At 48.3% G+C, this 143,325-nt stretch overlaps 4 protein-coding genes across 11 annotated transcripts in view; 1 reads left to right on the plus strand and 3 right to left on the minus strand.

Annotated features, from left to right (window-relative positions):
• LOC310950790 (serine/threonine-protein kinase BRSK2-like) overlaps window positions 1-9,826 on the plus strand; it is a gene marked incomplete at both ends in the record, with an annotated part of 149,547 nt that extends 139,721 nt beyond the window's left edge. Inside the window, 3 exons of one of the 2 annotated variants that reach the window (XM_083918783.1) lie at window positions 617-706; window positions 5,977-6,024; window positions 9,597-9,826. In XM_083918783.1, coding sequence (XP_083774909.1) covers window positions 617-706; window positions 5,977-6,024; window positions 9,597-9,826 — 368 coding nt within the window. The remainder of the gene's footprint in view (window positions 1-616; window positions 707-5,976; window positions 6,025-9,596) is intronic. The other variant, XM_083918784.1, reaches the window with a different exon arrangement.
• Window positions 9,827-15,343: 5,517 nt separating this feature from the next.
• LOC310960001 (ankyrin repeat and BTB/POZ domain-containing protein 2-like) lies at window positions 15,344-36,497 on the minus strand (the record flags this gene model as incomplete). The annotated part of the gene is made up of 17 exons (XM_083931575.1): window positions 15,344-15,580; window positions 15,689-15,802; window positions 15,928-15,996; window positions 16,103-16,175; window positions 17,275-17,377; window positions 17,487-17,592; window positions 17,723-17,901; window positions 18,098-18,333; window positions 18,486-18,621; window positions 18,800-18,896; window positions 19,803-19,904; window positions 20,011-20,100; window positions 20,209-20,374; window positions 20,477-20,629; window positions 20,793-21,003; window positions 25,054-25,203; window positions 35,621-36,497. The coding sequence occupies 17 exons, from the start codon at window positions 36,495-36,497 to the stop codon at window positions 15,344-15,346; spliced, it is 3,099 nt and encodes a 1,032-aa protein (XP_083787701.1).
• Window positions 36,498-41,908: 5,411 nt separating this feature from the next.
• On the minus strand, window positions 41,909-68,132 carry LOC310950390 (USP6 N-terminal-like protein). 7 transcript variants are annotated; one of them, XM_083918173.1, is made up of 16 exons: window positions 68,066-68,128; window positions 67,860-67,939; window positions 59,752-59,825; window positions 59,430-59,502; window positions 54,567-54,652; window positions 54,420-54,459; window positions 54,249-54,329; window positions 51,894-52,001; window positions 51,566-51,675; window positions 49,935-49,983; window positions 48,229-48,349; window positions 47,928-48,022; window positions 47,726-47,791; window positions 45,958-46,057; window positions 45,160-45,312; window positions 41,909-45,006 (listed from the first exon to the last, which is right to left on the minus strand). In XM_083918173.1, the coding sequence occupies exons 3-16, from the start codon at window positions 59,757-59,759 to the stop codon at window positions 44,336-44,338; spliced, it is 1,761 nt and encodes a 586-aa protein (XP_083774299.1). In that variant the 5' UTR covers window positions 59,760-59,825; window positions 67,860-67,939; window positions 68,066-68,128; the 3' UTR covers window positions 41,909-44,335. The 7 variants fall into 7 exon arrangements, with proteins under 7 accessions (XP_083774299.1, XP_083774302.1, XP_083774301.1 ...); XM_083918176.1 differs by lacking the exon at window positions 59,430-59,502 and having other exon boundaries at window positions 68,066-68,129; XM_083918175.1 differs by lacking the exon at window positions 67,860-67,939 and having other exon boundaries at window positions 68,066-68,082.
• Window positions 68,133-74,181: 6,049 nt separating this feature from the next.
• On the minus strand, window positions 74,182-95,639 carry LOC310949540 (para-nitrobenzyl esterase). The gene is made up of 10 exons (XM_083917016.1): window positions 95,543-95,639; window positions 93,625-93,898; window positions 91,915-92,335; window positions 89,179-89,286; window positions 86,530-86,726; window positions 83,176-83,375; window positions 81,992-82,050; window positions 79,839-80,006; window positions 75,314-75,541; window positions 74,182-75,231 (listed from the first exon to the last, which is right to left on the minus strand). Exons 2-10 carry the CDS (start codon window positions 93,889-93,891, stop codon window positions 75,089-75,091), a joined length of 1,791 nt encoding a protein of 596 aa, XP_083773142.1. The 5' UTR covers window positions 93,892-93,898; window positions 95,543-95,639; the 3' UTR covers window positions 74,182-75,088.
• Window positions 95,640-143,325: the final 47,686 nt, after the last annotated feature.

Here is a 143,325-nt window from a genome sequence, read left to right on the forward strand (position 1 = left end):
CATCTATTCTTAGTCGTTTTGCAGGATAACCACCCTGCGTCTGTTGAGAAGGAGGCAAAATGGCGGCAGCGTTGTAGACGGCGGTGGTGTGTGAGACACTAAAGACGTCCCAGAGTGTGGACTGAGAATTCCACACGTTGGTTTGACAGATGAGACAAAGTGACGACCAACGTCTCTGTCAGTGTTTCAGGACGTCCGTCGGGGCTTCGATGACTCGCTCGCTCCTGATGTTCACGCCACTTTTTTGTGTGCGGTGCCCGACACTTCCCCCACGATCTCAGGTGGTACTGCAGCGTTTGCTCCATATCTGTACGCATCCGTCAGCTTTCAGGATACGACAGAAATACAGAGGAAAGGGACGCAGAGGACGCACAGAAGGCTGCGTCTGTGTCCGTATGTTCACCAAATGTAGAGCGTAAATGAACCTTAAGAGTGACGTCATTACTTCGGGTTTAAACGCCAAAACACGTTTTAAATCCATCAGTGAAGTGGCGAGAGAACAGGAAACCGTCCACCTCACTGCTCCCTCTCACGGACAGGGAACCAGCGCCATCACGTACTGTACATGTGAGAACCCTGGAGCCGCGGCGCCCTCTGATGATTGTTGTCTCTTCAGGTCCCAGCCGGCGTTTCAAGCGTGTGGTGGAGACCATCCAGGCGCAGCTGCTCAGCTCCGACCAGCCCGGCGGCCAGCCCCAGATATCCGGTAAGTCCCGCCCACGCCTTAACCCCCCCCCCCCACAACCCTCCTCCTCTTCCTCCACGCCCTCACAGCCTCCCTCCCCCCCCCCGGCATCCTGGCACTCCTCACAGCACAGCCACACCCGCGGCCCACCTCGGCTCGGACCCGCTCGGCTCGGCACACTGCTTTTAGCACACTGCCTCTCCACGTGCATGCCCCTGCCACATGCCATGGCGTGCACACGCACACACACACACACACACAGGACACGGTAATGGTATTCAATGAGCTCTAAATGTGCAGTTACAGCGCTGATTGTAGCCACTCAGGAGCCGTACATCAAAGTGTAACTCACCTCCTCAGACAGCAGCGTCTGACTCAGCACAACGTCACGGGCAGACGCGTGTTTACTCAGCCAGACGAGTTGATTGGCTGCTACGTCTGAGTCTGACAGAGGGAGGGAGGCGTGAAGATCTCAGATTATATGCGTTTTTAAAGTCTTCTCTGATGTGATGGGATATTTTGGGCTGCCTATGAAAAGATGGAGGATGGAAATATGGAAGAAAAGAAAGAGTGACTGTTCTCCGGCCGCCCTCGTTACTTCACTGTGTCGCTGTTGTCGCATCTGTGGTTATTTACTTGATAATGGTCCCCTCTGGTGGTGAAGCAGAGTAACTGCAGCACACACACACACACACACACACACACACACACACACACACACACACACACATAACGTCTTATAGCCTTAAAGTCTTATCTAGAGTCATAATTGAGGCTGCAACGTTTCACTTATTCGACCTTTATTTGATCTAGTGACGCCGAATAAATACACACAGGAACCAAACCGTGGTTTTAAAGTGAGCTGTCAAATGTTCAGAGTGCACTGAGGGCGCCCTCCCACTGTGCCTCCGTCCCGTGCCCCGTGCTTTAGGGTCCTTGTCCCCCCCTCCAGGCCCGTTTGTCCTCACACTACCTGGGCCTCGGAGAATGCTTCTTGCTGCCTATACGTCATCACGCCGTAACACGTCACACGCATTGATGACGTCATGGCGATGCGTGGCTTTGTTTCCAGATCTTTCCGTAGACCTCGGAGTTTTTGTGCGTCTTGTCGACTGTTTTTGAATCTTTTCATCGACCAAATCTGCAGTAAACACTCCACCTCCGCATCACACCAACGTGAACCTTTCACCGCCATTGTTTGAAATGTCCGCGCATGGTCCCTCCTTCTTTTTTCTACGTCCCAACAGGCGCACAGGAAATGACCTCAGAACCGCCGTAGGCCTCGTGCTCGTACACGTGCAAACGCTCGTGCTCGTACACGTGCAAACGGGCTTTACTAAAGCCCACCTCTCCCAAACGGGCCGTGGACGGCAAGCGTGACGCTCCTAGACGTGGTACGGTTGCACTCACACCGGTCAAAGGAACCAGACTTTAGCCGTGACACGTGCTCGGGCACGGTACGGAGGCACAGTGGAAGTGCGCCCTTACAGAAGTTCCAGTGCAGGAAAGTCTTCAGTTTTGATTTAAAGGAACTAAAAAGTTGCAGCAGACCTGAAGTTTCCTGTAAATTCAGATTCAGCGTGACGATGAGAACGTCATTTGTCAGTGTTGTTACAATATTTAATGTTAATTAATATTTAACTGTGACTAAAGCAGCGCATTATTTAAAAACATGTCATTTTGCATTTTATATGTCACACATCGGTTGTAACCGACGGCAACCAGAGGCCGAGGATCGGTCCCATCCTCAAAATGTCGATTTGTAAAGGAGATAACATGAGAGGAGTTTTAATTTAGGGTTTATTTTATTTCAAAATGACTCAAAATGATTCATCGATGGAGTTTAATTTAACGGTCGTCATTAACGGATGAATGGTTGCAGCTCCAGTAAAAATGTGCAGTCAGGTCTTTTTAACTTGTGACGTGTGCAGTGGGAAGTTTAGTCAGTTAGTGATGGATAATAAATATAAATAAATATATATATATACACGTTATTATAATAATAATAATAATGTTTTAGGTGTTATGTCCTAGCGCTGATATAAACTATATACAAATACAGTCACTGCCACTGGGACCAGTTATCAGGAGCTCCGTCCCTCCACATGTTCACGTGACCACGACCCACACACCTCTCTCTCCCTCTCTCTCTCTCTCTCTCTCTCTCTCTCTCTCTCTCTCTCTCTCTCTCTCTCTCTCTCTCTCCCTCCCTCTCTCTCTCCCTCCCCCTCTCTCTCTCTCTCTCTCTCTCTCTCTCTCTCTCTCTCTCTCTCTCTCTCTCTCTCTCTCTCTCTCTCCCTCTCTCTCTCTCTCTCTCTCTCTCTCTCTCTCCATGCCTCCCTGCTTGCTGTCATCCACAGCTTTAACGCCTCCTGGATGAACTGAATGACTCGCATGCTGAATGAAAAGCCAATCAGAACCGTGTGTGTGTGCGTGCGTGCGTGCATGTGTGCGTGCGTGTGTGTGTGTGTGTGTGCGTGCGTGAGCGTGCCTGCCTGTGTGTGTGTGCGTGTGTGTGTGTGTGTGTGTGTGTCCTGATGGTTCTGGCTGAGCTGCCATTCACACACTCTTGTGTTCGCTGACATACTGAAATGAAAGCATGTTTAATTCTGTATCCAGTGACAAACAAACGGAGTCTGCATGTGATCGATGAAACCTCACAGCTCTACACACACGTGACCCCTGAGTGTGAGTGAGTGTGTGTGTGTGTGCGTGCCTGTGTGTGTGTGTGTGTTGGCTCATACCTGTGTGGACTTTAAAGGGTGAATGTTCAGCTGTTACTCGTAGTTTCTGTCCTGTTTTAAACACAAAAACAAGACAAACTGCACCCATTAAACAACAGTCTTTCATTAGTCCGCCACAGAGAAGCTTTATGAAACAGGTCCAGTCCGACTCGTGGCCCAAGCTCCGCCCACAGTGACTTCCTGTTTGATCCAATCAGGAAGCTCCGTCAGCGTCAGTTCTCTGAGTGTCCACTAGGGCAGGTTTCATAACAGAGCAGTTTCTCATTGAGCCCCATGTTAAACAGGCCGTTTACACAGCATCATTAAACCTGTTTAAGGACAAAAGAACATTCTAGTCTGTGTGTTTAGGTCAGATCTCCATGACAACACTGAGGGGGAGGGGCTAGTTTTTATTTTAGTGGAGGTTAAAGTTTATGAATAATTAGGGGCGTGGCCTCTTGAGTGACAGCTAGCCTCTGGCCCTCACTTCTCCTCGGAGGTAAACGTCAGCCAGATGGACGTACGCCCCTCCCCCCAACGTCACATACATGCCCTTTTTTTGGTCAGAGGAAATGAGGCGGAGTCAAAGTCTGATAAGATGGAGACTCCTGTAGGCGAGGACAATTGGACCAAGTTGAGAGAACGGACCCCGACGGAGACGCTACGTCCATTTCTTATAGAGTCGATGGTTTACAGACAAACGGAGAATTCAGCATGTAAACAGAGAAAACCAGAGTTTTCCGCGGCAGGTTTGGCGTGCTCTTGGCGGCATATTTACACGGGTTAGTGCATTAGAACATTTTCTAAAAGCAGATGGATGTGCGACGGCAAAATGTCCGTTTATGAAAATCACCCTCCATGTGTAAATGTAACCTTAAGGCTCTTACACATACGCACTAAAAACGCTTTGCACAGGCCGTTCCGTTCATTCTCAATGTCGAAACTGCGTCGCTTTCCGCTCTCCGCCGCGCTCAAAGGTCAAATCCGTTGAACTTTGACCTTTCAAACGCTCGACCAATGAGAGAGAAGCTTTGAGTGTGGCGTTTACGTTTCCTAGGCAACCAGAGAGCGACATCGAGCCGGTTAGAAAGACGGAGGAAAAACGTATTGTGTGTGTGTCGGAGTTTCCCGAACTATTTAGCGTTCTATTAAAGTCGAATCAAACATAATGCTTGAGGTTTATCAGTATCACAGCAGGTTTGTGAAGAGGCAGCTTACGAGCTAACGGTTGCTACAATGCTAACGTTGATTTAGCCGCTAACTGGGTCTCTGCGCCCGACCTCGCTTTGAGCCCAGCACAAAAATCTGATCATGTGAAATCCCCATTTAGCGCTCTGTCGCTCCGTCGCTCTGCCGCTCTCTCTCACAGACGCTCTGTCGCTCTCTCTCACAGACGCTCTGTCGCTCTCTCTCACAGACGCTCTGTCGCTCTCTCTCACAGACGCTCTGTCGCTCTCTCTCACAGACGCTCGGTCGCTCTGTCGCTCTCTCTCACAGACGCTCTGTCGCTCTCTCTCACAGACGCTCTGTCGCTCTCTCTCACAGACGCTCTGTCGCTCTCTCTCACAGACGCTCTGTCGCTCTCTCTCACAGACGCTCTGTCGCTCTGTCGCTCTCTCTCACAGACGCTCTGTCGCTCTCTCTCACAGACGCTCTGTCGCTCTGTCGCTCTCTCTCACAGACGCTCTGTCGCTCTCTCTCACAGACGCTCGGTCGCTCTGTCGCTCTCTCTCACAGACGCTCTGTCGCTCTGTCGCTCTGTCGTTCTCTCTCACAGACGCTCTGTCGCTCTGTCGCTCTCTCTCACAGACGCTCGGTCGCTCTGTCGCTCTCTCTCACAGACGCTCTGTCGCTCTCTCTCACAGACGCTCTGTCGCTCTGTCGCTCTCTCTCACAGACGCTCTGTCGCTCTCTCTCACAGACGCTCTGTCGCTCTGTCGTTCTCTCTCACAGACGCTCTGTCGCTCTGTCGTTCTCTCTCACAGACGCTCTGTCGCTCTGTCGCTCTCTCTCACAGGCGCGACGTCGCTCTATCGCTCTGCAGAGAGTGGTAGGCGACTGGAATCGAACCGTGCTGATCACGTGAAGGCCCCTTTAGCGCCAAACATTCAGGCGTCGGTTTAAATGACTGTTGCTGGTGACAGATTATTTCTGCTGCAGCTACTGAAAGGACTGTTTATGTAAGTTAAACGTAAGGTCTCCGTTAAGGTTAACGCGCTCTCTGCAGAGGATCCAAGCATCACTCGATTAACCTTAATGAGTTTTTGTCATCTTGGACGTCAGTTTCAGGAGTCTGAATGAGTGACGACGTGACGAGTGACGATGTCAGAATAATAATCCGCTCTAAGTCATCTAGAGAAAACAGGACTTAGTCAAAAAACAAGAGAGGGGGCTGAACATTCACCGTGTCTGCAGCGACCCTTTAAACCCCAGTGTGACGTTTGAGCCGGTGTGCTGCTGATGTTTGACGTCAGCTGATGATGATGGTGATGATGATGATGATGGTGATGATGAACGCTGGGCCTCGGTGCGTCGGCTGGTGTTGCTGACACTGTCCTCTGCTCTCAGATGGCTCTCAGCGCTCAGCCTCTCTGCCCGGTAAATCCTCCAAGCGTGGTAAGACCCAGAGCGACCGGGAGCTCCCGGCTAAAACACCTTAACTCTGGCTTTTAACACACACTGGCAACGTCCCGGAGGCCTGGCACCAACACACCCTGTCTGCACTAACGTGTGTGTGCGTGTGTGTGTGTGTGTGTATGTGTGTGTGTGCGCATGTGTGTGTGTGCGCATGTGTGTGTGTGAGTGTGAGCTACAAAAAGTATATGTTCACCATAACAAGTCATTTAAAAGTGTAAACAAATACAGTTTTCTTTAGAAATATCTTAATCTGTAATTTTTACAGATAAATTGACACTTTCTAGAAAATTAAAATTGCAGAAACGTCGTGTTCACACCGAACGCGCAGCGAGCTTTTCTGCGTAGTGCATTTACACACAAAGTCAATGCAAAGACGTAAATGGCTGCCTGCGGCGCCCTGATCAGACCAGACTTGATTCACAGAACAAGCATTTTAAAAGTTGTCTGCTCATCGTCCTGCGTTGTTTTGGATCCAGACACGACAACGTTGCAATGAAGACATGGTTTCATAAACGCAACTATTGTAGAAGCTAAGGCCGCCCTCCCACTGTGCCTCCGTCCCGTGCCCCGTGCTTTAGGGTCCTTGTCCCCCCCTCCAGGCCCGTTTGTACTCACTCTACCTGGGCCTCGGAGAATGCTTCTTGCTGCCTATACGTCATCACGCCGTAACACGTCACACGCATTGATGACGTCATGGCGATGCGTGGCTTTGTTTCCAGATCTTTCCGTAGACCTCGGAGTTTTTGTGCGTCTTGTCGACTGTTTTTGAATCTTTTCATCGACCAAATCTGCAGTAAACACTCCACCTCCGCATCACACCAACGTGAACCTTTCACCGCCATTGTTTGAAATGTCCGTGCATGGTCCCTACTTCTTTTTTCTACGTCCCAACAGGCGCACAGGAAATGACCTCAGCACCGCCGTAGGCCTCGTGCTCGTACACGTGCGCACGCTCGTGCTCGTACACGTGCAAACGTGCTTTACTAAAGCCCACCTCTCCCAAACGGGCCGTGGACGGCAAGCGTGCCGCTCCTAGACGTGGTACGGTTGCACTCACACTGGTCAAAGGAACCAGACTTTAGCGTAAAACCTGTTTGGGCACGGGACGGAGGAACAGTGTGAGTGCGCCCTTAGGTATCTCAGGAGTCACGTCGTTCGTGTGTGCGAGCGTCGTCGTGTCACTCATCTGAGAAAGAAGAGCTGTAAAACTGTTGATATCTTTAATAACAGAACGTTTCCGACCTTAATCGCGTATCTGCAGCGTTTCCTTCTTTAACAGTTCGACAGGAAAACTAAACGACTCAATTCCAAGTGTATATTTCAGTGTGTGTGAGTGTGTGTGTGTGTGTGTGTGTGTGTGTGTGTGTGGCACAGTAACTCTGCATGCTGCTTGATTCTCCTCCTGAACTTTCCATATTTGAAATCACTGGAGCCAAATATCAGACACGCACACGTCACTGTGCTCGTTGTTAAAGGGGCGTAATGGTAAGTGTTCACAAAGCAAACAGGAAGTTACATCACTGAAGGGACGACACTGTTGGACTAACAAAGTGATTGTGTATTAATGTGCGTTGTGTGCTGTAACTGTTGCATGCTCTTATTCACTCACGACTGTTTTTGAAGCACAAAGAACCTTTTGTCTTAACGGGATGTTGGATGTTGGATGTTGTTGTGATGGATGTTGATACGACGGAGAGTTAACAGGAGCTCTGGGAGACGTTCGACCACCGTCAGCAGGAGGAGCAGAGGAGGTTACGCACACGAACCACAGACAAGCATTCACGGTTAGCGTCACTGCTAATGTGAACTAGCTAAAGAGCGGAGTCATTTCTATGCAGATGATGCACAAACGAGACTCCGCAGGTTTTCAGACCTGCACGTTGCAAATAGTTACAAGTTTGCTTTGATGATTTCACAACATTTAACGACACTTAAAGTGTAAAAATCATCCCATGGTCTTTGTCTTACATACATCAAATCCAGGAGAGTGGCTAACAGCCGGACGTGGCTAACAGTGATTAGCTCGGGGCAGCACGGTGAAGGCATTCAAAGGTCTTTTTTAACCACTAATGCTGCAGAAAATTTACTGCAAACCTCTGCAGCAGCATGAGAAGAGTCCCTACACACACAACAAAGCAGCAACAGCGTAGTTAGTGAAGCCAGAGTTTATTAAAGAGTGTTTTAAAGACTTACCTACTGGCCCCTGTACCAGCTCCTCTCATAGTAAAGTCCATTACAGTGGATTAACAAAGTCAATCCCAAAGGAAGGAGCACGTTGGTGCTTTGGTTCAGGTATAACACAAAAATGGTGGACCCAATGCAGACACGGACACGAAGTATAAGTACGAACAACACGTTTAATAATATTAACAGACAAACGCAAAAACACTACAGAGAAAAAAGATACTATGACTAACGAGACGATCACGGGAACAACAGGAACGAGGAGACGATGGAAGGTCAGGGAGTAGGACGGGAAACGGGAACACGATTAGTATACTTAACGACGGGGAGCGTGATGACCACAACGAGAAAGGGGATTCCAGTCCGGGGGGAAGAGTTTTACCAGTAAAGGGTCTACAACGGTCCGGCGCTGCATGCCTGTCAGCTCGAGGTATAAGTAGTGGCACAGGTGATCAGCGTAACAGGCTGCAGCTTGGGGGGGAAACGCCTACCGGACCTAGACAAACATGAACACACACACACAAGCAGGGAAGGACAGACAGAGGGAGACAGACTCACACAACAAGGGAAGAGAGGAGGGTACTGACAGAACTGGGTCTTGACAGACTCTTCTCATGTTGTAATCCACTGTAATGGACTTTACTATGAGAGGAGCTGGTACAGGGGCCAGTAGGTAAGTCTTTAAAACACTCTTTAATAAACTCTGGCTTCACTAACTACGCTGATGACTCTTTGTTGTGTGTGTAGGGACTCTTCTCATGCTGCTGCAGAGGTTTGCTGTTATTTTCAGCAGCATTAGTGGTTAAAAAAGACCTTTGAATGCCTTCACCGTGCTGCCCCGAGCTAATCACTGTTAGCCACGTCCGGCTGTTACATGATGAAAACTGTCTCAATGACTTATTTGATGCATGTAAGTGCAGAAAAAGACCCTGATTTTACGCTGGAATCACACTTTGAATCAGATTTGATGGTTGAAGCGCCTCCTGCTCTCCTCCAGCTCCTCTGCTGCTGATGTTTGTCCTCCCGTGCTCCTGGTGGCGCTCCGGTCCAGCAGAGGAAACTGAGACTCTGAGGCCACGTGGACTCACTGTGACCCTCATATAAACACTCATACCTCAGCCTTTAAAGTCATAATAATAACAGTGGTAATAATTGGGATGGGACATGATCTGACCCGTGTCGGGGTCGCCTCTCCTCTCCGTCCTCTGGCTCAAGAGTCTCCTTTCCTCCAGCTCCACTCCTCCTCTCATCCCTCCATCACCTCCTCCTCCTCTCCTCACGTTAACCCCATTGCTCATCTGTTGTTTGTTCTCTCTCTCTCTCTCTCTCTCCCTCTCTCTCTCTCTCTTTTCTTCCCGTCTGTGTAGGCAGCCCGTTGAGTAACTTCTTTGACGTAATTAAACAGCTTTTTTCAGACGAGAAGAACCTCCAAGCGTCCCACTCCCCCTGCGGCGCCCCCGCCACGCCTAGCTCCCCCGCCAAGCATGCCCCCGGCAGCAAGCCGAGCCAGCCCCCCACGCCCAGTGACTCTAAATGCCCCCCCGGCAAAGACAAAACAAAGATGGCCGCCGGCAGCAGGACGCAGGAACAACCTTAAGGAGCGGTAGCCGTGCATGAGTTAGAGCGGAGCCGCTGCCGGGTCGTTAAACAGGAAGTGGAGACGAGAGCTGCTAACTTTGCCCTTTAGATCCGAGTGAAAGCGAAACTTTGTGCCGAGACATTTTCTACTGTATAACGGCGTTTAACAGGAACGGCTGTTTCACTTTAGAGTCCATCAGTATTTTACAATAAGTAGCAAATGTAGCCTTGTTGTCCCCCCCCCCCCTGTCCCTCTCTGTGTCCTCCTCACGTGTGTGATGGCCTCACTTGTCTCTGCCACCAGGGATCATCCATAATAACTATTAACGCGGGCGGCTCTTCGACGCCGGCCGCCGACCACGAGAGTGTGAAGACAAGACAGAGGACCCCTCCCCCTTTCCCCCGCCTCCCCCCCTCTACCCTCCCACACTCTTGGAGTCCGCTTCACTTCGTCCCCGACACAGAGACGTCTCAGAGGAGGCGTAAAAAGTAAAAAAGAAGCCTTAAGACAGTGATGTTTGTCTCCACACACACATCCCCTCCCCTCCTCCTCTCTCTGTCTTCTCCCACATGTACATTGAAACACACATGCTGTACGTGCTCCTGCACACGAGCTCCTCTGCGGGACTCGCACGCGCTGACAAACAGGAAACAGGAGCGCCAGAAGAAGAAGAAGCAGCGGTGGACACGGAGGGACGGGACGGACGAGCGCCGGCTGGATTGTAGTTCTTTTTAACGTCTTTCTTTGTGAACGGCAGGATTTCCTTTTGCGGAGCGCGCGCTCCGCGGCGTTCCCGTGACCTCGGGTTCTCGCAGTAACGTGGTCCGATGAGCGGGGGAGGGGGAGGGGGGGGGGGGGGGGGGTGTTACATAAATGAATGATCTATTCTGTTGTACAGATTAAATAATGTTCCGTATGTACAAAGAGTGTAGTCGTGACATTATGTTTTAGACTTGTGTTGCCATGTTTGTGTTGTGCGCGGGGCCCGCTCACACCAACCACCGTTCACACACCCAGTGATTCAAGGTCGGGGAACTCGGACGCGGGTCGGACGTTTGGGTCCAACCCGGAGACGAGCCGTCGCGGCTTGAGTTTAACCTCCTCCGTTGAAGTCTTAACCGCTCCGTAGGGCTGCACCGAACGCCTTTTGAAGCTTCTTTTGAGGGTTTTGAATGTCCGTCGTCATGTTTTTTTCGGCCGTGACACTAAAAAAAAAGAAACCTCGAATACTTTGATGACAGAAATGTCGTTTATGGTGTTGAATCGCCGCCGCACCGACCCTTTAAACCCCTTTGAGCGTTTTATTCACAACAATATTTTTTCTAACGGTTGTTTTTCTTACAAGAAACGTCATTTTTTTACAGAACAATGACAGTTTTTTCTAATTTCCCACCGTGAAATAAAGAAAACGGATTTTAAAACAACACGAAGGCTCGGTCGTCCGATTCAACATCCTTCCTTCTTACCTTTCACAATAAAAGCCCTTTTTCGTGCGATTAATTCACATCAAACGGTTGTTTTTCAATGACAATGACAGTGTTTTTTTTTTTTAATTCCCACCGTGAAATAAAGAAAACAGATTTTAAAACTATAACACGAAGGCTCAGTCGTCCGATTCAACATCCTTCCTTCTTACCTTTCACAATAAAAGCCCTAGATTGCGTAACCATTGAGCCGATCACATCAGTAAAAGCTTTTCAACAGAATGAAATGAGAATAAAACTTTTAGACTTTGAATGTCAGCGTCGGAGCTCGGAAGCATCCGGTGCAGCCCTGAACAGGACGGAGGAGACGCTACAGTCATGAGACAGGAGTCGACGGTTCAAATCCATCTTTGGTCCAAAGCGTCGTCCTGGGAACAAAGCTCAGCGCCGCCGTGACGTAATAACGGCGTTCCCCTCACCTAACTCCTTGCGCTGCAGTCACTTCCTGGTGTGATCGGGCCCCGCCCACTTTTACTTTGTGCACTTTTGACGAGTGAATCAGATTTTTGGGTTCATGTTACGAACAAATGTCAGCGCTGTTTTGTTTTGTTTTGTCTGTTTTTTTATTTCATTATCATTTTTACGACATTGAACTGCTGTGTGTATATTTTTGTACTTTACTGTATTTTGTCATTTTTTGTATTAATTTATTCTCACTTTATTTATTTATACGAAAGATGTAGAGAATGTTTCCTAAACGTCAAATGATTGAAGGCTATTTTTGTCATGTTTAAGTTATTCGATCGGAGCGTTCGTGAGCGTTTATGTTGACGACAGAAACCTGTAAAATATACGTTTGGATAAAATGATTTACCGTAATTTAAGAATGTAGACGTAGCCTCTTTGGGAGGAACAACCCCTTTGTTGATAATTGTCCTCGCCCCCGTGTGTACGATGACTCAGACCGCACCGAACACTCGTCGTGTAAATAAGCCGAGTTCACTGAGAGCTTATTTAAAGAACCAGGAGGCCTCGTCCTCCTCCTCCTCCTCCCCCTCCTCCTCCTCCTCCTCCTCCTCTCTTAGCTTCGACCTTTGACCTCGTTCGGTCGTTTGCATGTTCAGCATTCGTCTTTTCTTTGCATGTCGTCGTTGGAATTGTTCTCCTGTTCCCTTCTTCTTCTCTCTCCACACTTAATTACGTTCTTTTTTACGTGCATTTGTTTGATTTTGCTTTTCTTCTCGTCTTTTCCTTTTCGCCGTCCTCTTCCTCGTTTTTGGATCACTGTGCACGCAGTGACCGTGCGACGCATCCTCCTCACTCGCCCTCTCAAAGAGGGAGCTCTCTGGGGGTCGGCTCGCTCACCGGCTGGGTGTGTTGTCGAGTCGTCAGAGAGACAAATTAAAGCAATACCTTTCATCGTTCGCTTTCCTCTTTTTTTCTACCGGGGGAATCCAGAGCACACAGAACGGACTCGGAGCACGGAGCGCTACTACTGAGCAGGATAACCACTGGCAATGTATTCCCTTGTGATGTTACTGTGAACAACTTCAGTGCTAACGGAAATAAATCTGTTGACTTTGGACGCGTGCACAGTTTTGTTGTGGTTGCAAAGACGTTTATTCACAGACATATGTTTCAAATATCCAGAGTTCACGCAGCTGCAGACGGTTCACATCACACACGTTTCAGCTTCTGCAGCCGCTCAAGTGTGTGTTGTTTTTGACTTTGGGGTTATTAAAGCAGGGATATTCATTCATTCATTCATTCATCTTCAACATCTTGTCCCTGTCGGGGTCGCGGGGGGGGGGGGGGGGGCTGGAGCCGATCCCAGCTGACATCGGGCGTGAGGCGGGGTCCACCCTGGACAGGACGCCAGTCTATCACAGGACACATAGAGACGAACAGAGACAGACAACCATTCACACCTACGGGTGATTTAGAGTCATCAATGAACCCAACACCTGCACGTCTTTGGACTGTGGGAGGAAACCGGAGAACCCGGAGAAAACCCACGCAGACACGGGGACAACATGCAAACTCCACACAGAAGGGCCCCAGCCGGGATGCGAACCGGGAAACCTTCTCGCGGTGAGGCGACAGTGCTAACCACCACATCACTGTGTAGTCTAAAGGGTTAGTTCAGATGCACCAGGTCACACAATGACCTAAACGCTCACATCGAGAAGCACCGAGCCGTTTGTCTGCAGCCGCTAAAGATGAGTGGTGATTTACAGGAGACCTGAGAGGAGAGGGAACTCTTCGGTCGATCCATTTTCTGTCTCATCTAAAATGTTTTTATGACTCAACAGGTTTAAAAAGGAAACATTTAGTCAGGATCGACCTTCAGGTTTGACCCAAACTGTTGCAGAGTGATGCATTTTCAGTGAAACGCTCCATTCAGAGCAGCGGTGTCAAAGTGATCCAGTAAAGCGTCGCTGTGGCTGCAGGTTTTCACTCCAACCAAGCAAGAACACACCTGACTCGACTCAATCACCTGAACGTCTTCACACAGTTGTGACAGAAACGTCGTTTATGCTGTTGGATCGCTGCTGCAACGCCCCGTTAATGTGATTCAGTCATGCACACGTTTTGTCTTTCTTTGCTCAAGATGCTGAATTCACGATATTGAGACTTATATTTAAATGACCACGGTTTGATGCCCTACAGATGTTTAATGTAAGAATGTTTTACTAGTCCGTGAATGTTCTCATGTGTCCAGGTCGTCATTCTCCTCAAAGCAACTTCAGTCCAAAGCAACTGGACTTGGTTCTTTGTCAGGAAGACGTTTCACCTCTCATCCAAGAGGCTTCATCAGTTCATGTACGCATCTGACCAGGACCAGGACCAGGACCAGGACCAGGCTGGGACTGGACCAGGACCAGGCTGGGACTGGACCAGGACCAGAGCCAGGACCAGGCTGGGACCAGAGCCAGGACCAGGACCAGGGCCAGGCTGGGGATGGATGGATGTGTTTTTGATTGGTTGGAATGAAAACCTGCAGCCACAGCGACTCTTTACTGGATCACTTTGACACCCTTGATGTAGAGCGTGAGGTCGAGGTGCACAACAACAAACACTTGATCCTGAAGGACCCACACAAAGGATCCTGTTTCTTTCAATCCTGACCAAACTTTGTTCACTTGTTTCAGATGAATATATATATATATATATAAATGTTAGTATTTGTTAGGATTATTTAAAATGTATATCAATTTGAAATAATCCTAACAAAAAAGATTCACCTGCCAAAACGTCTTTCACTTGTTTTCACAGAAAAGAAAACATCTCATGTGCCTCTCAGTTATAAAACACGTGTGAAACCTTATAAATATTAATAATACTTTAAAAACACACACAGATAAAATGATCACCATGAAAGAAACTGAAAACAAAATTAGATTTACAGGAAAAATTCTCAATGTGACAGAAATGCATCGAATTTAAAGTCATTCGGGCGTCAAAGTGGTTCAGTAAAGAGTCGCTGTGGCTGCAACAACACACCTGACCCGAGTCCTGCAATCACCTGAACTGTCTTCACACAGTGGATTTGTTGGACCAGGTGTGTTTTTGACCAGTTCTGGATCACTTTGACCCCCCTGGATCATCTTCTGAGCTGCAGAAATATTCACTTGTGTCTGTCGTGACTGGATCAGGACGATCCTCCTCTCCTTTCGTTGTTTTTGTCTCCCTCTGTCTGTGTTTTCCTGTATGTGCTCTCTTTCTGTTTCCCTGGTTTGAGTTTGTTTTCCTGGCAGGTGGTTCTCGTTGGCACTGATCACCTGCCTCTCTGTATATTAAGCCTGAGCCTCACTCGGTGCCGGATCAAACCCTCAACACACCCTGATGTCTCCCTGTGTACCTGTTCCTCTTGTGTCCATACCTCGTGTCAGTTTGTAAATTTGTTAATACCGTCTCCTGATTTCCGCGTCTGCATTCGGGTCCCATCCCCCTTGTGTTCTCCGTCAGCCCACGTGACAGTGTCAATATTAATAAATAAGAAAATAACTTTTGCACTAAGAAGGCTAAAAAGGAAAAAGAGTTTATGGCTGCTGCTCCAAGTACCAGACTCTCTGCTGCTGCTGCTGCTGCTGCTGCTGCACCAGCGTCTCTACTCTCCACACACCACGTGGAGGCTGAACAGTCTCTGGATTAACGTGGCCTCCAGGACCTCCAGGAGCACCGGTTCGTCCTGGTCCTGGTCCCGGGTGCCCCCCTCGGTGCAGAGCGGCCGCTGACGGATGGCGCCCAGCAGCAGGCGGTGGAAGTCCTCCTGGTCCAGCAGCCGGTCCATGTTCTGCAGGAAGAACCCTTCACAGAAGCTGCGGAGGTCAGCTGCTCCGTGCTGCTGCAGAAACAGACGAGAGTGTGAACACTTCAGCGGACGCAGAACAGTGAACGACCCTGTGAGTGCGTGCAGCTCGCCCCCTCCTGTGTTCCCCGTGTGCGTCTGTACCTTGGCGGTGTGGTAGATGTTGACGGCGTTGTCCAGGGTCAGACTCTGTGACAGCTTCATCTCACAGCTCCTCTGCAGACGTCTGAGCTGGAAGAAAGAGGCGAGCGGCAGCAGCTACGGAAGGACAAGACACAACATCGTCAACCCCAGCCTGAAAACAGACATGTTGGAATAGAGCGCAGACGAACTTTGGACCATGTCTTGGAGCGGAAACGACGGCAGCTCACAGGTGAGTTTACCTGGATGGCGTCAGAGTGAGAGACGCTCGGTCCTTCTGTCCCTCCGCAGTACAGAGACGTCATCATCATCTGCACACAGAGACACTTCACTGTCAGACCTCCGCGCTCACGTTAACTTAAATTCAGAGGTGAGTGTGCGTGAGTGTGCGTGAGTGTGCGTGAGTGTGCGTCCTACCTGGAAGGTGCTGTAGGTCATGTGACTGACGTGGATGATGTTGTCGGGGGCGTCGCAGAGCATCCGTCGAAACCTGAAGGGGCAAAACTGAACGTCAGTGTGATTCTGAGAATGAGATTTAAAGTCTTAATAATAAAAAACACTTTCATTTATGTACGTCATGAAGAATCCATGGGTTCTTCTCTCTGGCGCAGATATTTACATGAACTTTATTCTCCAACTGAACAAATTCAAGGCAAAATACGATAAAACTTAATTATTCTTATTATTATTAAGAGGTAAAAGCAATACTGAAATAAAACAGTAAAAGGAGGAATCAAACTAAAAGGACAGCTTTAAATATTCTGCTTTTTTATGTTTCTAAGGCTAAAAAAGACGTTTATATGGATGTAAATAGTCGATTCTCCTCCTGATCCTTTTATTTTAAGGTTAGTGTCATGTGGGGTGACGGAGAATACACAGAGGATGGGACCCAAATGCAGACACGGAAGTATTATTAGCACAGTATCAACAAATTTAATAAACTTATTTACAAAAAGGTGCTTTAAACACAAAGGCAAAACACGAGGAATGAGCACAAGAGGACAGGTACGCAGGGAGACATCAGGGTATGTAGAGCATGGGTGTCACAGTGATCCAGTAAAGAGTCGCTGTGGTTGCAGGTTCTCATCCCAACCAATCAAGAACACACCGGACTCGACTCATTCAATCACCTGAACTGCCTTCACATAGTTGATATGTTGGACCAGGTGTGTTTTTGATTGGTTGGAATGAAAACCTGCAACCACAGCGACTCTTTACTGGATCACTTTGACACCCTTGACATAGAGGGAGGGGTGCACATACAGGGAAACACCGACAGAGGGAGACAAAAACACAGAGACTAAAAAGGAGAGGAGGACTGTCCTGAGCCAATCACGACAGTTCGTTTTATTCTCTTTTAGTTTTTTTTATTGCTATTTATTTATAATCGTGTCTTTGTGCATGTTTCTGTTTTCCTCAGTTGCTCTTGGTTTAGTATCTTTATTCTGCAGCACAACCTTCTTTACGTCTAAAAACTACAGTTTGACTGGTTAAAGGGGCAGCTCTGGTGTTAATGAGATTAGCAGCTCTGGTGTTAATGAGATAAGCAGCTCTGGTGTTAATGAGATAAGCTGGACGGGAGAACCGACCGTTCAGAAGCTGACATCAGCAGAACCCGGTGAGCGAAGAACGGGCGCCCCTCCACCATGAACGTCACGTCCGACATCTCCTGGTTGTTCAGGAAGTGAATGTCTGCGGAGGAGAGGAGGAGGCGAGCGTGTGAGCTTCAGCTGGTCGTCACATTTACACACACACACACAGACAGACAGACAGACGGGTGGTGGTGCTGATGATGCGTTACCCAGCTGCGTGGACAGAGCGACGTCCAGCGGCGGGACGGGAGGAACGGGAGAGCAGCCGTAGCAGTGAGAGAACACAGACGCCAGCCGCTTGGTGATCACGTAGTCCTGCAGAGAAGACGACAGGATGAAGGAAGCATCAAAAACCAGTGTCAGAAAACCTCCTCAGGGAGACGGATGAAAACACGAGACACTGAAGGAGCTCAGCGGCAGGAGCAGACACGGCGTTCAGCTGTACCTGGCTGGTTTCTATCATGCGGAACATGAGCGGGACGCCCGCGGACAGCAGCTCGGGGCTGTAGTCCTCCGTCCGGATGGAGGCGAACTCTGCGAGGAGGGAGGCGACGACTTTGTCCCGACACAGCTGCTGCGCTCTGCGGAGAGACTCCAGCCAGATGTGGAGCCTCCAGGGAACACCTGGACACAAAGGAGAGAGTATGAAGACCTGTGGTTTTACTCCGTCAGTTGAGATCGACTCCACTGAGGCCACAGCAGAGGTTTCCATGTCCCTGCAGCTCAGGAGCAGAGGGAAAAATGGAAAAATGTTCAACTAAATCCAGTGAACGACAAACAGGAAAGTGCTGCACGGGTGAGGTGGACGTGAGGAGCTCACCCATGTCTCTGAGCTCCAGGGTCACATCCAGGTACCCGTGCTCCGCGCTGTAGTAGGCCGCCTGCTGCAGGGCCTTCATCCTGGCCTTACACAGACTGGGAACGGGGCTCGGGGAGTATGGAGCTTTCTCATCCAACTCCACCTCCTCCTCCACCCCCTCAGCCAGGATCTCCTCCAGGGAGAGGATGTCCTCCTTCCTGTGCTGGGGCTGCAGCAGCAACCTCCTCAGGATGTTCCTGCAGAAGAAGAGAGTTCTGTTGTTTGATGCATATTCGATAAAAAACCCTCCTCCTGCTCTGTTATGGATCAGACACGGCAGAGATGAATAAGGGAACTGAGATCCTGGGGTTCAGCTCTGTTCCTGTAGAGAGCTGCACGAGCGTCTCACCTGTGACCATGTGCTGCAGCGTAGCTAAAGCAGTTCATGTCCTCATACAGCGGTGATGTCAGGGAATTCCCATGATGCACTTTGAGCAGAGGGTCTGCTCCGTGAGTGAGGAGCAAGCTCACCATCTCATAGTGACCTGGGAACATCGAACACGTTGGATTTATTCAAGGAAGAGAAAAAACTTCCACCCAGACGACAATAAACCAGTGCATTTTCTCTCTAGTGTGTTTCAACTGCAGTGCAGGTTACGCTTTATTCTGAAGGCCTTAATGTGACCAAACACACGCTAACTTCTATCTGCAAACGCGACGTACCTGCAGCAGCAGCGAGCTGCAGCGGCGTCTCGGCTGAGCTCTCCTGAGTGTCCAGCAGCGCTCCACCCTCCACGTCTGCTCCGGCCTCCAACAGCAGCTGCCGGCACCAAGACACCACACTGTTACTTTGGCTTCTTATGCTTTTATTTGATAGTACAGCTGGACAGGAAATGAAGGAGGGAGAGAGAGGGAAACATGCAGCAAAGGGCTGCAGGTCGGAGTCAAACCCGAGGACTTTTAGCCTCCATATATGAAGTGCCCACTCTACCAGGTGAGCTTCTGGGCCCCGCACACAAAGGTTCAAGTCCCTCCCAAAATACTGGGACTCCCACAACTGTCTCAGTTCTCTCAGCATGTGCCTTAAAGTGTAATTCATGCGCAAAATCATCCCAGGGTCTTTTACGGCGCTTACATCCATCAAGTCAGCCGTCCAGACAGTTTTTATTTGTGTAATGAGAAGAGTCCCTACACACAAACCAAAGCAGCAGCAGCGTCGTGAGTGAAGCCAGAGTTTATTAAAAGAGTGTTTTAAAGACTTACCTACTGGCCCCTGTACCAGCTCCTCTCATAGTAAAGTCCATTACAGTGGAAGGAGCCCATTGGTGCTTTGTTTTGTGTGTAGGGACTCTTCTCATGCTGCTGCAGAGGTTTGCTGTTATTTTCAGCAGCATTAGTGGTTAAAAAAGACCTTTGAATGCCTTCACCGTACTGCCCCGAGCTAACCACTATTAGCCACGTCCGGCTGTTAGCGACTCTCCTGGATTTCTCTGTTAATAGTTGTTACAGGCCAAAAACTGTAACACTTTGATGAGTGTTACTGCCAAAATAGACCCTGGGATGATTTTACGCCAGGATTAGACTTCAAGGTTGTGGTCATAGTTTCAAAAGGAAAACCTTAAAACCTATGAAAGGTTCTTGTCGTGACCTCTCAGAGCTGAAGGTAAATGTTCATTTTCAAGTCGTGACTGATTGAAGTGAGATGTGGAGCGTGTAGAGCCCTCACCTGAGCCACAGACAGGTGACCGTGCAGCACAGCGAACGTCAGAGCCACCCAGCGCCGACTGCCGGGGTGAACCGACGGGTGTCTGTAGGAGCAGCCTGGGACCTGAACACACACACACACGCACACACACACCCACTCATCATCTCAGGCACTTGGACCAGCTGTGAGGTAGAGCGTGCTGTTGCTGAGTCAGCAGCTGTGTTCCTACCTGCAGGTCCAGGTGAGCTCCGGCCTCAATGAGCATCTGCACCAGAGCTTCATCCCCGGCTGCAGCAGCGTACATCAGCGGAGTCATCCCCTGCACCACAAACACATCCTCTTACAGCTCAGAAGAAGCCGAGACCTTAAACGATCCGGTGTCTGGGAGAGATTCACGCTGCGGCCTCAGGGTGGATCTGGTTCTCACCTGGTCGTCCGTGGCGTTGACCCCCTCCGCCCCCAGGAGCCGTGAGGCCTGATGGAGCAGATCGGCTCGGCCACACGAGAGCATCCTGAAGCCCAGATCCAGCTGGAACTTGGCTGCAGCTGCTTCTGCGTCCAAACCTCTAAACGACTGGAAGCAGCACTCCGACCTGCGGGGAAACAGAGACGCAAACATGGAATCAGACTAAAGGTTTTCGTCCCGACTGTTTCTGCTCCAGGATTCAGCCTCTCTCGCCTCACTGGCTTCTTACTTTAGCTGTCGCGGCTCACAGTCCAGACCAGGGAGGAGCTGCCTGGCTGTCTGTCTGACGTCATCGCTGTCCACCAAGAGGCTGCGTCGATGCTCGGCGTGCACCACGGCGACTCTGATCCACTCCATGAGAGGAGGGAGGAGCAGGAACGGCCTGCAGGGAGGTCATGACGCTGTTAACGCACACCTGGCTCCAAAATGTGTTTTTTTTTTTTAGCAACTTTTGAAAAACAAATGACTCCACAGTGAAGAAGACTTGATAGGTTTCCCCTCAGTGACTCACACACACACACACACACACACACACACACACCCACCTCTCTCTGCTCAGCGTCATGGTCGGAGGCTCCAGGTTGGGATTTTCCAACGACTCCATCTGTGGGTTGGACAGGAAGTAGTAGAGCGTCCGGAGGGCGTCCGCGGCCCAAGACACCGATGGCTGATTGGCTGAGCGAGCGGCGGGGCCGACGGAAGGGCCCGAGCTGCGCAGACGCTGCATGTGGTGCATCGCTCGAGACACCAGGTCACCTGCGGGAAGACAGGAGCCTCCGGGATCATTCTCACATCATAGAATAAGACGATTTAAGAGACACAGTGGATCCAAGAACATCTTTATCGTCAGGCACCAAACAAAGGATTTAGTAAAGAATAGATTATGCACGTGGCTGGAAATGTAGTACTTTCTTGCAGGATGTACTACTAAACCCTAAATTAGGATTCTTCGTATTAATATGTCTGTATAAGCAGAACTCTAGGAAACAGAAGATGCATGAATCCAGTAAACGTACGCGCTTTAAAGTGTCTGAAACAAAGAAACAAACATCTGAATGTGAACGTTTATCTGTGTGAAGTTGTGTCACACCGCGGTGAGGTCTGTCCTGTCTTTGGGTTTTCTGTCGTGTGAATTTCCTGTTTTATTTTGAAAAGTAACTCTCCTCTGGTTCCAGGTCACTTGTCCTTCCTCTTGTATATAGTCTGTGTCTTCCCTTCATGTGTATATAGTCTGTGTCTTCCCCTCCCTTCATGTGTATATAGTCTGTGTCTTCCCCTCCCTTCATGTGTATATAGTCTGTGTCTTCCCCTCCCTTCATGTGTATATAGTCCGTGTCTTCCCCTCCCTTCATGTGTATATAGTCCGTGTCTTCCCCTCCCTTCATGTGTATATAGTCCGTGTCTTCCCCTCCCTTCATGTGTATATAGTCCGTGTCTTCCCCTCCCTTCATGTGTATATAGTCCGTGTCTTCCCCTCCCTTCATGTGTATATAGTCTGTGTCTTCCTCCCTTCATGTGTATATAGTCTGTGTCTTCCCCTCCCTTCATGTGTATATAGTCTGTGTCTTCCCCTCCCTTCATGTATATATAGTCCGTGTCTTCCCTTCATGTGTATATAGTCCGTGTCTTCCCTTCATGTGTATATAGTCCGTGTCTTCCCCTCCCTTCATGTGTATATAGTCCGTGTCTTCCCTTCATGTGTATATAGTCCGTGTCTTCCCCTCCCTTCATGTGTATATAGTCCGTGTCTTCCCCTCCCTTCATGTGTATATAGTCCGTGTCTTCCCTTCATGTGTATATAGTCCGTGTCTTCCCCTCCCTTCATGTGTATATAGTCCGTGTCTTCCCCTCCCTTCATGTGTATATAGTCCGTGTCTTCCCTTCATGTGTATATAGTCCGTGTCTTCCCCTCCCTTCATGTGTATATAGTCCGTGTCTTCCCTTCATGTGTATATAGTCCGTGTCTTCCCCTCCCTTCATGTGTGTATAGTCCGTGTCTTCCCTTCATGTGTATATAGTCTGTGTCTTCCCCTCCCTTCATGTGTATATAGTCCGTGTCTTCCCTTCATGTGTATATAGTCCGTGTCTTCCCCTCCCTTCATGTGTATATAGTCCGTGTCTTCCCCTCCCTTCATGTGTATATAGTCCGTGTCTTCCCTTCATGTGTATATAGTCCGTGTCTTCCCCTCCCTTCATGTGTATATAGTCCGTGTCTTCCCTTCATGTGTATATAGTCCGTGTCTTCCCCTCCCTTCATGTGTATATAGTCCGTGTCTTCCCCTCCCTTCATGTGTATATAGTCCGTGTCTTCCCCCCCCTTCATGTGTATATAGTCCCTGTCTTCCCCTCCCTTCATGTGTATATAGTCCCTGTCTTCCCCTCCCTTCATGTGTATATAGTCCGTGTCTTCCCTTCCCTTCATGTGTATATAGTCTGTGTCTTCCCCTCCCTTCATGTGTATATAGTCTGTGTCTTCCCCTTCATGTGTATATAGTCCGTGTCTTCCCCTCCCTTCATGTGTATATAGTCCGTGTCTTCCCCTCCCTTCATGTGTATATAGTCTGTGTCTTCCCCTTCATGTGTATATAGTCCCTGTCTTCCCCTCCCTTCATGTGTATATAGTCCATGTCTTCCCCTCCCTTCATGTGTATATAGTCCCTGTCTTCCCCTCCCTTCATGTGTATAGTCCGTGTCTTCCCCTCCCTTCATGTGTATATAGTCCGTGTCTTCCCCCCTTCATGTGTATATAGTCCTTGTCTTCCCCCCTTCATGTGTATATAGTCCGTGTCTTCCCCTCCCTTCATGTGTATATAGTCTGTGTCTTCCCCTCCCTTCATGTGTATATAGTCTGTGTCTTCCCTTCATGTGTATATAGTCTGTGTCTTCCCCTTCATGTGTATATAGTCTGTGTCTTCCCCCTCCCTTCATGTGTATATAGTCCGTGTCTTCCCCTCCCTTCATGTGTATATAGTCCGTGTCTTCCCCTCCCTTCATGTGTATATAGTCCCTGTCTTCCCCTCCCTTCATGTGTATATAGTCTGTGTCTTCCCTTCATGTGTATATAGTCTGTGTCTTCCCCTCCCTTCATGTGTATATAGTCCGTGTCTTCCCCTCCTTCATGTGTATATAGTCCGTGTCTTCCCCTCCCTTCATGTGTATATAGTCCGTGTCTTCCCCTCCCTTCATGTGTATATAGTCCGTGTCTTCCCCTCCCTTCATGTGTATATAGTCCGTGTCTTCCCCTCCCTTCATGTGTATATAGTCCGTGTCTTCCCCTCCCTTCATGTGTATATAGTCCGTGTCTTCCCCTCCCTTCATGTGTATATAGTCTGTGTCTTCCCCTCCCTTCATGTGTATATAGTCCGTGTCTTCCCTTCATGTGTATATAGTCCGTGTCTTCCCCTCCCTTCATGTGTATATAGTCCGTGTCTTCCCCTCCCTTCATGTGTATATAGTCCGTGTCTTCCCCTCCCTTCATGTGTATATAGTCCGTGTCTTCCCCCCCCTTCATGTGTATATAGCCCGTGTCTTCCCCTCCCTTCATGTGTATATAGTCCGTGTCTTCCCTTCATGTGTATATAGTCCGTGTCTTCCCCTCCCTTCATGTGTATATAGTCCGTGTCTTCCCTTCATGTGTATATAGTCCGTGTCTTCCCCTCCCTTCATGTGTATATAGTCCGTGTCTTCCCCTCCCTTCATGTGTATATAGTCCGTGTCTTCCCCCCCCTTCATGTGTATATAGTCCGTGTCTTCCCCTCCCTTCATGTGTATATAGTCCGTGTCTTCCCTTCATGTGTATATAGTCCGTGTCTTCCCTTCATGTGTGTATAGTCTGTGTCTTCCCCTCCCTTCATGTGTATATAGTCCGTGTCTTCCCCTCCCTTCATGTGTATATAGTCTGTGTCTTCCCCTCCCTTCATGTGTATATAGTCCGTGTCTTCCCCTCCCTTCATGTGTATATAGTCTGTGTCTTCCTCCCTTCATGTGTGTATAGTCCGTGTCTTCCCCTGACTCGTTGCCAGAGTATTTCGTACGTCACGTTGAATGTTTCCAGCGTGTTTCCACAGCCTTGTTCACGTCACAGAGATCTTTGTTTCCTCGCTCAGGTGTCTGTACTTCCTGTTTTTTGTCATAGTAAGTTTAACCCTTTTCTGAATGCTCTTTTGGTTTGTTTTTCCTCCTGTTCGGAGCGACTTTGCTCTGTGTTTTATTGGCTCTTTGCGTCACGTTTTGGATTTTTTAAGGATAAACACAAGTTTGATCCGCGAACCTCCGCATCTCAGTCCTCATTCCCGCCTGGGCCTGCAGCTCTGCGTGTGTTCAGACGGAGCGACGTAACTTAATGAACATGAACACAAGCCTTTTCAGTGTGCGGTGCTTTATTTTTATTTTGTTGCTTTTAGAGCGTTCATTACTCAAATCACACGGGCCCCTCCCCCGTCGTTTCACCGCAAACAGCTGTGATATTGTAAATGAAGGCCTCTAACTTAGGGTGAACTAAAGTGAAGTGTTTTGTCACATGAACATGTCAGCGGAGGGCCCGTAGAGTTCCCCGAACAGTGAAGTTACTGACTGACGTTATGTTCTCTCCAGATAATGAGCTACGGTGGCCTGCGGGGTGTGAAGGTGCCCTTGTTTTCTGGATACAAGCCACGGGTTTGTTATGTAACCGAGGGGGAGCCGGCGGCCGCTAACGATCTGTCCCAGGAGCCCGCCGCCGCTCACCGTTTAAACAAACACACAAGACACAGGAGCTGACTGTGGCTGCAGTGACACACACACACACGCGCACACACACACACTTACTGAGCTCTGCGATGCTGCCCACACAGGTGGCGAGCAGAGCCTGTTCCAGCGTCCGCAGCTCCAGCTGGATGTAGGCGTCCTCCCTGCTCTCCATCGAACCCTCTGGAACCTTTGTGTACGGGCTGACATGAGCCGGCAGCGACAGCTCGCCTGGAAACACACAAACGCACGACGATGGTGACGTTTCTCACACACACACTTTGCATCTTAAGGTAAAATCATCCCACGGTGTTTTTCTTACATACATCAAATACACACTTTTTTTCGTGTAACAACTACTAAGGGAGAAATCCAGGAGAGTCGCTAACAGCCACTCGTGGCTAACAGTGATTAGCTCGGGGCAGCACGGTGAAGGCATTCAAAGGTCTTTTTTAACCACTAATGCTGCTGAAAATAACAGCAAACCTCTGCAGCAGCATGAGAAGAGTCCCTACACACACAACAAAGCACCAATGGGCTCCTTCCACTGTAATGGACTTTACTATGAGAGGAGCTGGTACAGGGGCCAGTAGGTAAGTCTTTAAAACACTCTTTGAGGGCGCACTCACACTGTCCTTCCGCACCGGGCCAAAATAGGTTTTTCGGGTAGAGCCTAGTGCGTTTGACCAGTGTGAGTGCAACCGCTCTGCATCTAACTGTGGCCAGCTGGCCGTACACGCCCCGTTTGGGAGAGGTGGGCTTTAGTAAAGCACGTTTGCACGAGCACGAGGCCTACGGCGGTTCTGAGGTCATTTCCTGTGCGCCTGTTGGGACGTAGAAAAAAGAAGGAGGGACCATGCGCGGACATTTCAAACAATGGCGGTGAAAGGTTCACGTTGGTGTGATGCGGAGGTGGAGTGTTTACTGCAGATTTGGTCGATGAAAAGATTCAAAAACAGTCGACAAGACGCACAAAAACTCTGAGGTCTACGGAAAGATCTGGAAACAAAGCCACGCATCGCCATGACGTCATCAATGTGTGTGACGTGTTACGGCGTGATGACGTATAGGCAGCAAGAAGCATTCTCCGAGGCCCAGGTAGTGTGAGTACAAACGGGCCTGGAGGGGGGGACAAGGACCCTAAAGCACGGGGCACGGGACGGAGGCACAGTGGGAGTGTGCCCTTAATGAACTCTGGCTTCACTAACTACGCTGTTGCTGCTTTGTTGTGTGTGTAGGGACTCTTCTCATGCTGCTGCAGAGGTTTGCTGTTATTTTCAGCAGCATTAGTGGTTAAAAAAGACCTTTGAATGCCTTCACCGTGCTGCCCCGAGCTAATCACTGTTAGCCATGTCCGACTGTTAGCATCTCACCAGGATTTCTCTGTTAATAGTTGTCAAACTGTCCCGATGGCTTATTTGATGAATGTAAAGTGCTGAAAAAAGACCATTGGATGATTTGTGCCAGAATGACACTTTAATGTCCCATGATCCTTTGCTGCAGTGACTTTCCTGTGTGCATGGAAACGTTCATAATCATAGAGAGCCTCTGATCATTACGTGAACTGTTAAAGAAAACATGTGCAGAATTTGGACTACACACACACACACTCACACTCACACTCACACACTCACACTCACACACACACACACACACAGATGAGATCCCTGTCCATTGTGTGCTGTTGAGTGTGTATTTGCTGACTCCACACAATAGGAACAGCGTCAGTGAGACCGATCTGCCAAACGCTGAAGCCTCCTGCAGCCCTAACCCCGGCCCGATCCAACGCCTCTGAGGATGAGGTGAAGGCCAACTGTGTTCAGCGCAGGAGCGACTAACGATCGGACAAATTCATCGCTCTGACCTGGAAAACACACCTCGGCTTTGTCGCAGTCGGGTCTCCGCTGGAAGAACGAAGTGAGTGTGGCAGATAATTGGTGCTGATTACCCTGCTGTGTTTACAGGCAGGAGAGTGGACAAGCATCTATTCATGGGTACACAACAGGAGACCAGTCTGCACGAATCACTGTTCTCTCATCACACACACACACACACACACACACACACACACACACACACACACACACACACACACACACACACACACACACACACACACACACACACCGCCCTGCTTACATCCAGAATCAGGAGTGATTAAGTCATTTCCCTCGACTCTCTCCTAGTGTGTACGTGTGGCTGAATAAAAACAGAAGTCTGCAACCGCATCGCAGAGAGTGTGTGTACTGGAGGTGTGTGTGTGTGTGTGTGTGTGTGTGTGTGTGTGTGTGTGTGTGTGTGTGTGTGTGTGTGTGTGTGTGTGTGTGTGTGTGTGTGTGTGTGTGTGTGTGTGTGTGTGTGTGTGTGTGTGTGTGTGTGTGTGTGTGTGTGTGTGTGTGTGTGTGTGTGTGTGTGTGTGTGTGTGTGTGTGTGTGTGTGTGTGTGTGTGTGTGTGTGTGTGTGTGTGTGTGTGTGTGTGTCCCAAATGAAAACAGAGGCACAGTCACGATGCTTGAACACAACAGCTCTTTTCTGCCGCGTGGAATAATGCCACAAGTGTTTGGCTCGGACAACAGAAGCACAGAGGGGACAAGGTGTGTGTGCGTGTGCCTGTGCGGGCGTGCGTGTGTGTGTGTGTGTGTGTGTGTGTGAGGTCAGGACCACCTCAGCAGTGTCTAAGTTGAGTCCAAAAGAGCAAACAGAGTCCTAATCAAGATCCAACCCGACATGTCGTACATAGACTGAGCTCTGCGGAGCCGTAAAGCCAAAGCTCTGCGAAACATGACGTAAGAAAGGTTTGATTGTTGCTGGTTTATCAAGTTAATCTGATTTATAAAAACACAAGCTGGCTGGATACATCCATGTGAGACAGCAGCAGTAAAATGTGCACAAAAACAGCTAAACTGGGCATTTTCAACGCATTTTAATCACAATGTGCAATGACTCACATGCTAGCAAACAGTTCATTGTTACCGTTAATCCTAAGGTGTGGCGTTCCTCAGGGTTCTATTCTCGATCCTTTATATTTTCTATTTTGGTTAAAGCTGCGTGCTTTGATGTTTTTAGCCACGCGGGGGCAGCAGAGCTCAACAACAAGCTGACTATTTTGATCTTATAAGGTAGTTGTGACTAATGTAGTTCATTGTTAATCGTTAATCATTACGTGTGGCGTTCCTCAGGGTTCTATTCTCGGTCCTTCATCTCTCTCATCTCATCTCATCTTCAGTCTCTTATCCTGGATCAGGTCTCGGGGGCAGCAGCTTTAGCAGGGGACCCCAAACTTCCCTTTCCCGGGCCACATTAACCAGCTCTAACTGGGGGATCCTGAGGCGTTCCCAGGCCAGTGTGGAGATCTAATCTCTCCACCTGGTCCTGGGTCTTCCCCGAGGCCTCCTCCCAGCTGGACGTGCCTGGAACACCTCCCTAGGGAGGCGCCCAGGGTTCATCCAGACCAGATGATCCTGAACCACCTCAACTGGCTCCTTTCAACACAAAGGAGCAGCGGCTCTACTCCGAGTTCCTCACGGATGCTGAACTTCTCCCCCTCTCTCTAAGGGAGACTCCAGACCCCCTCCTGAGGAAACTCATTTCAGACGCTTGGACCTGGACCTGGTTCTTTGGGTCCTGACCCAGCTTTCATGACCACAGGTGAGGGTAGGAACCAGGACTGAGGGTAGATCCAGAGCTTTGTCTTCCTCAGCTCTCTTTTGGTCACAACGGTGCGGTAGAGCGACTGCAGCTCCGCCCCCGCTGCTCCGATTCTCCGGCCAAACTCACGCTCCATCGTCCCCTCACTCGTGAACAAGATCCCGAGGTCCTTGAACTCCTTCACTTGGGGTAAGAACTCATTCCCTACTCATTCGGTCCTTCATATTTTAAAAAATGACCCAACTGAGAGTAAACGCACCAACACACGTCTGGTTTCACTTCTGACTGTAACGGCAATATTTCAGCATCACTAATGCAGCAAACATGTATGTTGGAGTGGGCATTTTCTCTATTATTCACATGTTAAAACGTGGCACAGAAATCTTTACCAATATCTCAATTCAATTCAATTTTAATTATAATGTCGGATCATGACAAAGTTATCTCAGGACACTTTACAGAGTAGGTAAAGACCACACTCTATGACTTATTTATGATTTACAGAGACCCAACAATTCCCCCGTAGAGTACGGTGGCGTTGAAAACCTTCACTATAACAGACAGGAACGTCAGACAGACCCAGCTCTGTGGAGGACGCACATCTGTCTGCACCAGAGAGAGGAAGAGAAGGAGAGAGAGAGAGAGAAAAGACGGACAGATGGACAGAGACAGAGACAAAGACGGACAGAGAGACAGTCCCAGAGATGCAAACAACCAGAGAGAGGAAGAGAAGGAGAGAAAGAGAGAGAAAAGACACACTTCCAGAGATGCAAGCAAAGCGTAACAGTAACTATAATAATATTTATAGTAATGTGAATATAACGTATATGTTAAGGCAGTTAATACAACAGAATAGTAGAAACAAGCACAGCTGAGATGGCAGAATATGAAAATGATAATAATTATGGTGGCAAACATGATCAATGATGAGTCGTGGCAATAGCAGCTGAGATACAGCTACACATTGTATAGTTTATTAAACTAGTGATAGTTTATATGAGTAACAGTTCTCAAATTGGTAACTGCTACTGTCGAGCCCTGTCACAGTGTTAGAGCCTACTCACACTGTCCTTTTGGCCGCGGCCAAAACCGGTTTTTCAGCTAAAGCCTAGTACCTTTAAGCAGTGTGAGAAGACCCGCTCCACGCTCAACTGCGGCCAGCGGACCGTCCACGGCCCGCTTGAAAGAGGTGGGCTTTAGCGGAGCCGTTTGCACATGTACGAGCACGAGCGTGCGCACGTGTACGAGCACGAGCACGAGCCCTACGGCAGTAGCGTTATGTCCGCCTGTTCGGACATGTAAATAGAAGGACGGACCATGCGCGGACATTTAACAACAACAACAATGGCGGTGAAAGGTTCACGTTGGTGTGATGCGGAGGTGGAGTGTTTACTGCAGATTTGGTCGGATGAAAATATTCAAAAACAGTCGACAAGACGCACAAAAACTCAGAGGTCTACGGAAAGATCTGGAAACAAAGCCACACACACGCGATCAATGCGTGTGACGTGTTACGGCGTGATGGCGTATGGACAGCAAGAAGCATTGGCCGGCCCTGGCAGTGTGAGTACAAACGGGGCTGGGGCGCGGGGGGAGAGGGAGGGGGGACAAGTACCCTAAAGCCCGGGTCGCGGTACGGAAGGACAGTGTGACAGCTCTAACGCTCTCATCTCAAACAGAAACAACGACGGGATTCAAACCACGAGTTGTTCTGCAGCTCTCAGTCGGGCTGGAGCGAATCAACTCTTGACACACAGTCATGTTCACTCCAAAAATTGGCGGGAAGACTTTGTTTTGGTAGCGTAATCTGGTTAAAACCCGCGGGCCGCATGTCTGGGGCCGGTGTGGACGGATGCTGCCGGCTCAGTGGACACAAGGCTTTACAGACGTGGACACAGAGCCGGGGGTCGGCGGTGATGAGGCGACGCCTGATTGCGTCTCGTTCAAACACCCGAACAGACCTCCTGAGAGACGCTCATGTCCCTCCTGTCACAGAGACGCCTGGTGCTTAATCACAGCCGTTCATCACAGAGGCTAAGTGGAGAGTCGTCAACCTCTGATCAATCCTGATTGTCTCCTCATCATCATCATCCTCATCATCATCATCATCAAACGCTCCTGTTGCTTCTGTCCTACCATAAGAACTCTGAGTGGTTGTGTTAGCATGAGAAAACAGCGCAGCCAGGCCCCGAAAACCAATTCTTCCTCCTGTTTTACAGTTTTGCATACAGGCCAGATGGAGATATCGTTATGTGAGGGTTGGATTACTCCCTGCTCTCCGCTCCATCTCTGTAATCGGACTCAGTATCAGAGTATCAGACTCTTTCTCCAGCTGTTTCTCTCCACTTCCTCTCTTGAGCCTGAGCTGCACCAGTCTGAGGATCGACACAGAGCTGACAAACTAACCACCGCAGACTATTTACACCCCTGATGTTAAAGTGGCTGCTAAAGAGAATTAGTGTGTCAGTGAGTCCCTCTGACGGGCAACACACCCCAGCGACCTACGGTGTGTTTGATACACGTCCATTTCATTCATTCATCTTCAGCCTCTTGTCCCTGTCGGGGTCTCGGGGGGCTGGAGCCGATCCCAGCTGACATCGGGCGTGAGGCGGGGTCCACCCTGGACAGGACGCCAGTCTATCACAGGACACATAGAGACGAACAGAGACAGACAACCATTCACACCTACGGGTGATTTAGAGTCATCAATGAACCGAACACCTGCACGTCTTTGGACTGTGGGAGGAAACCGGAGAACCCGGAGAAAACCCACGCAGACACGGGGACAACATGCAAACTCCACACAGAAGGGCCCCAGCCCGGATTCAAACCGGGAACCCTGTCGCTGTGAGTCGACAGTGCTAACCACCATTACACTATGTCGCCGTTGGTGGAAAATTAGTGTGCATTAATATCTCTGTGTTTTGAACGGCTGCTCCAATATAACAACACTCTGAAGACGTTGCATTGGACTCATCTGGGAAATTGTCACAGTCACTATTTAACATTTTTAACATTAGTTAATAACAATGTTGGAAACATCAAATGTTTAATACAGGAGATGTTAACTGTGAGGGAACAGAGACTATTGAAGCAGCAGGAGAACTAAAGGTCAGTGAAAGTCACCGGAGTAATAAATCTGATCCGCGCAGACACGACTGTGCGGATGCTACGGTATAAATCTTCTGCCTGCGGTGATCGGAGGAGGATGATGACATTACAGGCTGCGTGTGTTTAGACACTCTCCGCAGGAACTCTGCATTTCCTCACGTTTCACCGCCGGGATTTACGTTTATCATCAGAGCAGACGGAACAATTTGGCCGTTTGGTCCTCGAACAATGTCGTCATTAAAGCCTGAACGAGGTACCAGAGTGTGTGTGTGTGTGTGTGTGTGTGTGTGTGTGTGTGTGTGTGTGTGTGTGTGTGTGTGTGTGTGTGTGTGTGTGTGTGTGTGTGTGTGTGTGTGTGTGTGTGTGTGTGTGTGTGTGTGTGTGTGTGTGTGTGTGTGTGTGTGTGTGTGTGTGTGTGTGTGTGTGTGTGGGGTGTGGTGTGTGTGTGGTGTGAGTGTTTGTGGCAGGCCGCCCCTCCCGTGTGGACAGAAGCTGCGGCGGCTGTTTGTTTAGCGAGCAGACGGCACTTGGGGCGGTGAACCTCGTGCCCCTGCAGCCTGAGCGGGAATCAGAGCTCTTTTGTGTCGCCTGCGTGGGTCAGAGGCTAACAACACCCGCTCGTTTACCGCACCCGCTCCTTCCTGCTCCTTCTCATGGGAGAGGGGGTTTCAGGCCTACTCGATATCCCAGCATGCAGTGGGGCAGAGGCAGAGAGACACACTGCCTTTGCCATGTTCACGGTAGAGAGTCCGTGTTCACAGTCACTCAAACAGCTTCTGTGTTACGTTCATTTACGTCGTTGTGGTTCAGAAATACTCAAAATTGTCTCCAATATTCAGAGGTGGAAGAAAACTCTACTAAAGTAAAGTACTGAGGTACTTGACTTGAGTATTTCCATGTTAACCTGCTTTATATTTCTACTCCAATACGTCTCAGAAGACAATACAGTGCTTTTACTTCCCTTAACTTCATTTGGAAACTTATGGTTATGATGCAGCACGATGAAGAGCTATGCGTTGTTTGTCGGGCGTCCATAAATGTGCCCCTTCTCTGCTGCTCGGGGTCGTACGGGGGTGGTACGGGGGCGGAGTCCTGGGTCGATAAGGAGGAAGTGTGAAGTGATTTGACTGTGCAATCGTTTCATAAATATGTCCCAAAACAGAATCAGGAGGAAGGATTTCTTTGGAGTAAAGTTCAGTTTATCTATGATGATGCAATTAGAGCAGGGCGACACTGGGCTGGACCTGGTCCTGGTCCTGGTCCTGGTCCTGGTTAGATGCGTACATGAACTGATGAAGCCTCTTGGTCCAGTTGCTTTGGACTGAAATTGCTTTGAGGATATTGTTAAGCGTCTACTTTTGGTTTCCGGTCCGTCTTGTTTAGCGTGTTGTTGACACAGTGTTACATTAAATCCATCAATCGTATGTTATAACAAATGCATTCATTCATGTGTTCAGCACATGAGCAGAGGTTTATCAGAGAGGCTCTCCCGTGTCCTCATTCACAGAACGGCCTGTTTCCTGTCTGAGGGGTTTCCCGTCCCTCTCTCCGCGGTGTTGGTAGACTTCTTAAACCTACGGAAACGATCCATTATCTTTTATCTGGAGCACTCGTATCCACCGTTAAGTCTCTGCTGCTCTGTAACCCCACACAGCTTTACCCTGGTGTTCCCCCAGAGCGGGGTCAATAAGACAAAACCACAAAATCTGCCCTCAACCCTCGTCTCAGCGTTTGAAGATTAAGTGTGTGTCCAATTACAGATATCCTGGTGTATTAACTCATGAGTCCCTTTTATACCAAAGTCTTATTCAGCAGCTGGTAGAAAGATTCAAACTGGAACTGGGATTTTATTTCAGGATCAAATGCTGCCTTCTCTGTCTGCACTGGACAACGCTGATGTTTATATTCATTCATTCGACCTCGCTGCTTAAAGAACGGCACAGACCTGCTGCCGTCAGACTCTACGACGCTGCACAGCAACGTTTAGGAAACACACTCACATCATTCAAGTGACTGATTACTGAAACCCTATAAATGCACCTTTCTCTCTTCATCTGCACCTTAAAAAAGAATAAATAAAGTTATCTGTCTATCTATCCATCTATCCATCCATCCATCTATCGTCCATCCATCCATCCATCCATCTATCCATCCACCCATCCATCTATCATCGATCTATCAATCCATCCGTCCATCCGTCTATCCTTCTATCCTATCCTTCCATCCATCCATCATCCATTCATCCATCTATCTATCAATCATCTATCCATCCATCCATCCATCCATCCATCTATCTATCCGCCTATCCATCCATCTATCTATCAATCATCTATCCATCTATCCATCCATCCATCCATCTTTCCATCCATCTATCCATATCCATCCATCCATCCATCCATCCATATCCATCCATCCATCCATCCATCTAGCTATCCATCCATCCATCCATCCATCCATCCATCCATCCATCCATCCATCCATCCATCCATCCATCCATCCATCCATCCATCCATCCATCCATCCATCCATCCATCCATCCATCCATCCATCCATCCATCCATCCATCCATCCATCCATCCATCCATCCATCCATCCATCCATCCATCCATCCATCCATCCATCCATCCATCCATCCGCAGCCTCGTCTCAAAGCTCACGTGCTCTCGACCCTGTGAGTGATGGAGCTCTGAGGTATGAACGGGCTGGATGCTCCTTACTAACACACAGACTGGGACGCCTGCATGTTCTCCTTTATCAGCCTTAGGTTTACTTCCTTCTTTCCTTTCGTTCTACAGTAAGTGAAGCAAAGTTGGGACTTTTACAATCCTGGGTCTCTGGATCGGTTCTTGCTGTTTGTCCCAAAGGTCAGAACCGAACTGGGAAAGAGAGCTGCTCCCTCAGCCTGGACCAGTCTACAGAGCACTTTAACACACAATGAGCTGGAGGCAGAACCATGTGGCTGCAGATGTTTTTATTATTGTAACTGAACTTGAACTGTTTGCTGTTATGGATGCGAAGTGTTTTACTGTGTGTGTGTGTCCCCCTGGTGTGTGTGTGTGTGTAAGGCTGTGCTGCTGCCTGTCTCAGCCAGGACGCTCTTGGAAACAGTTTGAAATGTTTAAAACACACGTGTTTCTGGGTGATGGAGCGTTTTAGACTCTTTTCATTGGTGAACATGTGACATTTCACACATGTCCTCCCTACCCTGTGACGTGTGTTTGTGCGTCTGATGTTGTGTTTCCCCCAGAAATCACAACCATGCCATAAACTGTAGATGATTAAAGAAACACATAGTGTCACACGTTTGCTCACAACTGAAACTAAACCTAAGAATCTGAATGAAGTTGCTCACATGATCATCTAGTAAGCGCCTCCCTAGGGAGGTGTTCCAGGCACGTCCAGCTGGGAGGAGGCCTCAGGGAAGACCCAGGACCAGGTGGAGAGATTAGATCTCCACACTGGCCTGGGAACGCCTCAGGATCCCCCAGTTAGAGCTGGTTAATGTGGCCCGGGAAAGGGAAGTTTGGGGTCCCCTGCTGGAGCTGCTGCCCCTGAGACCTGATCCGAAGATGTTAAACATGTTTATTTCTTCTCTATTGTGATCTCAGGACCCAGAAGTCTTTAAACTGTGTGTTCTGCTTGACCAACAGTTCAGAACCGACTGATGTTTAACTTTAAATCCCATCCTTCATGTTCAAGAAGCTGGAACAGAATATTTAATATGTTTAATCTGCTTCTTATCAAAAAGCATCTGTCCCATTAGTAAACACACTGTCTGCAGGTGGAACCCGTTATGTTTCTATTCATTTCATTTCTTCACCATAAACTTATGAAAAGAACAGATTGTATGCAGGTAAAGGGAGTGTTGTCATGCTGTACTTGGACTCACCATTGGCGTTTTTGCCACAGATGAGATGCTCGTAGACCTGCAGCAGCCCCCACAGCTCCGCGTCGTTGTTGACGGCTCCCTCCAGCAGCTCCGCGGTCACCGGGCCCGAGGTGACCCCGCCGCCCTGCTCCTCCTCCTCGGTCAGCCTCGCCGCCTGCAGCGCTCGTGCGATCACCTCCTCCATCAAACTCTCCACGCAGGCTGTCAGGCAGACCGCGGCGTACTCGTGCAAACGCACCGACACGCGTGTTTCCACCATCCACCGGAAGAACCGGCCCACGGAGAGCGTCAGCCCGCACCGCGCGGACTTGCCCCGCTGACGCGCGGTGTCCCCCGAGCTCATGCAGTGCAGGGACACGGCCTTCACCGCGGAGGAGATGCACTTCTCGGCCAGACCCCAGCTCAGCACCAGCCTCGCCGCGCTCTGCACCTCCAGGCGTGTGCAGCGCCTGTGGAGCTCACTCAACCGCTGCACCTCCCGGGAGATCCGCACCAAAGCCCTCCGGAGCAGACTGGACAGCCGGTGGACAGCCTCTCCGGTGAACGACCCATCCGAACCGGCGACTTTACGCACGACTTCCCGCAGCTCCTGCTCGGTCCACGGATACTCCTCCACGTCGGGCAGGCAGGGACACTTGGCCAGGATGTCCGCCGCGTCCTCCGGCAGCGTGTTCACCGTGTCCCAGCTGCCGTTCCTGCTGTACAGAGAGCCGGCGTGCTGCCACCAGGCGCCCCGCGGAGGAGTGCTCGAGTGCCGCTGGGACTGCCTCGACCTGCCGGAGGAGGACAGGCTGAGGGACGGGCAGGGGTCCCCGGTCACATAGCCCGGATCCAAGCTCAGGTCCTCCAGGGCTTTCACCAAAACGCTGCCGGACATGATGCAGAGGGGTTTGGATGTATTGAACGCTCACTTTACGCACAGTGGAGAGCAGAGCAACAGTTTCCCATCAAATCCAAGTTTCAGCTCCAGACTGGAAAAGTCCAACTGCCCCGCACAGACAGCTGCACGAGACTGCGCTGCTGTGCCACGACGAACCAAAACAGAGAGGGGCATGGAGGTGTTTTACGCACACGGACCAATCAAAGTCAGACCCCATTACCAACACAGGTGAATTCACCGCTGCACCACAGCGCCTCCCTGCGGCCACAGTCATGGTCACACATTTCAAATCCAAACTGAAATCCCTCCTGTTCAGAACTGCCCTTTCCTTCTGTTCTCATTTGCACCGTGATGTTGTTGTTTTACCTGATTTCATCATTTTATTTGCTCCCATTATTATTGTTTATGTTGCACTGTTTTGAACAAATGTACGGTGTCCTTGAGGGCTCAGAAAGGCGCCTATAAATAAAATGTATTATCACAATATCAACTGCAGATGAGTGGCAGCAAAGATGTTTTAATAATATAATGGTATATATTATATAATAACAGTAAAAATACATGTATAATAATATTTATTATAATAGTATTATAACCTCTTTGGTGGCAGCATAGTGCAAGATGGTGTGTTTTACTGCTTTTATTGTTTTTCAATGACATAAATAACCAAACATAAAAGATTAATTTGACCAACTGAGAGTAAATAAACATTTTTAAAGTAATGTCTTAACTTAGTATTTACATGTTATATTTTGTGATGATGTAACGGTTCCATTCATTTCTTGGGGCTTCTGTAAAATTGCATTTTGTACAGTAATGCTGCACTGAAAGTCATTAAAAGTGGGTGTTATTTATGTGCCTCACCATGAGATCCTGTTGCTCTGTAAAGTTCAGGGTTTAGACTTCCTCCAACCCTTAAAACAGAACAGTCTGGGGTTTTACAGCATATGGAGTCTCCCTTAGAGAGAGGGGGAGAAGTTCAGCATCCGTGAGGAACTCGGAGTAGAGCCGCTGCTCCTTTGTGTTGAAAGGAGCCAGTTGAGGTGGTTCAGGATCATCTGGTAAGGATGAACCCTGGGCGCCTCCCTAGGGAGGTGTTCCAGGCACGTCCAGCTGGGAGGAGGCCTCGGGGAAGACCCAGGACCAGGTGGAGAGATTAGATCTCCACACTGGCCTGGGAACGCCTCAGGATCCCCCAGTTAGAGCTGGTTAATGTGGCCCGGGAAAGGGAAGTTTGGGGTCCCCTGCCAAAGCTGCTGCCCCCGAGACCCAACCCCGGATAAGCGGATGAAGATGAGATGAGATGAGATAATAATAAAATGGCATTTTATTAAACATTGAACATACATGTACATGTTGTTTGTCTATTATGCTAATGTTAGCTCATGTGGGGCTCTAAATGGGTAAAAACACTCATTGTTCATTTTACTGTGTTTCCTTCATCTTAGTGATGGTAAAAATATGCAGATTCTCCTTTTACATGGCAGAGTAGAGTAGGACTGCATTTCCCAGAATGCTCTGTTTTCCTGTTTTTGCTGTTGTCATGTTTAAATTAATACTGCTCGTATATTTATTCTGAAATTCATGTATTATATTGTTAAAAAATATTTTATGGTCTCTAAAATTAAAAAGCGAATTTTTTACCTTTAAATAAAAAAAAATAAATAAAAAAAATAACGTATTTCCGAGGGAGAAATTTTCCCAGAATCCCCCGGGGCAGCGGAGAATTGGCGGGTTTTTCCTCAGCAGTGAAAGACGGAAGTGTTTGGAGACCGGGACTTGAAGTTGGACCAGATATCGGACTTTCCAGAGAAACTTAACCGTCCATAGACTCTTTCCACGTATCTCAGTCCAGTGTGTGTAGTTTACACGACGGTTAAGTTCTTTCCCGAGCCGTAACAGCGGAGTTTCCGTGGTTTTAGTCGCTAGCTCCGACATTAGCCGTTAGCTAGCCGTTAGCCGTTAGCTCGGTGGCAGAGAACCAGACCGCGTCACAACACACACGGACATGAGGACTTCTCCCCGCGACATTGGTGCGGGATGTGCGGAGGAGGTGACCGCAGGAACCTCTCTATGGCCGGGTTACAGCTACAAGGAGGTGTTGGTGAGTACTGGACCTTTACAGGGGCGGCTGGTGGAAGTCACTTCAGGGGGGGTTGTGTCACATAAAGCGGACTTAATCTGAGTGAAATATAATTGTTCTGGAAAGAAACAGTGAGAAGAGTGTGTGTCAATATAATCTACACACACACACACACACACACACACACACACAGTTCATGTTGTCCCTGTTTGGTTTAAGATGCACGATCCATGAATGAAGCGTATACCTGTCCAGGTGGGAGAAGGCATTGAGCTTGACATTTAGCCTTATTTAAAAAAAAAAAGGTAATAAATGAACACACATATAAATGTACTTTATATTATTTATAGCAATATTTATAGCAAAGTGTACTTTGCAAAGGGGCGACTGTGGCTCAGTGGCAGAGTGGGTCGTCCTCCATTCGAGAGATTGGTGGCTTGATCCCCACCTCCCCCGGTCCACATGTCGAAGTGTCCTTGGGCAAGACACTGAACCCCGAATTGCTCCTCGTGCTGCGCATGGGTGTGTAAATGTGGTGTGAATGGTTAGATTAGATGGTCTGTAGATGTCCACTGCCATCAGTGTGAATGTGACAGACACTGTTAAAGCGTCTTGAGTAGACAGGAGACTAGAAAGGCGCTTTATAAGAACAAGTCCATTTACCATCTATCAATTACTTTAGCAGCAACATAAATAACACTTCCATGTAAAGTGCAAACAGATATTTTAAAATGTAACATAAAACCCTAATGTGTTGCAAACATATTGGAGTGACCAGATGGCTGTAGCTGTATTTCTGTGTGTGATATTAATAAAAAAGAAGTGACTGGATCAGCTGCATTCATCCGCTTTCTGATCCAGCTAATTACTCAATATCAGAGCCGACCCGGATCGGTGCAACTCGACTATTTGGTTCCTGTCTATAACCTCAAAAACATTGTTTCAGGATAATGATTGACAAGTTGTTGCTGAAGTGAAACATAACTGAACATACTTTTTCTTTTAGAGGTTTCCATATTTGATGTTGCAAATGATTTTACTGAATTTTCAATGATATACCTCCCTCTGTCATATACTGTATATATATATATTATTCATACAGGTGCCTTTAGTTCGTTTGCTCCAGTATTTATTCTGTTATTTTGATTTGGAGGAGGAGGAAAGTAAAGACACTTCCTGAGCATCACAACCTTTTAAAGCGATCAATCCTATTCTTTTACTCTCTTACTGGTTGTCATGACAACTGTAACATGGCGCTGATGTGGTCCAAGTTGTTTAACAAGTTTATCTGTTGGTGATCTTTCCTTAAACAGATTAAGTTTGAGAGATTTAACATCGCTCGGCTCCATGTTGTGGCCCCTCCCACTACAACTATCTTTTCAGTTTCCGGTCACGCGTAGGCTGTGCGTCACGCGTGGGCTGTGCGTCACGCGTGGGCTGTGCGTCACGCGTGGGCTGTGCGTCACGCGTGGGCTGTGGGTCACGCGCACGTCGTGTCGTCACACGTCAGAATACGCAACGGCGAGACTTGGGGAGAGATTAGAGAAGTGGTTTGATGCGATAGAAATATCACCCTGTGTCCATAGAGCACAGCAATAGATGTGCGCTCCGAAAATCGCCCTTAATCTCTGTGGAGTTATCCCACAGTTGTTGTAACGTCACAGCGACCTCTTGTGGTAGCGACCCCCCTCTTTAGGTCATGTGGGGCGGACCCCTGTTTTCTGTCTTCATGCTGTTGTTTTGACTGGTGAAGCTGAGCTGCTGAGTTAAGAGACGTAATGTGATTCCACCTTATGTTGAATATTATAAGCACGTTCGTGTATGAGGATTATACAGTAGATAACACGTCCGTGTCATTAATATTGTTTTATTTTGTGTCATTTCAGTTGATTGCCTGGCGAACGGCACGGCTACTGTTCAAGTGCTAGTTAGCCTAGCATGTGTGTAAAGGAAAGCTTATGCAAATAAACAAGTGGAAGACAGTTAACAGATGTCTGAGTCTGAGTGTGACACTGTTTCACCGGTCTAACGCCCCCTTTACGGTGGGAGTTATTAGATTAATGTAGTTAGTTTAATAAAACCGTACAATCTTCTCCGAGACCTGTAAACTCTTGAGACCAGCTTTCCTTTGCTGCCCAAACCAACCTAAATATTGACAGTTTTATGACAAAGTTAACAACATTCACTTTTATATAATGAATGATGTGAAATTTGGCGGATACATCAGGAATTGATGGTGTATGTTAGTTCATCTGACAGGGCTGTGGAGTTACCCGACCTTAGACCAACCACTGCTCTGTGGTCAAATAAACTAATAAGTGTGGGTTATTAAAAAAAATAAATAAACAACCCCTTTCATAAACCATGTTTCCCCAATTTTGCACCTTTAAAAAAAAAGAAAAGAAAAAAGCCCTTAAGTCTTGTACTTCTGGCAGTTTTAGCCACTTAGGGCGCCCTCCCACTGTGCCTCCGTCCCATGCCCCGTGCTTTAGGGTCCTTGTCCCCCCCTCCAGGCCCGTTTGTACTCACACTACCTCGTGCGCACGCTCGTGCTCGTACACGTGCAAACGTGCTTTACAAAAGCCCACCTCTCCCAAACGGGCCGTGGACGACGAGTGTGCCGCTCCTCAACGTGGTACGGTTGCACTCACACCGGTCAAAGGAACTAGACTTTAGCCGTGAAACGTGCTCGGGCACGATACGGAGGCACAGTGTGAGTGCGCCCTTAGCCACTTACTCTCCATCCACCTGTTGTAACATTATGAGTGATTGTGAAGTGGGAGCTTGTCTTTGTTCCCCAGCTCAACATCCTTTTAATGAGACATAAAGGAGACAATTCAAAGGCTTTTATATTCTTAAGTGTTGCTTTTGCCCAAGGTCGACTGAAATATGTTTCTCTGCGTCAAATCTGTTGAAATCATCTGCAGCTCTTACATTTGCTTCTAGTGTTCTTGACTTTAGAGAGTTTCTCCACAGTGACTGAATAGATTTCTACCATTCAACCTGAATTTGAAACTTCCATCTCCCTTCGTTCTTATGCGGTTTGAACCGCAAAGAAAGCTTTACCAATCTCTTACGGTTAGATCCTAGGATTGTAGGTAAACTCCATTATCTGGGTCAACAGAGAGTTCCTCGGCAACATCGGCCACTACTGTATTTCTGTAAATGAACCTAAACCTGCTCCTTCTTACGATAAACTCCCCTTTCTCTCAGCACACTAACGGACAGAGACAGGAAACAACAAAGAGACTCAAGGAAGATAAAAGTTTTATTGTTTCAGCTCCAAGGTTTCATCAGTTTCTTCAAACTCTTAACAAAAGGTGCTGCACGTTTCAATGTACAACAAATGTGTAGCCAAGTATGTGGCCTGGACACTCCTCAATCTGTCATACTACTATAACACTTCATTTAAAGAGTAAACCACCTGCAAATGGGTTCAACTGCTACTTTGACGTACGATTAGGTCGAGTTTTAGCACTGAAATAAAGTCAGATGTCATTAAAAAGCCATAATTCATAAACATTGGCATCAAACTGCATGAATTTGAATTTTTCTATTGTAATTTGTAGTTATTTGGATTCGTTCTAAATGTTTAAAACTCTTTTAACTACGTTTCTACTCCTCTGGACTAGATCCAGATGGAGTCATGCTTAAACCTAAAGCAACCACAAGATGTCAGCCTTTCATTATTTCTACGCACAGAGCTGAAGGAAAGGGGGTTTTCTCTCAGATGGGAAAACCACTTACTGGTACTATAATACTATACAAACACAAGGCTATTAAAACCTGACACATCTAAATCCAGTTCGTCCCTTTGCAGGACTAAAAACCCAGAAGGCCGTTTTCACCGTTCAACGAGCTCAGTGGAGACGCAGCAAATATTCCAGTTCTTTAAAAAGTGTGAGCACACGAGCGGTGAAATGACCTGGATGCCTTTTATCTAAAGACGATAAAACAATAAATTACTGAGCTAGAAAACCACTTATTTCAAAACGAGCTCAATAGGTTTCAATGTGTACAATCATAAGAGTGAGCCAGCTCACCACGTCACAGGTTTGGTGTTCAGTCCGACCCCTGAAAGATGTCTTTTTGTCCTCGTGTTTGTGTCGTATGACCTCAACACATCATCGGCGACGTCCGCAGAAGAACCGAAGCTGACCCAAATAAGGCATCAAGACATTAGTACAAAAAATAAAAGTGTAACTCTGCTAGCAAACATTTTACAAAGGCTGACCGAGCGACGTCAAACGTTACAAAACTACAAAAACAGTTCGTTTTATTGTAAAGGGTGTTGCCTCAGAGACGTCGGATTGCTTTGAGATTCCTTCTCTCTGCACTTAAACTCCATCAAAGTGGATTTGCAGGTGTGTCGTCGAGGGCTGCAGAGTCCTGTAAGGTGTCAGTGCCCGTGTAGTTGACTCCTCATGTGAGAGTCACGTCCCTCACAGTCTGGGAAATGAGCACAATTTCTCCAAAATGCAAATAACATGTGGTGTGTGTGAAGAGTGAGAGAAGTGTGTTTTTGAAAGGACTCAACTGTGAAATATTTAGTGGAAGGCGTGAAGTACATTTGTTCTGCACGGATCAGGTATCTTACCTGGTGTTAAGATGATTATTTCCATTTTAATTTGATTTAATATCAATGTTTCATCCCGTTTGTTCACGACACGGGTCAAAGTCGAACACAGTTTTCCCAAAGATGGTTTTGAACCAAAGTTATTATTGGTCCTGACACTCGTAACACATTTTAGAGCAATTATTGCTTGACAATGATAATCTGACTAATAAATCACACTTCTGTATTCTGCACCATAATACTAATAGTAACCTCAACCACCAACAGTCTGAACTGCCTAAAGCTACGTTTACGGTCGCCGTAGTTCCCCCAGCGCAGCGGCGCACGCACCAAATGACGCCACGAATGCTCCAGAAGATGTTGGGTATGGATCACGTAGTTCTCTTCCCTCTCCTGTAAAGATACGTTTGTCTGCAAGGTGTTTGAACCAGTTATGTCGGACGACCTAATTATTTTTGCTACCAACCAAAATGTGTCCGTAGTTCCAAGTATCGGTGAATGTCAAGTACAAAAAGGTTTAACCTGAATCTTTTTTTAATGCGTTCTGTATTCAGACTATTTGTGATTTAGGTGCAAATGTTGACTCTGACACTGAGAAAGTGTGCATGTTTAGAACGGACCGATTGTTTGGCCTCCGTTATCGCTGCTCGCAGCTTTCTGGAGAACCGCTCATCTAAACAACTTCACACTCAACACTGGGCTTCCTCGGGTCCTCGGCAACACACCTGCCAAGTGTGAAGTGGACTGGATGAATGGTTGTCCAGATGATTAAAACACAGACGGACAGAGACTCTAAGTTGGTCTTGTTTGGCTGTTTGTGTTTAAACGGAATTTAACATTTAAAACTTTGAGGAGGATCGCCGTCCAAGTCGTTTGGTGGAGTTTACGACTACTGTTCTCTATTTCCCATCTCTACTTCTTCTTGTGTGTTCACTGATTATTCAGTTTGTACGCCCCCTGGTGTTTTGGAAAATAGTTAACCGAACAAATCTGAGCATAAAAGTCTTTGTGCGGACTTTTGGTTCATGCGTCACCTGCACTACGTTACTGTGTCTTGAACCCGACCATAACTTAGCTTAAACTTGACCCATACAGAACATTTAATGTACTAAACAGGTGAAACGGGCCAATTCATGCCACTGACAAATAATCCAGTAAATAAAGAGAGGGAGAATGTTATAAAATGTCTGGAGCCTGCGTTTCTTCCGACGCTTCACTCGAGTCCTGGTTCAGGTTCCTGTTGGTGGGCAGAGCTGACGCCTGCTCCAGCAGCTGGACCAGGTAGCTGTCCTCAGCCCTCTCTGCTGCAGACAGACTCTCAGACTGAGACGGGCCTGAAGCCGGTGAGTCCACCAGGGCTACGGGTGCTGAATGAGTCCGCGGGACCGTGCAGGGGGATTGGGCGGGGTTGACGGCTGAGCGAGTGGCCACGGAGGAGTCGTCTGTGGAGGCGGGTGAGAGTGCCGGTTGTATTTCAACTCTCCATTGGTCTGATGGTGACGGGGGGTCGGCTGTGACCAACGTTTCGCTCCCTGGGGGTTGGTAAGGCGGAGGCCCCGTCAGTGGGGAGTCGTCGGGGGTGAGCGGGGCCTGGCTGTGGATGATGACGGGGTCTGGGGAAGGCAGCGGGGCCTCGTCCTCCTCCACAGCGTCCAGATCCCTCGGGTCCTTGGAGGGGCTCTGGTCTGGGGATATGGAGTCAGGCTGGTGAGAGATGATGTGGAGGCTCAGGCCTGCTCTGGGGAACACGCTGGCTGAGGACGGCTTCCCTCCTGAGGGCTGGACTGGACTCAACAGCACCGGCAGCTCCTGACCCAGAGGCTTCCGAGGCAACTCCTCCGGCTTCCCTGAGAACAAAACAGAAGAATCTGTAAAGCCTTTGTGGTTCTTTAAGATGTTTAAAAATATCATGAGTTGTCCCGTGGTGTCGGTTGAGGTTCTAGCTCCTTCTAAACGAACAAACTCAGGCACTTTTAGTGCAGCTGTGTGCAGCAGCGTACCTGGAGGAGGAAGGTCCAGCTTCATCTTTCTCAGTTCAGTCATGGACGCCTGCAGCTGCTCGATGATCACGTCGTCGCTGTAGAAGAAAGTCTGAGCGATCCGCTCCTGCAGGAACTCTCTGAGATCCTCCAGAGACATCTTCAACAGACGCTCTGCGCACAAAGTTTGTGTTAAAATGACACAAATAATCTGTAGTTTGCATCGTTTCCCATCTCTCTCCTGTGAGGACACTTTTATCTCAGTGAGGTGTGTTTGAACCGAGCATCTAAGCTAATTAGTTGGTCGCGACTGGGTTCTGAGATTGCATTTGGGCTGTTTTCCTGCATGCAACCAAAGCAGGCTCAAACATGATTGGTCGATACTGTTAATACAACAACTGCTGACAGTTTCTACGTTCCTGTGCAGAATCTGTTTATAGAGATTAATTCAACGGTAAAAGACTGTAGACATAAAAACATGAGGCAACGAGCAGAGACTCCAGGAAGTTGCGGCCCTTAAAAAGTCCTACACGTACTGTAACCCCCCTGGTAAGACCACAAGTTTTCATCATTTTGAGCTAAGCTAGCTTTGTAGCTACCATACAGACATGAGTGGCATCGGTCGTCTCATCAAACTCTCGTCAAGAAAGCAAATAAGTGCTTTTCCCCAAATGTTGTTAAAGAAGTGGCAGCTGAAGCCAAAGGTCCAGAGAAACAGCTGGAAATCATCACAAACCACCTAATTTCAGTAAAGGCTCAAGTGTGTTTATGTTCTGAGTAGATAATGATTCATCCTCCGGCGGTGAATCATGTTCTTACTCTTGTGTATCTTCAGGATGGTGTAAGACATGGCGGTGAGGAGCCTCTCTCCCTCCAGGATGAAAATGTCCCACAGACGAAGGGTCAGCGTGAACGGCGTCTGCAGGAACACAACAGGTCACGGTTATCACTGCGACGTCTCTGTTTACACCAGCGGCTTCACTTTATCTGCTCTTCTCCTCCTGGCCGGAGTCAGGAGGTTTGTTTGGTCCGTTCCCAGACCTCAGAGGCCCCGGGCCCCTCTGATCTGAGCCACTCAGCGGGACAGAGAAGTGCTGACAGCGGCTGAATCCTGCCAGACCACCACCACAGGATTGTGGGCATGCATGGAGGAGACTAATAGTAGTTTAGCTTAACAGTTCTTAATGCTCTCTTATAATGCAATGTCCCAGAGCTCAAATATCGCCCGGAGGTTTTGTGCTGAGATCATGTGAAATTATCGGACACTTTCTTAGTCGTTCTTGGAAATAACTTGACGTGTTTCTAGGATCCGAGAGAGCAGCTGATAATTGGCCGTTAATGTGACGTTTTGTGTTGATGAAAAACACAGTTCTTCTGTTATTCACACTGACTGGAAATGTAAAACGGTTCTCCTCCTAGATTTACTGACAACATCAACAACTGCACACATGTATGTTTTCATAACGTGGCTGATGGTTGGATGTTGACGGTTCCATCCAAAATATGGTTTTCAAGCACTTTACCCTCAAAATGACCCTTTGTATGTAATTTTTCTCAGACTGTGGCTTCAAGAGAACTTTGTTGTCGTCTCAAAAACGTGAACACAAAAACAAAAGTCTTGATGCCTCGGACAAACTGTTCCCCAAGGCAAGAAGAAAGAAACCTTAAAGTGTAATTCCGGCGTAAAATCATCCCACGGTCTTGCATTCATCAAATAAGCCATCTAGACAGTTTTGATCGTGTATGAACTATTAACGGAGAAATCCAGGAGAGTCGCTAACAGCGGGACGTGGCTAACAGTGAATAGCTCGGGGCAGTACGGTGAAGGCATTCAAAGGTCTTTTTTAACCACTAATGCTGCTGAAAATAACAGCAAACCTCTGCAGCAGCATGAGAAGAGTCCCTACACACAAAACAAAGCACCAATGGGCTCCTTCCTTTAGGATTGACTTTGCTAATCCACTAGTATGTCAGTTTCTCAGTGTTGCCCTGAATCCAAGAGAACTTTGTTTTTGTCTCAAAGGTGAACGTGAACACAAAAACAAAAGTCTTGATGCCTCGGACAAACTGTTCTCCACGGCAACAAGAAAGAAACCTTAAAGTAGGCGTAAAATCACCCTATGGTCTTCTTCGGCACTTGTAATCATCAAATAAGCCATCGAGACAGTTTTTACCGTGTATGAACTATTAACGGAGAAATCCTAGTGAGTCGCTAACAGCCGGACATGGCTAACAGTGATTAGCTCGGGGCAGTAAGGTGAAGGCATTTAAAGGTCTTTTTTAACCACTAATGCTGCTGAAAATAACAGCAAACCTCTGCAGCAGCATGAGAAGAGTCCCTACACACACAACAAAGCACCAATGGGCTCCTTCCACTGTAATGGACTTTACTATGAGAGGAGCTGGTGCAGGGGCCAGTAGGTAAGTCTTTAAAACACTCTTTTAATGAACTCTGGCTTCACTAACTACGCTGTTGCTGCTTTGTTTGGGACTCTTCTCATGCTGCTGCAGAGGTTTGCTGTTTAAGCGTCAGTGTTTGAGGCCCGGGAATGAGAACGACCTGGTGAGAGATGAGACCGTTCCTCACCCTGTCGATGAAGCACTGTAGAAACCATTTAGTGCTGTAAATCCCCGCAGACATCTGCTCTCTGTCCTGTAGAGAGAGAGAGACGGAGACAGAAAATATCTACAAACTGCCAACCAGTCACATCAGATGTCACCACAGATCTGAATAAGTGCTCGTTTCCTCGCCCTCCGTCTCTGGTGTTGTTGTGTAAAGCTGATCTCACCAGATGTTTCTTCATCTTGGGGATGAGTTTGGAAATAATCTGATCATGATGTGCCTGGAATCGCTGAAGTTTAGGGAACCCAGGAACAAAAAATCCTTCAGAAGAAAGGGAGAGAGAGAGAGGGAGGCTTCTTAATCCGACTTAATGCCAGTCCAAATGCTCGACAGGCAGCCTGTAATCAGTTACACCGCTCTGAGAGGGAAACGACTACAACATTTATCTCCTTTTTTTCGAAGCACTTCGTGTTGAAAACATGCAGATTTAACGTCCGTGTTCAGACGGGTTTCCTCTGACGTCTCACCGTGCATGCCGTGTTTCTGATCGGTCAGCAGCCGTGACAGCGCCCAGAAGGCGTCTTCCTCGTTCATGAACATCAGCAGCAGGGCGGCGATCTGACTCATCCCCTGGCAGTAACTCACCTCCTGCAAACGGGACAAACGGGACAAAACCAAACACGGTCACACTCCTGACTGACGGACTGGACCGGCTGTCATCTGTGTGAGTGCAACAGGACCAGTCAGCATCGATCCACAGCTCTGTGTCTCTGTAACAGGAGACTCTGGACACCTCTGAACTACTCTGCATGCTGTACTGTAGCATCAGGATGCTAATGTTAGCTTCATACAGGAAGGGGTTTGTGTGGTTTGGTTTATATGGCATTATATTTTTGCCACTTGTGAAGGAGCAATGGGAGATTTTGAGCCCAGAAAAATATATTTTGCGAGCAAATAAATTAAATTTTGTAGAGAAATTATACGCGAACAAAACATAATTTGAGTTTAAAAGCCGTGTGTGTGTGTGTGTGTGTGTGTGTGTGTGTGTGTGTGTGTGTGTGTGTGTGTGTGTGTGTGTGTGTGTGTGTGTGTGTGTGTGTGTGTGTGTGTGTGTGTGTGTGTGTGTGTGTGTGTGTGTGTGTGTGTGTGTGTGTGTGTGTGTGTGTGTGTGTGTGTGTGTGTGTGTGTGTGTGTGTGTGTGTGTGTGTGTGTGTGTGTGTGTGTGTGTGTGTGTGTGTGTGTGTGTACTCCTGATGTCATATCAGGTGCGTGGCAACTAAGCATAATGTATATTTCCATCACTTTAACTGAATATAATTGTTTTTTTTTTTTTAACATCTTGTTGTGAAGTGTGATTAATTTTAAATAGAAACAGGAAGTGATGATTTTATTCAAATTCTTCTCATATTAGCAGTGTGGATCTTTTGGAGAGGGGCTATTTAAGGTACTTCTCTATAACATAGTGAGGTTTGAGAGTCTGATACCGATTTTAGCAGGAAAATTCACAGATGACAGATATGGTGGCTGATGTAGTGATTTTTAACTGGAATGACTGGATTTTGCAGCAATATGCTTTAAGATATGAGGTACTCAAGGCTGCTTTACTTCACAAATAACTTTGTTGACGCTTTTGAATCTTTTCATCGACCAAATCTGCAGTAAACACTCCACCTCCGCATCACACCAACGTGAACCTTTCACCGCCATTGTTTTAAATGTCCGCGCATGGTCCCTCCTTCTTTTTTCTACGTCCCAACAGGCGCACAGGAAATGACCTCAGAACCGCCGTAGGCCTCGTGCTCGTACACGTGCGCACGCTCGTGCTCGTACACGTGCAAACGTGCTTTACTAAAGCCCACCTCTCCCAAACGGGCCGTGGACGGCCAGCTGGCTGCAGCTATGCGCGGAGCGGTAACTCTCACACTGGTCAAACGCACTAGGCTTTACCCGTAAAACCTGTTTTGGCCCGGTGCGGAAGGACAGTGTGAGTGCGTCCTAATACATGTCTTTAACGCCCCCTCCAGTAGAAACCCTGCTACTGTTTGTTTTGCTGTGGATGTAAAAGTCATGTGATAAAGTCCAGAACAGTAATCGGATCCATGAGAGCACTGTATCAGCAGAACACAGTGAGCCTCTGGTGGAGAACATGTTGTCTCTGCTCAGGATAATAAAACTTTATCAGTTAAACTGGTATTTTAGTGTCTCGTGTGACGGAGGACAAACGGCCACTTACTGTGTTGTAGACTGAATATGCAGACAGGACGTTGAATAGAGACTGCTGCCTGCAGAGACGAGAGGAAGACGAGGAAAAATCATGAAACGTGACACAGTTCTGAGTCTGTCTCACCATTTAAACCGGACCGTGTTAGAAAAAGACAAACTCTGAAACACACAGCAGGACGAGAACGGAGAACGCAAGACACAGAATAAAGAAAATATAATACAGAGAACAGAAACATCGACCACACAACACAGAGAAGATGTGAAACTCTGCTCCCCGTCACTATAAAAAGCTTCATTTTTGCACGCTGCTGCTGCTCCCCTTAAATATTGAAGCATGTTGCGGCCCCAGACTTTCCACTGCGGTCTATTAAACTGTCAGTGACATCACTCCGGGAGGGGGTCGGGTTCCTCCAGCCGGCCCGCCGCGCTCACCCTCGGTTCACACTGAGGTCGAATCAAACTCTCCACCGCAGTTTGTGTTTCTGAAAATCTGAACTCATGAACTCAACACAAACCAACAGTGAAATATAGAAAATATGGCCAAAAGTTTGTGGACACCAGCCTTTATAACTTGAACTTCACTGTTGACAAAAACATTAAAGACACTTCTGGTGAATACGGTAAAAAGTTTAACTCATAGAAACTTCCTTAGTTGATTATGTACATTTACACAATATTGTTTTTGTATTATAGGTGATCTGTGATGTTTAAATATGCAAATGAGGCATTATCTTATTAAAAATTAGCTAATTTTCCCACATTTTCAGAACAGAAATGGGAACTTTGGATAAAACCAGGTTCAAAATCCTTGTCTCATTGTCGACATTAGAGTCAAAGGTTTTTACAGATATCTCTTTTTCTCACTCCATAAATCAGAAATTCTGCCTTTTCTCCTTGTTTTTGTGGATCAGATGTTGTAAAAATGAAGCCGTGAATGTAAAAACCTTCAGAATATAGAGAGGAATGAAGGTTATAATATGCAAATGAGGCACTATCCTATTAAAAAATAGCTAATTTTCACATTTTCAGAACAGAATCAATCAATCTATCCTTTATTTGTTAGGGGCAATGCACATTAATAACAACATATCACTGTAAACGTGCCGGATTATAGCAAAGATGCTCATTTGCATCCGTAGTCCCTGCTAAAAAAATACAAATACTACTAAATAAATGGATAATAGAATAAAACCAGGTTCAAAATCCTTGTTTCATTGTATCTTATTAGAGTCAAAGGTTTTTACAGATATCTCTTTTACTCACTCTCCATAAATCAGAAATAAACACTTTTCTCCTTGTTTTTATGGATCAGACGTTGTAAAAATGAGGCTGTGAATGTAAAAACCTTCAGAATACAGAGAGGAATGAAGGTTCTGTGTCTGTCAGTGCTGCTGAAGTGCAGATTTCTGACTCATTTAGAGAAAACTGCTTTTAAAGATATGCCACTAGGAGAAATCTACAGACCGAAAACACAGAGTGGAGTAAAATAAACACCTGGATGTGTACGTTTTTAGTCAGTTATCGAAGCAAAATAGCCAAAAAACCTCAAATCTGACCCGTGCACAGAGGCCTTCACAACGCGTTCTGGGTAAAGCGAGTGACTTTACACCGTGATGAAAATGTGAACGCTGAGAGACTCACTTGACTCCGAAGCGATCCATGAACATGATGTGGTCTCGAAAGGTCCTGTTGATGTCCAGGTCGATCTGTTTGATCTCAGACGAGTACCGGACGGCCTGCTCCTTCATTCTCTGAGCGGAAACAAAGAGCCGAGTCAACCGGGACATGTGACCGAGCGAAGAGGCTACAATGAAAGAATATAAACCTGATCCAGTTCTAATTACAGACTGAAGAGGAAACCTCTTTGATACGTCAAACCTGGGAAAAGCATCAGTTTTTCTATGCATGGAGAACACGTCTGTATCTTCACTAGAGACCGTACACTGGACGACCTTACGAGTGCACGCACCTCATATTTGCCCTCGTTCTCCTTCTTCGCCCTCTCCACGTCCAGCATCAGTGCCCAGGCGCGACCTCGCAGCTGCAGGGGGATGCCTTTGTACACCCGCTTCACCATCTGACAGCAGAGAGAGAGAGAGAGGGAGAGAGCAGAAGGGAACGTAAACACTGGGTGGATAAAAAAGAAAAGCCAGAATGTTCGGAGAGCTGATGTTATGAAGTGTGAGTCACCGGAAAGTTTAACCGCCTACGTTTCGCCTCTGACAATATTCACAGGAAGAAAGAAGTCGACTTTTTCATATGTGAAACACGCAGCACAGAGATGAGCAGGGTCGTGCGTGTTTGTGCGACTCATGGATCAAATAACTGCCCACATGAAAAAGTGTTTGTGCTGAAGATCTCAGGGCCCGTCCACGCGGAGATGCAGTTTGCTGTTTCCTGGTTCAGTCGACCATCCACAGCAGCCGGCGTTATCGGAGCCTGAAAACAGGATCTTTAGAAACCAGGTCCCGGAGTGGGAATATTTGAAAACGCCCCCCATGGCGTTGTGGTCTGGACGGTGAAAGCTCAGACTTTGTTAAAGGACGGCGTCATGGCCCCACCTCTGACCTCTGACCCCGCGGTGTCACATAACAACAACAGTGCTGCTGCGTGAGAGGACAGAGAAGGGCCCAGAGACTGTTTCCTGAACTGGACTCTGAGCCACATGCATGGGACTGAATGAGGCCCAGCACAGATGTCTCCCTTTCCCCTGATGCTCTGAATAAGGAGCTGAACTGCTCTAGGCTCTGTTTCTAAATCCAGTTCTAAGAAGCTGTGAAAAGTCTCTAAATGTAGTGAGAAAGTGGCGCCTGGGAGTGCTTTGGGACGGGGAAGGGGCTCCCAGCAGCCCCCTCTGCTCAGTGAGGACACTAACTGCAGAGTGAAGGGGCTCCCAGCAGCACCCTCTGCTCAGTGAGGACACTAACTGCAGAGTGAAGGGGCTCCCAGCAGCCCCCTCTGCTCAGTGAGGACACTAACTGCAGAGTGAAGGGGCTCCCAGCAGCCCCCTCTGCTCAGTGAGGACACTAACTGCAGAGTGAAGGGGCTCCCAGCAGCACCCTCTGCTCAGTGAGGACACTAACTGCAGAGTGAAGGGGCTCCCAGCAGCCCCCTCTGCTCAGTGAGGACACTAACTGCAGAGTGAAGGGGCTCCAAGCAGCCCCCTCTGCTCAGTGAGGACACTAACTGCAGAGTGAAGGGGCTCCCAGCAGCCCCCTCTGCTCAGTGAGGACACTAACTGCAGAGTGATGGGTGCATCAGAGTCCAGAACAGCACCAAAGTCTCCACTAAGACCAGAACCAGGGACACGTTTGTCTCTAGGATGGAGGAGGATTTGGAGAGAAACTCTCCGGTGTTTGGATTCTCCACAGCGTCTCCCCGTCTCTTCTTCTCCGTTGTTCGTGTATTTCTGTGGCAGTTACAGCGCCACCTCCAGGCCTGGCATGGGTACTACAGCGTTTGGAGTCACTGCACCTGGTTTCATGTGGACGCAGAGATTTCTGAGTTGAGGACGTGTGGACGGAAACCTTTTAGAAGGAAGGAAGAAAAAGGTTGTTTTCGATCGTGTGGACGAACCCTAAGAAAGGAGGTTAAATAACACTCCAAAGTTAGGGTACATTTTGGTGAGGGGGAAACTGTCCTGTCCAAATCCAAAGGGGTCTGTTGACCTCGGACCTCCAGGTTTTCTGGGTCCAGATGTGTGGATGTAAACGGGTTCTCTGGGTCCAGATGTGTGGATGTAAACGGGTTCTCTGGGTCCAGATGGATGTAAACAGGTTCTCTGGGTCCAGATGTGTGAATGTAAACGGGTTCTCTGGGTCCAGATGGATGTAAACAGGTTCTCTGGGTCCAGATGTGTGAATGTAAACGGGTTCTCTGGGTCCAGATGGATGTAAACAGGTTCTCTGGGTCCAGATGTGTGAATGTAAACGGGTTCTCTGGGTCCAGATGTGTGAATGTAAACGGGTTCTCTGGGTCCAGATGTGTGGATGTAAACGGGTTCTCTGGGTCCAGATGGGTGGATGTAAACGGGTTCTCCTCTTTACAGACAGACAGTGCGATGATGATAAATGTTTTATGTGTGCGTGTGAGTTTTTCCTTCTCCACATATCTTCTAATTAGTCTCATATTTCGGGGATTACGTTGCATGAGCGAGCACGAAGGAATCCAACCGTAAACTGTAATTGTGGTGATTCACTCTGTGAGCGAACCGTTAACAGTTTGTCTCAGCGACCGCACTGGAAACCAGCATCCACTCCAACACATACTTTGTCAGCAATCGCCTGAGCGCTCTCTTCAGCGGTGAAGGTCTGGTGTTGCTCACCCTGTCGCTGTTCTTGTACTTGTCCCACTTCTTCGCCATCTTCAGCCATTTCTCCGCCCTCTCTATCTCCAGCTGCTTCCTCTGTGAGGGAGACAGACGGGAGCTGGTGAACACAAACACGGCTGACAAACCTGCCGTTTGATCCTCCTGTAACGGCGCTCCCTTCTTTACCTTTTCCTCGTGTGCAGTCGGGGCTGGCAGCTCATCCTCGCTGGGAGAAAAGAAAGAGACACAAAGCATCAGTCATGTCGGCGCAGCTGCACCGACCTGAGGGGAACCGCTGCCTCCAGTGTGAGAAGGAGAAGAGGACGGACTTACTGCATGAAGCCGAAGCGGTCGATGACTTTGTAGATGCTGTAGTCGGCATCTTCCCAGGGGTCGATCTCCACCCCGCCCTGCCGGCCCTGCAAACACAAACACACACAAACTACTAATACAGACACAAGAAACACGCGTAAGCATCAAATATGAAGTGTTTAACTGGAGCCGAAGGGCCGTCCGCACCAGAAACAACAACGATGTGAGCGTCCACACCATGAAGATGGACGGCTTGACAGTTAACCTAAAAGTGAAGCCAAAACATCTGGATTTCCCCCTGGTGGCTGGCTGCACCATAGGTCTTAAGTCTCCCCCCCTCTGTTCGTGGATGGGACATTAAACCAAAAACTCAGGCCCTGTCTACACACTTGATGGTGAAATCAACAAAAAACCCAGAGGTGCCTTCCGTTGAGACGGCGTTTTTGGGGCTTGAAAACGCAAAAAAGGTAAACCCCCCCCCCCCCCCCTCCAGAGTCAAAATGTTAAGACTCCAGCGTCGTGTTTGCGTGTAAAGGGGTAAAAACACTAAAGTGAGCTCTGATCTGCTCACGCTGGCTCATGTCACATACGTGTTTCTGTAACATCCGTGTGCAGAGTTCAGGTAAACAACAAACATGTGGGACTGTTTCCATCAGTGGGACATTCAAGAGTTTCTAGATCGTCTTCGTCAAGGCCTTAAACTACACTTGAACTTCACCTGCTTCAAAACTATTTACACAATAAAGTCATTGAACACAACATCAGTCAAAAACTATATAAAAACACTTGTAATGCAGGAGCAATGACAGTGACCAACAGTGCTGTTTTCTTGACCATTTATATCGATCAATGAAGTTTTGACACCTAAAACCGTAGTAGATCGTAGTCACAACAACAAAATATAATTCCAGCAGTCGGGAATGCCAGGTTGGTCAGTAGCCTACAGGAGAGCGGAGTCTGTTAGAGCCTGTTTAAACCTATTCCACGTCGCACCATAAAAACAAGGATAAGAGGAGTTTGACTGACAGTCAGCGTTAGCTGTTAGCATTAGCCGCTCCAGCTAAGTGCAGATGAAAGTGATGTTAGCATCAAGGAGCAGCGTAGCCATGTGGGCGTGCGTTTGAATGGCGTTCCTCTCCTTTCTCTCAGTCCATGGAGTGAATGCTCGGCCTATAGTGACTCTGGTTGTTGCCCGTCTCCGCTCACTCAGCTGCTGGGACAAAGAACGCCCCCTTCACTGAGGCTCCCAAGCAGCTGCAGGATTGGCTAACTCCATTTCACCCAGTGCCAGCCTACAGTAGCTGCACCCAACAACAGACAACCCTGGCAACCAGCAACGCCCAAAGCTGTTGGCTGCTACCATGGAAACACAACGGCACAGAAAGTCATTGTCAAAAGACTAAATATATTTTTCAATGGAAAAGCAATACTTTCTTTTGTACCCCTCAAAACGCCCCGTGGGTGTATTATTATTTTTATAACTACAGCTTTAAATAAATATTCTACATATTCAACCTTTAACTACAGCTGTGACAGTTTGCACTAAAAAGGCTTAAACATCTTTAATAAGTCAAACTGCAGCAGCAGCTCTCCACAGTAAAACTGTCCAACACAAACACGTGTTCAGAATCTGCATCAAGCAGCACAAAGTTAGGGAGTGATGTGTGTATCATGGAAAATCCATTTCCGCTACAATCTGGTCCCAGTGTTGACATAACAGAGAGGGGACTAATCCTCGGGCAGCCTACCGGAGACGCCTCTGAATAACAACACTGCTGCGTGGTCGGCTGCGTGTCTGGAAGGCAGCCAGTCGTGCTCTCAGCGAGGGGGACGGAGGGGTCACGAGCGTGCACGCAGAACGCTTCTCCTCCGTGGTGGGAGTCGGCTCTGTGAGCCTCGTAAGGCGCCGCGAGTGATGTCAGCGTCATGAAAGTGAGAGGGCTAAAAATACTTCCTCGCTGAGGGCGCTCTGACAGGCAGAGACTCACGGAGCGTTCCAGAAAGGAGATCAGAGCTGCATGAATATGAATCTGTCAGGATGATTTAGTGCTACTGAAGACTCAGACTCAAGACACAAGAAGGAACCGAAATGTCATTTTTACTGAATTAACCTTTAAGCTGTGGTTTCAAACCTTCATGCTGTGTCTCGGATACTTCTGTCAGTGCACTTGCATGTAGCTCACCCTGCTCCCGTGGTTAGTGTTACCTACAGAGAGCTGCAGGGGTGTCTTCAGTTAGCATCGCCCTGGTTCCTTCCATAAAAAGTCAACAGGATCTTTTTGAAGTTCATGATTCTTACACTTTTTGTTCAGCAAGACCTGTGAACCTTTTCTTTTTGTTAGTTTACTTTATTGGAGGTTAAAGTTTATGAATAATTAGGGGCGTGTACCAGTACTTTTCTCTTTTCCTTTTCCACTGCTGTCATTTTTTTAAACGCCACTCTCTGAATCCTTTCATCAGCAACCAGGACAGAACCACCTGCACTCTGTCAGTTGTATGATGATGTAGTTTTGCAGGCTGCCAGACGTGGGCGGACGTAGGCGTCCTCCTGAAGTTAAAGGATGATCACTGGGTCGAGCTCAAAGAAGACTCAGTCCTTGGCAGCAGCCTGAGTTTGAACCTGACCTGTGAACCTTTTCTTTCTGCGCCGGAATTACGGTTTAAGATCTGGTCCAAAAAACATTCTGGTCCGTATGTTTAGGTCATAACTCCATGACAACACTGAGGGGGAGGGGCTAGCTTTTATTTTATTGGAGGTTAAAGTTTATGAATAATTAGGGGCGTGGCCTCTTGAGTGACAGCTAGCCTCTGGCCCTCACTTCTCCTCGGAGGTAAACGTCAGCCAGATGGACGTACGCCCCTTCCCCCAACGTCACATACATGCCCCTTTTTTTGGTCAGGGGAAATGAGGCGGAGTCAAAGTCTGACAAGATGGAGACTCCCGTAGGTGAGGACGACTGGATCAAGCTGAGAGAACGTACCTGACGGAGACGCTACGTCCATTTTTTATACAGTCTTTGCATGTACCTCACAACTGCACCAGAAACCAGACTTTATGAACTCCACTTTTCTGATTTTTGAAGTGTAAATGCAGTCTCCAGAAGTAAAAAGCTAACTTTAGGAGTCGTATATTAGTACGACAGAGTCACAGTTTAAACATTTATCTGCTGGTGTTGATTTTGTTCCAACAGAATAGAGGTCAGAGTTCGAGAGGTGAAGCCGGGTTATCTTGGTCTCATGGATGTATCTGTGGCAGGTTTTTACCCAGAGTCCTCCTGGGCTGGACCGGGTGATGTTTATCCAGCACTGCTCCTCCTCTCTCTCTGTGTAGCTGCAGACCAGCATGCATCCGGCTGAGCGGGACTTCAGCCAGCCCCCGGAGGTCGGTGTCAAGTCGATTGCTGCATAGTGTGTCACAGCTGTTGCTATGGCTAGACAGAGCAGCCCCCCCTCCCACCAACACCCCACTGCAGAGCTAAATTTAACCTCTGCCCCCCCCCCCCCCCCCCCCTGTTCATCTCTGCATCAGCATGTTCACCACTAGTTTTAATCACTTCATTCAAATTGGATGGAAACGACATAAAACTCCAGCATTCTTAAAAAGCCTTGAAAACATTTGATTTGAATGTGTTAAGTTTAAAAAGTGCTAGAAAATTGCGTTTTATATATATGCAAAGTCCTCCAAAATGCACAGCTCATCCAGGCTTTTATTTTGAAATTTGAAATCTGTCATGCACAGTGAGCAGATGCCCTTCAGCGGGCTCTAAACAAAACAGGATGAATGATTCATGTCACCGCTGCACGTCGTCAGCATTCTCACATATAAGTCTGTATGTTCCCGTCCGCCTGTTTTTCATGAGCATCTTAATTTAATAAATACCATAAAAACACCTCCACAATAAAAGTACTGAAGGAGAGATGTAGCCGCATCTTTAATTAAAGGTTGAATATGGAGAATGAGCAAAACACTGCCATCTAGTGTCTCAAGATCGTAGTTTGCAACAACAAAATATAACTCCAACCAGTCAGGTTCGTTGGAGTGTGTCAAACGAGGAGACCAGAGTCTGTTTGAACCCTAAAACCGTAGTAGATCGTAGTCGCAACAACAAAAAAGAAGTCCAGCAGTGGGGTTGCCAGGTTGGTCAGACCCGGCCCAGTAGCTCCAGGAGACCGGAGTCAGTTTGAGCCTGTTTGAACCCGTCCCCTCCAGAAAATCACACCATAAAACAAGGATTAGAGGAGTTTGACTGACAGTTAGCGTTAGCCGTTAGCGTTTGCCGTTCCAGCTAAGTGCAGATGAAAGTGATGTTAGCATCAAGGAGCAGCGTAGCCATGTGGGCGTGCGTTTGAATGGCGTTCCTCTCCTTTCTCTCAGTCCATGGAGTGAATGCTCGGCCTATAGTGACTCTGGTTGTTGCCCGTCTCCGCTCACTCAGGCTAACTCCATTTCACCCAGTGCCAGCCTACAGTAGCTGCACCCAACAACAGACAACTCTGGCAATGTGAAGTGTGAGTTGAAAACGAGTGTGTAGTAGCGTGGATGTAGCCGCAGTACCTTCATGATAATATTGACATGACGGTGCAGTATATTTATTAACTTTCCTCGTAATTCACTGATCGTAACTCAGATTTCTTCATCTCCATTTAGTTTTTATCAGAATCAGAAACACTTGAATAATCCCAGGGGGTTCATTTCACGCCTGTTTTAAAGTTAGTTTGAGTTTCATGCACATTAAACACGTCTGCTCATCTTTGTCCAATCACTTCAAACCACAAACATATTATTACACAACGTGTTATGAATGCACTCGCATCCGCCCACACACACACACACACACACACGCACACAGTCGAGTTTTGTCCTCCACACATGCAGAAACACACATTTGAATTTACGCTCTCGTCCTCCTCGGTGTGTCTGTTAGCCACAAACTCAACCCAGTGTGAACTCTTCCTCCTACAGAACAATCACACACACACACACATCACAGGAGATAATTCAGCAACGTGTTCTTCTCCAGACTTCAGGACTGTGCAACACTGACGACCAAGAAAAACCGTACACACACACATTTCCAACTACCACGTCAACAGATTATAATTGTGTGTGTGTAAGGCAGACGCGCTGATGCTCTATACAAAATCGTGTGAATCTAAAACGACGTTGAAAACCTTTAAACTTTGCGTGTGTGAAGCACAAACTCACCGTAGCATATTTCAAGATGATGTCAGCGCGTTCCTCTGCTACAAGAGTCTCAATGTCTTTCTTCATGTCAATATCTGCAGAGAGAGAGAGAGAGAGAGAGAGGACAGGAAGAACGATGTGAGCTGAACAACAACAACAACAACAAAAACAACAACTGGAGATGAGTCAGAAGAAGAAGAACGCAGCTGATTGTTGTGGGCGATCATTGGCCTCCAAACCAACGGGATGAGCTGTGAAAGTGAAGCACACGTCTGATGACTTCATCGCTTTAAAGCCGCAGTCGCCAAGTCTGGCAGAACGCGTTGACTGTTTACAACTCTCACGCCCCTCCCCCTCTACTATTGGCACATGCAAAGACTGTATAGAAAAATGGACGTAGCGTCTCCGTCAGGTCCGTTCTCTAACTGGATCCAATCGTCCTCTCCTACGGGAGTCTCCATCTTGTCAGACTTTGACTCCGCCTCATTTCCTCTGACCAAAAAAGGGCATGTATGTGACGTCGGGGGGAGGGAGATGCGTCCATCTGGCTGACGTTTACCTCCGAGGAGACAGGCGCGTTCAGGGTACTCCCATAAAGTACCGTGAACGCGCCCGTGTCTTCCCCCATTGATAAAAGGCATGAAGTGGTCTAGGTGCACGTAAAACCGGATGATTTATGTCGTTCTATCGGAGAATAGACTTGGTTTCAAATGTTGCCGACTGCAACTTTAACACACACGGTTATCGACAGCTGGTTTTCTGATGCCGTTCGTCATTAACCTGCAACTAAAGCTAGCTCTGCATAAACCAGAGCTGCAGAAAATGAAAATAAGTAGATTTTTATAGCAACATGACATTTGAATCCACGAATCCGCCTCATTTCTACTGCACGGTTCAGCTCAACTTTACTCACTTTTTGGTACCAGGACTTTTCTCTTTTCCTTTTCCACTGCGTTCATTTTTTTCAACGCTACTCTCTGAATCCTTTCATCAGCAACCAGGACAGGAACGCCTGCACTCTGTCAGCTGTATGGTGATGTAGTGTACGCCGCAGTTCTGCAGGCTGCCTGTTTTTAAAATCTAAATATCGGCCGAGGACGTAGGCGTCCTCCTGAAGTTAAAAGATGCTCACTGGGTCGAGCTCAAAGAAGGCTCAGTCCTTGGCAGAAGCCTGAGTTTGAATCTGACCTGTGAACCTTTTCTTTTTGCGCCGGAATTACTGTTTAAGATCTGGTCCAAAAAACATTCTGGTCCGTATATTTAGGTCATATCTCCATGACAACACTGAGTGGGTGAATCTTTTTGGACCAGGCTAGTTTTTTATTTTATTGGAGGTTAAAGTTTATGAATAATTAGGGCCTGGCCTCTTGAGTGACAGCTAGCCTCTGGCCCTCACTTCTCCTCGGAGGTAAACGTCAGCCAGATGGACGTACGCCCCTCCCCCCAGCGTCACATACATGCCCTTTTTTGGTAAGAGGAAATGAGGCGGAGTCAAAGTCTGACAAGATGGAGACTCCAGTAGGCGAGGACGACTGGATCAAGTTGAGAGAACGGACCCTGACGGAGACGCTACGTCCATTTTTTATAGTCTTTGCATGTGCGTCACAGCTGCACCAGAAACCAGACTTTATGTTGTCAGACCCTCTAATGCAGAGGTGTCAAACTCCAATTCACAGTGGGCCATGTTTAAAAACTCGAACAAAGATAAGGGCCAAAAAAAAAAGGCTGCAAATGTGCATGTGTTTCCTTCTCTCCAGATGTGTAATGTTGAACCTTTTCAGTGCAGCTCCTTGTACTTTTCGTGGTGTTTCTTATTTTATATTGTTTTGCTACCGCCATGGTGGCTTTGCAAGGTCTCTACCTTCACACACAGATAATCTGCTGAAGCTCCTGTCCTCCATCTTTCTTTGGGTCGTTTTTGGGGAGGGGTGGATTCAGTGTGTCTGCAGAGACTGGTAGCATGGATGCTCATGTGTGTGAACAGAAAAGTAGACGTGTGTGTGCTTTATACTCACGGGCCAGCTCTCACAGAACCTGGATATGATCTTAGGGGACAAATATAATTACACCGCGGGCCAGATTTGGCCCACGGGCCTGAGTTTGACCCCCCTGCTCTAATGACTGACTGAGTTAAGACCAAACACATCCCAGACTTTACACCTAAAGGCTGAGCACGTATAAAACACTGGCTGTGAAATGCAGTTTCAATGAACATCATGGCACGGTGGGGTATGACATCATCGATTTGGCCACTGTTGTGCCTTTTCCAACAATGCACACAACCCCAGCCAGAGCTGCTCAATCATCCCCAAACAAAAGCAGCGAGAGGATTAATCCGGCTTCATCTACATTCTCCGTACGGATCAACACCGAGGGGCAGGACCCAGAGCGGTAATCTGGACACGCAACGGGACACCCAACCATCTGGATTAGGAATATCTCCACAGAGGGATTATGCAACGAAAGTCCCTGGAACAAAGAGGAACAAAGGAGTGCACACAGCGGGGTACGAGGCTGCGCTAAAGACGAGTGGTGGCTGCGTTTCTAATTTGCATCGTCTGTTAAAGATAAGCATGACGGTGCAGCAGTGCGGTCCCTTAAGGACGTACTGTAGATGTCCCTTTGTGGGTCTAAAGGTCGTAACTCAACAGAAAGCTCCTGGCTTTAGATCTGCGGCTTTGATTTGCATCAGTGCACTGATGAACTTCAGGTTTAATGTCACTGAGCACAGCCTCCTGTGACCATAACGTGTTCAGATCTGCAGAGACTTGGACTTGAGACTTGAGTCGACTCTGACAGAAGTTAAAGACTCGTCACTTGACTTAAGACATAATGACTTGAATGACCTGCCTGTGTTCAATTTAAATATTAAATGTTAAAACTGTTCAGTGTTGTTAATGTTGACACGTGTGTGTGTGTGTGTGTGTGAGGGCTGATGTTAGCTAAAGCCCATCAATGTTGTCCTAACATCCAGGACCAAACTTCAGTCCTTCACAATAAAAGCCCATGCTTTAACAGCTCCAAAATAAAGCGTAAAGTCTTCTTCATTTCCATTTTAATGTAAACCAGCACCTGAGCCGCTCAGGCTGAGCGTCGCCCAAACTGCTTTCTCTCATCAACGTCACTTTATTTTACTGATCTAACACAGAAATGTTCATGTTCAAATATGAAATTTACCTGGGGATTCATAGAAGCGTGTAAATAAATTCTACTTGCACTTCGGTGCAGATCACCCAGTAAAAGAGCGGAAACTGCGGCAGACCAGATCAGTCCGGATAAGATAAAACCAGCGAACGGCGTCCGACTGGTGACACAGTTACGTTAACCTTTTACAAAGTTATTTCTTTTTTGTCTGATTACTTCACCGAATATCGATAATTATCGCCTCCATGTGTCCTGTGATAGACTGGCGTCCTGTCCAGGGTGGACCCCGCCTCACGCCCGATGTCAGCTGGGATCGGCTCCAGCCCGCGACCCAGACAGGGACAAGAGGCTGAAGATGAATGAATGAATGAATAATATAATTCAGTTCATTGTCTTTCCTTTTGAACAGATTTGATCATGGGTGTCAAAGTCAAGGCCCGTGGGCCAGATCCGGCCCGCGAATTAATGATCTCGACCCCCGGGATGATATTTGATTAGTATTAGAACCGGCCCGCACGCCACAGCCGCCTGCTGGTGTTTTTCACGCACCAAAACTACATTACCCACAATGCAACGGTAGCCTGCGAACTCACTGCAGCGCCGCAAGTGGGTTCATTATTCATCAGCATTCAGGGCAGATGTCAACTTTCACTTGAAATTCCTGACAGAGCCGTACAAAAATATGTGATTATTCATTTAATTATTAAATAAAATACGGTTCACTGTGTTAGGTCTTGGTTCAATAAGGTTAAATGCATAATTTTAATGTGTTTTAATAAACATTGAACCAGTACGGCCCTCGGCTTGTAGCAAATTTGTTTTTTTGGCGCTCTGATGTATTTGACTTTGACATCGCTGGGTTATATCAATAATAGGCAATAATATCATTAGAAGGCACTGAAACATTTTCTTTTTGCTTCTTTTTGAAGACATAACACCGCAGTTATGTTGGTGTGGAACAGTGACATGACCTGCCCCAAAAACAGACTTGGGACTTACGCGAGACTTGGACAAATGACTAGAGTCCCTGTCTGTTCTGTCCACCATTTTGAGACCCGCAGACGAAGTCACTGTGGTACAAAGCTTGAGTCTGGTTTCCTTTGCGTGTAAGTCCTCGTACCAAGCATATCTGTCTGATACGGTCAAAAGTCTTTTAAATAAATGCTGTGGTCAAAAGCAGACGGTGAAACTAAGGCAGGAGCTTTGGCCTGAATAAACTAAAGCAGGTTGAATCGTGTCCTCGGTGCTGAGAGTCTGAATGTGGGTTAACCAGGCTGAATAATTCAGAAGGGCGGAGGAAGGAGGTCGTGTCTGTAGACGGGAGTGACACAGTTAAAGTGAGGATGATGCTGCTGTTCTCCTCAGCCTCAGTGTTTTATTTATTGTTCTGCTGATTATCATTCAGTTAAAGTTTTAATTCGTCAGATCTGAGAGACGTCGTTTCTAGCGGCCTCTGTGGCGGTACGATGTAACTGCAGGTGAGCCTCCATCTTGTCACGTTCACAGTGTTTTTTAAAACTTTAACACACATTCACCTCTGACCTTTTGAATGCCTTCACCGTGCTGCCCCGAGCTAATCACTGTTAGCCACGTCCGGCTGTTAGCATCTGTTAGCGACTCTCCTGGATTTCTCCGTTAATAGTTGTTAGAGATCAAATCCATAGAATTTAGTGTCAGTCCTGAGAAAGACCCTGGGATGATTTCTCTGCAGAATTTACCTTTAAAGCAGTTTAGTAAAAGTCCTGGAAAACACAAAGATTCTCAATGAACTGAATCTCAGTGAGTTAAACACAGAAAAACAACTTTTCTGCTTAAACTCCTTAAATTCTAACTATTAGTACTTCTGATTGCTCTGTAACGCTGCTACGATGACCTAATTTCCCCCTCAGGGATAAATAAAGTTATCTACCTACCTACCTACAAGTGTAAACCTGCATTAAAGACGCTGTTACTTCAAACACAACCACTGTTTATTCATATATGAAGCCTGTAACCAGTAGATGGTTGAAGTTGAGTATGATTCCTGTCTCTGTGGCTGATGTGGACTCACTCACTCACCCCCCCACCCCGACCCCCCCGACTTTATCACGGAAGATAAAAAACACGTCAGAGTCTCTAAAGTGCTTAAAGTGTAATTCTGGCGTAAAATCATCCCATGGTCTTTGGTATTCGTGTTCTGTGTAACCTCTGCAGCAGCATGAGAAGAGTCTGTAAAACATGACCAAATACACAAAGAGGACGAATGCATCAGAACTGATTTTATCATCTAGTTTGACAGACGCTCATAAGAGAAAAAGATCATAAATAAAATACTTTAAGGTCATTTTCTGTCACGGTTTTACATGCTATCAGATCAGCACACGCACTTACCCACGCTGAACCCAGCATTTAAAGTGACTTCCAGCATAAAATCATCCCAACAGCGTAGTTAGTGAAGCCAGAGTTTATTAAAAGAGTGTTTTAAAGACTTACCTACTGGCCCCTGTACCAGCTCCTCTCATAGTAAAGTCCATTACAGTGGATTAGCATAGTCAATCCCAAAGGAAGGACCCATTGGTGCTTTGTTGTGTGTGTAGGGACTCTTCTCATGCTGCTGCAGAGGTTTGCTGTTATTTTCAGCAGCATTAGTGGTTAAAAAAGACCTTTGAATGCCTTCACCGTGCTGCCCTGAGCTAACCACTGTTAGCGACTCTCCTGGATTTCTCTGTTACTAGTCGTTACACTAAAAACTGTCTCACTGCACCAGGATTACACTTCATAGGGGAGTGAGTGAGTGAGTGAATGAGGGAACGATGTCAAAGACAGCATCTGATCGTGGCTGAATATTTCACGCAACCACATTTCAAACACTCGCCCTTTAATTCAACACAGCGTGTTTCATCGATCAGAGTCAGCTGCTTTAACTTTAACAGCCAAACGCTGTTAAACCCCACTGAGGTCGGTGCTTCTCCAACCTTCCTAACATGAATTCACAGGAATAAGAGAAGACGTGTTTCCCCCTTTAACGTCCCCCTCTGACCGTAAACCAAAGTTCTGACTCGGGTCCAAAAGCAGTGAAACACAGTCCTCAGTACCTGTGTGCCAGCCAGAGGAAGCCGTCCGTCAGTCCGGTCTCTGCGCTCTCCCCCGCTTCAGGCCTCCGCCCGTCTGCACTGGGAGCGCAGCCAGAGCGCCTCAGTGATTTAGAGCGCTGACCACATGCAGCCGCTGCCATATGCTTCAGATGACGGCTCATATTTAAAGCTTCTGTCCGCTGCTGCGACCTTTCAACACGAACGTCTGCAGCTCTGGTTCTTCTGATTCTACTTTTACAGTCTTCTCCACCATCATGATGCGTTCAGGCTCGGCTGACAGAAGTCACATACGCAGCGTGTGAAGTACCCTGAGTGTGCGTGTGACTAGCTTATCTAAAATGTCAAATGTCTCCCTGAGGTCGTCAGTGACACTCAGGCATTCTGACGCTGGTGTTTACGGAGAGAAGAAGATTAAGACTTAAAGTGGAAACGTCTCTGAAACACGGGAGCGTCTAAAGGTTTCACTCTGTCAGAGTCACACGGGGACACTGTGGGATTAACGCCCGTCAGAGGAGGAGGAGAGAAAAACTGGATTTGTTTCTTTATCTCTCGTCAGAAAGAAGAGGAACCTGCTTCAACTCCTCCTTTAAAGGGAAAATCCACCACCTCCTACAGTCTGTAAGGGCGCCCTCCCACTGTGCCTCCGTCCCGTGCCCCGTGCTTTAGGGTCCTTGTCCCCCCCTCCAGGCCCGTTTGTACTCACACTACCTGGGCCTCGGAGAATGCTTCTTGCTGCCTATACGTCATCACGCCGTAACACGTCACACGCATTGATGACGTCATGGCGATGCGTGGCTTTGTTTCCAGATCTTTCCGTAGACCTCGGAGTTTTTGTGCGTCTTGTCGACTGTTTTTGAATCTTTTCATCGACCAAATCTGCAGTAAACACTCCACCTCCGCATCACACCAACGTGAACCTTTCACCGCCATTGTTTGAAATGTCCGCGCATGGTCCCTCCTTCTTTTTTCTACGTCCCAACAGGCGCACAGGAAATGACCTCAGAACCGCCGTAGGCCTCGTGCTCGTACACGTGCGCACGCTCGTGCTCGTACACGTGCAAACGTGCTTTACTAAAGCCCACCTCTCCCAAACGGGCCGTGGACGGCAAGCGTGCCGCTCCTAGACGTGGTACGGTTGCACTCACACTGGTCAAAGGAACCAGACTTTAGCAGTGAAACGTGTTTGGCCACGGTACGGAGGCACAGTGGGAGTGTGTCGACCCCATGACGCACTTTCCATAACGAACCATCATTTAAATAATGAAGAAACGCGTAGAGATGCATATAGAAAATAATACACAGATTAATAAATGAATGTACAGAATTTTTAAAAATACATACATAAATAAAAAGGTAAAAGTAAATAAATATGTAAATTAATATGAATGTATATAAATAAAGAAGCTAATTAGAATAATATCAATTTATGTGACTTCCTTAAAATTAATAAATGCTTACATTATTTTTTATTATTATTTTGGGTGCATATAAAATTACTATTAAGTTATATAATTATATATTAATATATTTCATATTTATTTATTTATTAATATTATACATATTAAGTTATTTATGTTGTGTTTATCAGAAAAAATGGAATTAAATATTAGAAATAGTGTGAACCAGCAGCTCCATCAGGCCTGAAGCTGCTGCTCCACACACACACACACACACACACACACGGACACACACACGCACACACACACACGCACGGACACACACACACACACACGCAGCTCATCGACACCTCCAAGTGTCTCTTTGTGATGGTAAACAAACCCAGAGTCCGGGTTAAAGGGGTTGTGACGGGATCTCAGAGCGCGCTACAGCTTCACGCGAGATCCGTTTATTCTAAAGAGAATAAAAACAAACGCAAACACGGGACCGGGGCTGAAAAGAGCGCGTGATTACCGTGTTTCTCCGGTGGATGTGCGCGCGCTACCCGTGCACGAACACGGCTCCGGCTCCTCTGGGCATCCTCCTCCACCGGGCTGACAACAATAGAGTCCCTCCGTCAATCCATAGGTTAGCACCAGACAGCACACACACACACACACACACACACTCTCTCACACACTCACACACACTAACACACACACACCGTATAGGAGACGTACGGACAGAGAAGCTCCGGGATCCGAGCAGCGGCGGCGGAGACGCACTGAGCAGGCGCCGCAGCGTGGCACCAGTCAGCCGTGTGTGAGCTGTGGGATCCGGTCTTAAAGGAACAGGACCCCGACACACACACACAAACACACACACACACACACACACACACACACACACACACACACACACACACACACACACACACACACACACACACACACACACACACACACACACACACACGGCGGCTCTGCAGGACTCTCCTCTGCCGCCATCTGCTGCACACACGGCGGCACTGACGCTCCTGCAGCAGCCGAGGGAGAGCTGCAGAGTGTGAATGCGAAACTATTAATATATTCATTAATTATATTAATTAATTGATTAATATATTATACTCGGTATTTTCATCCTCAGTCATTTTCTCAGACCATTGATTCATGGTTTGGTTTAAAACGTCGTTGCATTAAAGCCACATTTGCACATTTTGTTTTATATTTTATTTTCTGCATCTTTAATATTTTAGTATCTTTTTATGAAGTTGTTTTTGCTAAATTCTGTGTTTTAATGTTTATTCATGTCCAATAAGAACAAACTCAGCAGCTCAAATTCCTGCTATTTAATCTGTTTTCATACTTAATCAGTAAAGTTTATTCTGATGTTGAAAAATATTAAATATGAAATAAACCTGAGAGAAAAACCCTGATTTCAGAAGCTTTAATGATGATTTTCATTTTCAAAATAGCTGCTGATTATTTTTCTGTGGATGACAAAAATACGGACCTTAATAATTAAATCAATACCAAAAAATATTAAAAAAATAACTTGACATAAATGGATGTTTCTGTTTTAATAAGCGTCTTTGTTTATTTGCCTTTGCATTGACCCTAACTTAATGCTATTTATTTCAATCTATTCCATTTAATTTATTAATTTTTAAATGTTTTTTTGTTAATCCTAAACAAAAATCAAACAAACAAATAAATGACAAAAAAAATTAAAAATAATGTGACATAAATTGATATATATATGTTTAAATAAGTAGAGATGCACCGATGGATCAGATATCAGATGAATGAGGCCGATCCAGTCACTTCTTTATTAATCTATTTAATTATTATTCATCATTAACAGAAATAAAGTTACAGCGATTTAGTCACTTCAGTTCAATGTTTGTGTTTTACATTTGAAAACATCTGTGTGCACTTTACATGTGAGTGTTATTTATTTCTGTTTGCTGCTAATGTTCACTTTAACTTTTAATAATTAAAATAAAGTTCATTCATATCCGTGTTAATTTGTTCACTTTTTTTGTAACAAGTCTAAAACTTGTGAGTGTTCTCATGTGTCCAGGTCGTCGTTCTCCTCAAAGCAGTTTCAGTCCAAAGCAACTGGACTTGGTTCTTTGTCAGGAAGACGTTTCACCTCTCATCCAAGAGGCTTCATCAGTTCATGTACGCATCTGACCAGGACTGGGACTGGACCAGGCTGGGACTGGACCAGTACCAGGACCAGGCTGGGACTGGACCAGGCTGGGACTGGACCAGGACCAGGCTGGGACTGGACCAGGCTGGGACTGGACCAGGACCAGGACCAGGCTGGGACTAGTCTGTGTGGTGTGGAGAAACCATCGTTAAACAGAGGAGGAGGTCTGAGACTCCACTTATCTCCAGTTTTCAATGCTGCCCTTTCATCCCTTCATTCAACGATCCAACCTCAAAGAACAACTGTTCACAAACGTCCTCCTGTGACTCCAGCGGCTGTCGTTCAGACTCAATAGAGCACTAACCAAGTCCAAACCAACTTCCACCAACGACTGGACCAGGACCAGGACCAGGACCAGCACTAACCAAGTCCAGACCTTCCACCGACTGCCACACTTACGACGGTCGTTGGCACTTGGAGCACAAAGGGTTCCAGTGACATCATCGGCCTGTGAGAGGTTAAATACCTGGATCTCAGACCAGTTAGTTGGGCCAGTACCGTCCTGGTCCTGGTCCAGTCCCAGCCTGGTCCTGGTTCAGTCCCAGCCTGGTCCTGGTCCAGTCCCAGCCTGGTCCTGGTCCTGGTCCTGGTCCTGGTTAGATGCGTACATGAACTGATGAAGCCTCTTGGATGAGAGGTGAAACGTCTTCCTGACAAAGAACCAAGTCCTGTTGCTTTGGACTGAAACTGCTTTGAGGAGAACGACGACCTGGACCCATGAGAACATTCACAGGCTTGAGTCTAAATGTTTCTGTCCTGACAGACACATGGACCACCATTCATTTCTGTGCATTTAATTATTTACTTAACTATTTAATTTTACAATTTATTAATTTTTAAATGTATTTTTTCACTCACTCATCTTCAGCCTCTGATCGTGGATCGGTTTCAATATGAAATATAATCGTGTCGAAGTCGCAGGTGAAAGCGGCTGAAATGGGTTTTCTCAGGAGGGATGTGGGCCTCAGGGAAGACCCAGGACCAGGTAGAGACGCGTTTTCCTGTAACCGCACAACTTGAGCATCGTTTTGGCCGACCATCCACACAGAGCCGGTGTTATCTGACCCCGAGGCGTCACCTAATGCTCTGTTTTTGGTCGTTTCGTGGTCACTTGTGGTCGTTAAGCATCTCTTTGGGACCAGATTGAGTTTTTGAGTCAGGGCCTTGAAATTTTGGGTCCCTGGGCCTGTGCCCGGTGGACCCGTTCAGTAATACATTTGTGATTATGATGTCTGCTGTTGAGAAGCCCGTGAGCCTGATCTCATCTTCAGCCTCTTATCCGGGGTCGGGTCTCAGGGGCAGCAGCTTTAGCAGGGGACCCCAAACTTCCCTTTCCCGGGCCACATTAACCAGCTCTAACTGGGGGATCCTGAGGCGTTCCCAGGCCAGTGTGGAGATCTAATCTCTCCACCTGGTCCTGGGTCTTCCCCGAGGCCTCCTCCCAGCTGGACGTGCCTGGAACACCTCCCTAGGGAGGCGCCCAGGGTTCATCCTTACCAGATGATCCTGAACCACCTCAACTGGCTCCTTTCAACGCAAAGGAGCAGCGGCTCTACTCCGAGTTCCTCACGGATGCTGAACTTCTCCCGCTCTCTCTAAGGGAGACTCCAGACCCCCTCCTGAGGAAACACATTTCACACGCTTGGACCTGGACCTGGTTCTTTGGGTCCTGACCCAGCTTTCATGACCACAGGTGAGGGTAGGAACCAGGACTGAGGGTAGATCCAGAGCTTTGCCTTCCTCAGCTCTCTTTTCGTGCCGTACACAACGGTCAGGGGAGGTCGTCTTGTTGCTTCCTCCACTTCGGCACCATTGATTGGTTCATGTTCAACTCTCTGGCTGCTGCTCTGTTCCCGTGTTCTACTGCGTGACTAATGGCCTTGAGTGTAAACTCTGCGTCGTAAGCGTGTCTCTTAACAGGAGCCATTTTGGGCTCTTTACACAAACACACACATGGAAATGAAACGGCACGCTTCACGCAGTCGTATATCTCAACATGCACCGCGCGTTACTTCTTCTACGGGGGAAAATAGAGTCGGCGGCTGCTCCCCGTAGTTGGAGACCTGTTGTGGCTCAATATTGGTCCATATATAAGGAGCACCGGGTTATAAGGCGCACTGTCTGCTTTTGAGACATTTGATGGTTTTTAGGTGCAACTTATAGTGCGGAGAATATGATAAATATGTTTTAAAAAACCTTTTTATGTGTTTTTTCCCCCGATGCTTTAATGTTTATGTAATAACCGAATAACTTTGTTGAATTGTGCTTTACAAATAAACTTGCCTGTACGATAATCTTATATATTCTTACCTACAGATATAAAATTACAAATGACTAAAGACTTGTTCTTCAGAGAACGTCACCTCCAGTTTTAGCTGGTTAAATTACACATTTGATATTTTATTGCGGGTGTTTTCACACCTGGTTCGTTGGGAGCCGTTGCTCTGAAGGATCGTTTTGTTTGTTCGTACATAAACGCAGAACTCACACTCGGACACGGGACGACACAAGTGCGTCGAGACCTTCAAAGGGGGGCGTGGTAGACCGGTGCTGAAGGACAGGACGCTCTCACACATGTGCTGTGGATTTATTGAGCATATAAAGAATGAGAAAATGTCCCAACAAAGGCGTAAATACTGTTTACAGACAATAAAAAAGTGTTAAAGCGCTCACACGTGGGTAAAAACCACCACACGGTGACAGTGACAGTGATTTCAGTTCAGACACAGTCGGCTCACTCGACCCCCAAGCGGCTTCATGAACGTCTGGAATCAACGAAATAAACGTGGAATAAAAACGTGTTCACAGGAAAAGTGCAAAGACTCAGTGGCCAAGCATGAAGTTATAACTCAGTGCAAACAGCAAGACCAAGACCAAGACTCACAGGTTACAACACTGAAGGTGAAGCGTTAAAAACATAAAAAAATAACAATGATCTCACTTTAATCATCTCCCTGAACTCAAAACAACACGAGAGCTTCACTTGGCAGTTACTTCATCTACACCAGGGGTCTGCAACCTTCTCCTCATCTCATCTTCAGCCTCTGATCCGGGGTCAGGTCTCGGGTGCAGCAGCTCCAGCAGGGGACCCCAAACTTCCCTTTCCCGGGCCACATTAACCAGCTCTAACTGGGGGATCCTGAGGCGTTCCCAGGCCAGTGTGGAGATCTAATCTCTCCACCTGGTCCTGGGTCTTCCCCGAGGCCTCCTCCCAGCTGGACGTACCTGGAACACCTCCCTAGGGAGGCGCCCAGGGTTCATCCTTACCAGATGATCCTGAACCACCTCAACTGGCTCCTTTCAACGCAAAGGAGCAGCGGCTCTACTCCGAGTTCCTCACGGATGCTGAACTTCTCCCCCTCTCTCTAAGGGAGACTCCAGACCCCCTCCTGAGGAAACACATTTCACACGCTTGGACCTGGACCTCGTTATTGGTCATAAGCTTTCATGCAACCTTTACCGTCAAAAGAGCCGTTTTTCCACCAGATAAAATTTGTCTGGAGCCGCAAAACATATTTGATGTCGCAGCTTATAAATGTCTATATGTAGTTATATGATATATACAAAAAACATATCATTCATTCATCTTCAGCCTCTTGTCCCTGTCGGGGTCGCTGGGGGGGCTGGAGCCGATCCCAGCTGACATCGGGCGTGAGGCGGGTCCACCCTGGACAGGACACCAGTCTATCACAGGACACATAGAGACGAACAGATCAGTAATCCATCTGTGATTATGATGTCTCAGCCCCGGTTGGGGCCCTTCTGTGTGGAGTTTGCATGTTGTCCCCGTGTCTGCGTGGGTTTCCTCCGGGTTCTCCGGTTTCCTCCCACAGTCCAAAGACGTGCAGGTGTTGGGTTCATTGATGACTCTAAATCACCCGTAGGTGTGAATGGTTGTCTGTCTCTGTTCGTCTCTATGTGTCCTGTGATAGACTGGCGTCCTGTCCAGGGTGGACCCCGCCTCACGCCCGATGTCAGCTGGGATCGGCTCCAACCCCCCCAGCGACCCCGACAGGGACAAGAGGTTGAAGATGAATGAATGAGTCTTATCCACTGAAGGGCGTCAAAGAGCGGCGGGTTGCAGACCCCTGATCTACACCAGAGTAGAAAATATAATGAAATTTAATTTTCATTTCATTGAAATTTCATTAACTTTGAATGTGTTTGAGACGGATCAAATCCACTGGAGGTTAAAGGTTAACTCCAAATCTAAATGCTGGTGTAATGTTTAGAGTTGATTTAATGTTTTTAAACTAAAGTCTAACTTCTTCTCTTTGGAACCAAATCTGGTTTGAACGTCCTGATTTATCTTTGTGTGAACCAGAGCGCTCAACAGGACGCTAACATGCTAACATGCTAACACACTGAGTTAGCCTCGTACTAACCCTTTAGATCTCCTCTCCGTAAACACTGGAGCTGCTGGTCGTCCACATTAACATCAATGTTGTCCAAACTTCAGTCCTTCACAATAAAAGCCCATCAATGTTATCTAAACATCCAGGACCAAACTTCAGCCCTTCACAATAAAAGCCCATGCTTTAACAGCTCCAAAATAAAGCGTAAAGTCTTCTTCATTTCCATTTTGAATGTAAACCAGCACCTGAGCCGCTCAGGCTGAGCGTCGCCCAAACGTTCTGACTGCTTTCTCTCATCAACGTCACTTTATTTTAATAATCTGACACAGAAACTTTCATCAAATATGAAATTTACCTGGAGATTCTTAGGGCGCACTCCCACTGTCCCTCCGTACCGGGCCCCAGCACGTTTCACGGCTAAAGTCTGGTTCCTTTGACCAGTGTGAGTGCAACCGTACCGCGTCTAGAAGCGGCACGCTTGCCGACCACGGCCTGTTTGGGAGAGGTGGGCTTTAGTAAAGCACGTTTGCACGTGTACGAGCACGAGGCCTACGGCGGTTCTGAGGTCATTTCCTGTGCGCCTGTTGGGACCTAGAAAAAAGAAGGAGGGACCATGCGCGGACATTTCAAGCAATGGCGTTGAAAGGTTCACGTTGGTGTGATGCGGAGGTGGAGTGTTTACTGCAGATTTGGTCGATGAAAAGATTCAAAAACAGTCGACAAGACGCACAAAAACTCCGAGGTCTACGGAAAGATCTGGAAACAAAGCCACGCATCGCCATGACGTCATCAATGCGTGTGACGTGTTACGGCGTGATGACGTATAGGCAGCAAGAAGCATTCTCCGAGGCCCAGGTAGTGTGAGTACAAACGGGCCTGGAGGGGGGGACAAGGACCCTAAAGCACGGGGCACGGGACGGAGGAACAGTGGGAGGGCGCCCTTAGAAGCGTGTACATTAATTCAACTTGGACTGCGGCAGATCAGATCCGTCTGGATAAGATAAAACCAGCGGTCGGCGTGCGACCGGTGACACAGTTGCGTTAACCCTTGAAGTCTCTGCAGATATTTAAACCCAGATACAGACACAAGAAAATGACGTAGAGAACTCAAACCAACAAAAGATGTGTTTTCAAACTGGTGCGCTGGCTGAGACGGAGGAGATGACCTCTGTGTGACAGGATAAAGTCCGCGGGTCAGTTGGCCCTAGCGTACGCGTACAGGCCGCTCTCCTTCCACAGCTCACACCGCGCAGCCGAGTAGTTCTGGACCGCCGTCAGGCTGCTGGACAGGAGCGCCGTGGCTGCTGGGTATTCTGGCCACTCATCCGTCATCTTACCTGCGGGACGGAAGAGGAGTGTCGTCAGCGTTATTTAAAAAAGACCCGCGCGGAAATGTTACATGCGGTTTGAGACACGGACCTGTTTTGGCGAAGTGGACGAGGTGGCGTGTGATGAGGTCCTGGAAACTTTTGTCTTCGTCTGAGAGCGGTTTCCCCAGGAGCGACTCCAGCCCGCCGAAGACGGTCACGATGTCCAGACAGTGGAAGGAGAAGCGGCTGGGGAACGTCATCAGGTCGTTGGTTGTGTTGACCGGTCCCGACGGCGTGTGTGTCACCACGTAGCGGTACACGGGGCTGTCGAGGGCCGCTGCACACAGGGACAGGGACGATCAACAGGCAGCAAAACAACATTAAAACAAACTCTTTCCTTCTCTTCCTTCAATATATTTTTAGCTTTCAGGACTTTCAGCCAGGACACTGCTGCTCACGTCCCGCGTAAAACCTTTAAAGTCAACATTTACACTTTTTAAACACGCGTACGTCAAGTAAAGTTGTACGTTAGGTTGCTTACGTAACCATCGGGCTCCCACGCGTCCTGGAAAACCTTGAAAATAGGATTTTAAGTTATATGACCCTTTGTGAGCAGGCGCTGTTTAAGCGCGTTCAAGAGAAAAACTCCTGGAAATATCTTGGAAATGATTTCTTAAAAATAATGTGAACCTGCGTTATGATACGTTAAACTTCGCTACATTACGTTATGTTACGCTATGTTCTGTTACGCTACGTTATGTTACGCTACGTTATGTTACGCTACGTTATGTTACGCTATGTTATGTTACGCTATGTAATGTCACGCTATGTTATGTCACGCTATGTTATGTCACGCTATGTTATGTCACGCTACGTTATGTCACGCTACGTTATGTCACGCTACGTTATGTCACGCTACGTTATGTCACGCTACGTTATGTCAGGCTACGTTATGTTACGCTACGTTATGTTACGCTACGTTATGTTACGTTACGTAATGTTACGCTACGTAATGTTACGCTACGTAATGTTACGCTACGTTATATTACGCTACGTTATGTCACGCTACGTTATGTCACGCTACGTTATGTCACGCTACGTTATGTCACGCTACGTTATGTCACGCTACGTTATGTCACGCTACGTTATGTCACGCTACGTTATGTCAGGCTACGTTATGTTACGCTACGTTATGTTACGCTACGTTATGTTACGCTACGTTACCTTACGTTACGCTACCTTAAGTTACGCTACCCTAAGTTAAGCTACCCTACGTTACGCTATGCTACTTTATGCTAGGTTATGTTTTGCTATACTATGCTAGGTTATATTACATTACATGTATGCTATGCTACATCAAGCTATTCTATGTAATGCTATGTTACGTTACAATATCCTATATTACGCTACGCTACGTTTCATTGTGCTATGCTTCACCACGCTACATTATGCTATGTTATGTTACAATAAGCTATGATACGCTACATTACAAGTTGTGCTACGTACGTACAAACTCTGTCACATACTGACTGAAGTTACGTAACAAAGGAACCCAAACCACGATCTCTAACAGGTACCACCCTTCACAACGTGTTTGACCGCGTGTTTAAAACTTAAACACATTCAGATATGAGGACGCGTTGCTCTGCTGCCGCCGTAGAGGCGCTAGTTTAAGCAGCGCTCCTGTCTATCGTATGAGAGGAGAGGAACATTTCTGTGGTCGTGTGAGTTGGACAGACTTTCATTTGCTGTCAGACGTTAAACAATAACGCACATTGATCACATTTATATTTGGATGTCTCATATTTAGGCAAGGCAGCTTTATTTGTAACGCACTTTTCATACTCAAGGCAGACTCAAAGTGCTTCACAGCATGAATTCAAATGCATTACAGAGACAAAGAGGATAAAAACACAGACAATAATAAAAACAGTGCGGACGTTAAACGTGCGAAGATTGAGCAGAAAGCTGAGGTGAACATAAAAGTGTTAAGTCTAATTTTAAAAGTGGTCAGAGTGGGTGAAAGGAAGTTTATTCCAGCTGTTTGTTTCATAATGACTGAAAGATGCTTTCCCTTGATTTGAGTTTACTCTGCGAACCACTGACTTAGTTCTGACAGACTCAGATCTAAGGGCGCACTCACACTGTCCTTCCGCACCGCGCCAAAACTGTTTTTTACGCCAAAGCCTAGTGCGTTTGACCAGTGTGAGTGCAACCGCTCCGCGCATAACTGCGACCAGCTGGCCGTCCACGGGCCGTTTGGGAGAGGTGGGCTTTTGTAAAGCGTGTTTGCACGTGTACGAGCACGAGCGTGCGCACGTGTGCGAGCACGAGGCCTACGGTGGTTCTGAGGTGATTTCCTGTGCGCCTGTTGGGACGTAGAAAAAAGAAGGAGGGACCATGCGCGGACATTTCAAACAATGGCGGTGAAAGGTTCACGTTGGTGTGATGCGGAGGTGGAGTGTTTACTGCAGATTTGGTCGATGAAAAGATTCAAAAACAGTCGACAAGACGCACAAAAACTCCGAGGTCTACGGAAAGATCTGGAAACAAAGCCACGCATCGCCATGACGTCATCAATGCGTGTGACGTGTTACGGCGTGATGACGTATAGGCAGCAAGAAGCATTCTCCGAGGCCCAGGTAGTGTGAGTACAAACGGGCCTGGAGGGGGGACAAGGACCCTAAAGCACGGGGCACGGTGCAGAAGGACAGTGTGAGTGCGCCCTTAGTGATCTAGAAGGCTTATGTAGTGGGAGCATAGCAGTGATATACTTGGGCCCTAGACCATGTAGTGATTCATACGTGAGCAGGAGGATTTTGAACGTACAGGAAGCCGGTGTAATGATTTAAGAACTGGAGTAATGTGCTCACACGTTCTGGTCTTTGTCAGAACTCGAGCAGCAGCGTTCTGAACGAGCTGCAGGTGACCGTTACAGTAGTCCGGCCTACTGGTAATGAAGGCACGGACAAGTTCTTGAGCTGACATGAGCCCTCTACGTCTTAGGTAGGCCGATAATGTTACTGATTTGATGTGACTGTCGAAATGTAAATCAGAATCCATAACAACCCCGAGATTTCTGCCTTTATTTGAGGTTTTCAGGGACAGTGATTGAAGGTGTTGGATGTTTCGATAAAACAAGATGAAACGTTGTGCAGAGCTCTTAAAGGACGGGTCTTTTGTTGTTCCGGATCTTTCTTATAATAAATAAACCCCATAAAAGCCCCAAAACAACAAAGTGCTGCTGTGTTGAGTTTTATTGAACGTTTGAGTCCAAAGTTGCTGTTTGAGAAGCTTTTTGCTGGAAATATTATCGGCCTGAGCTTTAAAATGCCTCATTCATGGTCCACCCAGACTGGCCGTTATTCTGCAGCATAAAAAACCGGCTGTGCCACATAAAAAACCCAATGAACCGTGCCCGGGACAGAGAATCACCCAGGATGCTTTGCAGTTGCCTCTCACAACAGCTAAATGTCAGTTCTCTCAGCGAGTGAGCGTAACAAGCCCCACAGGCACAAACCTCCATGAAGCACAGTGCTGCTGCTGCTGCTGTGCAGACTCATCCAGGAGCTGCAGCAGCTAATCAGGGAGAAGTGGCTCCAGATCCGTTATTCAGAATCAAACAACGTGTAATAAACACTAATGCTCTAATATACTAATGTAACTGCACGGAGGCTGGCAGAGCGCTGCACTTAGGAAACACTGCCAGCTTTCCTCACACCAATAAACTACTGCGCTCTGTAGCTGCGTTCATTATGAATACGTGAATCAGCGTGTGACACGTTTAGTTCTGAACAGATGACGTTCACAACATTTAAAGTCCAATGACGACATAACTGTAAATATTACACATGTTTTTGAGGGGGAGAAGTTCAGCCGTCCATTCATCTTCAGCCTCTTGTCCCTGTCGGGGTCACGGGGGGCTGGAGCCGATCCCAGCTGACATCGGGCGTGAGGCGGGGTCCACCCTGGACAGGACGCCAGTCTATCACAGGACACATAGAGACGAACAGAGACAGACAACCATTCACACCTACGGGTGATTTAGAGTCATCAATGAACCGAACACCTGCACGTCTAAGGACCCCAGCAGGGATTCAAACCGGAACCCTCCCGCTGTGAGATGACAGTGCTGACCAGCTTTCGGCGCTTACATACATCATATTAAAAGAAAAAGACCATGGGATGATTTTACAGCGCAATTAAATGGCGACACGGTGGTTAGTCGCCTCACAGCAAGAGGGTTCCTGGTTTGAATCCCTTCTGTGTGGAGTTTGCATGTTGTCCCCGTGTCTGCGTGGGTTTTCTCCGGGTTCTCCGGTTTCCTCCCACAGTCCAAAGACGTGCAGGTGTTGGGTTCATTGATGACTCTAAATCACCCGTAGGTGTGAATGGTTGTCTGTCTCTGTTCGTCTCTATGTGTCCTGTGATAGACTGGCGTCCTGTCCAGGGTGGACCCCGCCTCACGCCTGATGTCAGCTGGGATCAGCTCCAGCCCCCCCATGACCCCGACAGGGACAAGAGGCTGAAGATGAATGAATGACACTTTAAAGGGGGTGATTGAAATGAATGACGAGTGGTCGTACGGGTAACTGTACGAGGACACAGGTCCTTCACTATGAAGCTCAGTTTACCTGCAGCCCTCCAGGCCAGGTCGTTGTTGGGACAGGTGGCCCTGATGTCGGACACCATGGTGGTGTAGGCCCTCTCCGGACAGCGGTCTTTGGTGGGGCAGAGGGCGGAGCTTGGATACAAGTCCAGGGCGTCTTTGGGAAGCTTCTCACTGAAGGACCGAAGTTTGTCTGTGTAGAGCAGAGAGATGAGGAGACAGACATTTAGGTTGGAAATGAAAATTGGAAAACCTCCAACAACGTTCACATTTTGACGTTGGTCAGACGTTTTGGTGAACCTAATGTTGGCTTTCTACGTCGGAACCACAGACTGCATAAAAAAACAGACGTAGCGTCTCCGTCAGGTGCGTTCTCTAAACTTGATCCAATCGTCCTCGCCTAGGGGAGTCTCCATCTTGCCAGACTTAAACTCCGCCTCATTTCCCGTGACCAAAAAAGGGCGTGTATGTGACGTTGTGGGGAGGGGCATACGTCCTGCCCCTCGGTGTTGATCCGTACGGAGAACGTAGATGAAGCCGGATTAATCCTCTCGCTGCTTTTGTTTGGGGGTGATTGAGCAGCTCTGGCTGGGGTTGTGTGCATTGTTGGAAAAGGCACAACAGTGGCCAAATCGATGATGTCATACTCCACGGCGCCATGATGTTCATTGAAACTGCATTTCACAGCCAGTGTTTTAATATGCTCAGCCTTTAGGTGGGTGGTGGAAAGCTTTGGGTTGATTCTCTGTAAAGTCTGCGATGTGTTTGGTCTTAACTCAGTCAGTCATTAGAGGGTCTGACAACATAAAGTCTGGTTTCTGGTGTAGGACGGACCTCGACGTGGCATCTCCATCGAGGTCCGTTCTCTAACTCGATCCAATCGTCCTCGCCTACAGGAGTCTCCATCTTGTCAGACTTTGACTCCGCCTCATTTCCTCTAACCAAAAAAGGGCATGTATGTGACGTTGGGGGGAGGGGCGTACGTCCATCTGGCTGATGTTTACCTCTGAGGAGAAGTGAGGGCCAGAGGCTAGCTGTCACTCAAGAGGCCACGCCCCTAATTATTCATGAACTTTAATAGAACTGCAGTTTTGGCCCGTCCTGATTGGATCAACCAGGAAGTCATTGTTGTCGGTTCTGATCGAAACTCCCAAATTTTGGTTTACAACGTAAAATGTGTTGATGACGTTAGATCCGTCACTTCGACGATCACGCGTACAACAACCGAGGCTTCTGCGTTTGAGTGCAGCTTCACATTGATGACGCAGCAAGTCCGCGTTGAGTAAAGATTTTAATTTAACTCGGCTCTTTTCATTAGGTCTGCGACGGTCCCAGAGGATGAACTCCACCACAGCTCATTAAATATTCAGCAGCTTAGCATGTTCTAGCTAAGCGGGAACACCAAGCAGCAGCAGATTCATCGGCCGCCTCCTCCTCCGCCTCCTCCCACAGAGTGATTTTCCATGTTCGAATCCAGAGATTTAAAGTCCACCGTCCCAAATCTGTGCACAGGATCATGTCATCCAATGGGAATACGGTTCAGATCAGAGCCGACACATTTAACCCGCGGGCACAATATTAAAGTTTTATTAAAGAGCCTAAAAACTTAAAATCCACTGGTCGACGTGTTGTTTTGCTCAGGTTCATTTGCATTTATGTGTTTAGTTTGTGACTCATGTTCAGTATGTTTGAATGTGAACCCTGATCAGCTGTTATCACAACCACTGCTCTGTATCTCTGTACTCCCGGGGATAGGTGTCCTTCTCCTGTGTGGTTGGGGGGGGGGGGGGGGCGCTGTTTCCCTGGTGCCTTGCCCATTTTTGCTTTCCAGGTCAGGTCCCATCCAGGTGCACGTGGTTGGGTCTGATCACCTGGGAGAGGATTTAGGGAGGAGATGCCAGGGCCGCCTCTCTCTCTCTCTCTCTCTCTCTCTCTCTCTCTCCCTCCCTCTCCCTCTCTCTCTCTCTCTCTCTCCCTCTCCCTCTCCCTCTCCCTCTCCCTCTCTCTCTCTCTCTCTCTCTCTCTCTCTCTCTCTCTCTCTCTCTCTCTCTCTCTCTCTCTCTCTCTCTCTCTCTCTCTCTCTCTCTCCCTCTCCCCCTCCCTCCCTCCCTCCTCCGATGACGACTGCCAACAGTTCTTCTTATCTATTTCTTGTTAGTTTGCACATGTTCCTGTTACCTGTTACAAACCAGTGGTAGTCCCCCCAGGTCCACTTGGAGATGTTTCCAGGCACAGGGCTGCAGAGGAAACACAGAGGACAGTTTGACAAACAGCTGACAGCGGTGAACCTGAACCAGGAGCGTTTCTAAGGGGGTGGCCTCAGTCAAAAGACCCGCGGGACCATCAGCGATCAATCTCGGCCAAGACTTCTAACTTTAAATCTCATTACAGGGTCTTTTTCAGCACTTACACTCATCAAATAACCAATCAAGACAGTTTTTTTGTGTAACAACTATGATGGGGGAAATATGTAGAGTCGCTAACAGCCGGACGTGGCTAACAGTGATTAGCTCGGGGCAGTACGGTGAAGGCATTCAAAGGTCTTTTTTAACCACTAATACTGCTCAAACCAATGCCGTGTCCCAAATCAAATTAAGTCCCGCCTCTTCCGCTACGTAGACAAAATGGCGGCGATTGAGGGCTGTGATTGTTCATCGATCCACACTCAATGGTTTGACGTTTTTGAGAGCACGACTGGATAAATGCAGTACACGGCATTTTACCGACTTCTGGCGTGAACGTACTTCCACCCTCAAAAAAGACAGTTTGGGCGCGATTTGGGACACAGCACAAACCTCCGCAGCAGCATGAGAAGAGTCCCTACACACAAAACAAAGCAGCAATGGGCTCCTTCCACTGTAATGGACTTTACTATGAGAGGAGCTGGTACAGGGGCCAGTTGGTAAGTCTTTAAAACACTTGTTTTTCACTTTGTTGTGTGTGTAGGGACTCTTCTCATGCTGCTGCAGAGGTTTGCTGTTATTTTCAGCAGCATTAGTGGTTAAAAAAGACCTTTGAATGCCTTCACCGTGCTGCCCCGAGCTAATCACTGTTAGCCACGTCCAGCTGTTAGCGTCTCTCCTGTCTCGATGGCTTATTTGATGTATTTTAAGTGCTGAAAAAGACCCTGGGATGGTTTTAAGCAGGAATGACACTTTAAGAGGATCCATCTAAAATAGTAAATTAAACATCTTAGTTTCATGTGAAACTACATATTCAAAGTGGGTTAAATAACGCTCCAAAGTTAGGATGCATTTTGGCCAGGGGCCATTTTCAGAGTCTCCCCCTTTACACACCACCTCATGATAACCCAGACGTTATTTTCTGCAGGTTTTTGGCTCCGCCTCCGCCTCCGCTCTCACCTGAAGTCCGCCTCCTGCTCCGTCGTCCCGATGACGAAAGGAACGTCACTGTGGGCGCCCTTCTTCTCCCACACCTCAAAAGGTGGAGCCTCCAGGACGTATCCGTCCACAACTGCCACCGAGCCAGTGAAGCGCCCTCTGACGGGGAGGTCTGTTGTGTCGTCTTGTGCCCAGGAGGGGTACTCCTGCCACGGGACGGCCTGCGGCGGAAAGGTCAGGTTTATTTATATAGATATATTAAACATGAACACGTCGCAAAAGCAGATAAAGCCGCAAGCGTCGATGTACGGGCCCAAAGAAAACATAAAAACAGGAATCACAATATTTAATATGGTGGAAACATAGCAGAGTGTTTTGCATTAATTAATTAATTTAATTTAATTTATTTAAGTCATCACAAAATTATGCAAGTACGGACTGAACGCTTTAGCTGAAGCTGGTTCAGAAGTCTGACAAAGGTCTTGTGTTAAACTCATTTAAACACAGGTTTATTACAAGAAGGCACTTCTTGGGCGGCAGTACAAGAAGTGCCAGTCCATAGGTGACTAAGCTGGGAACCGGAGGGTCGCCGGTTCGAGTCCCTGTATGGACCATGAATGGACTGGGGGCTGGAGAGGTGCCAGTTCATCTCATCATCCATTAGCAGCTCCCTCGCTCTGACATCTCACCATTAGTTGCATGTTTATAGGTCGTGTGTGTGTGTGTGTGTGTGTGTGTGTGTGTGTGTGTGTGTGTGTGTGTGTGTGTGTGTGTGTGTGTGTGTGTGTGTGTGTGTGTGTGTGTGTGTGTGTGTGTGTGTGTGTGTGTGTGTGTGTGTGTGTGTGTGTGTGTGTGTGTGTGTGTGTGACCTGTATAATAACAGAGTGACATCACATACAACTCTTACCACCTCAGCTGATTCTGACCATTAAGCCCACGCGACGAGGTGGTAAATGAGCATTTTCACAGGGATGCACTGATACAGACGTTTAAAATAACTATTCGTCCCACGTTTTGTTGTTGTTTATTTTGTTTTTGTCATCATTTATTCCCCATTTTGTGCCGAGGTGAGAAAATAACTCATCTTTATGAAAAATAACTGTTTTAAAGTCTCTACCTTTGAAAATCCGACCCCACAAAATAAAAAAGATTAATTAGAAAAATAAAAGCTTCAAACGGCCTCTTTGACCTTTAAACGCAGCATTTAAGCAGCGCAGCAGATAAACAGCGGCCACTGCCACCGGTGAATGTCATGGACGTCATCATCAGTCACAGGGAGAATAAACAAAAATAAATAAATCAGAGCATCCTCGATGAAGTTTGGACTAAAAAGGTGCTGGAGAGAAGCGCAGAGCTCCTGATCTGAATGATCTGATGTTTAAACCCTTTAAACTCTGCACACTTTACTGTATTTTGTATTTAATTAAAACATTTTAATTTTAATAGTGATTGTTAAGGACCGCCTCTAAACTCATTGATGTTAAGTTGGCGTGCTAGCGCTGTTGCCTTCAGTGGAACAGTGATCGTACGGACTCTTCTACTTGCTGCTCTCTGTTCAACAACCCACTGTTGGAGTTTGTCCTCCAGCTGCAGCCGTCTCGCTCTGTTCCCTCTAAACTCTGTTTAGGGCGCCCTCCCACTGTGCCTCCGTCCCGTGCCCCGTGCTTTAGGGTCCTTGTCCCCCCCTCCAGGCCCGTTTGTACTCACACTACCTGGGCCTCGGAGAATGCTTCTTGCTGCCTATACGTCATCACGCCGTAACACGTCACACGCATTGATGACGTCATGGCGATGCGTGGCTTTGTTTCCAGATCTTTCCGTAGACCTCTGAGTTTTTGTGCGTCTTGTCGACTGTTTTTTAATCTTTTCATCGACCAAATCTGCAGTAAACACTCCACCTCCGCATCACACCAACGTGAACCTTTCACCGCCATTGTTTCAAATGTCCGCGCATGGTCCCTCCTTCTTTTTTCTACGTCCGAACAGGCGCACAGGAAATGACCTCAGAACGGCCGTAGGCCTTGTGCTCGTGCTCGTACACTTGCTCATGCTCGTGCTCGTACCCACCTCTCTCAGACGGGCCGTGGACGGCCAGCTGGCCGCACTTATGCGCGGAGCGGTTGCACTCACACTGGTCAAACGCACTAGGCTTGACCGGAAAAACCTGTTTTGGCGCGGTGCGGAAGGACAGTGTGAGTGCGCCCTAAGTCTTCTTTACTTGGCGCAGGTCGTCTTGTTGCTTCCTCCACTTCGGCACCATTGATTGGTTCATGTTAAACTCTCTGGCTGCTGCTCTATTCCCGTGTTCTACTGCGTGACTAATGGCCTTGAGTGTAAACTCTGCGTCGTAAGCGTGTCTCTTAACAGGAGCCATTTTGGGCTCTTTACACAAACACACACATGGAAATGAAACGGCACGCTTCACACAGTCGTATATCTCAACATGCACCGCGCGTTACTTCTTCTACGGGGAAAATAGAGTCGGCGGCTGCTCACCGTAGTTGGAGACCTGTTGTGGCTCAATATTGGTCCATATATAAGGAGCACCGGGTTATAAGGAGCACTGTCGGCTTTTCAGACATGTGAAGGTTTTTAGGTGCAACTTATAGTGCGGAGAATACGGTACCTTAAATGACTGATACTGAACATGATGTTTATTCACATATTTATCTTATTTTATTCTCATTTATGTTGAATTCAAGAATTGGTTGATTTGTTTGTGTGAAACTCTCAGATAAGCTTTAATTAAGTTATAAAAGAAACCCTTTTAAATCAACAATTAACGACCAAAAACACTAAATAATAAAAAACATGCAACTTATTTTATGGAACAAATGGAAAATCAAAAGATATTTTGCAAAAAAACCTAAAAACAACAAGTAAATGCAAAAGTGTTGTTGTTCAAAATGGCAGCTAAAAGGTTTAATGTGGCATTTATTTAAAAAAAAAAAAGCTATTATCAGTAAAAACAGCAGGATGACACTCATTAAAGTTCAGCAGTCATCTTTTTTACTGACTGTTATTTCATCAAATACATTAAAATACATTATTCATAACTCATCCCGAGGTGATGGTGTTTTAAATGAGGAGCTTTTATTTTATAAATCTAAAAACGGGCTTTCAGGGTGAAGCCGTTGAGTCACAGTTTTTAGTTTAGTTCTTCATTAATTCAGTTAAATTAGAAACTTTCACACTTGGACGTGAATTATACTCCATCAGGATGTCTCACCGCATCGTAAAGATGAGCTATGACTCGGGTGTTTTATAAAATCCTTAAACATTAAAGTGAATATTCTGTTATTAGATCTTTTAACTGACTTTAATTTCTCCCTAAAGTTGAAATTAAAGTGACGTTGAGCTCCGTGCGTCTCTCACCTGCAGGATCTGTCTGATGGACAGACGTCGGAGGCAGGTCGGGTCTCTGCAGCCCGTCTTCTTCAAGAACACCAGGTTGTCGGACTCGGCCCGCTCCAGTGTCCCGTTGTAGACGTAAGAGCCGCTCATGTCCACCGCCGCGTGGAAGAGCCCCTTCGCCAGCCGAGACGTCATCATGGTCCACACCGACGTCCCTCCTTCCACAGAACACACGACAGCAGCAGGTGATTTCATTTAGAACAGTACATTTATGTAAGAGTACATTTAAGCGTCCTAAACCAGTGGTCAGTGGTAGTAGTGGACTACTTCATATAGAAATGTTACATATTATAAGTTTAAATTGAGTTTCTGACACTTTCTTTGCAAGTTACTCCGAGGCTCCGAGTGTTTTTAACCCTGAGACCGTGCACCAACGCGCTGACAACGTTTTGTCTTTCTGAGGCTGCAGCACGCGAATCTCAGAGGTAGAGAAAAGATATTGAGCCATTGCTATTAACTGTAACAGGCTAGTTCGCTCCATTTCCAAAGGGGTTCGTTGACCTCTGACCTCCAGTTCTCTGGGTCCAGGTGTGTGAATGTAAACGGGTTCTCTGGGTCCAGGTGTGTGAATGTAAACGGGTTCTCTGGGTCCAGATGTGTGGATGTAAACAGGTTCTCTGGGTCCAGATGATTGTAAACGGGTTCTCTGGGTCCAGATGTGTGAATGTAAACAGGTTCTCTGGGTCCAGATGTGTGAATGTAAACAGGTTCTCTGGGTCCAGATGGGTGGATGTAAACAGGTTCTCTGGGTCCAGATGATTGTAAACGGGTTCTCTGGGTCCAGATGTGTGAATGTAAACGGGTTCTCTGGGTCCAGATGTGTGGATGTAAACGGGTTCTCTGGGTCCAGGTGTGTGAATGTAAACGGGTTCTCTGGGTCCAGATGTGTGGATGTAAACAGGTTCTCTGGGTCCAGATGATTGTAAACGGGTTCTCTGGGTCCAGATGTGTGAGTGTAAACAGGTTCTCTGGGTCCAGATGTGTGAATGTAAACAGGTTCTCTGGGTCCAGATGTGTGAATGTAAACGGGTTCTCTGGGTCCAGATGAATGTAAACAGGTTCTCTGGGTCCAGATGTGTGAATGTAAACGGGTTCTCTGGGTCCAGATGAATGTAAACGGGTTCTCTGGGTCCAGATGTGTGAATTTAAACAGGTTCTCTGGGTCCAGATGAATGTAAACGGGTTCTCTGGGTCCAGATGTGTGAATGTAAACAGGTTCTCTGGGTCCAGATGTGTGAATGTAAACGGGTTCTCTGGGTCCAGATGTGTGAATGTAAACGGGTTCTCTGGGTCCAGATGTGTGGATGTAAACGGGTTCTCTGGGTCCAGATGTGTGAATGTAAACGGGTTCTCTGGGTCCAGATGTGTGAATGTAAACGGGTTCTCTGGGTCCAGATGAGTGAACACACAAAACAAAGCATCAATGGGCTCCTTCCACTGTAATGGACTTTACTATGAGAGGAGCTGGTACAGGGGCCAGTTGGTAAGTCTTTAAAACACTCTTTTAATAAACTCTGGCTTCACTAACTACGCTGTTGCTGCTTGTTGTGTGTGTAGGGACTCTTCTCATGCTGCTGCAGAGGTTTGCTGTTATTTTCAGCAGCATTAGTGGTTAAAAAAGACCTTTGAATGCCTTCACCGTGCTGCCCCGAGCTAATCACTGTTAGCCCAACTGACTGTTAGCGACTCTCCAGGATTTCTCTGTTAATAGTTGTTACACAAAAAAAAACCATGGGATGATTTTGACATTATTGTTGGATTCCCGTTTGATATTCATCAGTTCACAAGTGTTAAAAAATTTACATTTAGCACCAAATCTGTGTAATAAATGGTTTCAAACTCATGAGACTGTAGTGAGCATGAGAAGGACGTCCATAGCATTAAATCTTAATGACGTGCATTACGCCCTTATACACTTTACACTTTATTATATTTTTTAGTTATTTCTGATTTATGACAGAAAACCGTGACACACAGTGCTGAGCTGCATCTCAAATTCATCTTTTCAGGTGTTGTTCAACCCCATGTGACCTCTACTGTTGACCTGCTGTGTGTCCCCCGTCCCTCACCTTCACCCCTGTTAAAGCTAAAGATGTAAACATTAAATTGTGCCCTCCACACAGAAGGGCCTCAGCCGGGATTCCAACCAGGAACCTTCTCGCAGTGAGTTCCTGGCCCTTCTGTGTGGAGTTTGCATGTTGTCCCCGTGTCTGCGTGGGTTTTCTCCGGGTTCTCCGGTTTCCTCCCACAGTCCAAAGACGTGCAGGTGTTGGGTTCATTGATGACTCTAAATCACCCGTAGGTGTGAATGGTTGTCTGTCTCTGTTCGTCTCTATGTGTCCTGTGATAGACTGGCGTCCTGTCCAGGGTGGACCCCGCCTCACGCCCGATGTCAGCTGGGATCGGCTCCAGCCCCCCCACGACCCCGACAGGGACAAGAGGCTGAAGATGGATGAACGAATGAATGAATTGTGCCTTTGATCACAGCCAGCCTTCACTTTATTGGTGCCATTATATCCAAACCGTTACAGCAGCTTTGACAGACTGCGTATTTCACAGCAGGAGCCATGTGACACATTTCATCTCTTTCTATTTTTACTCTCTTCTCACCTGAGCTCTGTCCAAATATGGTGACTTTCCCAGGGTCCCCTCCAAACACATGGACGTTCCTCTGGACCCACTTCAGAGCGGCGATCTGGTCCATGAAGCCGTAGTTCCCTGTGGAGGAGGAAGGGGATCGATTAACAACCAGAACCTCCTCTGATGTGGCCTTGTTTCCTGTGCCCCATTTTCTCCGTGAGAAACGAAACCAGCCTCGCTGCAGCTGAACTAAATTAAAGTATTTTCAGGCAGCGAGAGAGCGAGCGAGCGAGGAACTGGGCCACGGCATCAGGAGTATTCAGAATTAGAAATGTGAGAGCGGGTGAAGCGTTCCTGGAAGATGAAAGGGACACACGCGCCCCTGCCATCACGCCATCGTGCCACGCGAGGCTCTCGTTAAAGCGGGTCATTTCACATCAAGGTCACAGCGGGGCGCATTTGGGATTATGTAAGGGAAATTACCCGGCTTGAACCACAACACGCTAATTTGTGTCCCACAGTGTGCGAAGATGCAAAACGTTAACATGGAAGAGGGAGAAATGAGCGCCGTTCACCCGACTCACGTTGACATTCATTAAAGTCTGTGTGACGTTCATTCAGAGATTCACATTCTACATGTGAGAAAACAGACCATCAACGTGTGAACACGCTGTTATTCATGTACAGTTGGAATTCTGAATTATGGATCGGAGCATTGAACAGTTTCTGGGTTGAGGACAGCGCTCTCCAGTGTGAGGGCGCCTCCTTTTTAATTCGGTCTCTAGCAAAAGTCAGGAAAAAGCCTTAAAGCTGCCGCGTGCGTGGATGTTCTTAACCTGACTCTCACCAGATGAATTTGGTTCCTCCTAGCTTCATTCACACATCTGGGATCTCTATTAGACCAGTGTGAGTGCAACCGTACCACGTCCAGGAGCGGCACGCTTGCCGTCCACGGCCCGTTTGGGAGAGGTGGGCTTTAGTAAAGCATGTTTGCACGCGTACGAGCACGAGCGTGTGTACGAGCACGAGGCCTACGGCGGTTCTGAGGTCATTTCCTGTGCGCCTGTTGGGACGTAGAAAAAAGGAGGGACCATGCGCGGACATTTCAAACAATGGCGGTGAAAGGTTCACGTTGGTGTGATGCGGAGGTGGAGTGTTTACTGCAGATTTGGTCGATGAAAAGATTCAACAACAGTCGACAAGACGCACAAAAACTCAGAGGTCTACGGAAAGATCTGGAAACAAAGCCACGCATCGCCATGACGTCATCAATGCGTGTGACGTGTTACGGCGTGATGACGTATAGGCAGCAAGAAGCATTCTCCGAGGCCCAGGTAGTGTGAGTACAAACGGGCCTGGAGGGGGGGACAAGGACCCTAAAGCACGGGGCACGGTACTGACGGACAGTGTGAGTGCGCCCTTAAAGAAGAAAGTTTCTCGTGATTGGATGAAACAGCAGCATCCATGTTGACGCCTGCTTCCTCGATGCGAGCCGCCAACGTTGTCTGAATCACAAACAGTCGCTTCTCCGCTAAATCACATCTATAAAACCCGATTGCCTCGACCACCTGAAATCACTTTCCTACGGAGCGATCCAGATGGTTGAGTGGAGCGAGGCGGAGACAAGGCGGAACTAAATTCATCTTGCGAGAGTCAGGTAAAGATGTTCTACCAAAAGGGTAAAGAACGCAAAACTACATTTTTATAAGCTGCAGAGTCCAAAAATTTAACCTTTATGAAGCCAAAAGTGGATTCAGGCCTCAGGTCAATATAACACGCTAATGATGGTGGTAGTCCTAAGAAGTCCTATAGCTAGTATCACTGCTACAACCATGAGGCTAATAATTAATGCTTAGTCCATTAGTTCTTTCTCATGACCGAAAGAACGTGGTCGCGGGTCCAAGCGTCTGAAATGTGTTTCCTCAGGAGGGGGTCTGGAGTCTCCCTTAGAGAGAGGGGAGAAGTTCAGCATCCGTGAGGAACTCGGAGTAGAGCCGCTGCTCCTTTGCGTTGAAAGGAGCCAGTTGAGGTGGTTCAGGATCATCTGGTAAGGATGAACCCTGGGCGCCTCCCTAGGGAGGTGTTCCAGGCACGTCCAGCTGGGAGGAGGCCTCGGGGAAGACCCAGGACCAGGTGGAGAGATTAGATCTCCACACTGGCCTGGGAACGCCTCAGGATCCCCCAGTTAGAGCTGGTTAATGTGGCCCCTAATAAGCGGATGAAGATGAGATGAGATAGTCCATTAGAAGTTATTCGTTCTTTTTATAATTTAAATTATTACAAATTTACAAGAGGAAAACTAATAAAAAGTAGTATGTTAGCTCGATGCTAACATATAATGGGAATTACCATTAACAGGCTGACAGAAATCTGTCCCCAAACAAGGGCAGGAAGGAAGATAGGTCGAGAGTTTCCCGCGGTCCCTTTTCTTCCACTTTGTTGATGCGTAACCTTTTTAGTCCATGAGGACAAATGTAATTTGACAGTTTAGGGTCTAAAAAAAGAAAGTTTTGTTTCATTAGGAGGGGATTGAGGCTCAGTATGTTTGGGGGCTCGTCCGGTTGATTGACAGGTGTCTCCAGAAATCACATCAGTGGTTTTGCAGCTCACCCACAGCTGCATTCAGATTATCTGGCTCCAGTGCAACGACTGAGCAGTGAAACCAGACCTAAGAGATAAACTTTGAGTATATAAACATATATAAATACATATATATATATAAATACTGTAAATTGCATGTTTGTTCCCACAGCGTCACCGACTGACCTGAGGTGTTCGTCGGAGAACCTTCCCTCAGTATCTCCAGTGCCAGGAACCCAAAGGCATTGAGTCTGTAGTTGAAGCTGACGTAGACCAACCCCGTGTTGGCGGCGAGCTTCTCTGTGGGCGAGTAGCCCGGCTCTCCTCCACTGAGCATGTGCAGGTTTCCTCCGTGGATCCAGACCATGACGGGCAGCCTGGCGTCGGGCTGCAGGGTGGGTGTCCACACGTTGATGAAGAGGCAGTCCTCCTGGCCCATCACTTTCCCCGTGCTCGTCATCGGCCGCACCTGAGGACACATGCTGCGGAAGCGACCCGCGTCGGTGACCCCGCTCCTGCACACCGGTTCGGCCGGAGGGGCCCAACGCAGGTTACCAACGGGTGGGGCGGCGTACGGCATGCCCTTAAAGGAGTAGGCTCCATTTTTCTGAGAGAGACAGATTCAAAAGTGACATTAAATAAACCAAGTAGTAAAACTATACATTATGAAAAGATGGCTGTGATATTTTATTATTTATCTTGAATTCATGGTGATTAATATTTCTCTTTTAACATGACCAGTTGGACTGTACATAAAGGAACCTGGAGTCTGGGTCTAAAGGAACCTGGAGTCAGGGTCTAAAGGAACCTGGAGTCTGGGTCTAAAAGAACCTGGAGTTTGGGTCTAAAAGAACCTGGAGTCTGGGTCTAAAGGAACCTGGAGTCAGGGTCTAAAGGAACCTGGAGTCTGGGTCTAAAAGAACCTGGAGTTTGGGTCTAAAAGAACCTGGAGTCTGGGTCTAAAGGAACCTGGAGTCCGGGTCTAAAGGAACCTGGAGTCTGGGTCTAAAGGAACCTGGAGTTTGGGTCTAAAGGAACCTGGAGTCTGGGTCTAAAAGAACCTGGAGTTTGGGTCTAAAAGAACCTGGAGTCTGGGTCTAAAGGAACCTGGAGTCCGGGTCTAAAAGAACCTGGAGTTCTGGGTCTAAAGGAGCCTGGAGTCCATGCAGGTTCAAAAGGAACCTGGAGCCCATGCCTAAAAGAACATGGATTCCTGGTCTAAAAGTGGAGTCTGGGACTAAAGGAACCTGGAGTCCAGCTCTAAAGGAACCTGGAGTCCGGGTCTAAAAGAACCTGGAGTCCGGGTCTAAAAGAACCTGGAGTCCGGGTCTAAAAGAACCTGGAGTCCGGGTCTAAAAGAACCTGGAGTCCAGGTCTAAAAGAACCTGGAGTCTGGGTCTAAAGGAACCTGGAGTTCGGGTCTAAAGGAACCTGGAGTTCGGGTCTAAAAGAACCTGGAGTCTGGGTCTAAAAGAACCTGGAGTCCAGGTCTAAAAGAACCTGGAGTCTGGGTCTAAAGGAACCTGGAGTTCGGGTCTAAAGGAACCTGGAGTCCAGGTCTAAAAGAACCTGGAGTTCTGGGTCTAAAGGAACCTGGAGTTCTGGGTCTATAGGAGCCTGGAGTCCGGGTCTAAAGGAACCTGGAGTTCGGGTCTAAAGGAACCTGGAGTCCAGGTCTAAAAGAACCTGGAGTTCTGGGTCTAAAGGAACCTGGAGTTCTGGGTCTATAGGAGCCTGGAGTTCGGGTCTAGAGGAACCTGGAGTTCTGAGTCTAAAGGAACCTGGAGTCTGGGTCTAAAGGAACCTGGAGTCCGGGTCTAAAGGAACCTGGAGTCTGGGTCTAAAGGAACCTGGAGTCCATGTATAGAGGACCCTGGGGTTCAGGTCTAAACTCACGTGTCTTCCTCTGAACTCCCCACAGTCCGTGGTCACCTGGGCGAGGCCCGGCGGCAGCGTCTGGGCCACGTACGCCAGGTAGGTGGCGAGGCAGAGCAGAGCGAGGACTCCGAGGCAGATGAGGAAGATGCAGCGCCTGGAGAGCACCAGCAGGGGGCTGATGTAGTGTCGGTGACGCACGTACTGCACCTCCTCCTCGCCGCCCTCCTCCTGCACCAGGTAACGGTACTCGGTCCTCTCCGGGACCTCGAACACGTCCTCATTCATCTTCACTCTGAGACGCGAAACAGGGAAAACAGAAGCTCATTAAACAGACTTTATACACGGGAGGTGTCGTGGTTAGCACTGTCGCCTCACAGCAAGAGGGTTCCTGGTTTGAATCCCGGCTGTGGCCCTTCAGTGTGGAGTTTGCATGTTGTCCCCGTGTCTGCGTGGGTTTTCTCCGGGTTCTCCGGTTTCCTCCCACAGTCCAAAGACGTGCAGGTGTTGGGTTCATTGATGACTCTAAATCACCCGTAGGTGTGAATGGTTGTCTGTCTCTGTGCGTCTCTATGTGTCCTGTGATAGACTGGCGTCCTGTCCAGGGTGGACCCCGCCTCACGCCCGATGTCAGCTGGGATCGTCTCCAGCCCCCCGAGACCCCGACAGGGACAAGAGGCTGAAGATGAATGAATGTTTGCACTTGACATGGAAGTGTTTTTTATTTCTGTTTGCTGCTAATGTTCACTTTGTTATGTTGTAATAAATAATATTAAGTTAATTCATCTCGGGGGCAGCAGCTTTAGCAGGGGACCCCAAACTTCCCTTTCCCGGGCCACATTAACCAGCTCTAACTGGGGGATCCTGAGGCGTTCCCAGGCCAGTGTGGAGATCTAATCTCTCCACCTGGTCCTGGGTCTTCCCCGAGGCCTCCTCAATTTGTTCCCTTTTTGTAACAAGGCTAAATGTTGACCGAAAATGACTGGCACCAATAGTTGGCACCTCTACAGGAAGGGGCGGGACTTACCAGCCCTATAAACGTATCAGCATCTGTCCTGAGTTTGATGGACAGATGGTTCGTCCAATCAGCTGTCAGGTATGTTTTATAAACACCAGTGATTTTATTCTCAGTCATTCGTCAGTTTTGCTTCTGATGATTTATGATCGTTTGGGATTAAAAAGCTGGTTTGGGATTTAAAATAGTTAAAGTTAAATAAGTACAAAAACACTAGTTCAAGTCAAAGTCAACTCTGAATCCAAGAGCAAACTAAAGACTGTGAATAGGGAAGTTTTTCTATATGAATGATTTTTCCCAGTGTCACTTTAAAACCTTTTTAAAAACAACAAAACACTAAAACGCATATGACGAATCTGACCCTGTTTGAGGCTTTAGTACCAAAAACAAGTGAGTTTTTATATATTTTTACTGTAATAGAAAGCTATAATTTTGGCTTCAGGACACGTGCACGCCCGTGTAACAACGGGTGCATAACAGACGCGCGCGCACACACACAAACACACACACACACACACCCCAAAAGGAAACGGGAAAACAACAACAGTGGAACAATAAGCGGCCGTTTCCTGTTTGTTGCAGAAACAGGTGGAAGTTCACTCACATCCGATCAAATCCGATCACATATTAACAACACTCTGAAGAAACTGTTTGTGAAGCAGCGCCAGTGCGTGTGTGTGTGTGTGTCGTATGTATCTATATATACACACACACACACACACACATGTATATATACGTGTGTGTGTGTGTATATCTAAAGCAGTGAAACGCTGTCTCCAGTGAAGCTCAGCGCCTCTGTCTGCTGTCTGTGTTGCGTTCACGGTCCTGTTTCCCCGCTCCTTCTGTGTTTCCCGTGAACTTCCTCTGACTCGTCACTTTGTACCGAGACCCTGAGGAAAGTGTGTTTCGTGTCTGATGACTCACCATGACCGTGAACACCGAGAGAAACCGTCCGTGTGTGCGAACCGAAGCTGACGCACTAACTGCTCCCGTGGACGCAGCGCGCATGTCCCGAAACTTTCCTCAGAGTTTCCTTTTTATGTTGTTTTTTTTTTATTAAAGGGGCAGAACATCAGGAAGAGTGTGTGTGTGTGTGTGTGTGTGTGTGTGTGTGTGTGTGTGTGTGTGTGTGTGTGTGTGTGTGTCTGTGCAGGAGGAAGTATGTATTCAACTTTCTTCATTTTTTCCTTTTTTATGTTTTTTTATTTTTTATTAAAGGGGCAGAACATCAGGAAGAGTGTGTGTGTGTGTCTCTCTCTGTGTGTGCGTGTGTGTGTGTGTGTGTCTCTCTCTCTCTCTCTGTGTGTGTGTGTGTGTGTCTCTCTCTCTCTCTGTGTGTGTGTGTGTGTGTGTGTCAGTGCAGGAGGAAGTATGTATTCAACTTTCCTCATTGTTTCCTTTTTTATGTTTTTTTTATTTTTATTAAAGGGGCAGAACATCAGGAAGAGTGTGTGTGGGTGTGTGTGTGTGTGTCTCTGTGTGTGTGTGCGTGCGTGTGTGTGAAAAATGACTAAAAAACAGATGAAAAACACCACAAAAACGTGGATGACGCTGCTTTATTTCTTCCATATGATACAAAAACAGTTGCCTTAACGACAGTAATCAGCTGGGGAAGTGTCATGATGACATCTATGAGTTTTGTTTGTGTCAATAAATAAATAAATAAACATCAACAGTGTCACAGATGAATATGACCCTGGTTAGTGGAAGCGTTCACAGCTGTTTGACTCATCACAGTGAATCAACTTCTTATCAGAGGACGAACTGAACCATTCGTGGACGAAAGACTTCCCTCCGTCGAAACTCTGTAACATTAAGCATTAATCTATAAGCGCTTCATTATGAGCAGCAGCGAGACTCGTGCCCGGTCGATGTAATGAGCTGTTTTCCAACCGCTCGCGGTGCTTTCACGTCTCATTTAACCTCTGAGCGCCCGCGCCGCACCTGCCTCATCGCTCAATTATCTACCTTTAGTCTGTTGTTTACCACAATCAATGAACGGCGTCCGTAATGAGCTCTGGAGCCTCGGGAGCGTCGCAGAAACCACATTAGTGAAAAAGAGAAATCCATGCGGTTCGATGCCGCCGACAGCCTGCGCGGTCACACTGAAATGTTTCCATTAATTGTTGGATCCGGGTTTTTGCCCCGTCAGCTGTTTTTTTTCCCGCCGGTGTGCATCGAATGAGAAAAGCTGCTGTGGATGTTTCAGCCACAGAGGAGACGATTCCTGTTCGACCGCTTCAGTGTGAGTTTAACAGGAACAAGGCGCCTTTTTACGGTGTAGGACGTTTTTCTACGTCAGGCAGAGTCAGCGTTTTATCAATCTGTTTGTATGAGTTACTGTCGGTTCAACCCCGGGTCTCAGGGGCAGCAGCTCCAGCAGGGGACCCCAAACTTCCCTTTCCCGGGCCACATTAACCAGCTCTAACTGGGGGATCCTGAGGCGTTCCCAGGCCAGTGTGGAGATCTAATCTCTCCACCTGGTCCTGGGTCTTCCCCGAGGCCTCCTCCCAGCTGGACGTGCCTGGAACACCTCCCTAGGGAGGCGCCCAGGGTTCATCCTTACCAGATGATCCTGAACCACCTCAACTGGCTCCTTTCAACGCAAAGGAGCGTGGGTTTGGCCGGAGAATCGGAGCAGCGGGGCGGAGCTGCAGTCGCTCTACTGCACCGTTGTGATGAAAAGAGAGCTGAGGAAGGCAAAGCTCTGGATCTACCGGTCAGTCCTGGTTCCTACCCTCACCTGTGGTCATGAAAGCTGGGTCAGGACCCAAAGAACCAGGTCCAGGTCAGGTCCCAAAGAACCAGGTCCAGGTCCAAGCGTGTGAAATGTGTTTCCTCAGGAGGGGGTCTGGAGTCTCCCTTAGAGAGAGGGGGAGAAGTTCAGCATCCGTGAGGAACTCGGAGTAGAGCCGCTGCTCCTTTGTGTTGAAAGGAGCCAGTTGAGGTGGTTCAGGATCATCTGGTAAGGATGAACCCTGGGAGCCTCCCTAGGGAGGTGTTCCAGGCACGTCCAGCTGGGAGGAGGCCTCGGGGAAGACCCAGGACCAGGTGGAGAGATTAGATCTCCACACTGGCCTGGGAACGCCTCAGGATCCCCCAGTTAGAGCTGGTTAATGTGGCCCGGGAAAGGGAAGTTTGGGGTCCCCTGCTGGAGCTGCTGCCCCGAGACCCGACCCCGGATAAGAGGCTGAAGATTAGTGAAAATGAGAGTATGTAAACTACACATGTGCGCGGAGCAGTTGCACTCACACTGGTCAAAGGAACCAGACTTTAGCTGAAAAGCCGTTTTTTGCCCTGTGCGGAAGAACAGTGTGAGTGCGCCCTTAATGCCTGCATGTATTTGCCAGTTGTATGTGTGTGTATCCAGGTTCAGCTGTTCTCATGTGAAAACCTGAGCAGTGAGGAGTAAATCTCGCCTCAGATTGGCCTGTCAGAGCCTGTTTCTCTGAATAAGACTTCCTGTGGTCATAAGGATGCTCACAGGGGTCGCAGCGAGACCATCCGTCCACACTCTGCTGCTTTAAAGTTCCTCCTGTTCCTCGTAAACTCTGCGTTCAGCAGCACTTCCCTTCACAGTGTGAGGAAACAACACTGGAGTGGAAGAGAGAGGAAAGATGAGCGCTTAGCTTCCCTTTCGCCCGGCTGCTTAATATCAACACACTTCCAGAGGCTTCTTTCCTCTCCGGAGGGAAGCGTTCGTCTCAAACCGCCGTCCAGGGCGCCGGGATCAGGCTGACGGATGAACGCAGCCGCTTCAGAGCTGCACGTTAATGCAGCGCCCTCACATGCTGGTGGCGCCCTTCTCTTTGGTGCTGGTGGCGTCCTCCTCCTCTTTGGTGACGTCCTCCTCCTCTTTGGTGGCGTTCTCCTCCTCTTTGTTGGCGTCCTCCTCTTCTTTGGTGGAGTCCTCCTCTTCTTTGGTGGCGTCCTCCTCCTCTTTGGTGGCGTTCTCCTCCTCTTTGTTGGCGTCCTCCTCTTCTTTGGTGGAGTCCTCCTCTTCTTTGGTGGCGTCCTCCTCTTTGGTGGCGTCCTCCTCCTCTTTGGTGGCGTCCTCCTCTTCTTTGGTGGCGTCCTCCTCCTCTCTGGTGGCGTCCTCTACTTTGGTGGCGTTCTCCTCTTCTTTGGTGGCGTCCTCCTCCTCTTTGGTGGCGTCCTCCTCTTTGATGGCGTCCTCCTCTTTGGTGGCGTCCTCCTCTTCTTTGGTGGCGTCGTCCTCCTCTTTGGTGGCGTCCTCCTCTTCTTTGGTGGCGTCGTCCTCCTCTCTGGTGGCGTCCTCCTCTTTGGTGGCGTCCTCCTCCTCTTTGGTGGCGTCCTCCTCTTCTTTGGTGACGTCCTCCTCCTCTTTGGTGGCGTCCTCCTCCTCTTTGGTGGTGTCCTCCTCCTCTTTGGTGGCGTCCTCCTCCTCTTTGGTGGCGTCCTCCTCCTCTGTGGCGCCGCTCCCAGCTGGTGACGTCCTCCTCCTCTTTGGTGGCGTCCTCCTCTGTGGCGCCGCTCCCAGCTGGTGGCGTTCCCATCTTTGTCACCGGGTCAAACCCAGGGGACGCTTTGGCGTTTGTTCCTCTGGCTGAAAAATGAGGCCTTTTATTGTTTGGAGCTGAAACGTGTTTGCTGAAAGCTTTGTGCAGCGTTTGGACGCCACGGGCAGCGAGGCTCGTTCCAAAACAACGTCCAGAGTCAGAACCCTCAGCCAAGGTCACGGCTACGACACCGCGCCCACCGCAAGATCACAGCCAGCGTGCGTGCGTGCGTGCGTGCGTGCGTGCGTGCGTGCGTGCGTGCGTGCATGCTTGGACATGGTGAAGAGGATGTGTGTGTGTGTGTGTGTGTGTGTGGACATGGTGAAGAGGATGTGTGTGTGTGTGTGTAGACATGGTGAAGAGGATGTGTGTGTGTAGACATGGTGAGGAGGATGTGTGTGTGTGTGTAGACATGGTGAAGAGGGTGTGTGTGTGTGTGTGTAGACATGGTGAAGAGGGTGTGTGTGTGTGTGTGTGTAGACATGGTGAAGAGGATGTGTGTGTGTGTAGACATGGTGAAGAGGATGTGTGTGTGTAGACATGGTGAGGAGGATGTGTGTGTGTGTGTGTGTGTGTAGACATGGTGAGGAGGATGTGTGTGTGTGTGTAGACATGGTGAAGAGGGTGTGTGTGTGTGTGTAGACATGGTGAGGAGGATGTGTGTGTGTGTGTAGACATGATGAAGAGGGTGTGTGTGTGTGTGTGTGTGTGTGTGTGTCGGGGGGCTGTTTATCTGATTGTTTGAAAAGATACAAAACTACAAATGTGCATCTCCAGTGGCTCAGCGTGCACAGCAGGTGTGTGTGTGTTCCACCCAGAAGGATGGGAGCCGCCTGTCAGCAGGAGGAGGACGGCATCAGCCCCACGGGCAGAACGCTGTGACGGCCCCTGGGCACAGGCGTGAAAAAGCCCCCCCCCGCCCGACACGTGATGATCACAACACATCTCCTCTGCTGCGTTGTGTCTCTCTGTAGTTGTGTTGCAGCTCTTCCTGGTCGTTCTGGGACGTTTTGCAGGTGAAGAACGAGGCGGCGGACGCTTCGGGACCCTGTGCCTGTTCCCGGTACGCACACACACACACACACACACACACACACACACACACACACACACACACACACACACACACACACACACACACACACACACACACACACACACACTCACTCGCCTATTCTGTTGACCTGTGACCGTCTGTGGGACAGACAGAGACAGACAGAGAGTCACTGAGGTGCACTTGAGCAAGGCACCCTTCACGTACGGTGCGTGTAATTTCCTCATTTTTTTTATGTTTTCAAATGCAAAAGGGGGAGAAGTTCAGCATCCGTGAGGAACTCGGAGTAGAGCCGCTGCTCCTTTGTGTTGAAAGGAGCCAGTTGAGGTGGTTCAGGATCATCTGGTAAGGATGAACCCTGGGCGCCTCCCTAGGGAGGTGTTCCAGGCACGTCCAGCTGGGAGGAGGCCTCGGGGAAGACCCAGGACCAGGTGGAGAGATTAGATCTCCACACTGGCCTGGGAACGCCTCAGGATCCCCCAGTTAGAGCTGGTTAATGTGGCCCGGGAAAGGGAAGTTTGGGGTCCCCTGCTGGAGCTGCTGCCCCTGAGACCTGATCCAGGATCAGAGGCTGAAGATGAGATGAACGTGATTTTTAGGAGGATTGATGAAAGGAGATGACAGAGAAACAGAGATCAAAGGGAAATCTGCAGATTTCTTCTGTTAAGTCATTTTAAAAACAGTCCTCAGAGACAGATCCTCACTGAACTGACTCTCACACATGTACAGTACAGCTCATACTGATGGCACAAAACCATCCCATGGTCTTTGTCGACACTTACATCCATCACATAAGCCGTCGAGAACTATCCGGCCTTCAAAGCATCTGTGCACGTCACTGGTCCACACAGAGACGAAGGCGTCTGACGTATAGACATTTACTCCCCTGAGCGTCTCCCGTCCTGTCCAGCTCTGGGTCTCCAGACTCAGACAGAAGGATGTCGGTCAAGTCTGATGATGCCGGTGCCGCTTCAGAGCCATCTTGTATGACGTTGGTTAGTCTGCACGGGCGTCACCTGGGAAAAAAAAGTGTCTGTCGTCCGATCACAGTGAATGTTTCTGCTCTTTTCTCGTCGGGTGTCATCAGAGGATTTAACATGGAGACGGACGACTGCGTGATCCCCACGTCGGCTGTTTATAGAAGACAATTTCACCTTTAGTCTTTGCGTTCAGACGGATTTGGAGGTCATCTACGCGTCCACGTCTGAGCGTCCGAGTGTCTGAGCGTCTGAGAGTCTCAGCGTGCTAGCGTGTGAGTGTCTGAGCGTGTGAGCGTCCGAGTGTCTGAGTGTGCGAGGGCCTGAGCGCGTTAGCGTCTGCAGCCACACTGAAGCCCAAACGCTGCCATCATGGGCCAAACGAAGGCACTTTGAGTCTATTGTTGTGGAAATGACAGCAGATTATTTTACACCCTCTCAGAAATGTCAGGGACGAGGCCTCACGTCAACCCTGACCTTCATCCTGACGCCCCGACACCCTCCACCCTCCAGCGCTCTCACACAATCTGCATTCACCAAATCTGAAGCTTGGTTTTTTATTATTTATTATAAATACTTTACGGCATTTTTAATTCCCGTCATGAAGCTCTAAGTGGTTCCTTCTCCACCCTGTCAGAGAGGTGATCATGTGCGGACACGAGGATACTTTAGTTTAGCTTTTAATAAAGATTCTACTTATTCAGCCTTTTATTTCCTGTTAATATTATGTTGTTAAAAAAACCTGCCGTCTGTTTAACACCTTAGTAGTGTTCAAAAATTAGCTTAATTTAGCTAGCTTAGCATAATCTCGGCACAGCCTAACGACTATTGTTGTTGTTTGTTTAAAAACAAACTTTATTTATTTAATACTTATGATTATTTAGTGTTAGTTGAGTAGATTAGACGTAGTTGGTGTCAAAGGACGTTAGTTTTTGTATTTTTGTTTGTTTGTATGCATTATTATTATTTCCCTCCGGCTGTTTCCATGGTAACCTACAGTGTGTCTGATGCTAGCGGCTGTTCATCATCGATACGGATTTGTTTTTGTGTTTTCAGCTGATATTTAAAATATGAAATAATTAGTAGTCTGTAAAAGAGATGATGACGATTAGCAGACACTTATTGTCGTTTAAGCTTTTATTTTGAAAGTCTCCAAAGGAAACTTCTTCAAAATTTTAAACAAACATTTAATTTAAACTTGGTTAAATTACAAACATGAGAAAATTACCGACGTTACATCACTTATTTTTAAGTAAAGTAAGAGTATTTAGTAGTTAAGTAAAATATACAGAAATGTTTTTTTAACGGACTCCGTTGCTAGGCAACCGCCGTAGTTCTTGCTAACTTCCTGTCAGTTGATGACATTCACGTCCACTGCAACAGGAAGTACGCTGGGACACGTTTTGGATGTTTGTGTGTGTGTGTGTGTGTGTGTGTGTGTGTGTGTGTGTGTGTGTGTGTGTGTGTGTGTGTGTGTGTGTGTGTGTGTGTGTGTGTGTGTGTGTGTGTGTGTGTGGAGCTCCGGCGGGTCACCGAGGAGCAGGTGAGCCCGGTCCGGGGTCCGGAGGAACACGTCACATCGGAACCGGAGGTGAGTGGATCCACACTCAGCAGAGTCACGTCACTGAGGTCGAGATGCTTCAATGTTGAGTTTCTAACGTGCACAGCTGCAGGTGTGTGTGTTGTTTTTATAGTTGTTTCGCATCTTTTTGTGGTGGTTTTGCATCTATTTTTAGTCATTTTGCATCTTTTTGTGCTGGTTTTGCATCTATTTTTAGTCATTTTGCATCTTTTTGTGCTGGTTTTGCATCTATTTTTAGTCATTTTGCATCTTTTTGTGCTGGTTTTGCATCTATTTTTAGTCATTTTGCATCTTTTTGTGCTGGTTTTGCATCTATTTTTAGTCATTTTGCATCTTTTTGTGGTGGTTTTGCATCTATTTTTAGTCATTTTGCATCTTTTTGTGGTGGTTTTGCATCTATTTTTAGTCATTTTGCATCTTTTTGTGGTGGTTTTGCATCTATTTTTAGTCATTTTGCATCTTTTTGTGCTGGTTTTGCATCTATTTTTAGTCATTTTGCATCTTTTTGTGCTGGTTTTGCATCTTTTTTTAGTCATTTTGCATAATTTTGTTGTGGTTTTTCATCTATTTTTAGTCATTTTGCATCTTTTTGTGGTGGTTTTGCATCTATTTTTAGTCATTTTGCATCTTTTTGTGGTTGTTTTTATAGTTGTTTTGCATCTCTGTGTCATTTATTACATCTCTTTTAGTTGTTTTGCGTGTTGTTGTTGTTGTTGCATGTTTTTGGTGGATTTGTGTTCATCTGTTAGTATCTGTTTTGGGTTGATTGTAGTTGTTGTGTGTGTTCCTGGTCATTTAGCAGCTATCTGTGATTGTTGTGTGTAGGGATCGACCCGTAGAGCCCAGGACCGACACAGACCGCTGGTTTTTGTCTCACTGCTTCTTTCACAATAAAAAGGTTTTTGCTGAAATGCCTCGGTTGTTTAGAAAAAGGCCGGGGTACAGACACAGTGGGTATTCTCTCAAAATAACAGTAATTTAGAATAAATCAAGTATTAATAACTTTTGATCTCCAGTGTGGGTGCATGCACATATATATATATATTAATTGAAGACAATACCTTAATCCTTCATTAAACCATCATTATATTTGAAATCATTTAATTTCCATGTCTGTCTCTAACACACACACACACACACACACACACACACACACACACACACTCAGATGAATGCACTGATAACAGTATTTACTGGTGTTGGCAGGTGGTGATTACTGTGTGAGTTTGCATCTGGGCTCATTTCACAAAACACAACAACAACTTTAGTCACTGATTACTTTTTATTCAAAGTTGCCCCAAAACTTTGTAAATGCCCTTCTTTTAATAGAGACCCCACGTATGTTTTAAATGTCCTGATTGGATCAAACAGGAAGTGGCTGTGGGCGGGGCTTGGTTTTAACTCGAGCTCGGCATTAAAGTGACAGCGCTGCTAATTTAGGGATGCACTCGGTCCGTCTCAGACTCAAAGTCTGCAAGAAGTCAACCAGGTTTCAGATCCACAGCTAATGAGGTTCAGCTGTTACCGCTCCTTTTTAGCTCCTTCATAACAATCATCTATTAGGAACTGCAGTATTTGGAGCTTCCTGATTGGATCAAACAGGAAGTGGCTGTGGTGGGGGCGGGGCTTGGTCAGCGTGCGACAGGAGAGAGAGTCTGTGCCATGTCTGAGCACAAACAACAAGTCTGCTGCTAGCAAGCATCAACAAACAGCTCGTTATGTTGCGATATTTACACGCCACCGTTGAAACGAAGGACATAGTTTACGTTAAAAGAACGTCTCGGGAGAAATGTCTGTCCCGTAGATCTGTAATCGACCCCATCCGGTCCAGATCATCCTCCCTACTCCACAGTCTATCCTCCTCACATCACCTCCCTGATGTGGCAGAATCAAAACTACCGTTCTTCATTACAGCGGTGGAGCTCCAGAGCACCGAGTGGGATAATGAGGCCGCTGACGCTGGACTGTGCATGTGCTCGGGTGATATCACTTCCAAAGCCGCGTGTGTGTGTCTGCACATGTCGGTGTTGGACTCGGTGTCCTGCTGCTCAAGGACGTTTCAGTGGTTAGTTTGAAACCCGGGTCCTCAGGGAGGCAGCGGCAGAACACGCTTCCTGCTTTATCCTGTTTGCATATGCTCCTCGCACACAGACGTCCTATCTTTGAGCGAGTCCCCCTCCTCAGCCCCCGGATGCGTTAATGCCTCCCGTCCTCAGCGATCCCCCGCTCCAGTCTCTGCTCTGTAGTCCGCCTGCTGCAGATTCCTGGTGACGCCCGGGTCCTGCGGGGCCCGGCTGATTGGCAGGGTTCTTAATTGCAACCACCTCTTGGTGAATAATAGATGCTCGTCGAGCTAAGTGGAGTGATGAAATATTAAGAGGCCAAGAACATGCCACGCAAATCTATTCTGGACGAGTACAAGAGCAGGGAACAAAGTGGAGGAGGAGGAGGAATCAAAGAGCCCGCTCCTGTTTGAGCTTCAGCTCCGGGCTCGGATGAGCACGTTCGTCTCCCGTCTGGAAAAGTCTCTTCTCTTCCTCTTTATCTTGGCAGAGTAAGACACACCACCAGCAGCCAATAATGTTGGGCGTTGCTGGTTGCCAGGGTTGTCTGTTGTTGGGTGCAGCTACTGTAGGCTGGCACTGGGTGAAATGGAGTTAGCCGATCCTGCAGCTGCTTGGGAGCCTCAGTGAAGGGGGCGTTCTTTGTCCCAGCAGCTGAGTGAGCGGAGACGGGCAACAACCAGAGTCACTATAGGCCGAGCATTCACTCCATGGACTGAGAGAAAGGAGAGGAACGCTAAAGTGTCCTCTAGGAGTCTAAACGTGTGTTAAAGTGTCCTCTAGGAGCCTAAACGTGTGCTAAAGTGTCCTCTAGGAGCTAAAACGTGTGCTAAAGTGTCCTCTAGGAGCATAAACGTGTGCTAAAGTGTCCTCTAGGAGCCTAAACATGTGTTAAAGTGTCCTCTAGGAGCATAAACGTGTGCTAAAGTGTCCTCTAGGAGCATGAACATGTGCTAAAGTGTCCTCTAGGAGCATAAACGTATGCTAAAGTGTCCTCTAGGAGCATAAACGTGTGCTAAAGTGTCCTCTAGGAGCCTAAACATGTGCTAAAGTGTCCTCTAGGAGCATAAACGTGTGCTAAAGTGTCCTCTAGGAGCCTAAACATGTGCTAAAGTGTCCTCTAGGAGCCTAAACATGTGCTAAAGTGTCCTCTAGGAGCATAAATGTGTGTTAAAGTGTCCTCTAGGAGCATAAACGTGTGCTAAAGTGTCCTCTAGGAGCCTAAACATGTGCTAAAGTGTCCTCTAGGAGCATAAACGTGTGTTAAAATGTCCTCTAGGAGCCTAAACGTGTGTTAGTGTCCTCTAGGAGCATAAACGTGTGTTAAAGTGTCCTCTAGGAGCATAAACGTGTGCTAAAGTGTCTTCTAGGAGCCTAAACATGTGCTAAAGTGTCCTCTAGGAGCATAAACGTGTGCTAAAGTGTCCTCTAGGAGCATAAACGTGTGCTAAAGTGTCCTCTAAGAGCATAAACGTGTGCTAAAGTGTCCTCTAGGAGCATAAACGTGTGCTAAAGTGTCCTCTAGGAGCCTAAACATGTGCTAAAGTGTCCTCTAGGAGCATAAACGTGTGTTAAAATGTCCTCTAGGAGCCTAAACGTGTGTTAGTGTCCTCTAGGAGCATAAACGTGTGTTAAAGTGTCCTCTAGGAGCATAAACGTGTGCTAAAGTGTCTTCTAGGAGCCTAAACATGTGCTAAAGTGTCCTCTAGGAGCATAAACGTGTGCTAAAGTGTCCTCTAAGAGCATAAACGTGTGCTAAAGTGTCCTCTAGGAGCATAAACGTGTGCTAAAGTATCCTCTAGGAGCTTAAACGTGTGCTAAAGTGTCCTCTAGGAGCGAAAGGCCCATCTTCAGGAGCCCGGTCCATATTCAACAGAAGGATCCAGAGAACAAAGAGTTAGTGAGCGGCTCGCTCCATAGCTGCTCATCTCATCCGTGGAAGCCTCCATGTTGTTTACACTCAACAGTCTCTTCTGTTTCACTTCAATCCACCAAAGAAACCAACGCTGATTGGTTCGGTCGCTGTCAAACTTCTCCAAACTCTCTCCGCAGCACGTTACCAGACTGATCTGAGAGTAAAACGCAGTGGAAGTCGCCTGTAGGACCCTTCAGTTGTCTCGTAACCGTCGCACAACGCAACGTTATCAGAGCCGTAATACGATATCGGCATCACATTCGCATTCACTTTGATGTGATGATATTAGACTTATTGTGACTCTCCTGATCAAATTTGATCAAACTCTACTAAATCTTTTGTTCCATAATGTCGTAACGCTGTTGTCCGTCCACACTGATGTGGAGTGTAACGCGGTCACGTGAGCCGGTAACTGATCAAACACTAACTGTGTGAAAAGACACGATGAACAAACCAAACGTGAAGAACCTCAGGTTATAAAAGCTTTAACATGCTTCAGGGCCAGAGAGTAGGCTCATATGCATGGATGCACAGGTGTGTGTGCGTGCGTGCGTGCGTGCGTGCGTGCGTGCGTGCGTGCGTGCGTGCGTGCGTGCGTGTGTGTGCGTGTGCGTGTGCGTGTGTGTGTGTGTGTGTGTGTGTGTGTGTGTAAACCATTTCAGGAGTAATGAAAGCGAGGCGATTGTTCGCAGCTCTCACACACCTGGTACAGGACAGAAATAGACGCCGTGGCGACAACTACACTGAGTGCATGTGACAGCCATATTCAAACAAGCTGTGTGTGTGTGTGCGTGTCTCTGTGTGTGTGTGTGTGTGTGTGTCTCTCTCTCTCTGTGTGTGTGTGCCTGTGCGTGTAAGCTTGCGTGTGTGTGCGTATGTCTGCGTGCGTCTGTGTGTGTTCGTGTGTGTGTGTGCGTGTGTGTTTGTGCGTGTGCTTGTTCGTGTGTGTGCGCTTGCGTGTGTGTGCGTGTGCGTGCGTATCTGCGTGCGTGTGTGTGTGTCTGTCTGTGTCTGCGTGTGTGTTTATCTGCGTGCGTGTGTCTGTTTGTGCGTGCGTCTGTGCGTGTGAGTGTGTGTGCGCGTGTGTGTGAGTGTGCGTGTGTTTGTGTCTGTGCATTTGTATCTGTGTGTGTGCGTGCGTGTGTGTGCGTGCGTGTGTGTGTGTGTGTGTCTGTCTGCGTGTCTGTGTGTGTGTGTGTGTGTGCGTGCGTCTGTGTATCTGTGTGTGTCTGCGTCTGCGTGTGTACCTGCGTGTGTGTGCATGTGTATCTGTGTGCGTGTGTGTGTGCGCGTGTGTGTGCGTATGTAGGCCACCGTAGCTCTGCCTCATTTACTGCACATTAATCGTCTCGTGAAGTGGATGCACTTGTTTTACTTTGACTCAGATCAGTTTGTAATGGAGTTAGTCGTCTCAGGGGTGAGTCTGTGCTCTGCTGCGCCCGTGCACACAGGTGGGGGGTGGTCCACATGATGTTTCATCCTCACAACAGAGCGGGAACGCCTCTGAACGTGAGCGTCGGAGGCTCTGCTGTGTCTGCGTGCTAATGGAAACACAGGAACGATAAGTCTGCCACAGTGTTTTGCATCCGTAATGAGCGCTGTCGCATGAAACACATCGATATCTGGGGAGAATAATGTTAACCCATTTACATTTTCTCCACCAAAAGGCAGGAAGGCGGCGGCGGCGGGGTCTGTGTGTGTGTGTGTGTGTGTGTGTGTGTGTGCTTATTCCTTGTGGGAGGGTGATTTCACAAAAATAACTCTGTGTGCCTGCAGAAGTCAAAGTGAAGCATTAGTATGCTCCAGATGATGCCGGGGACCTTTGTGGTATTCATACAGACGGCCCATTAGAGTGAAACCTGCAGCGCGGAAGAAGAAGAAGAAGAAGAAGAGAGCGGCGGCGGTGGCGGCGGCACTCACCGGAGCAGGCTGCAGCTAAATGACTGGAGTCCAGCAGCAGAGCCTCTTCACTGCAGTCGTGTTGGTGAAGATGAAAGGAGCGCTGTAATCTCACTTCATTACCTGAGGGACGGGAGCGTCTCTGTGCACCGAGTGTTGCTGCGGCTTTAAAGCTGCTGAACAGGAACGAGAGTGACGGAGATAAATATTCATACCATCCTCCCTTTACCTCACAGCGTCCTGCACGTTTAAAGCATGTACCCCGTGACTGGGGTTAGACCCAGGCTGGTACCTGAGAGTCACTACGGTACCTTTTAGTGTTCTCTCTGTAACAAGAGGAATGGACGAGCAAAGACACACAGTCCTGGTGATCGAGTCCCATCCCTTCTAAGACCAGACTTTACCCCTGTTTTTTAAATGTCAGTATTTCAGCAGAGGGCTGTGGTGGTGTGACGTCCTGCCCAGACCTGGCGCCCCCCGTCCGCTGCTACTGAGATGTCTCCTTCATGTCGGAGACACCAGCAGCTCAGCTCGTCCCTTTATGAACTCACGTAATGTGAGTATAAGGGTGCACTCACACTGTGCTTCCGTACCGTGCCTCAGGACGTTTAACGGCTAAAGTCTAGTTCGTTTGACCAGTGTGAGTGCAACCGTACCGCGACTAGGAGTGGTGTGTTTGCTGGCCACGGCCCGTTTGGGAGAGGTGGGCTTTAGTAAAGCACGTTTGCACGTGTACAAGCACGAGGCCTACGGCGGTTCTGAGGTCATTTCCTGTGCGCCTGTTGGGACGTAGAAAAAAGAAGGAGGGACCATGCGCGCACATTTCAAACAATGGCGGTGAAAGGTTCACGTTGGTGTGATGCGGAGGTGGAGTGTTTACTGCAGATTTGGTCGATGAAAAGATTCAAAAACAGTCGACAAGACGCACAAAAACTCCGAGGTCTACGGAAAGATCTGGAAACAAAGCCACGCATCGCCATGACGTCATCAATGCGTGTGACGTGTTACGGCGTGATGACGTATAGGCAGCAAGAAGCATTCTCCGAGGCCCAGGTAGTGTGAGTACAAACGGGCCTGGAGGGGGGACAAGGACCCTAAAGCACGGGGCACGGGGGAACAGTGGGAGGGCGCCCTGATTGCTTATTACTAATGCAGTGGCACATATTGCTGATGTCAGCTACTTTTTAATGAAAAAACGTGTCTTAATGACGAATGGCGGCTCAGACGGTTTTAGCCTGAGCACAGGACTGAAGCGGCAGAACCAGAAATGTGACGTTTCATGTTGTGATGCAGACACATGAACGTGTGTGAGCAGGTGGATCTGCTGTGCTGCAGGGAAACCACCTGAGCCGAGGTCGTCGCCGCCTTAAAACTGCACTGAAACAGCGTTAAAATGGATCTGCAGTAACCTCTTTCTGCACGCCGCGGCGGGGGGGCTGTGAGCTCTGCTAAACTCTGACTAATGAACAGTGTGGAGTGTGCACAGACGGCCCGTGCACAGACGGCCCGTGCACAGACGGCCCGTGCACAGACGGCCCGTGCACAGACGGCCCGTGCACAGACGGCCCGTGCACCGTGCAGCGCTCCTCGGGGCCCTGTTCTCTCCGTCACCGGGGCAGATTTTAATCAACGGCAGCTGCGGAGGCTGGACTCTTCCGTGCTGAATGCGTCTGACAGGGTTTTGAATAATTAGACCTCCCAGATCGCAGCAGTCGCTGGATAAATCATAAGCTGCCGCTGTTTTACACATTCGCCTCGCTGCCACGGACTATTCTGGGTGTGCAGGTCAGGTCTCTGTGCTCCGCTCGTTGGTGCTGCACTTCATGTTTGGACACGTCGGCGAACGTCAGGGGAACTTTTCTCTTAAAGGTTGAATGTGTAGAATCTTTATTAAAAGCTATAATTCTATAAATGTATCTTTCGCCAGAGAATAAATCATAGTCAGATCGCCGATGGGTTCAGGGTTGACTGTTTAATAACTGTAAGAGTGAACTGGGCTGGAGGACCAAACCAGTTTAAACTGGACTGGAGGACCAAACCAGTTTAAACTGGACTGGATGACAAAAGCAGTTTAAACTGGGCTGGAGGACAAAAGCAGTTTAAACTGGGCTGGAGGACCAAACCAGTCTAAACTGGGCTGGAGGACCAAACCAGTCTAAACTGGGCTGGAGGACCAAACCAGTTTAAACTGGACTGGAGGACTAAAGCAGTCTAAACTGGGCTGGAGGACCAAACCAGTCTAAACTGGGCTGGAGGACCAAAGCAGTTTAAACTGGGCTGGAGGACCAAACCAGTCTAAACTGGGCTGGAGGACCGAACCAGTTTAAACTGGGCTGGAGGACTAAAGCAGTCTAAACTGGACTGGAGGACCGAACCAGTCTAAACTGGGCTGAAGTCCTAAAGGAGGGGACATGGAGTAGTGACCTGGATGTAACTCCAGTTCTATGAGGGCGTGCAGAGAAAGTGGCTGACGGTTTGATTCCCTCCAATATGAAACCCATAAAAGTCTCTCACATCTCTAAGCCCCTGTAGCCGATATTATCCCGTATCCCCGGCCGCTGACGTTTCAAAAGCTCGACCAATGAGATAGAAGCTATGAGTGTGTTGTTTACGTTTCCCAGGCAACCAGAGAGCGAAGTCAACCGGTTAGAAAGACGAAGGTAAAACTTCCTGTTTGTGTGTCGGAGTTTCCCGAACTATTTAACGTTCCATTAAAGTCGAATCAGGATTAGAAGAAAAGGTAAAGATGGAGGTTTATCAGCATCACAGCAGGTTTGTGAAGAGGCAGGTTACGAGTTTTTACCGGTTGTTAATGTTGATTATCCGGTTACCCGGTAACTTATCGTGTGAAGGCATCTTAACTCGGGTGGAAAAGGTCTCAACAGCTGTTTTCTGTCTGTAGCTTGGACGTTTCAGTGTGTGTGAAAATCACATTAGGCTCTTTCAGTCGCTCCTCCACATGGTCCTACATTATGTTTGCCCGAAATTAAAATAACGGTGTAGTCATAACAGGCCGCGGGAACCATTCTGCATGAACAGACGAGTGCAAAACACCATCAAAGAAGAGTGAACCTGCACAGAACGGAAACGTCACAGTGTGTGATCGACAGGTGATCTCCAGGAAGTGAAGGTTGTGTGTGAGAGTTCCCACCGTTCCACGTCTCTAAGTGAGTCCAAGCGCTCTCCTAACAAAGTCAAAAATGAACTAAATAATGGGGTAGAGGTCACTGAAGCCCCGGCGTCGTCCTCTCCCTCAGGAGCAGCGTCTCCAGGTTCCTCAGGAGCAGCGTCTCCATGTTCCTCAGGAGCAGCGTCTCCAGGTTCCTCAGGAGCAGCGTCTCCAGGTTCCTCTGGAGCAGCGTCTCCAGGTTCCTCAGGAGCAGCGTCTCCAGGTTCCTCAAGAGCAGCGTCTCCAGGTTCCTCTGGAGCAGCGTCTCCAGGTTCCTCAGGAGCAGCGTCTCCAGGTTCCTCAGGAGCAGCGTCTCCAGGTTCCTCAAGAGCAGCGTCTCCAGGTTCCTCTGGAGCAGCGTCTCCAGGTTCCTCAAGAGCAGCGTCTCCAGGTTCCTCTGGAGCAGCGTCTCCAGGTTCCTCAGGAGCAGCGTCTCCAGGTTCCTCAGGAGCAGCGTCTCCAGGTTCCTCTGGAGCAGCGTCTCCAGGTTCCTCAAGAGCAGCGTCTCCAGGTTGCTCTGGAGCAGCGTCTCCAGGTTCCTCTGGAGCAGCGTCTCCAGGTTCCTCAGGAGCAGCGTCTCCAGGTTCCTCTGGAGCAGCGTCTCCAGGTTCCTCAGGAGCAGCGTCTCCAGGTTCCTCAGGAGCAGCGTCTCCAGGTTCCTCAGGAGCAGCGTCTCCAGGTTCCTCAGGAGCAGCGTCTCCAGGTTCCTCAGGAGCAGCGTCTCCAGGTTCCTCTGGAGCAGCGTCTCCAGGTTCCTCTGGAGCAGCGTCTCCAGGTTCCTCTGGAGCAGCGTCTCCAGGTTCCTCAGGAGCAGCGTCTCCAGGTTCCTCTGGAGCAGCTCTGGCTGGTCTCTGACTCAGTCATCATGCTGAGAGGTCGCACGGCTGCTTCATTGTAAATCCTCCACAGTGCACCACGGAAGAGAGAGGCCGCTGCAGAGTACTTAGAGATTAAAAACTCTGCTCCCCGTCTGTTACTCTGAGAGGAGACGTCACCGTTACCTCACTGTGCACGTCCCGCCACAATAAAACATCTTCTTTATTATTTTCTTAATGTCATTAGTCAAACAAATATTGATCTTATTTCAAAACACAACGTTGATGTCACTGATTACCTTAGTGTTATTCAGTGTGACAATAGCACACGTGTGTGTGTGTGTGTGTGTGTGTGTGTGTGTGTGTGTGTGTGTGTGTGTGTGTGTGTGTGTGTGTGTGTGTGTGTGTGTGTGTGTGTGTGTGTGTGTGTGTGTGTGTGTGTGTGTGTGTGTGTGTGTGTGTGTGTGTGTGTGTGTGTGTGTGTGTGTGTGTGTGTCGTTCCTCTCAACAACAATAAGAAGAATAAGAAAGAACAACACAGAGTGTAACAGAAAGAAATGCAGGATACAAATAAGCTATAACAGAAGGGAAGACCTGAGCCAAGGTCAGTAAAGACAAACAAACTGAAGCGGTGGAGGTCAATAAACAGTAGAATAACCCGGATGGAGGTCAATATTTGAGAGATTGGTGGTTCGATCCCCACCTCCCCCGGTCCACATGTCGAAGCGTCCTTGGGCAAGACACTGAACCCTGAATTGCTCCCTGTGCTGCACATGGGTGTGTGAATGTGGTGTGAATGGTCAGATTAGATGGTCTGTAGATGTCCACTGCCATCAGTGTGAATGTGACAAACACTGTGAAGCGCCTTGAGTAGTCAGAAGACTAGAAAGGCGCTATATAAGTACAAGTCCATTAACCATTTAGAATAACCCGGATGGTCGCCGGTTCGAGTCTCTGTGTGGACCATGAATGGAGCACTGCCGAGATTCTGTTGAGCAAGGCATCGAACCCCCAACTGCTCAGGGCACTGAGCCATTAGCAGCCCCCTCGCTCTGACATCTCTCCATTAATTGCATGTATATAGGTCCGGTGTGTGCATGTGTGTGTGTGTGGGCGTGTGTACGTACACACACAGGGAATTAGCCTCGGTCAGTGTAGTAGAATCAGAATCAATTTTTGGTGTTTACAGATATTCGTGTCCATCCTTGCTGTCACAGTCGTGGATGTATCAGGTAATGTCATTTTTAACCATAGATTGTATTAAAAATGGACATAGCGTCTCCGTCGGGGTCAGACTTTGACTCCGCCTCCTTTCCTCTGACCAAAAAAAGGGCATGTATGTGACGTTGGGGGGAGGGGCGTACGTCCATCTGGCTGACGTTTACCTCTGAGGAGAAGTGAGGGTCAGAGGCTAGCTGTCACTCAAGAGACCACGCCCCTAATTATTCATCAACTTTAACCTCCAATAAAATAAAAGCTAGCCCCTCCCCCTCAGTGTTGTCATGGAGATCTGAGCTAAACACACAGACTAGAATGTTCTTTTCTCCTTAAACAGGTTTAATGATGCTGTGTAAACGGCCTGTTTAACATGGGGCTCAATGAGAAACTGCTCTGTTATGAAACCTGCCCCTAGTGGACACTCAGAGAACTGACGCTGACGGAGCTTCCTGATTGGATCAAACAGGAAGTCGCTGTGGTGGGGGGTGGGGCTTGGTTTTAACTCGAGCTCGGCTATAAAGTGACAACGCTGCTAATTTAGGGACGCACTCGGTCCGCCTCAGACTCAAAGTCTGTAAGAAGTCAACCAGGTTTCAGATCCACAGCTAACGAGGTTTAACTGTTGTCGCTCCTTCGTAACAATGATCCATTAGCATGAGCTGCTCCCTGTGGCTGTGGGTTCAGAGGGGACAGTGCGTCTCTGCAGGCTCGTGTTCTGTTTGATGAACAGGTGTCGGAGAAATCGCTCCTCTCCTGCAGGATTTTGTCGCTCTTATGCAAAATGAGCGTTGCTGCGGTCTCAACAAACACACAGGCAGGGTCCTTCAGACGGAGCGCGCCGGCGTCCTCGGATGAACTCGTTCAGCTTTGACCTTCAGTGCCGACAGGAGCCGTGCACTCGCTGGACATCCTGGGTGCGTTCGCCTTCGTTTTGTGCTCCAGGCTAAAAGAAAACAACACAACCATATGATGGCGGGTTATTTCTCTCTGTAATCACATTGAACTCGGTGCAGTCTGTCTGGGCTGCAGCTTACCTTCTAACGCGCCGTCACACCCACAACAGAAAGCTCACTGAGCTGCAATAGAGTCCGTCGGCCTCTTAGCTTCTCCGCATGTGTGCTCAGTTAATGACCACAGCAAACCTCCGCGTGTGATCCAACACAGCAGGGCACAGTTTACACCGCAGAGTGACGTCCTGCACTGCATTTAAAGAACAAATGAATACCAATAATAACAGTGATTATGAAGGCATTCAAAGGTCTTTTTTAACCACTAATTCTGCTCAGAATAACAGCAAACCTCTGCAGCAGCATGAGAAGAGCAGCAACAAAGCAGCAACAGCGTTGTTAAGCCCAGTTCAGACCAACGATTCGCAGACGAGACGAGTTGAAACTTGAAACAAACGGCTCTGCAAAGTTTTGAAACCAGTTCACACCAGTGAGATCGGACGAGACGGTGTATCTCCATAGCAACGCCTCTCCGTACTTCTGTTCAAACCTTCGACTTTCAGGCTTTTTTCCGCAGCTGGATGTAATTTGTAGCATCATCTCATCTCATCTTCAGCCTCCAACGTGTAGTTTACATACTCTCATTTTCACTAATCTTCAGCCTCTTATCCGGGGTCAGGTCTCGGGGGCAGCAGCTTTAGCAGGGACCCCAAACTTCCCTTTCCCGGGCCACATTAACCAGCTCTAACTGGGGGATCCTGAGGCGTTCCCAGGCCAGTGTGGAGATCTAATCTCTCCACCTGGTCCTGGGTCTTCCCCGAGGCCTCCTCCCAGCTGGACGTGCCTGGAACACCTCCCTAGGGAGGCGCCCAGGGTTCATCCTTACCAGATGATCCTGAACCACCTCAACTGGCTCCTTTCAACGCAGATATGATTTTTAAAAACAGTCACTGACGCAGAAACACACGGAGGTTCCCCTGTAGCTCTGTGACCAGCGAACACGTCGGTGACGATCAGACCTCAGAAGAAGAAGGTTCGTGCAGGAAGGAAGCCCGTTGAGTTTCTGGTATCTTAGTTTGAAGAACGTGTGAACACACACACACACTGCTGTGCTGCAGACGTCTACTCCGCGTGTGTGAAGGCACTTTCTTTGATGCCCATGTTAACTGCAGCCTTATAGGCGCTCCCCTTCAGGCTGCAGGCCTCCTCGGCTCCCCGTGCAGCGCACAGGGGCCCAGGGGAGCTGTGAAACATCCCGGTGTGAGAACCAGAACGCATGAATATTAATCTGATGGCTTAATGTTTAACCCTTCCACTGTAGCGCATCGGTAGCGTGAAGCTTGCATTTCATCCTTTGCCGCTCCAAAGGAGCGAGAAGTGAGGAGGGCTCACGGAGGCGCGGCGGCCTAATTGGATGATTTACTCTGCTCCCCGGGGGTTCGGTCCGTGAATCGATGAGATGGCAGAGGCTGTAAAACACTGTAAAGAGCACGTGCACGGAGTCATCAATCACGAGCAAGGACGTCTGAGAGGGAGGGAGAGGAAGAGGGGGTGAAGGAGGGTGGAGGGGATCATTCTGCCTTAGTTCAGATTTCACTAGGTTTTATTTTTAATATGTTTATTGATTTTAAATGAAGAGGAAAAAAAGGTGAAGAACGCCGCACAGCAAACGTTAAAGCGATATTTCATGGTCATAGAGTGAGGATCCACTACGGACAGAATATAAGAACAGAAAAAAAGTTAAATAAATAGGTCGGTAGACTTCTACGAGATCATACTTGTTGTGTGCATTTGCTCTCATCTCATCTCATCTTCAGCCTCTTATCCGGGGTCGGGTCGCAGGCGCAGCAGCTTTAGCAGGGGACCCCAAACTTCCCTTTCCCGGGCCACATTAACCAGCTCTAACTGGGGGATCCTGAGGCGTTCCCAGGCCAGTGTGGAGATCTAATCTCTCCACCTGGTCCTGGGTCCTCCCCGAGGCCTCCTCCCAGCTGGACGTGCCTGGAACACCTCCCTAGGGAGGCGCCCAGGGTTCATCCAGACCAGATGATCCTGAACCACCTCAACTGGCTCCTTTCAACGCATGGGCTCACATGTTGAAGGTATTTCACTTCTGGGTCCCATCTTTGATGTAGAAGCTCAGTCTCTCCACATGTGAAGTGTTTGAACCATAAGTTCTGAGTCGACACAGTCTGTTTTCCACTGTTTTACATCGTTCACATGTTTTTGGTACATCCAGGTACAATTAGGGCGCACTCACACTGTCCTTCTGTACCGTGCCCAAACAAGTTTACGGCTAAAGTCTGGTTCCTTTGACCAGTGTGAGTGCAACCGTACCACGTCTAGGAGCAGCACGCTTGCCGTCCACGGCCCGTTTGGGAGAGGTGGGCTTTAGTAAAGCACGTTTGCACGTGTACGAGCATGAGGCCTACGGCGGATCTGAGGTCATTTTCTGTCTTGTGCATTTCCTGTTTTATTTTGAAAGGTAACTCTCCTCTGGTTCCAGGTCACTTGCCCTTCCTCTGGTGTCACCGGTCTGATGTCCTCCCCTGATCCTTGATTGTTTCCACCAGTGGTTCCCTTCATGTGTTTAAAGTCCGTGTCTTCCCTCTTGTTCCGTGCCAGATTATTTCGTACCTTGTGTTGAATGTTTCCCGCGTTTTTCCACAGTCGTGTTCGTGCCTTTGAGTTCTTTGTATCCACGCTCAGGTGTTTGTATTCCTTGTTTAATCATAGTAAGTTTCATTCATTCATTCATCTTCATCCTCTTGTCCCTGTCGGGGTAGCGGGGGGCTGGAGCCGATCCCAGCTGACATCGGGCGTGAGGCGGGGTCCACCCTGGACAGGACGCCAGTCTATCACAGGACACATAGAGACGAACAGAGACAGACAACCATTCACACCTACGGGTGATTTAGAGTCATCAATGAACCGAACACCTGCACGTCTTTGGACTGTGGGAGGAAACCGGAGAACCCGGAGAAAACCCACGCAGACACGGGGAGAACACGCAAACTCCACACAGAAAGAACCTGGAACCTTCTCGCTGTTAGGCGGCAGTGCTAACCACCGTTCCACCGTGTCGCCCATAGTAAGTTTAACCTTTTGAATTTTCTTGTATCCATTGTTTGTTCCTCCTTTTCGGACCTTTTGGCTCTGTGCCACGTTTTTGTCGTCAAGGAATAAATTCAGTTTTGATCCGTGAACCTCCGCATGTGAGTCCTCACTCCTGCCCGGGCCTGACACGCGGAGACACGCGGAGACAGACAGCAGAGTTAATAGAGACGAGCGCCGCTACGGTGACGTCCCCGTTGGTTTGTGCACTGCTGATTTGAAGCCAGGAGTTGTTGTTGGAGGTGTTCAATTCACAAAGACAGGCTTTATGATGTGGTTATTTCATGCAGAGAGAACACGCTCTATCGTTATCAATCTATGAAATGATCTATACTGGAAAAGAAGATTTGGGCTCGAACACTAAATGCAAACCGTGCTTTAAACAAATATAAGCTAAAATCGAGTGTGCAGTAAATCAGCCGTGTGCTGCTGAGAGTGGGAACGGTGACGGGCGTCTCTATAGTAACAGGGACTCAGAGAGCGCTCCGTTAGACAGACGCATCCTTCCAGGGAGAGACCACCGTGCACCGTGCACCTGCAGCCCTCTGACGTCCACTTGTTTTGACTGAATCCTCCAAATGTGAAAGGGTTAAAGCGAGGTGTGAAGCGCCTCTCGCCCGGGCGCCAGGTTAATTATCTCGGTGGCGTTTCACGAGTGTCTCCCGCCGTGGGTGTGAGTTACAGCGTCAGGACCCGGTTTGACACGCAGGGGAAAGGCAGCAGCTCATTATTTCATGAGCACTTGACGCCCGCAGGTTCTTCCCTCCCGCCTGTTCCTCTCTGATTCGTGTCTCTTTCTCCTGCAGTCACAATGCCGCCAGTGTGTTGGAGGCGTGAGGGCGTCTGAGGCCGTGTCAGTAAAGAGCGAGGTGCTCCTCTGTGAAGACTCTGACACCTCGCTGCCGCTTCAGGAGGCAGAGATAAGCAGTGCGCCCTTCCTGTAAAGGTGAGGAGCACAGATTTACTTTGACACGCTTTCACGGAGCTGGACTCTCGTCAGGTTCCACATCTCCGAGCTGCCAGAGCTGTATTTCAGGTACGGGGGGGGGGTTATTCCCGTGTTGCCAGCGGCGCTCAGCTCCGACATAATGAGCCATCTGGGCTCGGCGATGTGCTTTGGCACCTCAGTCACACACGCGTCCTGGGGGGGATGACACTCGGCCACATGGCCCTGAACCCGATGAGACGGGGTTAACGGTGCTGCTCCTGCTACACGCCGACACGCGCTCCCTCTGCAGTGCAGGTCAACACGCCATCATGTCAGAGCCGGTTTACACATGAGACGCTCGTGTGTCTTCAAACAGCACTGCTTCTGCTCCCCTTCAACCCCCTGCTTCACCTCAATGATTTTGATTTGATCAAAATGTCTCACGCACGTGAACGGACGTCAAATACAATTGAGGATGAAAACACAATAAAGTCCAGGACTGAGTTCCTCTGTGGTCGTCATCGGGACGAGACCCGACACTCACGGAGCGTTTGATGATCAGTAAAAACATCTTAAATGAAACAGTCACAGGCCCCATGCTCTATTCAGCTCCAGTCTCTAGTTCACAGGTTTGGATTGACTCTTATATGCTTATCTAACTTGTTTCACTGAGCTGCTTCTGTAACGGCAGAGGTTCCTTTCCCTGACGAGGTCTCAGGGCGCACTCCCACTGTGCCTTCGTGCCGTGCCCCAAGACGTGTCACGGCTAAAGTCCGGTTCCTTTGACCAGTGTGAGTGCGCCCTGAGACACCGTCAGGAACAAGAACAATAATAATAATGATAGTTCAATAAATAGGTCGGTAGACTTTTACGAAATCATACTCATACGTCTGACACCAACAACCACGCCACGTTCAAAGTCACTTCAGTCACCAAGCACATCCTCTTCACCATGTCCACACACACACACACACACACACACACACACACACACACACACACACACACACACACACACACATCCTCTTCACTATGTCTACACACACACACACACACACACACACACACATACACATCCTCTTCACCATGTCTACACACACACACACACACGCAGCACATCCTCTTCACCATGTCCACACACACACACACACACACATATCCACTTTACCATGTCTACACACACACACACACACACATCCACACATCCTCTTCACCATGTCTACACACACACATCCTCTTCACCATGTCTACACACACACACACACACACACACACACACACACACACACACACACACACACACATACACATACACACACACACACGCAGCAGCACACCCTCTTCAACATGTCTACACACACACATCCTCTTCACCATGTCTACACACACACACACACACACACACACACACACACACACACACACACACACACACACACACACACCTGTACCTAATAAAGTGGCCGGTGAGGGTGTATGTCATGTGGAATATTGGAGTAGACTAGTTGGGTTCGTCAGGTCCGGTCTCGCCTCGGTCCCCGGTGCTTCTGTAAAGTCTCGTATCAGACGTAGAAGCGCGGCTCGTGGATCCTGCGTGGTCAGCGCTGCAGGGACCCGTGAGGGGGAACCCTCCGTCCAGTGACCGACAGCCGCTTCAGACGGGACTCAGTCTGTTCTGTGGTGTCACCAGGAAATCCCTCATTATGAGCTTTTATATCAGAGCTGCCTTATTAATAATGACACGCAGAGGTGGGGGGACACAAAGAGGCAGCGTGTGCCGCTGGGGGGTGTTACCGTGGGAACCATTTGCATAAACGTATACATTAATTTTACAGGTCGCTTCTTATGAGATGGATTTAAACCAAGTTCGGCTTTGAAATCATGCAGAATCACATCCTAAGGACTTACTGATGTAAGCAGCAATCGAGCGAAACCACAGGAGCTTAAATGCATTACTAATTAATTAATGCATTATAGGCAGGGCCGGTCCTGGACTTTTGGGGGCCCTAGGTAGCCCCCCAGGGCTGAGCAATTTTATCGATTCATTGATATAAATCGATGTTTTGTTTCCCAATAAAGCATTGATTTTGAAGCCGCTAGTATCGACTCATAAATCCCTTTCATGTCCTCGTGTTTACCCCGTTCGCTTTGCAGGAAGAGCGGTTTGGTCGCCAGCAGCTGGCGTCGCTGTAGAGCGAGTTACCCGTCTAGATCCTCTCTTTGCACAGACGCAGATGTCTTCCTCTTCCTGTTTGCGGAGTCAGAGCGAGGAGGATCAAGAAAATGGCGCTGAATGTAAATCCAGCAACCTTCGCGCTTAAAAGCAGACGTGAGGCCTCGGGGAAGACCCAGGACCAGGTGGAGAGATTAGATCTCCACACTGGCCTGGGAACGCCTCAGGATCCCCCAGTTAGAGCTGGTTAATGTGGCCCGGGAAAGGGAAGTTTGGGGTCCCTGTGCAAATACAGTACGTGCCGTTGTTCATCCTGTGACGTTCGTCCCTGTTTTGCCTCGTTAAAGGATCATTACTGTTTCCAGAGCTGCATTAAAACGCCGCTGCAGTAACGCGCCTCTCTCAAAGACATTAATGCGTCCGCTCTGCTCCAGGATCCTTCACATCAGGTCATTGTAAACACTGAGGCAGTCGGGTGCTTTTCATTTGACTGGTGCTCCGTATCCACCAACCTGCAGCCCTCTCTCTGTGTGTTTACCTAATGGAGCGGTGTATTACACCGGTTCATTCATGCAAATAACGCGACCCTGCCGGGGTCCGTAACCTGGTGATTTGCATAGTAATGTCAGTGGAAGTTGTTCTCAGATGATGTCTGCAGGGCTGAGCCTCCGTCAGCCTCTGGAAACACAATCTCTCTCTTCTCGACCTGCGCTCTTTTATATGTAGATGTATTCTGCTGGGTAGCATGCTCCGGACTCACAGCGCCGCCGCCGCCGCTCACTCTTTATGAGTAGTGTGTGTGTGTGTGTGTGTGTGCGCGCAGCATGATAAGATATTTATGAAGCCATGTACTGTATCTCATCATGCTGCACACACACACACACACACACACACACACACACACACTCAGAGCAGTAGATCTGCCACATACGTACCTGGCAGGAGAGATAGCATGATGAAGACGGTGGTTCACCCAGGGCGAGGCTAAGCCGTCACACTCCGGTTGTGCTGACCTCTGCGAATTCCCCAAATGTGTGAATCTCGACTGCATCATTTACAGTGTTGGGGGACGGCGTTCGCGCTCTCCCCTGATTTTTTTGGGGCGGCAGTAGCTCAGTCCATAGGTGACTTGGCTGGGATTCGTAGGGTTGTTGGTTCGAGTCCCTGTGTGGACCATGAATGGAGCATGGACTGGTGGCTGGAGAGGTGCCAGTTCATTTCCTGGGCACTGCCGAGGTGCTGTTGAGCAAGGCACCGAACCCCCAACTGCTCGGGGCGTTGGTCACTGGCAGCCCCCTCGCTCTGACATCTCTCCATTAATTGCATGTATAGTGTGTGTGTGTGTGTGTGTGTGTGTCATGAATTTCCCCGCTGCGTGATAAATAAAGTAACTCTTCTTATGAAAACATTTCTTTTTATTGTTGCCGCTGTGACATTTGCACGCCCGCCTGTAGCCTGCGTTTGCTACAGGCTGACGTCGGCCATCTTGAGAGCGGCACGGCAGAGACACGTCTGTCTGTCCGTCAGTAACTCAGATTGATGATGTTCAGACCCAAGAGGGCTCAGCTCTGATCCCAGAGCTCTGAAAACCTTCTTCTCTTGATGTTGAACAAACTATTTTGGTACATTAGTTTCCCCTGCCTTCACATTAGACTCGCACAGAGGGACGGGGTGATGTGTAGAGATGAAGATAGATAGATGGATAGATGGATAGATGGATAGATAGATAGATGGATAGATAGATAGGTAGACAGATAGATAGATAGATAGATAGATAGATAGATAGATAGATAGATAGATGGATAGATAACTTTATTTATCCCCGAGGGGAAATGAGGTCATCGTAGCAGCGGTACAGAGCAATCAGAAATACTAAAAACAAGATAAAATATAAAATACTAAATATGAACAACAATAAAATAGAATAAAATAAAATAAAAGTACAGTATTGCAGATAAACACTAAATTAAAATGTGCAATGTGGATTTTAATGTGCAAGTGAGATAAAGGTGCATGTCAGTGATAGGTCACTTTGAGTAGTGTGAGTTTATTCCCTGAGCGTCGCTCAGCATTGCTGTGCAGCGTTGTAGAGTCTGACAGCAGCAGGTAGGAATGATTTCCTGTGGCGTTCTTTAACGCAGCGGGGTTGAATGAGTCTGCTGCTGAAGCTGCTCTGAAGCTCGTCCAGGGGTTCGTGGAGGGGATGGGAGACATCGTCCATGATCACCAGCAGTTTTGCATCCTCTCCTCCACCACCTCCTCCAGGGTGACGAGCTGAGAGCCAACAACAGACCCGGCCTTCTTTATGAGTGTGTTCACGTCTTTTGCTTTGATGCCCGCGCCCCAGGACACCACAGAAGAAGAAGAAGATGGTGCTCACGACAACAGACTGATAAAACATCTGAAGCATCCGGTGTCAGACACTAAAGGACCTGAGCCTCCTCAGGAAGTAAAGCCGGCTCAGGCCCTTCTTGTAGACTGATGGGGGTCTAGCGTGTGTTATGGTAGTAGTGTTGTTGCCTGATGTGTTATTCAAAAGGTTGATCAACAGTTGGACCTACGAGTTTCATCTGTAACACCACAGTTTAGAAGCCCATCCTGGTCCAAAGTGTGATGCGTTCACTGACGTGTGCGATACAAACGCCTACAGTTGACCATGGTAAAGTGCATTAGGACGCATCTTGTGTTTGTTCAAACAGTGACGTTGATTAAATGGATCCCGTATAAATGATCGAGTGGTTTATCAGCTTTGCAGTGAGTCGTGAATCAAACCTCCACGTGTCCGTAAAGCTACGGCTAATGCTCTCAAGCACATTCAAGACCACCCTCCAGCCCCCCAACCCCCTCCCTACCTGGGTCGTTTTAATAAAGACCCATAATTGCAGGATGTCGTTAGTCTGAGCCGTGTCACAGAGGGGCACGACTGCGGCCGCTCGCTCCGGGCTCTAAATCTCACCGCCGTGATGTCGCCGTGCGCTGAATACAAGATAAAACATCACACCGAACTCCAAACTCTGACATTTAGCAGCTGCGGCTGAGGCGGCGGGGGCTCGGCGTGTCCTTGGCGAGGAGAGCGGGCCTTGATGGATCTGTGCTTGTACCCGTCGGCCACATAGATAATGCAACAGCTTCCTCCTCGGGCTCCCGTGCGTCTGAAAGCTGCTTCTGAATCAATAAATCACAACGCGGCTGCAGCTGCAGTCGCTGGAATTCGTAAGTGAGTTCTCAGGGAAACACGTTTTTATAAAACCACATCGCCGTCATGACTTCAGAGAGGCCGTCTTTTCATTTCACACCTTTCATCTGTAGAATGCATTGTTTGGCTCACGTATCCATTCACCAACGTCACCTGAGTGAACTCAAGCAGCTCGACACAAAGAGAGAGAGGAACCGTCACACACCCGCACTGTTCTTCAAGGTTGTCTCTTTCTCTCTCCGCACAGAGTCGTGTCTTTCTTTTCAGACCGCTGAGGTTTTAAACAGAAGGACATTTTTACCTTAAAGATACAGAACGTTTAAATCCAAATGTCCTGCAGCTCCGTGCTGCTCAGACCTCAGACACAGGAAGCTCAGATGAACTTTCCTTTGACCAGTGTGAGTGCAACCGTACCGCGTCTAGGAGCGGCACGCTTGCCGTCCACGGCCTGTTTGGGAGAGGTGGGCTTTCGTAAAGCACGTTTGCACGTGTACGAGCACGAGCGTGCGCACGTGTACGAGCACGGGGCCTACGGTGGTTCTGAGGTCATATCCTGTGCGCCTGTTGGGACGTAGAGAAAAGAAGGAGGGACCATGCGCGGACATTTCAAACAATGGCGCTGAAAGGTTCACGTTGGTGTGATGCGGAGGTGGAGTGTTTACTGCAGATTTGGTCGATGAAAAGATTCAAAAACAGTCGACAAGACGCACAAAAACTCCGAGGTCTACGGAAAGATCTGGAAACAAAGCCACGCATCGCCATGACGTCATCAATGCGTGTGACGTGTTACGGCGTGATGACGTATAGGCAGCAAGAAGCATTCTCCGAGGCCCAGGTAGTGTGAGTACAAACGGGCCTGGAGGGGGGGACAAGGACCCTAAAGCACGGGGCACGGGACGGAGGCACAGTGGGAGGGCGCCCTCAGTAACCGAATATTGGTGCATGTAAACACGTGGAAGTCAAATACCGGCGTTAAAACATCCCATGGTCTTTTTTTGGCACTGTTTTACGGAGAAATCCTGGAGAGATGCTAACAGCTGGACGTGGCTAACAGTGATTAGCTCGGTGCAGTACGGTGAAGGCATTCAAAGGTCTTTTTTAACCACTAATGCTGCTGAAAATAACAGCAAACCTCTGCAGCAGCATGAGAAGAGTCCCTACACACAAAACAACACAAGCCATCCCTTTAAACCCACTGAGGACTTCACCATAGCGACTGTTCTCATTCTGTCCCAAAGTCGTCCGTGTTCTCTACGCTTTCAACGTTGCGGAGATTTTGACAAAAGGTAAACGTGAAGAAGAAGACGTGTTCAGACTCAGCAGTGTCCCAGAGGAAGAGTTACCCATCATCACCCCGCACATGTACACGGGGAGAAGTGGCGTAACCCGGTTCTTTACGTACCCACGATTAGACCGTAGCCTGTTTACTGCTGCTCATGTGAAGCACTGATGGAGCTCTCCGTGAGGAAGTGCTCGGATGAAACACACACACACACACACACACAGTGGATCGAAGCACACGTGAGCGGTGTGAACCTCGGTTCATCCGTCTCACCACCGGATCAGCCGTCCTCCATGCGTCTTCATGAAAGCCGGCCGGCAGACGCAGCGGCTGCTTGGACGCGCTTGATGGAATGAGAAGAGACAGCGAGGAGATTGGTTTGTCCGGTGCTGCCACAGTGATGGATGCAGAGGAAGCACGGAGGACCACACACACACACACACACACACACACACACGCGCGCAAACACACAACCTGCAGCCCGTCGCATCTATATTTAACCGTAATAAAACACGATGAGGTGATACATTTCAATTCACATGAAGCCGTAACCGCATCACGGCCTCATTGCTCCTGTGTTTGCGGAGGAGCCTCCACAGCGCGGAGCAGGAAACTCACTTTCCTGCTCCTGAGCACGTTTTCTCAGGGCGTTTCTGTGAAGTTATAAACTCCTTAAACAGCATTATTTCTTTTTTCAATCATAAAATCAGGTCGCACAAACGGAGCGAGAGGTTGTTTTTGTAAACTTTGACTCTGGTTTGAGTTCGACAGTGACTCAACAGTGATCCACGGAGCTCGGAGCTGCTCAGGTTTGGGTTAAACAGCTGTTCTGTCATGATGGTGGACCCAACGCAGACACGGACAGGAAGTCAAAGTACGAACAACACGTTTAATTATGTTAACAGACAAACGCAAAAACACTACAGACAAAACAGAAACTATGACTAACGAGACGATCACGGGAAAAACAGGAACGGGGAGACGACGGAAGATCAGGGAGACGGACGAGAAACAGGAACACGGGAAACTACGGAGAAACAAAAACAAACACGATTGGCGCGGCAGCAGCTCAGTCCATAGGTGACTTGGCTGGGAACCGTAGGGTCGCTGGTTCAAGTCCCTGTGTGGACCCTGTATGGAGCGTGGACTGGTGGCTGGAGAGGTGCCAGTTCATCTCCTGGTCCCCCCTCCCTCTCCCCTGGCGCCCCAGGCCCGTTTGTACTCACACTACCTGGGCCTCGGAGAATGCTTCTTGCTGCCTATACGTCATCACGCCGTAACACGTCACACGCATTGATGACGTCATGGCGATGCGTGGCTTTGTTTCCAGATCTTTCCGTAGACCTCGGAGTTTTTGTGCGTCTTGTCGACTGTTTTTGAATCTTTTCATCGACCAAATCTGCAGTAAACACTCCACCTCCGCATCACACCAACGTGAACCTTTCACCGCCATTGTTTGAAATGTCCGCGCATGGTCCCTCCTTCTTTTTTCTACGTCCCAACAGGCGCACAGGAAATGACCTCAGAACCGCCGTAGGCCTCGTGCTCGTGCACGTACACACAAGTCTGTGTGCACCATGAGTGTGTCATCACCTGCACACGTTCCTCAGCCCTCACTATCGAGATGATCACATCGTTAGTGCACGTTCATTTTGTTATCAGCTTCTTACTCCAGACACTTCATCTCAACACTGTCATTCCATGTGCGGATCCATAACTGCACTAAAACCTCACACACACTCTGCATTTCATTTCACACACAAGTGAGTTTAGTTAATTACTTCTCTGCCCGTCAGTGTGTTCCCTGTTGTGGGAGTTCACCATGAATGGATTCATTAAACTAATCGATGAGTCGACGACACAGTGAAAAACAATAGAAAGGCATCGTTCATGTATTTACGTTCAGAAGTCTCAGAAAAGGCAAGTCAGCGTCTACCAAGGCCAGTCCACGGCTCCTGGGGGTCGAGCTCACGTACAGGTCTGTCACGTTCCTGCTCCGTCTGAGCGGATACGACTGTGACAGACGCTTGGTCTGTGGTCGAGACGGCGTCCAGTCCGGAGCACCGGATTATAAGGCGCACTGTCGGCTTTTGAGACATTTGAAGGGTTTTAGGTGCAACTGATTGTGCGGAAAATACGGTAGATATCTTTGACTATGCACTTAGTGGTGTTTTAGCATCTGTTTTTAGTCCGTGTGTGTTTGTTCGTGGTCATCTCGTGGTCGTTTGAAGTAAGTGTCTGTTTTCATTTGCATGCGTTTTAGTAATGTTACACATCTCATCTTCATCCTCTTATCCGGGGTCGGGTCTCAGGGGCAGCAGCTTTAGCAGGGGACCCCAAACTTCCCTTTCCCGGCCACATTAACCAGCTCTAACTGGGGGATCCTGAGGCGTTCCCAGGCCAGTGTGGAGATCTAATCTCTCCAACTGGTCCTGGGTCTTCCCCGAGGCCTCCTCCCAGCTGGACGTGCCTGGAACACCTCCCTAGGGAGGCGCCCAGGGTTCATCCTTACCAGATGATCCTGAACCACCTCAACTGGCTCCTTTCAACACAAAGGAGCAGCGGCTCTACTCCGAGTTCCTCACGGATGCTGAACTTCTCCCCCTCTCTCTAAGGGAGACTCCAGACCCCCTCCTGAGGAAACACATTTCACACGCTTGGACCTGCAGCTCTCGTCGTTTTGCGTCCGTCTTTAGTTGTTCTCCATCTTTCTTTGCAGTGGTTTTGTGTTTCTTTGTCGTCAGTGACTCGTGCACATGTGACGAGCAGAGGGAACGCTGAGCAACATCCCTGCAGTTTGCAGAAATGTACGACGTCAGAGGTTTAATGAGGTGAAAACACCATAACCAGCTCCATACGCAGAAATAATAATAATAACAAATTACAGCGAAACACTCAAACAGCACTGAGACAAGATCACGCCGCGTCACACACTCGTACGTTCAGTTTACACTTGTTCCCGTTTACACACCTGATGGTTTCCCTTCACACCGTATGGGCTCTCTGACACACACACACACACACACACACACACACACACACACACACGCACTAACCTCGAGTGTGTGATGAACTGTTTGATTAAAGGTTAATGGATCTGTGCAGCTCTGAGAGTTCCCTTTAATCGTGTCCTAATTAGAGTTCATTCAGAGCCTCTCCAGACAGTTAGCCTCTCTCTCTCTCCTGCACAGTTAGCCTCTCTCTCTCCAGACAGTTAGCCTCTCTCTCTCCAGACAGTTAGCCTCTCTCTCTCTCTCTTTCCTGCACAGTTAGCCTCTCTCTCTCGCTCTCTCCTGCACAGTTAGCCTCTCTCTCTCTCCTGCACAGTTAGCCTCTCTCTCTCCTGCACAGTTAGCCTCTCTCTCTCCTGCACAGTTAGCCTCTCTCTCTCTCCTGCACAGTTAGCCTCTCCCTCTCCTGCACAGTTAGCCTCTCTCTCTCTCCTGCACAGTAAGCCTCTCTCTCTCCTGCACAGTTAGCCTCTCCCTCTCCTGCACAGTTAGCCTCTCTCTCTCTCCTGCACAGTTCGCCTCTCTCTCTCCTGCACAGTTCGCCTCTCTCTCTCCTGCACAGTTAGCCTCTCTCTCTCCTGCACAGTTAGCCTCTCTCTCTCTCTCCAGACAGTTAGCCTCTCTCTCTCCTGCACAGTTAGCCTCTCTCTCTCCTGCACAGTTAGCCCCTCTCTCTCCTGCACAGTTAGCCTCTCTCTCTCCTGCACAGTTAGCCTCTCTCTCCAGACAGTTAGCCTCTCTCTCTCCTGCACAGTTCGCCTCTCTCTCTCCTGCACAGTTAGCCTCTCTCTCTCCTGCACAGTTAGCCTCTCTCTCTCCTGCACAGTTAGCCTCTCTCTCTCTCCTGCACAGTTAGCCTCTCTCTCTCTCCTGCACAGTTAGCCTCTCTCTCTCCTGCACAGTTAGCCTCTCTCTCTCCTGCACAGTTAGCCTCTCTCTCTCTCCTGCACAGTTCGCCTCTCTCTCTCTCCAGTTAGCCTCTCTCTCCAGACAGTTAGCCTCTCTCTCTCTCCTGCACAGTTAGCCTCTCTCTCTCCTGCACAGTTATCCTCTCTCTCTCTCCTGCACAGTTAGCCTCTCTCTCTCTCCTGCACAGTTAGCCTCTCTCTCTCCAGACAGTAAGCTGGAAGTGGTCCAACTAACTGGTGTGGAGATCCAGGTATTTAACCTCTCACGATGCCGATGACGTCACTGGAACCCTTTGCGCTTCGTCGTTAGAGTGACAGTGGTTGGTGGAAGTAAGTTCGGACTGCGTTAGTGCTGGTCCAGCAGCCTGGTCCTGGTCCTGGTCCAGTGGTTGGTGGAAGTAGGTTTGGACTTGGTTAGTGCTGGTCCAGTCCCAGCCTGGTCCTGGTCCTGGTCCTGGTCCAGTGGTTGGTGGAAGTAGGTCTTGACTTGGTTAGTGCTCTATTGAGTGTGAGAATACACAATACAGGATTGTTGAATGAAGGGATGAAAGGGCAGCAGCGTATCCCTCCTCCCTGGGGGGGCAGTGTATCCCTCCTCCCTGGGGGGGCAGAGTATCCCTCCTCCCTGGGGGGGGGCAGCGTATCCCTCCTCCCTGGGGGGGCAGTGTATCCCTCCTCCCTGGGGGGGCAGAGTATCCCTCCTCCCTGGGGGGGGCAGCGTGTCGCTCCTCCCTGTGGGGGGGGGGGGCAGCGTCTCCCTCCTCCCTGTCAGGACCCCGTGCAGTGACTGTGTGATGAGTCACTCTGCTACGTTTATTAATACACAGTCACTGAGGATCAGAGGCTGAGTGAGGAAGACCTGGACAGGAGGGAACCGCTCTTCCTCCTCCTCTTCCTCCTCCTCCTCATCTTCATCTTCCTCCTCCTCCTCATCTTCTTCTTCCTCCTCCTCCTCGTCCTCCTCATCTTCATCTTCCTCGTCCTCCTCATCTTCATCTTCCTCCTCCTCCTTCCTCCTCATCTTCATCTTCCTCCTCTACCTCCTCTACCTCCTCCTCTTCCTCCTCCTGCTCTTTCTCGTCTTCCTCCTCTTTCTCGTCTTCCTCCTCCTCCTCGTCCTCTTCCTCCTCCTCGTTCTCTTCTTCCTCCTCCTCGTCCTCCTCCTCTTCCTCCTCCTCTTCCTCCTCCTCTTCCTCCTCCTCCTCTTCCTCCTCCTCGTTCTCTTCCTCCTCCTCCTCTTCCTCATCCTCCTCTTCCTCCTCCTCGTCTTCTTCCTCCTCCTCTTCCTCATCTTCCTCCTCCTCTTCCTCCTCCTCCTCCTCTTCCTCCTCCTCCTCGTCCTCTTGTCTCTGAATGTTTGACTGGTGTTGAGCAACAAACCCGTCACCGTGTAATAACATCCCAAATGGAATCAATGTTGCAGTAATAGAAGAACATGCAAGAGTGTGCGTATGCATGCGTGCGTGCGTGCGTGTGTGCGTGCGTGCGTGTGTGTGTGTGTGTGTGTGTGTGTGTGCCTGCGTGCGCGTGTGTGTCTCTGTGTGCGCGCATGTGTGTGTGCGTGCGTGTGTGTGTGTGTGTGTGCGTGTGTGTGTGCGTGTGTGTGAGTAACTTTTAGACGTTTTCTTTATCTCGTCGGTCTCTTTGAATTGATGACCTGCTCTGGTTCTGCTCTCCTCAGTGAGAACAGAGGCACAACATGACAAACACTTGTTTTCCACGTATTTATTTTGTGTGTATTTCACGTTCATGAGGGACTTACTCCGCCCTGAGTTGTGTGTATTCCACATTAAAAGCAGGAGACCCAGTATAAGACAACGAACACAGGACATCCCCCGGGCCGGCAGGGTTTGATTCCCCGTTTTGTCGTTCGTGTCCCGACGCACAAAACCAAACCACGAGCTTTTCTCTGAACCAAGTGGTTTGGACGTCTTACCCTCTCCCTCTCCTTTAGCTGTTTTAAACAGCTCATGTAATGGTGGTTATGGGTGGTTTTGGTGCCTAAACCTAACCGACACCAACAGCGCTTCGTAGGCTTCTTGCGGTTGACTTCCATTCGCTGTTTCGTAAGATCTCATCGAAAGTTTTGTGCAGAACTTTTCGTGCGATACTGTTAGAAAAACAGAACCGGAACCAGAAGTTATAATAGAAATGAAATGTAGAAGAGAGCATATAGTTCACTTACACCAGTGTCTCAACACGCTCTAAGGGCGCACTCACACTGTTCCTCCGTACCGTGGCCAAACACGCTTCACGGCTAAAGTCTGGTTCCTTTGACCAGTGTGAGTGCAACCGTACCGCGTCTAGGAGCGGCACGCTTGCCATCCACGGCCCGTTTGGGAGAGGTGGGCTTTAGTAAAGCACGTTTGCACGCGTACGAGCACGAGCGTGCGCACGTGTACGAGCACGAGGCCTACTGCGGTTCTGAGGTCATTTCCTGTGCGCCTGTTGGGACGTGGAAAAAAGAAGGAGGGACCATGCGTGGACATTTCAAACAATGGCGGTGAAAGGTTCACGTTGGTGTGATGCGGAGGTGGAGTGTTTACTGCAGATTTGGTCGATGAAAAGATTCAAAAACAGTCGACAAGACGCACAAAAACTCCGAGGTCTACGGAAAGATCTGGAAACAAAGCCACGCATCGCCATGACGTCATCAATGCGTGTGACGTGTTACGGCGTGATGACGTATAGGCAGCAAGAAGCATTCTCCGAGGCCCAGGTAGTGTGAGTACAAACGGGCCTGGAGGGGGGGACAAGGACCCTAAAGCACGGGGCACGGGACGGAGGCACAGTGGGAGGGCGCCCTTACTCCTCTTCCAAACCATCTGTCCTCTCTGTTGTTGTCATCACAGGAATCTGCCGATGAGACAACGTTGTGGAGGACTACGTTCTGTCCGTATCTGGTCCCTGTTGTGTTTGTGCTCCAGTGTGCTGCGCTTCTGTCTTGTCTCTTTGTCGTCCTCTGTCCTTGAGCCGAGGGACGCCTGACATGTATCTGATCTCTGTGGTTCGTGTTTTGATGCCTGTGACGAACACGTATGAATATTCAGCGTCTCTTTGTCTGCGGCCTCGTCTCTTTTGTCCTGTGTTCCCGTTGCGACGTCGTGTCACTCGGGATCAAAGCCGACGCGTGCGTCCGTGTTTCTGTCCTGCAGGACGTCCGGCCGTCCCTCCGACGGTTTAATCCCGTCTGTCAGAGGAGGCGTGCTGGATCCATTAAAGCTCATTGTGCTGCTCGTCGGGAGTCCGGCCTCCTGCTGGGATCCGTGTGTGTGTGTGTGTGTGTGTGTGTGTGTGTGTGTGTGTGTGTGTGTGTGTGTGTGTGTGTGTGTGTGTGTGTGTGTGTGTGTGTGTGTGTGTGTGTGTGTGTGTGTGTGTGTGTGTGTGTGTGTGTGTGTGTGTGTGTGTGTGTGTGTGTGTGTGTGTGTGTGTGTGTGTTACATTATTTCCTATTCTGTGGGTGTCTGATCTCCTAATGAGCTGCTTTCCTCACAATTACACATCATTAACACACTAAAACGATTCTGATTGGGAAGCGAACACACATTAATGTTCCCATGATGCTTCACTTCTCTCGCCCGTAAACAGATTTGATATCTAAGAACAAGAACAAGGTAATTACAACAACACTGCTCTCGTGTCTGTGGTTTTAAAGAACTCAACGCTGTGTGTGAGAAACAAAGTGCCGTATTCTCTGCTCTATAGGAGCACCTAAAAACCTTCACATGTCTCTAAAGCCGACAGTGCGCCTTATAATCCGGTGCTCCTTATATATGGACCAATATTGAGCCACAACAGGTCTCCAACTACGGTGAGCAGCCGCCGACTCTATTTTCCCCCGTAGAAGAAGTAACGCGCGGTGCATGTTGAGATATACGACTGTGTGAATATCAGGAGCGAGCGAGTCATCGAAGCCCCGACGGACGTCCTGAAACACTGAAAGAGACGTTGGTCGTCACTTTGTCTCATCTGTCAAACCAACGTGAGGAATTCTCCGTCTACACTCTGGGACTTCTTTAGTGTCTCACTGACCACAGCCGTCTACAACGCTGCCGCCATTTTAACTCCTTCTCCACTGCAAAACGACTAAAAATAGATGCAAAACCACCACAAAAAGATGCAAAACGACTAAAAATAGATGCAAAACCACCACAAAAAGATGCAAAATGACTAAAAATAGATGCAAAACCACCACAAAAAGATGCAAAATGACTAAAAATAGATGCAAAACCACCACAAAAAGATGCAAAATGACTAAAAATAGATGCAAAAACCACCACAAAAAGATGCAAAACGACTAAAAATAGATGCAAAACCACCACAAAAAGATGCTAAATGACTAAAAATAGATGCAAAACCACCACAAAAAGATGCAAAGAGACTAAAAATAGATGCAAAACCACCACAAAAAGATGCAAAATGACTAAAAATAGATGCTAAACCATCACAAAAAGATGCAAAATGACTAAAAATAGATGCAAAATCACCACAAAAAGATGCAAAATGACTAAAAATGAATGCAAAACCATCACAAAAAGATGCAAAATGACTAAAAATAGATGCAAAACCATCACAAAAAGATGCAAAATGACTAAAAATAGATGCAAAACCACCACAAAAAGATGCAAAATGACTAAAAATAGATGCAAAACCACCACAAAAAGACCACTAATACCCCTCCTCCTCTTCCTCCTCCCCATCTTTCTTCTCCTCCTCCTTGTCCTCCTCTTTCTCCTCGTCTTCCTCTTTCTTCTCTTTCATTCAAAGGTCTTTTTTAACCACTAATGCTGCTGAAAATAACAGCAAACCTCTGCAGCAGCATGAGAAGAGTCCCTACACACACAACAAAGCAGCATCAGCGTAGTTAGTGAAGCCAGAGTTCATTAAAAGAGTGTTTTAAAGACTTACCTACTGGCCCCTGTACCAGCTCCTCTCATAGTAAAGTCCATTACAGTGGAAGGAGCCCAATGGTGCTTCTTCCCCACACCAATGGGCTCCTTCAGCACTCACACACTCACACAAACACGCACTGCGATTGTGTGTGTGTGTGTGTGTGTGTGTGTGTGTGTGTGTGTGTGTGTGTGTGTGTGTGTGTGTGTGTGTGTGTGTGTGTGTGTGTGTGTGTGTGTGTGTGTGTGTGAGTGCTGAGCAGACACAAAGGCTGCTGTTGAAAAGACCATGAGGCGGCGTTTTACTGTTAACTTTGCATCAGTGAACGCTTTTTTACATTTTTCATCTCTCATCAGATTATATGAGCTGTTTTATTATTAACATAAAAAGGAGAGCACACACACACATACACACAGAGACACACACACACACACACACACACACACACACACACACACACACACCTCAGAGAGAGAGAGAGAGAGAGACACACACACACACCTCAGATACACACACACACACACACCTTAGAAACACACGCACACACACTCACACAGACCTCTGACACACACACAGACCTCACACACACACACACACACACTTACACACAGACACACACACACACAGACCTCAGACACACACACACACACACACACACACACACTTACTTACACACAGACACACACAGACCTCAGACACACACACACACACACACACACACCTCAGACACACACACACACACACACACACACACACACACACACACACACACCTCAGACACACACACACACACACACAGGAGGTGATGCCGTCGATGCTTCTGTCTTCTGCTTTATTTCCATCTCCATCATTTTAATTCTTATTAAAAGTATAATATGAACCTCAGTTATGATGTCATTAACGTTTTTAGTGTTCACTGTCACTGACGGAGTCTTTCCTGTCGTCTCTGTGTCGCAGACGTGAGACCTGGTGACTTGGCGGCGTTTCTGAAAGCGTGTGTTTCGCTCTAGACGCGACCAGCTGAGTTGCTGTGATGGACGGCCTCGCAAAAATCCTGCTGCTGTTGAGCAACTCATCAGCTCGTTGTGAGTCTCTCTGTCCGTCCACAGTCATGTTTCCAGCCCTGTGATTGGCTAACACGGCCTTCCTGTTAGGAGCGCTGCTTTGGCGTGTGCACGGCCATGTTTGAGGCGGATTTTGTTGTTTGATGTGGATGGGGATATTTTTTATCACGCCGGCGGAGTGGAGGAGAACTGGGCGCCATAAAAGTTAGTTTTTTAAAAAACACCCGTGTTCGTGCGACTCGGCCTTAAACTGTAATGTTTTCAACTTGACGTAAAATAAGAGACTCGTGACTTGACTTGAGACACGATGACTCAGACGACTTGTCTGTATTCATTTCAGAGTGTGTGTCACATTCCCCAGTGTCTTTGAGGGCTGATGCTAGCTAGCATTAGCTGGAATCTCCAGACTCCCATAGTTTTGTTCATTTTTAGCAGTTTTGTGAAACTATTTGTCCGGTTGTTGGTCCTAAAATGGACCCCGCGGTCTTTTTCAGCATGAAAACACATCAAATAAGCCACGGAGACTGTTTTTTTTCCTTGGTCAACCAACCTCAGAGAGACGCTAACAGCCCCAAAGTGCTAACACTGATTAGCTCGGTGCAGGACGGTGAAGGCATTCAAAGGTCTTTTTTAACCACTAATGCTGCTGAAAATAACAGCAAACCTCTGCAGCAGCATGAGAAGAGTCTCTACACACACAACAAAGCAGCAACAGCGTCCTTAGTGAAGCCAGAGTGTTTTAAAGACTTACCTGCAGGTCCATGTCGACAGGTCGTCCGTACAAGTCGATCACCGAACGCACTGGAGTTCAGCTCAAGGAGGAAAGTTTTGGAATCATTACTGTGCTGTTTGTGACGATGTCTGAGTGTTGACACAGAAAAGATGGGAGTTGCATCTGTAAGTTACAAAATAAGAATCCACTGTAATGGACTTTACTATGAGAGGAGCTGGTACAGGGGCCAGTAGGTAAGTCTTTAAAACACTCTTTAATAAACTCTGGCTTCACTAACTACGCTGTTGCTGCTTTGTTGTGTGTGTAGGGACTCTTCTCATGCTGCTGCAGAGGTTTGCTGTTATTTTCAGCAGCATTAGTGGTTAAAAAAAGACCTTTGAATGCCTTCACCGTACTTCAGCACATCACTGTTAGCCACGTCCGGCTGTTAGCATCTCTCCGGGATTTCTCTATAATCAACCAAAATCTGTCTCCATGACTTATTTGATGTGTTTTCATGCTGAAAAACACCGCAGGGTCCATTTTCACCGGGCTGACCATTTAAAGCATGTGTGTCAAACTCCAATTCACAGTGGGCCAAATTTAAGTTTTACTCGTTTTGTCATGTTTTTGTGGAGTTTTCATCTGATTATAGTCATTTTTCCACGTTTTTGTGGTGTTTTGCGTCTGTTTTTAGTCGTTTTGTCACGTTTTTGTGGTGTTTTGCGTTTGTTTTTAGTAATTTTATCATGTTTTTGTGGTGTTTTGCGTCTGTTTTGCGTGGTTTTGTCACGTTTTTGTGGTGTTTTCATCTGTTTTAGTCGTTTTTTTCACTTTTTGTGGTGTTTTTCATCTGTTTTTAGTAATTATGTCACGTTTTTGTGGTGTTTTTCATCTGTTTTTAGTAATTATGTCACGTTTTTGTGGTGTTTTTCATCTGTTTTTAGTAATCTTGTCACTTTTTTGTGGTGTTTTTTGTCTGTTTTTAGTCGTTTTGTCACTTTTTTGTGGTGTTTTGCGTCTGTTTTTAGTAATTTTGTCACTTTTTTGTGGTGTTTTGCGTCTGTTTTTAGTCGTTTCTTCACTTTTTGTTTTTTTTTCATCTTTCTTTACTAAAAAAGAAAAAAAAATACAGATCATCTGCCTCCCACTGCTGCTGAAAGCTCCTGTTCTCCATCTTTCTTTGGGTGAGTTTGACACCCCTGCTTTAAAGTGTTGCTGGTCCTAATGCTGAGCCAGACTCTGTTGTTGTGTTTGGAGTCTGATAGGAATATTAAATAGATATTTTATGGTATCTAAAGCTTTGCTCCTGCAGTATGGAGAGTTATTAATGTATGCACATTTCCTTCCCCTCATTAAAACGCGCTCCGTTAACACCTGAAATGAGCCGGGAGGCCGTAAAGTCGCTCAGCCGCGGCGTCTTTATTCTGCTGCTCTCATCTCCGCCGTGCACGGATACAGAGAAGTGCTGCACGCACGCCGGCTCCCTGAGCTCTAAAACACACTCCAGCTGCTGCAGATCACAGGGAAACTTCATGGGAGTGTTTGTTTGCTGACCTGCTTTCTCTCGCACAGGTCCGAACCCGGTCTGGACCCGACGCAGAGGACGTTCCCAGAGCCGCTCATCCGTACGGTCCGCACACTCTCCGACACGACCGCAGGCACGTACGTGGACTTTTCTTTTCCCTCCAGGGGCTTTTTCGTTGTTTTGACAGGAATGATAAATGATGGTGCCCTCCTGTCAGACACACACACACACACACACACACACACACACACACACACACACACACACACACACACACACACAGAGTAAGACGTGCTGCAGGATGCAAACTCCGCTCAGGTGTGTTGGAGTAAACTTCACTCTTGTTTGTTGTTTCCCTGCCGTCGTTAATAACCCGATCTGACAGCTGTGATTTCTGCGTCAGGAATTAAAACAACACACCCGCTCGTAGATGATTGTTGGAAAACTTTGTCTTAACGAGATAAAGGCGTCAACCTTGTTGCAGTGAACAGCGATCAGTTGATTCCAAAATAGCAGTTAGCTTGTTTTCCACCACCTCGCCGACTCGTGATCAGCCACAGCATCAGAAACCTCTGACGACCGTCGCTGCGACACTTTCTGCTGTCGTATCTAGTCAACGTCTGCGTCACATGAAACAGCAGACCTGAGATCTGAACAGGGGTCCTTTGGTTTTGTGGGGTGGGGGGTTAAAGGGGGCCGGAGCGGTCCATTATTTTTAATTCTGGCACCTTCTATGTATAAGAAAATGCATCAGTGTTGCACTGCCGTGAGTCAGTGAACGAGGCACGTGTCTGTGTTGAAGCCTGTTTCCACCGGCATGCTTTGCCCGCCTACCGTCGCCCCACCACCCCCCCGTACCGTGGACGGCCATCCGGCGTTTACAGTCAGCTCCATTCTGGACGTCTGACGCCAAAGACGACGCCTCCATCACCTGGTGGACTGGGAGGGTTGTGGACCGGAGGAGAGGAGCTGTGTTTAGTGCCATTTTGTTTCACATAAAACATCCATCAGTGTCAGAACGGTGCTTCACTTTGGTTAGCATGTTGTTAGCATGTTGTTAGCATGTTGTTAGCACGGTGTTAGCATGGTGTTAGCATGTAATTAGCATGTCTGATTCTTGTGTAACTGCGTGGGAAAGTAGTTCAACCACCCGCAGATGTATTTGCAGGATTCTGTGCTGGTTAGCTCTGTCGCCTCACAGCAAGAGGGTTTCTTGGTTTGAATCCCAGCTGGGGCCCTTCTGTGTGGAGTGTGCATGTTGTCCCTGTGTCTGCGTGGGTTTTCTCCGGGTTCTCCGGTTTCCTCCCACAGTCCAAAGACGTGCAGGTGTTGGGTTCATTGATGACTCTAAATCACCCGTAGGTGTGAATGGTTGTCTGTCTCTGTTCGTCTCTATGTGTCCTGTGATAGACTGGCGTCCTGTCCAGGGTGGACCCCGCCTCACGCCTGATGTCAGCTGGGATCGGCTCCAGCCCCCGAGACCCCGACAGGGACAAGAGGTTGAAGATGAATGAATGAAAATAAACTTCTCCGGGAACATCACAGTGTCGATGATTAACGGCCGTCTCTCCTCTCAGGACACTTTTCGCTCCCGTCCTGATCCTAAAACTTTTGAAACTTTCTCACCGTGAGCGGAGTGCGTTCCCGTCCGCGCGGCCGTTGTTGTGCAGGTCAGGAGCTGCTGTAATTTCTTGTTTAGTCACTGGCGAGCCTCGCTGCTCACGCCGCTTTGTTCCTGTCAGCATGACGAATCACTGGGCTGATTCCCGAGCAGAGCGTCTCCAGCGGGACACGAGTCATTTAGGAAACAAATTGGGCCGATTACTTTCCAGATTGCTGCTGAAGTGACTCTCCGTCATGTTGCGTGTGAGACGACAGCGGGAGCGTTTTAATAACGCCACCTGAGCTTTGGAGCCGTCCTGTCCTCCGCCATCTTTCCCTCCGTCCCTCCTGCTGCTCTCAGCAGCTTCTCCTCTTTACTCTTTACTTTTTCACTCGTCTTTGATCCGACGCCACCGAACGTGTGGCTGTCTGTGGGCTGCTGGATGCAAACTCCTCAGGTCATCATCTTCAGCCTCTTGTCCCTGTCGGGGTCGCGGGGGGCTGGAGCCGATCCCAGCTGACATCGGGCATGAGGCGGGTCCACCCTGGACAGGACGCCAGTCTATCACAGGACACATAGAGACGAACAGAGACAGACAACCATTCACACCTACGGGTGATTTAGAGTCATCAATGAACCCAACACCTGCACGTCTTTGGACTGTGGGAGGAAACCGGAGAACCCGGAGAAAACCCACGCAGACACGGGGACAACATGCAAACTCCACACAGAAGGGACCCAGCCGGGATTCAAACCAGGAACCCTCTTGCTGTGAGGCAACTCCTCAGGTCACTTCTCCTTTTTATTTATTTAGCACAATTTAAAAATTACTGACAAAGAATACAAATAACTCACGGTGCAGGAAGAGGCAGAAAACCCAGTGAGCTCCATCTAAATAATACAAAAACAGCGTCACCATCGAGCACCAAACAAAACCTGCACGTAAAGTTCATCAGGCTGGCAAAATAATTGTAAAATAATTACACATATGATGCATCACATTATCAACCAAGTCTAGAAATGAACACAGAAAATAAAGAATAAATAAAAATAACACAAATATCTAAATAAACATGTTCAGTATCAGTAAACCACTAAACACTGGACGTGCAGGTCAGGTCTTTATCTCTTCCACGTCCAACCAGGACCCAACATGGACGCCATATTTACGTTTATTATTATTATTATTATTTCATATTCACGTACGGACATGGATAAAAGAAAAACCACGTTAACTGGTAGAAGTAAAGGGGATACACGCAAGTTTTAAATCCACTCTGCGTCAGCGCGGCGTTAACACAGAGTCATTAAAACCTGATTTTGAACGTTGTCACATGAATATATAATAACTAGGGACACGAGTTAATCCCGTCTGTGTCTCATCAGTGTGTGTGTGTGTGTGTTATTTGTGTGCGTGTGTGTGTGTGTGTGTGTGTGTGTGTGTGTGTGTGTGTGTGTGTGTGTGTGTGTGTGTGTGTGTGTGTGTGTGTGTGTGTGTGTGTGTGTGTGTGTGTGTGTGTGTGTGTGTGTGTGTGTGTGTGTGTGTGTGTGTGTGTGTGTGTGTGTGTGTGTGTGTGGTCGCTGCATGTATAAATGTCTTATGTTGCTGCATTAATTAAGTTTGTCCTGCGCGGCGTTATCTGTGTGCAGCTGTTTACTGACCCCGCAGGGCCGAGCGTTAGCGACCCCGCGCTCCGTCCTCAGCCTCAGCCGACACACTTAGAGCTCAGTTTGTTCTCATTATAATCGCCAACGTCAAAACTCATTTTCTGCGGAGAGCGCACGGCCCGCACTCTTTGCTGACCCTGTTGTTTTGCTTTGCTGAGGGTGGCGAGGCGATGCACCGCGCAGAGCCGTGACCGAGAACGCATCTTGAAACGTGACGAAGCCATCGAAAAAGCCGCCTGCCCTGCAGCAGATACGGCGCTCACACGTCCCCCCCGGGCCGCTCCAACTGGCAACCGCATCGCCGCAGGAGACGCCAGGATTTCTTCTTCTGGCTCACACACACATGCATTCGTCTCTCGTCTCAGCCTCCAAATCTGCTCTGTCCAGCTGCAGCTAAAGTCCGTCTCAGGGCGCCCTCCCACTGTCCTTCCGCACCGTGCCCCGTGCTTTAGGGTCCTTGTCCTCCCCTCCAGGCCCGTTTGTACTCACACTACCTGGGCCTCGGAGAATGATTGATGACGTCATGGTGATGCGGGCGCACTCACACTGTCCTTCCGCACCGGGCCAAAACAGGTTTTTCGGCTAAAGCCTAGTGCGTTTGACCAGTGTGAGTGCAACCACTCCGCGCATAACTGCGGTCAGCTGGCCGTCCACGGCCCGTCTGAGAGAGGTGGGCTTTTGTAGAGCGCGTTTGCACATGTACGAGCAAGAGCATGCGCACGTGTACGAGCACGAGCACGAGGCCTACGACGGTTCTGAGGTCATTTCCTGTGCGCCTGTTGGGACGTAGAAAGAAGAAGGAGGGACCATGCGCGGACATTTCAAACAATGGCGGTGAAAGGTTCACGTTGGTGTGATGCGGAGGTGGAGTGTTTACTGCAGATTTGGTCGATGAAAAGATTCAAAAACAGTCGACAAGACGCACAAAAACTCCAAGGTCTACGGAAAGATCTGGAAACAAAGCCACGCATCGCCATGACGTCATCAATGCGTGTGACGTGTTACGGCGTGATGACGTATAGGCAGCAAGAAGCATTCTCCGAGGCCCAGGTAGTGTGAGTACAAACGGGCCTGGAGGGGGGGACAAGTTCCCTAAAGCACGGGGCACGGTATGGGCGGACTGTTTGAGTGGCCCCTTAGTCGTCTAAACTTAACGGCCTCCTTTTGTGGTCTTACTCCTACAGTGGATGCAGTGAAGCGGCAGGTTCAGGACGTGCAGCGGGTGAATGGCGTTCAGAGAAAAGCAGGAATGAGTAATTTTCAAGTGTGGCAGGTTCAGAGAAAGTTCTTCCCTCAAACGCAGCGAATCGCAGCCGTTCATCTCGGTGTCAGAGGTCCCGGCGCGTGTCCTGTTCTCTCCCACCGTCTCTGCCAGGAACGCCTCGCTCACTTTGGTTTCCAGTGATGGGTTCAGAGATCTTTCCAGCCCTCAGCCTCCCAGAGATGACGCTCTTACAGGGGATCATCGCTCAGATTAAAAATGAATGTTGCTCCAGCGTTGGATGTCAGTGCGCTGAATATTGATGAGTACGAGCCGCTCCTCCTGAGCAGGAGAGGAAGATCAGACTCAAACCTGGACCTGAGCTGACACAGGGCTGATGGAGAGCTTTAGGGAGTAACAGTGGAATTAGCCGGCTGTTATCATGAATGATATTGGTTTTATCATCATAAGTACTCTTTAATTGTATTAAAATAAGGTAAAGCATGAACCAGGTTTGAGCTCTAAATGATCTCAGTTAGAAAACTCAACTCGCAGCGTCTCATCTCATCTTCATCCGCTTATCCAGGATCAGGCCGCGGGCGCAGCAGCTCCAGCAGGGGACCCCAAACTTCCCTTTCCCGGGCCACATTAACCAGCTCTAACTGGGGGATCCTGAGGCGTTCCCAGGCCAGTGTGGAGATCTAATCTCTCCACCTGGTCCTGGGTCTTCCCCGAGGCCTCCTCCCAGCTGGACGTACCTGGAACACCTCCCTAGGGAGGCGCCCAGGGTTCATCCTTACCAGATGATCCTGAACCACCTCAAGTGGCTCCTTTCAACGCAAAGGAGCAGCGGCTCTACTCCGAGTTCCTCACGGATGCTGAACTTCTCCCCCTCTCTCTAAGGGAGACTCCAGCCCCCCTCCTGAGGAAACACATTTCACACGCTTGGACCTGGACCTGGTTCTTTGGGTCCTGACCCAGCTTTCATGACCACAGGTGAGGGTAGGAACCAGGACTGAGCGGTAGATCCAGAGCTTTGCCTTCCTCAGCTCTCTTTTCGTCACAACGGTGCGGTAGAGCGACTGCAGCTCCGCCCCCGCTGCTCCGATTCTCCGGGCAAACTCACGCTCCATCGTCCCCTCACTCGCGAAAAAGACCCTGAGGTCCTTGAACTCACTTGGGGTCAGGACTCATTCCCTATCTGTATTATTGGAAAACCCCCACATGAAAAGAGTCTGCATCTGTATGAGCTGCAGCTTAATCATATTTC

The sequence above is a fragment of the Echiichthys vipera genome (genome assembly GCF_963691815.1).
Source record: "Echiichthys vipera genome assembly, chromosome: 1".
NCBI classification, from domain to species: domain Eukaryota; kingdom Metazoa; phylum Chordata; class Actinopteri; order Perciformes; family Trachinidae; genus Echiichthys; species Echiichthys vipera.

Excerpts from the sequence above, each read along its gene's own strand:
- LOC310949540 (XM_083917016.1), bottom strand. The coding sequence starts at position 93,891 with ATGAATGAGGACGTGTTCGAGGTCCCGGAGAGGACCGAGTACCGTTAC. Across the intron at positions 80,007-81,991 it reads CTACCACTGGTTTGTAACAG|ACAAACTTCGGTCCTTCAGT; the intron begins GTAACAGGAACA and ends TGCTCTACACAG. Across the intron at positions 75,542-79,838 it reads CCTGGCCTGGAGGGCTGCAG|CGGCCCTCGACAGCCCCGTG; the intron begins GTAAACTGAGCT and ends CCCTGTGTGCAG.
- LOC310950390 (XM_083918173.1), bottom strand. Across the intron at positions 49,984-51,565 it reads ATGGATCGCTTCGGAGTCAA|GCAGCAGTCTCTATTCAACG; the intron begins GTGAGTCTCTCA and ends TCGTCTCTGCAG. Across the intron at positions 48,023-48,228 it reads TCAGAAACACGGCATGCACG|GATTTTTTGTTCCTGGGTTC; the intron begins GTGAGACGTCAG and ends TTTCTTCTGAAG.